This window comes from Amblyomma mixtum, chromosome 9 (assembly GCF_055824585.1).
Source record: "Amblyomma mixtum isolate Tamu chromosome 9, ASM5582458v1, whole genome shotgun sequence".
Classification (NCBI taxonomy): Eukaryota; Metazoa; Arthropoda; class Arachnida; order Ixodida; family Ixodidae; genus Amblyomma; species Amblyomma mixtum.
This window is the reverse complement of record NC_143020.1, coordinates 25,327,771-25,471,399: the sequence shown is the minus strand read 5'-3', so window position 1 is coordinate 25,471,399 and position 143,629 is coordinate 25,327,771. Positions and strand designations below refer to the sequence as shown.

The following is a 143,629-nucleotide window of genomic DNA, read 5'->3' as shown; positions in this document are numbered from 1 at the left end:
TTCTATTTTTTTTTTAGTGAGCGTTGCAGTAGCGCGCTTGTCCTCAGCTCCATTAGGCTAATGTATTACTTTCATCATCATCAGCCCGACTACGCCCACTGCAGGGCAAAGGCATGTCCCATTTTCCTTTGCCATCTAGGGCCTCCGTATCCCCGAAAACTTCTTTATGTCAACCACCGACTTTACTTTCCGCGGCCCTCTGGTACACTTGCCTTCTCTTTTTCCTTTGTATTGCATGCCCATCCCAAGCCCATTTCTTCTTCTTGAATTCGACTAAGATGCCAGTAACCCGCGTTTGTTCCCTCACCAACTCTGCCCGCTTCCAGTCTCTTGACGTTGCATCTATCATTTTTCTTTCCATACATTGCTGCGTTGTCCACTACGTGGTGTACTAATTTACTATGGTGTTATTCTTGTATTATGAGTGGCAGGCAGCACCTAAGGGGCAGTTGTAGCAATTGCTTTTCATTTCAAGTGGAGTCTTTATGACCGTGGCAATCCTTGCAACTTGTGCACTTTACGACGGCATACATTCTTGTGCACTGCTATTTCTTTTTTCCTCTCATTACCCGTAAACCCGCACAACACAGGTCACTGGTATCTCCTATGCCACACCTGTGCTGCACAGGTGTGGCATACTAGATACCATTGACGTCCGGAGAAGCCTATGTGGGTCAAACAAGGTGGTGCTGCTGAGTATGCACGGTCGCTAAAAGAACCAGGAGGTGCAAATATTTCACAGCACTGTGCCGAATGCTTCGTATGCAACCGTGCGGCTGAACATGCGCTGGGGAAAAAAAGATGCAAGCGCTGGAAGAACTGTGAACCACGACTTCTGGAGGTAATGATTCTGAGCAGGAGTAGAGATACAAAGGCACAGGAGGTTTTGGAGGCCTTCGACATAAAAAAAAGGGGAACAAATTGTGTGCGCGATACTTTTCAAGACGGAGATGTCATATCTTGAACGGTTTTGTTGATGCGATTTGTTATTGTTTTTTGCGCATGCCTTATTTTGCTATATATTTGCTGGCTTGGCAGGAAATGAAGTCAGATGAATTTAGCGCATGTCCTGCTTCAGTCTTTCTTTTGTTTGTTTCCCTTTGGCACTATTTTTTTTTCTGTCTCAAATAACTCTTTGTTCATTTGTGATATTTAACCTAATCCTTAATCTTGCGATCGGTGTACACTTAGCATCGCCTAACACTTATAGATTCTTCATAAAGTCAAACGCCCATTTACAAGAGGTATTGGGAGGCTAGGATTGAGAACAGTTGGGATAAGAGTTTATAAATACTTTAGTAATCTACGGTTCGCTGATGACATTTCCTTGCTAAATCCTCAGGGGATGAATTGCAAAGTAAGATCACTTAGACTGGCAGAGCAGAACGGTGGGTCTGAAAGTTAGTGCGCCAAAAACCAAAGTAATACTGAACAGTCTGGCAAGAAAACGACAGCTTACAATTAGAATTGAGGCTCTGGAAGTGGTAAGGCAGTACGTTTACTTGGGGCAGGTAGCGACAGCGGATACGGATCACGAGAGAGAGAGAGAGAGAGATAGAGAGGGGGAAAGGCAGGGATAGAAATAAATATAAGAATGGGGTGGGGCGCATTTGGTCGCTTCTCTCAGTTCATGAATACCCGGTAAGAGAAAACTAAATAACGGATGTATCTTACCGGTACTAACCTACGGGGCCGGGGCGTGGAAGCTAACGAAAAGGGTTCAGCTTAAATTGGGGCAGAGCGAGCTATGAAAATGAAATGTGTTGCAGGCTGCAGGCGAGTTGCAGCCGCTCCCTTGCCCACCGCGCCCCTTTGACCGCATAGGCATTGATTTATATGGCCCTCTTCCCTACACTGCAGCCAGCAACCTTTGGGCTATCGTCGCCGTTGACCACTTGACGAGGTATGCAGAAACCGCAGCCCTCATCGTCTGACGTAGCCTCCTTCCTTTTGCGACGATTCATTCTTCGCCACGGCGCATCTCGCGAACTGCTGAGTGACAGAGGGCGCGTTTTCTTATCGGACGTTGTCAAAGCCTTGCTCCGCAAGTGCGACATCATTCACCGAACCAGCACTGCCTTTCATCCGCAACTTAACGGCCTTACAGAGAGATTTACCCGTACGTTGGTGATATGCTCTCTATATACGTTTCATCAGACCATTCAAATCGGGATCTCGTCCTTCCCTATGTGACGAACGCCTACAACACCGCCACGCAGTCGCCTACCGGCTTCTCCCCGTTCTATCTTCTTTCCGGTCGCCATCCTTCTGCTCCACTCGATACCATTCTCCCATACCAGCCTGACGCATCTGAATACACTCCTGTTTCGCAAGCTGCACGACACGCAGAAGAGTGTCGCCATGGCACCCGTTCATTCACAGCTGAGACCCAATACCGTCGAAAATCCTGCCACGACAACCATTACACATCCCCGCACTTTTCCTCTGACAGCCTCGTGTGGCTCTGGATTCCATCGAGTACTCCGGGGCTCTCCTCGAAATTTTTGCAAAGTTTCACGGCCCCTACCGAGTTGTGAAACGCACCTCGCCTGTTAATTACGTGGTGAAACCGCTGATGCCGTCTCCTGATCTTCGCCGGCGAGGACGCGAGAGTGTTCACGTCCAGCACCTTAAGCCGTTTTTTGGCCCGGCCATCCTACCTACGCCGTAAGTCGCCAGGACAGCTACTCTCCTCCCCTCCGCGGGGGGGGGGGGGGGGGGGGGGGGGGGAAGTTGTAACGCCGAAGAAGTTCCTATTCAGGCGAAGACGAAGACGAACTTCTGACCGTTGTGTTGAGCGGCACTGCCATCGCTATTCTGTGTGCTCTCGGCGCTCGACCCCTCTGTCTACGGACCGCTGTCGCCCTGTACTTCTAATACCCATCCCAGTGCCCATCTTGCTTGTGTAACGTTAAGAGACTGAAAGAGGGCAGAGTGGGTCAGGGAACAAACGCGGGCCAATGACAACCCAGTCGAAATCAAGAAAAAGAAGTGGACTTGGCCTGGCCATGTAATGCGAAGGCAAGATAACCGATGGTCTTTACCGGTAACGGGCTGTGTACCAAGGGAAGGCAGGCGTAGCACGGTATACGGGAGACAGTTATATTGATATGAGGATGAGATCAATAAGTTTGCTTGAATAAGCTGTGCGCAGCTGGCGCATGACTGGTTAAATTGGAGATGCATTGGTGATGCCTTTGTTCTACAGTGGAAGTAGGCTCAGATGATGATTATAAATTCTGCACGACGCCGCGACACTCATGCGTTTTTGGCTTCACTTATGATTTCTCCTCTTTTCTGTTCCTTCGGTTACTTAAGAACGCATCCCTGTGAGAGTTTTTTTTCAGGATATTTAAAGGTGCAGTGAAGAGGAATCTGAACTCATTTTCTTGCCACGGGGCCTCGATTTACACATTCCGTGCATTCCTAGCAACCTCGAATTATTGCCCTGAGCAGCCGATTTCTATAATTACCGTCCGCCTCACGCCCCCCCCCCCCCCCCCCTTTTTTTTAATTCTCCACGTACGGTGGGCGGAGTCGACCAACGCGTGAAGTGCCTTGCACCCACTCTTATGGAGTCTTTGCTTTAGCTTTTATTTTGTTTTTCAGGTTCCCGTGAATAAATAAATCCAGACAGAGACAACACAGCTGCAAATTAGGCACACGGAAATAAAAATACGCCTGGACTCTTTGCTTTCGCCGATAGCTACGCATCACTCCGCCGATGGCTGAGCGGCAAGCCGCCACGGGTCTGTTTGAAAGGTTGGCTGACTCCCCCCACCGTCTGCGGGGAATTAAAAAGAAAAAGCGAGAGCCGGCACGTTTAATCGGATTTAAATTACGGAAATCGGCCGCACAGAGCGACAATTCGCAGTTTATAAGAACGCTCGGGACGTGTAGATCGAGTTCCAGCGGCAAAAATACCAGTTCAGATTCCTCTTCAGTGCACCTTTAAGCATCCTCTCAAGTTGTCTTTCCCATCGCTTCTCTGGATGGATAAATGGCTTGCCCGTGACATCGTCGGTTCTATGTTGGTACTGGGGGATGGATCTTATTGCACAGGGTAGGGGAGGAAGGCTCTAAACGAATTAAGAAAACTCTTAGCTTCCCCATGTTTAGGATTATCATGCCAACATGTTTTCCAGGCAACGTTACACTCCAACTAGGCCGTTGTGGACACGCCTGTTTGAATGATCAGAGGAATGCAGGACATCATGGCTATTGCGGACGCGTTACTGTAAAACATGCATGCGGCATGATTTATTTCTAGATGCTGTACAGAGAGAGAGAGAAAGGAATTTTAATGAGGAAAGGTGGAGAGGTCGGCCGCTGGTAACATGGCCCTGGTCTGCTACTCCACACTGGGGGAAAGCGAAGGCGAGGAAAGGGAAAGTGCGAATGAAGGATGATGATGACATTAAACAATGCGTTTCATGGGTGATGGCCACACACACACACGCACGCACGCACGCACGCACACACACACACACACACACACACACACACACACACACACACACACACACACACACACACACACACACACACACACACACACACACACACACACACACAAACAAACAAACAAACACACGCACACACACACACTGGCTGGCATGCGCATCGCGGTGAGTAGACGGGCGTTAAGTTCATGTCTTGAACACACACACCGACGTATGTAATTAACACATACTGCAGTAGTGGTCCATGAAAACACAAATGTGCACTCTCACGCATGTCAAACCATAAACAGACTAAACTGTGTAAACCGTGTAGGTAGTGTACAGACGGGTATCCATGTCTGTTTCACATAAAAACTTGAGCACGGCTTTCGTCACAACCCACCACTCAGCACGTTTCGCAGAGTTTTTCCTCATGTTTCATTTCATTTCATTTACTTGATCCTTAAAGGCCCGAGGGCATTACATAAGGAGGGGCTACAAGTGATATAAAGGAAGCATAAAAACGCACGTACAAAGAACACACAATACAAACTTCAAAAGCTAAAGAGAAAAAAAATAAAGAAAAGGGATAAAGGATTAACATGCAGAGTGGAAGCATACAAAGAAAAAAATCGCTTGCGGCAGCGAGCACAGATGAAAGTCATTGAGCAAACATGGTAAAAATGACGAAGTATTCACGCATTCTGAAGATGATGGACGAGTGCTGCACGAAAGGACTGATTCGTTGCATAAAACTATGTCGTTAGGTAGGGCATCCCAGAGTGTTATTGCTCTGGGGAAAAATGGAACTATTCATTGCTAATATAAGGTTCTTGATACCGGCTATGGGGTGGCTATGGCTAAGGTGACTTGGAAGTTCTTATCGGGGATTTTAGAAATGGGTGTCTTGAAGCTGGGTGGTGGAAGAAGTGGTGAAGCAGGCAAAGGCGTGAGATGATGCGGCGTGATTCAAGCGATGGGAGGGAAAGAGATCGTTTGAGTGCAGTGATACTAACTTATTTGGAATATTCTGAGGTGATAAACCTGGCGGCGCGATTTCGGATGGCCTAGATTTCGGCGGAAAGGTATGCTCGAGATGGATTCCAGATAGATGATGCGAATTCAAGTTTAGGGTGGACGAATGTTTGATAAGCCAGTTTTTTTACATCTGGAGATGCTGCTTTCAGGTTTCACCGGAGATAACCTGAGACACATGAGGCATCGGAACATATCGTTTGGACTTAGTTACCCAAGAGAGTGATGATGTCAGATGCCAACCAAGGTACTTGTAGGATGTTGTTGGAGCAATCGGAACCGTGTTAATGCTGTAAGTGTGCTAGATTACAGTGCGCTTGCGAGAGAATGACAAGAGTTGTCATTTTTCAAGGTTTAAAGGCATGAGCCATCGGTCGCACCATCTAGCTATTGCATCAATATCTTTTTGCAGAAGGTGACTGTCGGTGAGATGACGAATGGAGCTGTATATGACACAGTCGTCTGCAAATAGTCTTAGCTTGGCGTTTATTTTAACTGGAAGATCGTTAATGTAAATTAGGAATACCAGTGGTGACAAGCCTGCGCACTGGGGGACACCTGATGTAACATTATTTTGGGGTGAGCAGTAACCATTGCTTGAGGTAAACTGCATTCGTCCATTAGGAATGTCTCAATCCAGGTGATAATGTTGTCAGGAATGCCTAGGGAAGAGAGTTTTGTGAGCAGGTGTGAGTGCTGAACACGGCCGAAGGCCTTTGAAAAATCTAAAAAGATGGCGTCGATTTGAAGGTTGTCGTCCTTTAAGTGAAGGGTGTCATGAGTGAGTTCAGCCAATTGCATCTCACAGGAGTAGTGTTTGCGGAAACCGTGTTGGTGAGGATAAAAGAAGCTAAATGAATCTAGATGGTTCATTTGATTGGACGATATAACATGTTCAAGTAATTTCGAAGTAACGCTGGTTAAAGCAATATGAATTGTGCGATCACCTTTTTTAAAGATTGGCATGATTTTGGCTATCTTCCAGTCGTCGGGGATTTCTCCGGGTTCTAATGACTGTGTCAATATTAGGTACAGTATCTGGCTTGAGGCTAGGCGAGTGTTTTCCAGGAGTTTACTTTTTATGAGGTCACAGCCAGATGATAAAGAAGTCTTGAGGAAACTGATTATTTTCTATTGCAGAGGGGATTTTCTATTGCAGTCGCGGTGACTGTGATTTGAGGCATGGGCATTGTTGAGGTGGTTGGGGAAATATTTGGACTGGAAGCAGCTAAATATTTATTTAGAATTGTTGCGCACTCTTTACTGTCTAGGATCACGATCAGCGTCTGAAAGTTCAATTCGATTCGATCGTAATATACTGAAAGAATGCGCCAGAATTTATTTAGTTTGGATTTGAGGATAAAATGTAGGTCGGTAGAAAAAACTTCTTTTTGGCGGAGGCTAATTTTTCGTTATATTCTTTCGCGCATTCGTGGTACCGTTCCCACGCTACGGGCCGGTTTGCAAGTTAGCAGTTGTGTAAAGCCGTTTTTTCCTATTAACAAGCCTTTTTACTTATTTGTTTAAGCGCAGCTGCATCGGTTTTAGAAATCGACGAGCTTAAAAATGTCGAATATGTGAAACTTCCAGGTAAAGTATGCGAAGTCCTTTTGGCCTAGCATTTGAAACGATGTCGTAATTACCAATTAAAACTGGGGTGGCCTTCAAGATTTTCCGCAGCGCGCAACGCTAAGTTGGGGACGCATGATGACGTCACCGAAGGTATCAGTACATTTCCAACGCATAAACGCCTGCTTTGAAGGAAAAAAACCGATGCCGCCGAGGGCGGTGCCCGCCGAAGGTTGTTTGGCAGCGTCCAGCGCGGCACGGCAGGGCGTGGCTGACGGCAGCGGTAATTTGAAATTATACCTTCCGTGACGTCGCACTGAACTTCCTCGCATTCCTCCGGTGCCTTGAGAAGTGCAATCCTGAATCGTCGATTACGTCACTATTTTAAATGGTAGTGCAAAAAAACCTGGAATGCTTCACCTACAGCCTATATGGATTTGAATACTTGAGTATCGCGAAATTCTCAAAAAGTGGCGCAGTTGCCCTTTAAACCATTCGATGTTAGAATCGGATTTTACACAAAACGACGAAATGTGCTCATTTTTCAACGAAAGGACAGTGGTCTTAAAAAGTTCCCAGTTGGTATTAGCCCAGCGAGTTTGATAAGCAGTCTGGAAAGAGCTGTAAAATTCTGATAAAGCATGATTGATGGCATCGAAATTAGCCCTTTTGTAGTCGGTGATTATTATTTTTTTGATGAGGACCGTTTTATAATGGGTAAAGAAAGACGGATGTGAAGTAGGTTCCGTCGCCGGGGTAAGTTGTCAGGAGTAGGTCAAGAATATTTTTTTCTCTTGTTGGGCATGTAGTGACATGGTGTAGGTATAGGTCACGTGTTCAATCAAGGAATTGTGTTGAATCGTTGGAAGATGACCTATTGAGCACTAAGAGTAAGGGCCAGCTAATGTTCGGGAAGTTCAAATCGCCAAATAAAAAAGATAAGGGAGTTAGGAAATTTATTTTGATTTTGTTTCAGGCACGGCCAAGAGTGTGACAGAAGGATGAGGCGCTATCCGGTGGCCTGTAGCAAATGCCGAGAAGAATTTTCCTTGCCTTGTCGTTCAAGTACATCCACATGAGTTCGAGGGTGTCGTCGGTGCTGATGTGCGGGGATGACAATATATTCCTAATAGCTGCGAGGACGCCACCACCTTTTCTGTTTTTCCTATCGTGCCGGTATATTGTGCAGTGAAGCTTAGGGGTAAAAGATTTCGCTTTCTTTGATATGCTCGTTCTGCCAGGTTTCCGTTAGGAGCACAGTATCAGCGTCGATATCAGTAATGAAGCTCTCAAGTGCATCACGTTTTGGGATGACGCTCCGGATATTAGTGAATGCAATATTCAGATCAAGACATAGCGAAAGACGCCGGATGGGGACGGATGATGGTATTTGTGTTTTAGTGGGTCATGTCGTGGTTCGCTCTCGGTGGGTGGTCCTGTGTTACGCGGCGCGCTCGCTGCTCAGTTAGGAGTTTTCAATACGCTAGCACTGGCAGGGTCGTAAAAATAACATTGATTGCCAACACAAAGCTTGTCAAAAGCAAGATTAAACGCGGACTTTTGTGGCCGGATGATTTGAAGTAGCCTTGAACGTGCTTGGCGAGTAGGAGATTCAAAGTCTTCTCTGATGGCGTAATTTGTCCCCTTCAGTTTTCGCCCGCAGGACAGTATGTTCTCTTTGGTTTTGAACTGTGCGAATTTTACAACGATGGGGCGTTTCTTGTCGTCGGAGTGACTTCCAATTCGGTGAGCACGTTCAATGCTGTTGCTGTCGAGATGAAGATCGAGGTGATCGGCACACGGGGTCACAATTTTCTTCTCCTATTCTACCCATGACTCGTTGTTTGTGTCATCGAGGCCTGAAAAAAGCAAGTTGTTGCGGCGCATTCAGTTCTTGGTGTCAATGTTTGCAGCTTTCAAGACAGTGGTTTCGCGGTGTATTTTGTCTGTTTTGTTTGAGGGTTTGCCAGGGCTCGGATGATGGTCGGATGATTAAAGTTTCTCTGGACGGTTACTTAAAGAGGGTATTTGTTTTTGGTGCAAGGCTAGAGTGACCTTGAGGTGATCAGCTACAGAGCGGATTGCTTCAAAACTTTTTTCTAGCTGTTGCATGCGAGTGTCAACGGATAAGGGTTCGTTATTTGAGCCAGGACCGGGGTTTAGTTCGACGTCACCGGATAGTAACAGCGTCAACTGGGACAGACAATTGCACCAGCCCTAGCACTAGCCTCGGCGAGATCAGTAGTAAACGTGTTTTGTTATTTGAGCTGCGCCAACGGCCTTATATACATCCTGCGATCCTTTTCATGCAGGTCAGTTCCGTCCGGACGGGGCTGCCATCATGCCCAAGCGGAAGCGCCCAGATGTAAGCGCTGCCGTCAAGACTGACCAAGAGGAGGTTGTGGCTCCCAAAAAGGTTCTGGAGTCCAAAGAGGTTAACGTTCCCGTAGAGGTGCAAGTTCCCAAGGAGGCTGATGTTCCCAAACACGAAGACGTACCCGAAAACGAGCAGGTGCCGGCCGACGACGAGGCGCCTGCGGAAGTCGAGGCATCCCCAGGCGTCGAAGAGCCTAGAGGCGTCGTAGAGCCCAGAGGCGTCGAGGAGCACAGAGGCGTCGAGGAGCACAGAGGCGTCGAGGAGCACAAAGGCGTCGAGGAGCACAGAGGCTTCGAGGAGCGCGAAAACGAGGAAGCGCCCAAAAGCGTTGAGGTATTCGAAGTCGTTCACGCGACAACGGCCCCGTCACTGCAATTGGAACAGATGGACGGAGTCTGCAGCCGGTACGGCGGTCTAAGAGTCGACCATCGTCGACCATGCACGAGCCGGGAAGGCCATCTGTGCCACATCGTAACCAACATCAAAGCTTGGAACAGCTTCTTCTGGGCCGTCGGGCTGGAACTACAAGAGGATGCGGCCTCGAAGCTCATCCTCGTTCAGGCGAGTGACAGCGCACGCACGAGAAGGCTCAGCACGGTAAAAGACAGGCGCCAAGCTGCGACACTTCTGTACCACCTGCTCACTAAGCACCGGTGCGTTGCGGAAGTCACCATCAATAACGACATCCTCACCGGTCATGAAAAAATTATCTGTTCCGCAGTTCGCGAAGCGCTGGGGCTGAAGAGGCTTTCGTTGGACTACAGGTCGCCGGGAGCCGTTGTCTACGGATCCCATGCAGCGACTGTAATTTGCTTGACACGGTTTAAATCGCTCGACCTGTCCGTGGACTTGCACGGGCACTTTATTGGCGATCTTGCGCCCCTTCTCGCGGAAACAGCTTGCTTGGAGACGCTTATAGCCTTGGAGGTCCGTGTGTACCCTGAGGACGCCAGTACCTTTCTAGCAGGGCTGTTCCTAAACAGCAGCATCCGAGACCTGTCACTCTCGTCAACGATTCTCAACAGTGGCAGTGCACCCTACGGCCTAGGCAACCCGCATGTCGCTCTTGGAACGTACCTGAGACTGAATACGTCCCTGAGATCGGTGTTTATTAAAGCCCCTAATTATGGTCCGGACATGGACGTCTTGAGTATTTGCGATGCCCTGGCTACTCATACGTTGCTGGTTAGACTCAAGCTAGAGTTGAGCACACTCACGTTGCCGTACGCCACAGCGATAAAGAAGCTTCTGCGCACCAACAAGACGCTCAGGAACTTCAGCTTGATGTGCAGCTGCACCGACGATGACGAAGTAGTTGAAGGATTCCATTGGCATGAATTCCGAAGTTACCGCATTCGGCACAACGATCACTACGTAAAGCCCTGGATCTCCGCTCTGCTAGAGAATGACACCTCCATCACGGAACTGACATTTTCAATGTGCGGGTTTAGCCTCTTAGAGTGCCAGAAATTTTGTCGAGCGGTCACCGCGAACAAGTCGCTGAAAAAGATCATCCTCGAAGACCTCGGTCGCCATAACTGGGAAATCTGCAATACGCTCTCTGAATGTGGCCTGAAAGACAGAGTCGTCGTCAAGGGCCACTGCTTGGTGGACTACCCAGACACAGGCTCTCGTCCTGGGGGCTGCCCCCCGTATGCAGTGCCCTTCGGACTGCTCCAGACCGCAGTGGACAAAGCTACCGTGTCTAGTAACCTCACACACGTCACGCTACGAGTGTACTCGATTTTGTGCTTTAACGGTGCGACAGAGCCAGCCTCAACGCCCATCGTTCAGATGATCCAGAGCGCGACTAGCATCACACACCTGGCGCTGTATCTGGAATTTCTGTGCTGTAACCAGTGCTGGAATGTGTGCGGACCCGCTATATGTGAGGCCGTGTGCCGAAATACGAGCATAAGAAACATGACCGTCATCTTCTCGCGGCAGAATTCCTGTAACTTGGCACCGCTGACCAGACTCCTGCTCCGAAGTCGAGCCCTGCGTAGTTTCACATTACGCGCTCCCAGTCTCAGAGCTTCAACCGTGTTCATCGCAGAGCTTTCAAAGCCGGAGCTTGCGGAAAACTACGCTCTACAGGACCTACGCTGTTTCCATGGTGGCGTTGATGAGATTAGAAAGCGGCTGGACATCGAAGAGATCCTACACAGGAACCGAGCCTTGGCAAAACGGGCTGCTCGCTTCGTCGCCGGCACCCATGCGAAGTACACTGCAGAGGCTTTTGAGCAGATCTGCACCTCTCCAACCTTGGTAGACGAGCTTCAGGTGACGGCGTTTGTCGACGAAGCTCAAGCTAAGAAGCTGATTGCTCGGTGCGTGCTCGGACTACAAGACTTCACAAAGTTCATGCGCCTCGCAGGCGTAGTGCATGACGGCATAGAGTGCAGCGCCAGGGATGACGGGCAGACGCAGCTGGGTGACCTGCCCGATCTTTGTCTTCGTCGCATACGGCATTTCTTGCACTTGAGCGACGTGCTCGTTTCACTGGAGTAGAATGATGCCGCACTGGGTATTGTTCACGTGTTCCTGTAAAAATATGTGCTACGTCTATGCATTGTCTAAAATATCATGATCACTTGGTCCTGCCATGCGCTGAAATTTTTATTCCTTAAAGGCGAAAGCTGTTTCAGTTGGTTTAGTCATATTGGCATGCATTCTGCCATGGTATCCCAGCGTCAGCCGTAAGGTCTTAATTACTGAGCATATTTGAGTCCACGTAACTTAATTAAGTGATTTCATTTATTTTCATCGTTTAAATTTAGTTCATTGGCCACCACCTGCCCTTGTTGGTAGGTATAAAATTGAACAGTATTAAATTCCCCTCTCAGTGTTAGGGGAGGTTTGAGTGCAGAAGTGGAGATTGAGACAGGGTGGAACACGGCGGGGGGCCAGGTCGGATTTCCCTGATTCGCATCGGCACGCCGAGGCTTTCTCTTGCGGCTGACGATACAGAATCAACGGCCAAATGCAGTAAGAAGTGGCTGAACCAAAGCTGTAATAGCTTTCAATGATTAATGCGCTTTGCCGTTAGGCTGAGTTGTACAAATATTTTGGACCATATCCTAGAAAGGACCCGGCAACATGCCTGCTGTGATATTGATCATTTTGTGATGCCAATAAAGTGGTTCCTGTATATACCTTACGCACTCGGTGCTCGTTTCGTTAACTGCTCTCTTACCACGCTCATAATAGAAAGCAGCTGTTCTGAATAATATGTCTCAGCACCAATTAGAGAGCTGTTAGGTTTTTGACATTTTCTAACCGTTCCCTCCAGGTGCGCCAAGAGAGGTCGCAATACACGATTCATCCATCTTTCAAGCAGGCACTTTTGACCCCCAGGGCGATCCAGCATGCCAGACACCTACACGTTGACGCATGCTTCTCGCAAACAAACGCTAAACAACGAATAAAAGAAAGAAAAAGAATTTCCCTGCTGCGTGCCCCGACCTCTCAGTCTGTTTTATTAACTAATGCATTTATATTCAGTAAATGTGTCCGGGCTTGGAACTTTTTCATGGTGGTCGCAACAGCGCAGTAAGGAGGACCCGGGTCAGAATGTGCTTGAGGACACAAAAGGGAACGTGTAATCCTGTGGGTTTCTACGTGGACACAGGCCACCACCCACCGCGGGTTCGAGCTTCGCGCGAGCCAAGGGCCCCGATCAGCCGTCACCACACACACACTGGGACACCGCTGCAGCGCACTCAACTTCCGCTGGGAGGAGAGCGATTCGCCGCAAAGAAATAGGCCTCCAAGTTCGCAAAGGAGACGTTTATTCACGTCGTCCTTCAGCAGTACACACACACTCAATCGTCACCCCTTCCCGGGGGCGCGCGAGGAGCAAGGCTCCGCTGCGCGCACGAAGCGACTCGAGTAATGCGCGCCGCTAGCACGCCGCTGCAGGAGAATGTCCCCGCGGCAGTGCTGTGATCTCCCTCTCGTGTCGACCGTTGGGCCGGTTGCGAGAGAGAGTGGGCAATCAACGCAAGGTACGCCTGTCTGAGGTCGCTGGACCCCGCTGGACAGGCTCGAGTCGCTGCAGGTCAGAGGACACGTGCGGGCGAGCTCGAGTAAGCACTGGTCCGAACGGCAAAGGTCGGCAGGGACAAAACAGTTAAGTACGCACCTTACGCTGTCTCGGAGGGATCTCTCTCTCTGGGCCCCGCTCGGACGGTCGCGCAGCGCGCGGCCGCCCAAAGCGGGTCCCAAATTCCCGCCAAAAGGCGCCAATGGCAAAGGCCCTTGGGGAGCCGGGGCGGAGCTGTGGCCAAATGACAGTGATTAGTCACCTAGCCGCCTCTCCACCGCCTGAGGCGGGAGCAAGGGAAAGAGGAGAAACAACGCGGGAAAACCGGCACAGCCGCGCAAAGGCAACGGCGGAAAGCCAGGATTCCCACAATCCATACGCTTATATTTCAAAGGCAGCTCCTGGGAAGTCCCTAGGGTGTTCCGGTTGGCTACCCTGCAACTGGGAAGAGGGATGAGGGTATTTTTAAAGGGAAAGAGATAAGGGGCAAGGACTACAGTCTGTCGCTTAAGCCAGTCGCTGTCAGGTAGGAAAACAGTGCGGTTTCCGTCCGTGCCGCAGTGTCCATTCATGTGTAGGTTCTCGGATGATGGCTGCAGTTAAGTTGAGCCGCAATAATTGGATGCAGCGCGTCCAGTAGTTGCAGTGCGTAGTGCGCTACTCTCGTGCGCAGGCTATAGAAAGCAGAGCACGGAGGACATTCATACAGAAGTAAGCATCGCAGTCTGTTCAAAATCTTGGATATGGTCCGGATCGTGGCTGTTGTCTGGGTCAGCCGTGGGCGTTGCGCATTAAGGGTGCGGCAACGCCCCCGACAGGTAGTGATGACCAATTAATAAAGTCAGTAGATGACGCCGGGCTCCCTTCATTTAGCGTGGCTGTTGGAGAAGGCGGACAAGCTGCGGTGGCACTTGGGGCCTAGGAGACCATAGCACACGCTGCTAATACTCTGACACGTCCGGAAAAGTTGTGGACACAGTTCCTGGCGTCCGCAAATATTTTCGGGGGCATGTTTCGGAAAAAAACCGCTCGCTAAAAAAAAACTGTCAAACCAATCCGTATTACTATAAAGCGCAATTCTCGTGGCAATAAACGAGCCGTCATTAAAAACGTAAAATGCTTCTCTTTTGGATTGCATCTGATGTACTACGTGCAGCTTACGGAAAGCTACTTTGTATTTCGCTTCTTATCCATGTGATCAGGCACAGAAAAAGTGACTCAACAATTGGCCTTAACCTAGTGATACAATAATACTTTATAAACTTTCTAACGATTACAGCTAGTCTGCTGGTGTTTACTGGAAACTCTGAAACTGTCGTTTTGTGGAAGCTGAGTCGATTGTAGTCAAAAATTTGAATTAACGCGTCTTTGCGCCTTCCTCTTTCTCGTCACTTTTTGCGCGCTGAAACACCGGCATAGTGCACTGCACGGGCTCGGGCCAGCCCGAAAGCCCGGGCCCGGCCCGGGCCGGGACATGATTTATTATGCCGGGCCCGGGCCGGAAGTTGCGGGCCCGGGCCGGGCTCGGGCTTAATGCTGTGAGCCCGAGCCGGGCTTGGGTCCGTACAGAAACGGCTGGTGTCCGACTTTTCGTTCACTATTGCAGAGTGAAGTACACAACTGCGGCATTGAAGCAGCGACACGGATGAGCTACGAGCTATAGTACGCGCTGAGAGAAAAACGAAGCTTTATTCACTGACCTATTTATTTCCTTATTTCCACGCCGCGGAGTGTAAGAGTAAAATGCAACAGGCCTTAATTGGCCATTGATCGTTCGTCATCCGAAAACATACCTACGCACTACTAGAAATGCATTCCTCAAGAACATATTAGTTTAGGATGCTTGTAGTCTTCAAGCACATACCGTGAAATACTCAAGCCTTTTAGCTTTTCGTTTCTGCTGAAATGCGATCAGTTCGGCTATGAGCTCAACGTGTAAGATCGCGTTCACTAAAAAAATGTCATCCTACTGCTTGCAAGGCAGCTTTATATTTATACTTCGCCGGCGGCAGAATATAACGGATTAAAATCACGGGGAACGCAAAGTAGACTACTACGCGTGTATGCAGCCCTTTTTATTTAGCTCTCGGAACTTCCCAATTAATCTTTGCCTACCTACACGAGATCACTCTCCAAAAGACGGGCCTGGCGAGCAGTATACTCTTCACCTCTTCCTTCTCGGTTAAAAAGAAGCAACTTTCTGGAAGCAAAACTGCCGTTTCAGAACCTTTGTCAGCCAGTTCCTTATCGGTGTAGTAGCAGTCTACTTGCTGAGAGTGAGCAATATACCTCAAGCTTACTGTGAAACGGGCCGGGCCGGGCCCGGGCTGGGCTTCACTCCGGGATTCACGGGCCGGGCCGGGCTCACTAGAGCGATAATTTAGTGGGACCGGGCCGGGCCCGGGCTTGAAGCCGCGGGCCTGGGCTGGGCTCGGGCCTCAGATTGAGGCCCGTGCAGTGCTCTATACCGGCACTCCTGCGCCGGCTGCGAAGCGCGCGGGGGGAGGGGGCGGAGCTTCCGGCCGCGGCCATGGGCGCTGCGTGACGTCAGAAAGAGACGCCACGGTGAACCAATCACAGCACTTCGCTGCGACGCAACGATCGCTGCGTGACGCATTGCGCACGGATTCGGGCGAAAGCTCTGCACCGCTGGTCGCTGCGAGGCGTGGAAGGGAGCTTTTTAAATATATGCAGTAAATAATTGGCTCGTTTTTGAGATCCTCTATGCAGCAGACCACTCGGTAGCCTGTACTCTACATAATGCAAGCGCATTATAGGCAACCTCGAGCGCCCTTTTCAGAGACTCTTTAATCCAATTTATTGCGCCTTCAAGGCTGTCAGAGTGGAGCAGAAACTCCTTTATACTGCAGTGAAGCGGTTCCGTAAAACATTTCTGCCGTTTGTTTGTCCGAAATTGGATGGCAAACCGTTATCTACTTCACCTGTCGCTGTGCACCATTTGGCGGAAGAAACGCCATATGACCAACACAGCTTCAACCGCATCGTCGCCGCTTTGTATGTGTACGATTACGGGTATTGAAAATGGGGACCCATGGGTGTTAAAAAATTCCAACAAAGTTAACGAACATGCGCGTTACCCACAGTGTCTTTAAAGTCTATTAATTTATTTTATTCAAAAAGACGGGAGACAACTATTCCCTCAATAGGCTCTGTGCGAGAGCAGCGCTCACGTAGTCCCTATCATTTTGAACACTCAGAACCCTAACGGGCAATTAGAAGTCTCTGAAAGGCACAGTTTGTACAAATAAATGTTGGCTTGTATTTAAAGGGCACGACGTTCTTATCACAAATAGACCACTGACACCACAGACCAAGGAAAAAAAGAGAGCATGGTAACGGAAGCCAAACTTCGGCAAACCTGCTCTCACAGTATAACAATGCTAGCATGTGCCGCGTATTTTCGCCAGAGGAATGTAAACAGGTATGAGCTTCCCTTGAATGAGTTATGCTGCCCGTCTGCAACACCTGAGCAGGACTTGAAAAGAATGCGTGACGGGGCGATTCAATATGAAAGAAATGCCTTCGTGTACTCCTCTCTCGAGCCCTGAATACCGTTCGCTGCCCCCCCCCCCCCCAATCTTTTTTTTTACAGGCGCGCGTTCTGCTGCGTTCTTTCGAGTGACAGCTGTACTTGCTCCCCTGCGGCCCTCTGCGAGTTTTACTCATCCTACAAGCACTTCCACAACGTCCGCACGATGCGGCTGGTGGCTTTCGCTTTGTGCGAACCCGTCTAGTCAATCTGGCTTCCGTGCGGTGCCAATTGCATCTGGAGTGCTGCGGTGGCGGTGTCAGCCTCGGACCGGCCCTCACCCTTACAATGTTTTGGGCCCATCTGTGGTACTTTCTCTGCGGACTACCACTTCGCTTGGTTCTCCTTGCGCGCGGCCGCTTTCCAGAAACTGCCCTAGCTGTTCTGTCTTGCGCATCCCGCTTGCTCGCGGTGCCCTCTCCTTTCACATCCGCTCTTCGACTCAGCACCGAGCCGCACTTCCCACTTGAACTATCGGCCTGCGCTTTCGATGAGTCACTTCACGTCATAGCCCCAAATTGTCTCGACTGCATTTTTCTTTCCGCTGATCCTAGCAGCTCGGTCTCCTGAGTCTTGCTTGCTATCCGACCCCATGATCCTATCTACCTGGCCCGCAACTCCACATGAACCACACTCTTTGGTTCACGCTGCGTTCTGGCCTGGGGTTTCAGCGGCGCACTCAGGCGACTCACTGTCACTCTGATTACAGTCAAGCGTCTCCAATACTTGGCTACTATTGTTCGCCAGTCGCACCTAAGGAGAGTCCCCCTTGATTCCCTCACTGCACTGGCCTGGGAGCTCACTACTGTTATCCTGAGGGAAAGCATCGGTCCCAATCGTCAAAGCAGCCTCTGTCTCTGAGCACGGCCGCTTTGCCCTGGTCCTCGTCGAGCTTGTTACAACTTTTTTTCACCGCCTTTAAGTCGACAAATACTGCCCCTGCAGCTGCCGAACTGGCGTTCCTGTCCAGACTTGAACCTTCCCTGTCGTTACTCCCTTAGCAACGGCTGTGTTCCCAGCTGACCAAGCGGGGTTCCTGAGCTGGTCGCTGGCACACAGATGGGAGCGCTGCTCGCTTCAATCACATCGGACTTTAGCAACACCCTCTAGAGAAAACTTAAGGCCTGCTGGCTGTTCCATCCCCCCTGAGCTACGTCACGCGAAAGAGGCCCACATAGAAGTTCTGTGCAGCACGTCTCGAAGCTACGAGCGGCGCCTTAGTGTTGAAAACGAGGCCTGGAAGGTACACAATGGTTAACCCCACCTATACCGAGAAGTCAGAGTGGGGTACGAAGGCGACGACAATGCGATTGGTTCTGCAAACACGTGACACTCGTTTCATTGCCTCGGGGAAAGTCACGGCATGTCGCGACATGCTTTCGAACGCACATATTTTTCTAGACGTTGACTGCGCCTACACCTCGTGGGGCGCGTGCGGTTGTGTCCGAGACGATGTTCTAGTGTCATCGCTAGAGTGGAATACATAGGTTGCACGTGACGTCACTTCCGCCCCCCATCAAGCGCTTGCGGCCATGCTGCCGAACCATTCGGCCGTCCCCTCCCGTCTGCCCTCCGATTCCTGACCAATCCTCGGACACTCTGGATTATTTTCTTATCTTTCGGGCGCGATGCCTACTCCACAGACGAATGAACCATTCAGTGCAGGCTACTGGTCTGAATTTATTCGATCGGCGCGCGTACGCTACGCACACAAAGTGAAAGTTTGCGACGATACAGATCCGTACACGCTGCGACCGGGAGTCGACGCGACGATGGGCGTTGATGTGTTCCTTCAAGTGGCCCACGGGGGATATCGTGTACTCTCTCCAGCTTTGTGAAGTTGGAAGAAATGAAAGCCTTCGAATCAATGGAGGCACACAATGATTTCTACAGCAGGTGGCTGAGAAGCCTGTCTGCGATGCGCAAGCAACGAGACGAAAAGCTCGGCCTCGGCACGCCGTTTTCTCTGCCGTCATTGCTCGCTGCAGTCGTGGCGATCCGAACCGCCTTGCCTGGTGCTGTAGCTAGGATGCAGCGACACGGGACTCAGTCTGGGTTTGTGTTGTCAGACAAATTGGGTGGCGCCAATCAAAACAGCAACATTCAAGAGTGTAGTCATTGCTTCCCACGTATTCGTAAACGTTTAGTTGACGACACAAGTCTCTTAACTGTCACAAAGTGCACTCCGCACACAAGTAAATCTGGGTTAATGCGAGCCAGCCACAGCTCGAGCATATTCGTACTGAGTCATGGAGCGCTCGCACTTGCATGCCTACGATTATCTTACGAATGCAGATGAAGTTCATGTTAAACGGCTTCTTCTTTCACCTGGAGCTGTCGCTACGGTTGTAGCAGCCAAGGGTGGCACACAAAACCATACCGAATCTACGGTTGGACAAGACCCGACAATGTTGCGAGCTAATATAGGCAGCGGAAAGCTAGAGGTCTGGCGTTGGTTCGGCAGCATGGCCGACTCGCAACCGACGGCCACCGGATGTGACGTCGGTGCAAGCTATGTATATGGATTACGCTTCTGCCTTGATATGCCTAACAAGTGCTGCGTGCCCAATTGCCGGACTAACTACAAAATGTGTCCCAAAAACCACGTTTTCAAGTTTCACCGGGATGAAGAAGAACGGAACACCTGGATTAGGGCAATACTACGAGAGAACTTCGTTGTATCACCGCACTCCAGGGTAAGATGTTAACTTCTTCAAAGAATAGTTACTTTTCCAAAATACGATAAGCTTAAGCGCATGTATTGTAAAAAAAAAGTGTATTTAAACTAAGCAGCTGGTTAGCACTGCAGGTAGCGAATGCAGCCTTTCAAGAAAACTATTTCCAAGTTACAGCTGCTAAACTAAAATTACACTTCGTTCTAGGTTTGCGAGCTTCACTTCATTGAGGCTGACACCGTGCGAGAGGCCTCCGACATCGACGAGGTTACAGGGCGCACCACCACTGCACCACTTTCGCATCTGCGCCTTCGCTCAGGCGCAATGCCCGTCTTATATTTCTGAGCCAAGCACCTCAACGGATCGTATTCATTTAAAATATTATCTTAGAACAAATACGTGTATCTCCAATAAAATTACACATACGCAGTTGTGAAGCTAATCGAGAGTGTTTAATTCTTTATTAGCGCCGTGCTTCATAAAACTAGGTGAAAAATGTAAAGTTTTAAAACAGTGGCAAATTAATTTCAAGTAATGCATAAAGCAAAACATCTACTGAGAAAGCGCAATGCGACAGAGGTGCTGACACCGGTGCTTAAACAATCTTTGCACAGGTGGTTTGCGGCTAGTGCCTCAAATTAAATTCCGCGTAAAGTGTCTGCTGTATTTTAACTAAAGAAAAAATGCGGACTGATAAATGGAAGCTCTTTGCTGCTAGTTGACTCTGGGCTTCTGGGCCTCTTTTCGTGACGCCTCTCCACGAATGCCAAAGTACCTGTAAAGTGCTCTTTTCGCAGACTCATAATTGTCGACCTCCTCGCCGGACAGGCGCGCTAATACGCCGCCGACAACACCTAAGAGGATAGCCACCAACATCGTTGACCAGTAGCCCTGGTCTCGAGCCGGCCTTTTCTCTAGCCGGCCGAGAAAACAGGCGCAGCGACGAAAGTTGGTCGCATGTTTAGTTCTGCTCGATTCCGGGATATAAGCTCGGATAGCAGTCAATGACAGCAGCGCTTCCGTGAAACCGGAGAGCCGCGTGTAGTTAAGGCACATTTGCGAGGAAGTGATCGGTGACTGGGCGCCACTCGACAGCTGCGGCGCGTCTGCGGTGCTCCTGGCATAACTGTGGACTGTGTATCTGCGCAGAGCCGCTGATGTCCGAGCTGTATTGCATACCTGACCGTGGTATAACATTTCGTACTTTAATCTTAGGCTGACCTGGAAAATTCGTGGACGAAGTGCTTCCTAAAAAGACGCAGGACGGCCACCAAAGTTTGCTTAGATATGTTGAATGAAGGGATGTGATCTCGTGCTTTTTTTGGTCTTGAATTCCTGGGACATGCGCTTCGTTTTTCGATGGAGTTTTGGCACTGCCTGCTCTTCGTCATCTTCAACGTGGCACTCATCCCGTGGTTCTGCCTCGACCAAAACCGTCTCTGGCGTGTCTGCAGCTGGCGTAGCGCGAGCTCTTTATCCCGCGGCACTTACCGCTCATCGTTGTAATCTACGTAGCAAAATCCCGCGCTCTCGGTTCTCTAATCAGAAGGATGGATAGAAGATTGGAGCGTCCTCTTTGAAACGCGAGGGTGGCAACTGCCCCCGTGATCGGCTTTTTTTTCTAATTTATTTTTGTTTAACTGCGTCGTAAATTACTAAAATTCTCCATATCCTTCAAATAATTTTTCCTACACTTATAATCTTATATCACCTCTCTGCATTTGAGCCACCAAACCTCCAATCGCTTTTTGCTAACTTCCACCGCAGATTTCTTTGCATTACCATTGTTATCTCTAAACCACAAGGCCGCAGGAAGAGTGGCTGTGCCTGCATCGACATCCGGATGGATGCCATCACATTTGAGTATGAGGTGTCCAATTGTTTCTACAAGTGTGCCGCACACAGCAAATGTCTCATTTTCTTAGTTAAGTTTCTTTTTGTAGCTGCGCATTTTAAGACACCCTGACCTAGCTTCAAAGATAGGGCACTTCTTTAGTTATCATGGAACGATTCCTTCCTGATCTGCCTTTCCCAGTATCGATATAGTATGCTTCTTCCATTCACGCATGGAGCCCCACCTGGGACAGGTTGGGATCCCTATCGAAGGGAACCACTTGAGTAGACGCGTTGTCAGGTGTTGGTTGACACCAGCCGGACCTTGGAAGAGAGAAAAGCAACGTGCCATGTGGTTGTGTTTCTCTCCTCCTGTCTCTTTTTCCGAGAAGGGGGAGAAAGGACAAGCTAGCTCCCTCAGCGGCCATGCGCCCTTGTCAGAGCCATGCTGATACCCGGATGGCTTTGCACGCGGGGCTTCCTCCTCGCACACCAGAGCTTTCTCCCTCTCCTTCCTCTTGGTTCGCTCTTCAGAGGGCTCTCTTCGCACGCGCTTTCACGCCCATTCGGGTTCGGCAGTTCTGCGCGGACGGCCAGTCAGTGCTTAGTGCCGCCCGCACTGACGCGGCATCGCTCGCACGTGGACTCTTGAAGAAGACTTCGGCACAGCGCGTCATACGTCTTCTTGCCTGCCAGACCTCCACGGTAAGCGAAAACAAGTTCCTGTCAAAGTGTTCTTTGTTGCTCTGAGTGGTTAAGAGATTTTCTTGTAGCATCCAGGGTTTCTCCCGGACAAATGATGTTTGTGTACTGGACAAGCAGATGGTCGGTGTTCGCGCTGGGCCACATTTTTTGCCATTTTTTTGAGCGCGTAGCATCAGCAGTGGCGGCCGGAGCTGGACTCGATAGTATTTTACACACGCCGGCGGCCTTTCACACTGCTCCATAGACAGTAAAATGGCGGCTGCTGTGTCGTTGGAAGCGTCAAATGTTTTGCTCGCCGCGCAACAAGGACGGGACACGAGGCGAAAGAATGACACAAACAAGCGCTGACGATCAACTGGTTTTTATGCTGTTAGCGTTAAATGGCCGGTCTAAAACATTCTTCTCGCAATGAAAAGTATCTTCTGTTTTGCTGCACTTTCTGCATCAGTTCAGCGAGTGCAGCACCTTGGCATTCCTTTTGCCAGTGCAACGTGCCATCTTCGTTTTGCAAGGGTGCCAACCTAGTGCAGCACGTGTTCTTGGCTGGCTTGCACTCTCCGAAGGAGAAGACCAGCTTTAGTGCAGCAATATGGCGGCGCCCATGTATAGGTGGTGAAAAGCGAATATATGGCAGTAATCTCGGAATAAATTGATGACAGTTCTTTGTTGAAATGAGGAGGTCAGTGACTGTTCGCGGATCCATAACTGTAAACTGAGGCGCTCAATTCGAGCAGCATGGGCACCATTGTAGCGCATGTTCGTAAATCATTTATGTGTGACTATTCCACTGTGCCCGTCTTGACTTGTGCCGAAGGAGTTACACGTGGCTGAAGTCCTCCGCCCTTTTCACATTTGTTTTGTTGTATTTTGTTTACTCGTTTATGTCCCCAGCACGCGACTGCATCTCAAATCTTTTCTGTGCTTCGGCCACTCTGTCTCCACACACTTTAGTCGCTGCTGCTGCCGTTGTGCTGCGACTGAGGCCACCGTCCCTGCTTCCCTTCCGTCCTTTCTCTTTTTTTTTCTTTTCTTCCCCCCGTCTTTTCTCCCCGTGGTCGCGAACGTGGGTGGCGGGCGACGACGCCTATTCTCCCCTTCCAGTTCTGTTTTTCATTCTTTGTTTTTTACCTTCAGTTGTTATTATTTATATATATATATATATATATATATATATATATATATATGTATATTTATATATTTATATATTTTTTTTTCTTTTGAGCCGTTCTTCTCTCCCGCGCCGTTTGCTTGTTTGTTTGGTTCATGTGTGCGACACCTGTAGAGATGCAAACTTTTTAAGAGAGAAAGAAGCAAGAACCCTGTAGCTTCAGTCTTGAAGAAGGACAGGCTCCGTCCGAAACGTCTGAAAGTTTTTTTCCGTAACTAGCATCGAGAAGTTTAGACGTTTTTGACGACAGCGAGAACGTTACTAGCAAAAAAAAAGCAATCCTGCTCGGGGGAGATCTGAAGATACATATTACGCGATGGCGTGTTCAGCTCGTTCGGTCGAAAAGCCGTCGGCGTAGTCGGCAACGCGTGTCGGAAATAATCGTGCGCTGTGTGAAAAACTACAAGAAATGCATCATGGTAATGTGTGGTTCTAGTGACTGATGATTGACACGTGTGTGATAGGCGATGACGAGTTAATGAAACCATTGTAATGAACTGCTTAATTTAAAAAAACAAAAATTAGGAAAAGGGGCTTCAAAGGTGACAAAATGCCTAGAATTAAAACGCAATGCTTGATGCTAATTAGAGGAAGAAATTTTGTGTGTAATTGAGCAATTAAATGAAACAATCGAAAAAGGTGTCAAACTGCTCAGAATGGTAAACATCTCCTCTTATTTTTCATTGAAATGTTATAAGCAAAGATTGCGTTCAAGAAGTCTTTCCCGTTGACAAAGGCTCCTGTAGAGAATTGTTTGGTATGCCTGCTGCTTCGTTTGGATTCAAGACTTTTTACCGTGGCGAAAGTTGTGCTGTGATATCTCAGCCTTGATTATTTGATACTGTTCTGCTGCTTATACGGCTGCAGGATAAGACATGTGGGTAAAGCGCGATGTTTCGTTGCCTGGTATGTTTCGTTCTTTGTTGCCTTCTGCAGGGGTGTGTTCTAGAAATACCGCTATTTTATAACGTAGGCGGGCATGTTTTTATTTTTTTTGTTCGTTCTTACTTATGTGCGTGCGCATTAGAGAAGACCGCTAGTTCGTCGTACACCTCGCCGATACAAAATATATCGCAAGGCGAAGCAGGGTACTGCAGTCAGGGTTAGAGCACCGAAGCGCAAGTGTCATTCCACGGCTGAATATAGTCCTGAAGATGTTGACGAGGCCAACACGTTTATAGAAAAGATTACATCCCTTCCTTACAGCTTAGAGAACTGCCCCACCGAATCCTTGCAAATATACGATTAGACAAGTGAGGAGAATGTGGCGGTGAACCCTTTGTGTCGGCAACAGTAGCTTCGTTCCCGGAGCGAGCGGAAACGACCCTCGTTTACTGAGCGCTACATGGCGCAGTGAGGGCGAGGGGACAAGGGCCGGTGTCCTTCCCTTCCCAGCTTTGGCTGCAGTGCCAAAGAAAACTGGCCCCAACGAAGGGATCGGCTATGCCTTCTCATTCGACGCAGTCCGACTAATCAGCGCGGCGATTGACGTAGAATCGATAGCAAAGGGACTATCAGTAAAGCCTGGCCCGCATGGAGCGTTTTTTCCCCGCGAAATCGCGCCGCGCGCCCGACGCCCGCGTCGACGAATTCACTCCCGCATGGCCAGCAGCCGAGCGGCGCGCGCTACGGGCGCGTTACGGGATACGTTGACAAGATGGTGGCGCCCTGCTCGCCCACTTCGGAATAAATACATGTCACCGCTGTATTCTTCGACGTGATAGCTCGCTCAAATGGTAGCGGTTCGCTTTTATTCCGCCTACTCTTGCCCACGCGTAGAGGTATAAGCGATAACTAGACCTTCTTTTTCAGATAATTTGGCGATTTTCAAGCTCTTAGGCCTAACTAAATACAGTGTGTTTACCGTTGGTGTTTACCTCGCAAGAACGACACCTGGTGAAGCAGTTGTCTAGCTTTTAGTCACTCGCCACATTTTCATCTATTTGCAGTTTTTCTTCTTGGAACGAAAAAAGGCTCGCAACGCACCCATCGTAGTTATCAGTAATTACGGATAAAAAATTTCTTCTACACAGCGTTGATGTGCTTTGGCGTCTTGTCACGAGATGGCGCTACCTGAGGGACGGCGCGGCCAGCTAAAAGCGACTCCTCCGAAAGACAACACGCTGCTCGGCCGTTTCGGCCGAGAAACCCGAAGCCCAAGCCCCCGTACTATAGTGAACTAGAACTCGGTACCCTCGGAGCGCCAAACGCCCGTCTTTCCGGGAAGCACGACGCAGTTACACGACGCAGATACCCGAGAAGCGACGCAGCTACAGCATAGAGAAAGATATTGGTAAAGAGCGGACACTCCCATAGGGCACAGCGGCCCATTTGACTGCAGCGCACCAAGCGGGCGGAGTCTCATAACATCCGGTTTCGGTTTCAGGCGCGCGCAGTTTGAATGTCTGCATGCGCTGCGCCTCGCTGCCTGGGACGACTTCCGGTTCCGGTTTCAGGGGCGCGCGGTTTGAATGTTAGCATACGCCGCGCCCCGCTGCGCCGTTGGCAGCGTATAATTAAATAGATTTCTAGTGCTTTTGACCAGCCATGAACGCAGCTGCATCACAGCCTTTGCCAAATATTAGCACTCCACAAAAGACACCAGGTTTAGTGTGAAATGAGAACATTTATTTTGTGCAACATAAACAAAGCCGTGGGATGCGGAAGAAGATGGTTACTGGCCTCCTGCTCAAGGTGATCCTGTTGCGGCACCACGGCACACAGCAGGTGTTGCCGACGGGTGGCATCACCAGAAAAATTCGCAAGTATGGTCATTCTCAGTCTCCTTATATTGTAACTCTGTAAACAGTGAAAAGGTGCGAAAGCGGCGAGGGAACGAAATTACGAGCGGAGTCAACATGTTTTTGCGAAACTCGCGTGCTGAACGTCGTTGCGCAAACTACAATAATACCCTACTACACGGCAGATACCAATCAGCTTTTTGCAAGCATTTCTACATTCCCCGACGTTATTGTCTACCTTCTAAAACCTAGGTGGACAGCAGAGTACGCGGTTTGTTCGAGAATATTTCGTACAAAGACGGCCACAACACGGACTACGAACCAGAAGTACACAATGTGTTAAGAGCACTAGAAATACACGGATGCAACATATGTTTTAAGAAGCATAGAAAATTAAACTATCGGCGCAACAGTTCTTGATTTTCAAGCTCTTTAGAGTTTAGAAAGCCCGACGCGTTGCCATTTTTTGCCGGTTTTCAAAAGCGCATCCCTGTGTTGTCAATGCACGGGCGAAATGTGCGTTTCTACGAGCGCAGATAACGGACTGTTTCGCACGTACAGGGTCAATCACACTTAGTGGGAACACGGCTCTGCTTGGCCACGCGCGCGCGGAATGCCACTGCTTCTAACGCGGTCATGAATCAATGCAGAGTGGCAAAGGAGAAGAGGGACCTTGACGTGGTGCTTCGTGTAATCTGCCCCTTTGCACGAGTTTGCTACAGGCTTGGCCGTAACGGCGCTCCGCATGCACGCAGCCACGCGGAGCCGTGTTCCCGCTAAGTGTGATTGACCCTGTACATACATACATACGTACTACAAGAGTAAGGTTTTTGAGCTTTTCGTGCGTCATCTTTTTTTTCCACCAGTCTTGAAAACTACGGTCCCGTACTTGCTGCGCGGGAACGGTCGTCTTCGCCGTTCGCCCACTTTCAAAAAAGTACATTTTAACCTTACACCGACAAATGTCACCCAAAAGAAATTACATATTGGCGGGGGCCATACAAAAACGTGACGTCCCGAGAAAGCGCGAAACCATGCAAAACTAACCGCTAGGCACAGCGCGTCGGGCCACAGGCCGTGGGCAGTTTTTTTTTTTAGTTTCTACGCACCGACCGGCGAGGCTGCATCATGCAGCATCATTCCTCCCGCCGCTCCCGCCGACGGCGTAGCATGACACAGCGTGCGCGCGCCCTTCACAACTGCGCCGGCGTACTAAGCTAGAGTGCTCGAAATGCAGCGTAATTTTGCATAAAGTGCTTGAAATGTAGCGTACTTCTGCAAAAACAAAACATTCCTTCCTTGACGTCGTCACAAACTGCAAGAATGCCGTGAACAACAGCCGGCTGGCCACAGAGCGAGCGCGCCGCTTCACGAACTGCAGACAGGCAACGGCGGCCGGCGCGGCCGCCTAAATTGCATGCAATACAGCGTACTTCCACAAATAAACATTTCTCACCTTGCCGCCGTCATAAACAGGAGGAGTTCTTCGTCGAAGGGCAAGAGAGACGAAAAAAATTGCGGTCTGCCCGCACGAACAAATACGCCGCACGCTTTCACGCGCACAAAACTGCCCCCACGATGCTCCGTTGTCTGCTGCTCGGATGGATGGGCATAGAGAAAGATATTGGTTAAGAGCGGACACACCCATAGGGCCCAGCGGCCCATTTGACTGCAGCGCACCAAGCGGGCGGAGTCTCATAACATCCGGTTTCGGTTTCAACGCGCGCAGTTTGAATGGCTGCATGCGCTGCGCCTCGCTGCCTGGGACGACTTCCGGTTCCGGTTTCAGGGGCGCGCGGTTTGAATGTTAGCATACGCCGCGCCCCGCTGCGCCGTTGGCAGCGTATAATTAAATAGATTTCGAGTGCTTTTGACCAGCCATGAACGCAGCTGCATCACAGCCTTTGCCAAATATTAGCACTCCACAAAAGACACCAGGTTTTGAGTGAAATGAGAACATTTATTTTGTGCAACACAAACAAAGCCGTGGGATGCGGAAGAAGATGGTTCCTGGCCTCCTGCTCAAGGTGCTCCTGTTGCGGCACCACGGCATACAGCAGGTGTTGCCGACGGGTGGCATCACCTGAAAAATTCGCAAGTATGGTCATTCTCAGTCACCTTATATTGTAACTCTGTAAACAGTGAAAAGGTGCGAAAGCGGCGAGGGAACGAAATTACGAGCGGAGTAAACATGTTTTTGCGAAACTCGCGTGCTGAACGTCGTTGCGCAAAGTACAATACACATACCGTACTACACGGCAGATACCAATCAGCTTTTTGCAAGCATTTCTACATTCCCCGACGTTATTGTCTACCTTCTAAAACCTAGGTGGACAGCAGAGTACGCGGTTTTTTCGAGAATATTTCGTACAAAGACGGCCACAACACGGACTACGAACCAGAAGTACTCAATCTGTTAGGAGCACTGAGAAATACACGGGTGCAACGTATGTCTTAAGAAGCATAGCAAATTAAACTATCGGCTTAACAGTTCTTGGTTTTCAAGCTCTTTAGAGTTTAGAAAGCCCGACGCGTTGCCTTTTTTGCCGGTTTTCAAAAGCGCATCCCTGTGTTGTCAATGCACGGGCGAAATGTGCGTTTCCACGGCGCAGATAACGGACTCTTTCACACGTACTACATACATACATACGTACTACAAGAGTAAGGTTTTTGAGCTTTTCGTGCGTCATCTTTTTTTTCCACCATTCTTGAAAACTACGGTCCCGTACTTGCTGCGCGGGAACGGTCGTCTTCGCCGTTCGCCCACTTTCAAAAAAGTACATTTTAACCTTACACCGACAAATGTCACCCATAAGAAGTTACATATTGTCGGGGGCCATACAAAAACGTGACGTCCCGAGAAAGCGCGAAACCAAGCAAAACTAACCGCTAGGCACAGCGCGTCGGGCCACAGGCCGTGGGCGGGTTTTTTTTTTGTTTCTACGCACCGACCGGCGAGGCTGCATCATGCAGCATCATTCCTCCCGCCGCTCCCGACACGGCGTAGCATGACACAGCGTGCGCGCGCCCTTCACAACTGCGCCGGCGTACTAAGCTAGAGTGCTCGAAATGCAGCGTAATTTTGCATAAAGTGCTTGAAATGTAGCGTACTTTTGCAAAAACAAAACATTCCTTCATTGACGTTGTCACAAACTGCAAGAATGCCGTGAACAACAGCCGGCTGGCCACAGAGCGAGCGCGCCGCTTCACGAACTGCAGGCAGGCAACGGCGGCCGGCGCGGCCGCCTAAATTGCATGCAATACAGCGTACTTCCACAAATAAACATTTCTCACCTTGCCGCCGTCATAAACAGGAGGAGTTCTGCGTCGAAGGGCAAGAGAGACGAAAAAAATTGCGGTCTGCCCGCACGAACAAATACGCCGCACGCTTTCACGCGCACAAAACAGCCCCCACGATGCTCCGTTGTCTGCCACTCGGATGGGTCTGAGCCGCCGCTCCGGCTACACGCCCGCGCGCGCGCGCGCGTTTAGAGACTGGTGGCGCCATCCTGGAGTTGGAAGATTATCTAGTGGAGGAGGAGGATTGCGCGTCATTTCCTGGGGCCAGATTTCGCCGAGTGTCCGCTCTTTACCAATATCTTTCTCTATGGGATGGGTCTGAGCCGCCGCGCCGGCTACCCGCCCGCGCGCGCGCGCGCGCGTTTAGAGACTGGTGGCGCCACCCTGGAGGCGGCAGATTACCTATTGGAGGAGGAGGATTGCGCGTCATTTCCTGGGGCCAGATTTCGCCGAGTGTCCGCTCTTTAAGCGCTAACCGCATGAGGCGACGCGGCGACACGCCGCGCGATGGCATCGCGCGATGAGCTGAGGGCCGCCGAACTGTCGCTCATCGCGTCGCCCAGTTTCTGGGTTTGCAGAAAATTTCGCCCATCGCCCGGAAGTGCCGCGCGAGACTAGATAATGACGGTAGGTCTAGCGGGCGCGCAACTTCCGAGCCGTTTTGCGCGCGAAAGTCGTTTCCTTTTTTTTTCACCGGAGCAGCAGCCGACGTACCCCTCACCACGACCGGTCTCTACCTGTCTCGACGCGCTCGCTGCTGAGCGCGCGCGTCGAGACCGGCCGTGCCCTCACCATGGCAGGTTGTTGTGTAGTGGTTTTTTTATTTTGCATTGAATATGGAAGGTAAAAGAATTTTTTCTACCCCGGCATCTGCTATCGCTGCTGGCGTCATCACTCCTCCAGGATAAATATGCCATCACAAGGCAGGGGTAGATAGAGAAAGGCAAGGCAACTTCCGTGGTCATTTCCTTCGGTGTTGTACAACACCCTTATCAGCTGGATAACAAGGCAGACTGCCCTCAAGACCGGAGCGGCTGAATGAACTCGTCCTTCGCCTGCACTGGCCGAGGCTTCCCACAGACTTGGATGAGGTAGGTGTGCGCACTGCATGGTGTGTCGGTTCCGCGAAAAGCGCTAGAACATACCCGGGGTTCGTGGCTTACATCTACAAGGACCGCTGATTTGCATATGCAAAGGGAGAACCAGCCAAAAAGCCGCAAAACAAGAAGGAGAAGGCACACACACAACACTGCTGGACTTACAACTGATTTTTATTCCGAGGAATTGAGCCACATTTCTGCATATTCCCTGCAAAGCAGGCTCACACTTTGGTCAATGTGAGGGGAAGCTTTATGAAGATAAAAATTGAAACTCCTTTTCAGTGACTGTGATTGAAGGGTCGCTTGCGCATGTCTGCTTGTTTTTCCTGATTAAAAACGCTTCCAGCAGCTCACGCTCACGTCTTGATTTCGCCCGACCGATAATACTGACTGGGTCGAACCGAGTGGAAAAGTAGCAGTACTTTACAGGCAAGGATAAATTGCTTCCTGTGCCCGAGCCCAAGGTTGCTCTGTGCTGCCTTAAACGTTCATTTAGGCACGCTCCAGTTAGCCCAATATTATTTTGCCCCAGGACAATGGAATGGAGTAAACCACCCCCACTACGGACTTTGTGAACTTCGTCTGGTGTTTAGTGATGCAAGCGCCAGCCTGCTGCTAGCCACCAGAAATTTGGGAGCACAAGCCGGATAGCTTTCGCCGGGCAGAAAACAAATTTTTGAGCCACTTTTTGGCCCATATGACGTGTTGTGAAAGTAGGGGACCACTTCGATCTTCCTCCTATCTTCTTTCACTGGGCATGCGGGCTTTTCTAAATTTTTCATTTTTTTCCCCCAATTATTCGCACACCTCCAGCAAAACCGAAGAGGGAAACCCCGGGGTCTTTAAGAGGTCAACCTGCTCCACTTTATTGTTGTTGTTGCATGCAACACTCATTACCACTCGCACTCACAATGACTCACTCGCACTCACAACCATTCAGTCACCCTCATGTTCACTCACTCTCATTCACGTTCACCCACTCTCTCCTTGTTTGCTGACAACAGAGGGTATGGGAGATTTACTACCGCGGCCGACTGCCCTCGCAGCTCCCCTAGCATAGCCTGTGTCGCAGAGATGTGGTGGTGAGCCGCCCAGGTTCTGTCGGGCTATTTGGCCAGTTTTCACAGTTTCGATGCTCGAAGAAAGTCACCTTCATCACTCATATTCCATGCACCGAGTGCTACGCACGTGTGCTCCCACGCTCGCTGCTGAGACGATGAGTGCCTGTTCAGCGTCAGCTAAGATGCTTAGACAAGTTTTTGAACGTGTCCATAGGCGTGCGCAGGGTTCTCCATGAAAACGAGCCAAGTTTCAGCACAGTGCCCCCCGCCGCAACCTTCTCTCACGTGGGCCCCTACGGCCAGAACGGAGCGCAAAGATGAGGAATGATTATGAAGCATTTATTTTCATGGGACAGAATTGCAAAATATACAAGATATTATTCGGCAGTAGTTTTTATTTCAATCTGTAACATCGGCAGAGGAATATATGGTATGGAGTGGATAAGCGGCTGCATTTTTGACACTCAAAATGTGAACAAGTGAGGGAAAGCCTCTGGGTGCTTGCCAGCGTTTTCACAATAGGTCTTGTCCAGACAAAGGCTGTCCTGTTGTTGAAATGTTCCCAAGCACCCTGACGCTTTCCCCTCCCTTGTTCACCACGTGACTGCCGGCAGAGGAAGGCAGTCACTGCGTCGATGAAGCATCAATGCAACATCGCGCTTCCGGAGTAATTTCGATTCTCTCTAGACGCCAGAAAACGTGCCCGATTTGTTTTTTGGCTACTGATATTGGAAAAAAGGACTTTTAAAGATTTCCTCAAAATGACCCGGCAAGTAAACTGTTCTTGGGACGCAAAATCATTGGTCTTCGGCCGTTAACAAAGCCGATTGGAAATAGCACTGCACTGTAGACAATGGCGGAACAGGTCAGACAGCGTAAATTTATAGGGAAGACTTGGCGATTGGGGAGCTTAGGGCGTCATTGCAAGACGCTGACGGGAGCTTTTCATGACCACAAAAAAAAAGTTTTTTTTGTTACTGACATTGCAAAGAACAAGCAAACAGTTCCTGGACCGCAAAGTCATTGGTCTTCGGCCGTTAACAAACCTGACTGGCCATAGCACTGCACTGTAGACAATGACGCAACAGGTCAGAAAGCGTGAATGTATGGGGCAGACTTTGCGATGAGGGGGCTTAGGGCGCCATTGCATGACGCTGACGGGAACTTTTCATGAAAACAAAACTTTTTTTTTGAACTGCAGGGAAAGCGTGGGGTACTTAATTTTCAACGCTTTGCTGTTCGACCAGAATAGTCCAGTGTCGAAGATGCGGGCACCCTTCAACCTGCTTATGGAAAGCACCTGCCCCCCTCCCCCCCTTCTGCACTCAGTTTTCTGTTCTCTTCTGGTCACATTTTTGGCATTTGCGTCAGTGGGACGTTTTTTTCTTCGCTGCCTTCTCGGTATTGCCAGTTTGAACAGCAGCACTCGCTTGCACGATAATTTTAGCCGAGACGAAAACTGTTGGCCTAGTTTCATTTTTATTAGCTTCCATTCGATTGTACTGAGTTTCTTTCGTAGTTTTTTTTTATCGCGCGAAACGGTAACAACACCCGGAGACATTCTATTTGATATCCCTTTCCCCCGTACATAAAAATTAAGTTCAAACTGTACGCTCAACCAATCAAAGAGCGTGCGGCCAATTTGGTTGGTACTTCATATCCACTGCCGAAAATCGCCGCAACGTTTCATCACAGTTGAGTTTCCCTCTCAATCCTGTAGAGGGAAATTGCGTCGATGATGATTATTGAACGACGCTCCACACTTCTGGCCAGGTTAACTTTTTATTAACAGTTAATAAAATTAAGAAAGATACAAGCAATTAGAAAACTTATTGGCATTTCACTGCTTTGTAGTTTTACGTGATGAAACCAGTCCTCGGTCCCGCCCGAAATGGTTGGTTTTCAGCCCTATGGCCCCGCCCTCGTTGGGGGCAGTAACCGATCAGGTAACTGCTCAAATATCCACCCAATGCATCATTGGGGAACGGAAATCATCAACAATTGGGAAAGGACAACAGCCAATAGTTTATTTTGGAAAGAAAATAACTCATCTCGACACACACTGTATGAATATGTGCACTTTCCGCCATCAAGAATTCAGAGGATTCTCTCTTCCCCCTGCGAACTTTGCGAATGTTCTCGCATTACCACGGTGCAGGTTGCTTCAACGTCTTGTAAACCCAGGTTCGAGGAATGTCATGTCAAGGCCCATCTTTTTAGTACCGTCACTTACAAACTGTCTGCATGCCTGCAGCTAGCCTGGCAATGTCCAGTTGACCGCGCCTCAAACTGTCAATCCGCTCCGCCATAGACGTGGGACAAAAGCCACGCGACGCGGATCCGCCTTGCCACAAGAACGTGCGCAGTGGGATGCGGCCTGACCTGTACGTTCCCGCAGGGGATTTTGACTTTTCCCGTATTCTCAGAATCCTCCGCTGTCCGGCTCCCCTTAACCCACGGGGTATAGCGTGTGTGACTCACCCGCTTCTCTGCAGTTGTCCAGAGGGCAGAACAACAAAAAACTCAATGGACATTCCTGTATCACGAACCCGGACGCGGCAGACAATGCACAGCACCAAGAACTTCACTGTCACCATCGGCACGAAAGAACCATTTCTGGCAGAAATTAAAACGTAAAATATTACCATTTTGGATATCTCTTTGAGCGTCAAAGGCATCAACATGCCTGATGCTATGCACACAAAAAATAAAAACCACATGCTTAATTTGCGACGCTGGGCTCCTTCAGGTACATGGCAGAAACAAGAACCCTCTTGCGTTACCGAAAAGCGCACTTGGTTTTCGCACGGGTCCAGCCCAATCAACAAATTACAACCAGAGCAGAGCTCTGCAATGTGCACAGCTGGGAACGTAACTAAGAGTCCACTGCATGAGGTCGAGCCCTGCGGGGAGCGTGGCAAGAGGCATCTAGCTATATTCTCAGGACTCGCAATGCGAAATTCGATAAAGGATCTCACAAAACTCGTAGCAGGTGATTGCGTTCGCGAAGGGCCTGCGCCGGTGAACTGCCAAAGCAACGAAATATTGTCATTCCCGTGCCAGCGGAATCCTCTGCTTCGGTTGTCCAAAGACATCGGCAGATGCGTTATGCTGCCGCGAGTGTCCTCAGTAGTGAATATTTGCTTCCCTCAGCTGTCGACAACGTGAAAATAGCTGAGCGGGTATCGTCGTTCCGAAATATACGCGTCCGACTTTGCTGTCGCGTCCGCCTACCACTCACATCCACTCAAATCATGTCCACTCTCCTCTACTCGCGCTCACATCCACTCACTCGCACTCATCTCCACTCGCACTCATGACTACCCACACTCGCATCCACTCACACTAACGATGAGTGCACTCATGAGCCAGTGTGGCGACCTATGCCGATTCGCTGTAGATGTGATTCGTTTGATCACATAGTTCGCTGTTGTGTGCCGAATGTTCAGTCCTCGGAAGCGCTTATTGAGTCGTAAGCTCTGCACTCATGGGAGGTCAAGTGGATGCAATTTAAGAACTGGGCGGACTTTCCCCCTAAAAGGAACCCCTTCTAGCCAATGGCGTCGGCCGATTCTCATGACCCTGCAATAGAGGGTTTACAAAAGTAGGTCTGGCAACAGTGACAGGCACGCTGACCTCGCCTGACCCCGCGGTGGCGGCCATCTTTGGATCGCTTCGTCCATCCGCTCCGTGTCCGTCCGTCAGTGCCCGCCGTTGTGTACGTGCTTGTAACGTTGTCGCCAAGTGTACTGTGCGTGGAACGGATTTTCAATGTCAAGCGAAGTCCTTTCCTGGTCTAGGGACCTCTCTTTTGTCCCTGACGGTTTCTGCCAGCGACGGCTAGAGGCATATTTTGAGAGCCGAGGCGTGGTGTGATGCGTTATAGTGAAGTCTTTCCCCACATCTCTGCGTATTGCAATAATCCACTTCTTTCTCAAAGCCGGGTTGCTTGGGAAACCATGGAAGGAGACCTGCACAAATAATAAACAGGTTTTGTCAACAAGCACCACATTATAGCTGATCACAAGAACCTGATCACACGAACTCTTGCGCGATGCAGGCATGGCGCGGTGATAGCTGATTTTTAAAATTCCTTATCATTTCAGCACAGTTCCCTTTTCCCGAGGCCGCCCATTTCAGCTCTTGCATATATATGAGGTTAAAGCTTGAAATGTCTACTAAAAGAGGAAATAAACAAGAAATCGTCATCTTTACAAAACCAACTGACTTTTCGGGTGGCTGTCAACTAATGGTGTCTTCGACTGGTCGCTCCCACGATCCGGTTCGGATTTGGCAACGTGAGAGCCGCTCTAGCTCCGAGCGCACAGCGAGACCGGTCAAGCCGAATGGTCAGCAAGTTTTCAGAGCGAAAGCGCAAGAAGGAGGGAAAGGACCTAACTTCCGGAATCGCCACACCGCAGTGGCGCTGCCGCCATAGAGAAAGATATTGGTAAAGAGCGGACACTCGGCGAAATCTGGCCCCAGGAAATGACGCGCAATCCTCCTCCTCCACTAGATAATCTTCCAACTCCAGGATGGCGCCACCAGTCTCTAAACGCGCGCGCGCGCGCGGGCGGGTAGCCGGCGCGGCGGCTCAGACCCATCCGAGTGGCAGACAACGGAGCATCGTGGGGGCTGTTTTGTGCGCGTGAAAGCGTGCGGCGTATTTGCTCGTGCGGGCAGACCGCAATTTTTTTCGTCTCTCTTGCCCTTCGACGCAGAACTCCTCCTGTTTATGACGGCGGCAAGGTGAGAAATGTTTATTTGTGGAAGTACGCTGTATTGCATGCAATTTAGGCGGCCGCGCCGGCCGCCGTTGCCTGTCTGCAGTTCGTGAAGCGGCGCGCTCGCTCTGTGGCCAGCCGGCTGTTGTTCACGGCATTCTTGCAGTTTGTGACAACGTCAAGGAAGGAATGTTTTGTTTTTGCAAAAGTACGCTACATTTCAAGCACTTTATGCAAAATTACGCTGCATTTCGAGCACTCTAGCTTAGTACGCCGGCGCAGTTGTGAAGGGCGCGCGCACGCTGTCATGCTACGCCGTGGCGGGAGCGGCGGGAGGAATGATGCTGCATGATGCAGCCTCGCCGGTCGGTGCGTAGAAACAAAAAAAAAACCTGCCCACGGCCTGTGGCCCGACGCGCTGTGCCTAGCGGTTAGTTTTGCTTGGTTTCGCGCTTTCTCGGGACGTCACGTTTTTGTATGGCCCCCGACAATATGTAACTTCTTATGGGTGACATTTGTCGGTGTAAGGTTAAAATGTACTTTTTTGAAAGTGGGCGAAGGGCGAAGACGACCGTTCCCGCGCAGCAAGTACGGGACCGTAGTTTTCAAGACTGGTGGAAAAAAGAGATGACGCACGAAAAGCTCGAAAACCTTACTCTTGTAGTACGTATGTTTGTATGTAGTACGTGTGAAAGAGTCCGTTATCTGCGCTCGTGGAAACGCACATTTCGCCCGTGCATTGACAACACAGGGATGCGCTTTTGAAAACCGGCAAAAAAAGGCAACGCGTCGGGCTTTCTAAACTCTTAAGAGCTTGAAAACCAAGAACTGTTGCGCCGATAGTTTAATTTTTCTATGCTTCTTAAAACATACGTTGCACCCGTGTATTTCTCAGTGCTCCTAACACATTGTGTACTTCTGGTTCGTAGTCCGTGTTGTGGCCGTCTTTGTACGAAATATTCTCGAACAAACCGCGTACTCTGCTGTCCACCTAGGTTTTCGAAGGTAGACAATAACGTCGGGGAATGTAGAAATGCTTGCAAAAAGCTGATTGGTATCTGCTGTGTAGTACGGTATGTGTATTGTACTTTGCGCAACGACGTTCAGCACGCGAGTTTCGCAAAAAATGTTTACTCCGCTCGTAATTTCGTTCCCTCGCCGCTTTCGCACCTTTTCACTGTTTACAGAGTTACAATATAAGGTGACTGAGAATGACCATACTTGCGAATTTTTCAGGTGATGCCACCCGTCGGCAACACCTGCTGTGTGCCGTGGTGCCGCAACAGGATCACCTTGAGCAGGAGGCCAGGAACCATCTTCCGCATCCCACGGCTTTGTTTATGTTGCACAAAATAAATGTTCTCATTTCACTCAAAACCTGGTGTCTTTTGTCGAGTGCTAATATTTGGCAAAGGCTGTGATGCAGCTGCGTTCCTGGCTGGTCAAAAGCACTCGAAATCTATTTAATTATACGCTGCCAACGGCGCAGCGGGGCGCGGCGCATGCTAACATTCAAACCGGGCGCCCCTGAAACCGGAACCGGAAGTCGTCCCAGGCAGCGAGGCGCAGCGCATGCAGCCATTCAAACTGCGCGCGTTGAAACCGAAACCGGATGTTATGAGACTCCGCCCGCTTGGTGCGCTGCAGTCAAATGGGCCGCTGGGCCCTATGGGAGTGTCCGCTCTTTACCAATATCTTTCTCTATGCTGCCGCTGCGGCTGGTGTCAACGACAGCAATCACACAGTCTGCACTGCCCACGCCGCCGTCGCCGCTGAACCTGTATCGCTGCACCAGCAGTTCTTCGTCTCCGGCTCGCGTCGAAAAAAAAAAATTAGTGTCCCGTTGTACCACTCTGGATATGCCGCGGCAGCCCCCAGATGTGACAGCAACACAGACGGCGTACCCAGCTTAATGATTCGTCTGCTTTTCGACATTTCCCCTCACAGAGCCACACAGCAGGGACGTTTTAACTGCGTCTAATACCTAAAGCGCCAAAACTTGCTTCTACGGATGCGTAAGAATGCCTCGCCAGACCGGTCGTGATGTGCCCTGGCACGGCCGCTAGATACAAAGCGCAAAGCGAGGTGCGGCCCGCCACGTCGCACAGAAACGGCGTCTTGGGCCTAGTTCTCCGTGCGACCGCCGCGGCGCCACTGCTCGGGGCAACTGCTCGCAGGGAAACGCCGCGCCAGCTGCGTCGGTACGCCCATTGCTCACTCCTTGAGGCGTAAACAGTGCGCTTTCTAGTTGCTCATTAAAGACTGCATTTTTGAGTAGTCATTGAAAACGCCGATTATGTCACAATCACCGCAGCAGGTAGGAAGTGTATGCCTGAACGCTGTCCATAACGGCCGCCTATACGATGCACGACCGGGCGAGCGGCTGTACCTCAGGATGTTGCATTAAGGCGCCTGAAGCTTTCGATCTTCCTTTAAGGCGTAAGCCTTTTGTGTCTCATGACTCGCCAGCGTGTCCGTCCGTCCATGCGTCCGCGGCAGCTGTCATTAATGGTTACTTGAAAAGTCAGTAATGATAGTTAATGGTGTAGTAGTAGATGTACGAACAGTAATGATGATTAGTTAATGATACCCACTCAACGCGCACACTGCACATGCACAGTGCCCCATGCGCAATCCACAGGTGGTTTAACAACGGCGCATGTGCACTGACGTCAAAAGTTTGCACAATGGTCGTATCACCCAGAGCTCTCTCAGGTGCTCTCTGAACGTTGATCGAGGAAGGATGCAGCCCGCACGCGCTCCAATGTCGCCCGCTACGAAACGCGCTCGCGATGCCGTACGGAAGCGTTCAAGAGTCGCCAAACGATCTTCAACAGTTGCCAAGCAGAGGACACTGACAGAGGCGGTTAAAGGCTTTCGCCTCTTCGCACTTTACATCGTCAAAGTGCTCCCTGATTTTTATTCACTTCTCGCGACCCCATGTAGACGGTGAATGAGACGGACACGCACAGTTGGTCACACGCAGTAAATTTCCGCTTCGTGTCAAGTCGAATTTTGGCTCTTATATACACAAGTTATTGCAATTTATAAAAGAGAAAAAAAAAACGATCATTATAGCTGAAGTTGTGGAACTTCATAAGCCCACATGCAGCCGAGAAAACCACAAAGTACTTGACACTTTTATTGCATGGTCATACAAAAAGGAAGGAACCATTCAAAGACGAAGAACCTTCCTTGACCTTACTTTTTGTAGTCATTCTCTGTAAACTGCAAGGAACATGCCAGAGACCTGTCGCTTGGCGCTCACTTTTTCCTTTCCCTGACAGTCCATGGCGAGCGATATTTTCAGTCACGCTTCTCGACGCTGTAGTTCGGAGTGAAACTCATGATATCTCACAGTTGGCTGTTTTCTGGAGTTTGTGATGGACAGTGGCACACAGCAGATGCACGGCATCGTGCCCCATACACGTCCCTGACCTCCACCACGCATGCACGAAAAGCCCAAAGAGTGCACGGCAGACACGAGGCAAACATTCATTCGCGCGCACACGAAAAGTCCAAATCCAGCACCGTAGACGCGAGGCAAACGTGCTCACTCACGCGCACAGCAGAAAATCCAAACAAAGCACTGCAGACATGAGGAACGTGAGTAGTAGTAGTAGTGGTTTTTATTTTGCATTGAATATGGAAGGCAAATGCGCTCGAACACGACGAAGCAAGGAGCGCTTCGGGAGTCCACTCCCGGGACCTGTCCCCGAACAGTGGCGCCCCCACCGAAAACAGCGGCCGCTACTGTAAACTCCGCCAGGACGTGCTCACCCATGGTCGGCGGCGCGACGTGGCTGGCCGCACCTCGCTTTGCGCTTTGCATCAAGCGGCCGTGGCCCTGGCTACCCTGGCTTCGCATCCGCCTCCGCGAAACGGCGGAAGTGGCTCTGTCACGTGAACACATCTCGGGGCCGCTCCGACTTTTTTCTCGGAGCGCCTCAGAGCGCTCTGAGCTAGAGGCGGGCGCTCTGAAAGAACCAGCCGAATGTAGTCAGAGCGCTTGATTTCGACCAGCCGAACGTGCGGCTGCATCTCAGAGTGCTCTAGAGCGATCTGAAACGACCAGTCGAAGACACCATAAGAAACCATCATGGGATTCGAGAAAACCCACTAGAGTGAAACGCAAGCTTCGTTATTTTGTGGATCGCGCTGGCAAGTATTCATAGGCATAGACTACAAACCTGAGCTGCGCGCTCTGGACGCGTACCGGACTTCGCACGCGTCATCAGGCGATAACATCTTTTGAAACGGGATGGATGTGAGCATGACGCTACACGTGTGATGCCTCATCTTTTCCTGCTTTACAGGACGCCGCGGCTTTGGCAGGCGCTTTTGTAGCGTGAAACAGGCAGCTTGGGCGCCCTAGGCAACCATTTTGCCATCTGCACAATGCACGGCCATTTCACACAATGGTTTGAAAACTAGCTTCGGTAATCATGCCCTTGTAATAAGTCAAATAGAGAATGGCGAATGCAATCCACGTACAAAAGGCTCCAACAGATGTATTCGAGCTTTAGCGTTCGTTACACATGTATTGCTCCTTCTCCAGTGTCATTTTCCATCTCGGCACAAGCTTTCGTGAAGTTCACAAGGCTCCATTGCACGCAAAACAACCTCGCTGTTTCAGGTGATCGCGATCGCGTTCTATGAGCTATCTCCCAGTCAGAGGTACATGCCGTAATGCCTGAAATGCTGCAAGTGACACTTGTAAAGCCGACCAAGAATGCAAACGAACGGTCGTATACACACCTTGTTTCCGTGCGCGTCTACGACGCTGCGCTGGCTGCAGAAAGGCACGCAGCAACATGCTGGCATTCCGAATGGAGCTTGGTGCTAGCACCGATTGTTATGATGCCAACAAATGACGCAATCACTTGCGGGAATTCCAATGAAGCTCGCTGTGCGTGCATGAGTTCCACGAGGGCTCACGTTGGCGCGTACTCTCCGGGTACAGTGAACTGTCCTCCGAGTACTCCGGGCGGCGCGGACGGACGGAACCAAACATGGCCGCCGTGCGCTGTTCATGTTTTTCTCACTAGATGGCGCTAACTTTTGTAAAGGGTTGACAGTTGACAGCCGTGCTGTGCGGACGTGCGTTTTTGGTGCTCTTCGGATCACGCGTGGAGACCGGGACCGGACAGACTGCGAGAGCGTCTGCGTAAAATAGATGAGTACTTTCCTTTAATAGTTTTAAAAGTGCGTTTAGTTTTTTAGGCTGTTAGGGGAAGTGCAGGTTAAGGAATAGAATTTAGGTCAGTGACCTAATTTCGGCCGGGACTATTTGGCCGACAGTTGTCTCAGTGTTTTTTTTTTGTGTGTGTGCGTTAACTTTTAGAGAGATAGCTATTTTTTTCCAAGTGATTGATCGGCATTTGCGGTAGCCAGACTTTTATTTGATTTTGCACGTGTTTTGAAGTGTTTTCGTCTTGAGCGTGTAGATATCTGGGCATTTGGTGCAAGCAATAATCGAGTGTTGCTACGATGGTTAAGTTACTGAAGGTTAGATGTATGGAGTGTGAGGAATCGGTGAATTTAAAAGAAACGCGGTTCGATTCAGTGGAGGAGGCCGAAGGCGCAGATTTTATGTGCAAATTCTGCGTATTAGGTGCACGCCTGGACAGGGCTGAACAGGCGAACAGCGAACTAGTGCTAAGGATGGATGCTCTAGAAACAGAGTTACAGATAGAGAGGGCAGAGAAGCGTAAGCTTCAAGTACAGCTATCTCAGATCGAGTCAAAAACGGCTGACACCGCCATTGGAAGCCACAATGGCGGGCATTCCAGCGCCAGCCACGTGGATGGGGCTTGCACTGACATGGACAGCGAGGGGCCAGTAGGTCAGACATGTTCAGGCAGGAACAGCTATGCACAGGTGGCAGCTGGGAATTCGAGAGGCGGTACTGAGAAGGGGTCCGGGCTACTTCCAGGAAATGAGGGCACAGTCGCTGATAAGAGGCAGCGAGATCCGGAAGTTAGGAGGGAGTGACAGAGTACCCTAGTGCTTATCGCTGGTGACTCAAACATGGGGCGCTGCAAAAGAGCTATTCTGGACCGGGTGAAGGGTGATAGGCGGGTAGCAGTCGGGGTGTTTCCAGGAAAGACAATGGACGATGTCCTGACAGCGACTAAAAGTGAACTTTCCGAGAAGGCTGCAAGGCGTAACTTGGTAGTGGTAGCGGCGGGGCTAAATGATGTCCTGAATGGTAACGCCGCACAAGTAGGGAAAACATTAGCTGAGGGAGTTGACGGTATAAGGGCGATAGCACAGCAAGCGCAGATCGTGGTGTGTACAGTGCCTGAGGTACAAGGAAGGAATGCAGAGGTTGCTAAAGACGTTGTGAATCTTAATCGCGAGATAAGGCAGTTAGGTCTCGAGAAAGGCTTTGAGGTGGTAGAAATAAACAAGGAAGTGCACAGGGCAGGTTCGGGCAGAGACTTTGGACGAGATGGCATCCATTTCAGTGGAAGGGTAGGAGAAGAGATAGGCAGGCGCCTGGGAGGCCGAGCGGTAGCTTTTTTAGGGGGTCCACGGTGGCTCAGGGCGTAGGGGTAGGTAGAAGCGATGTAAATGTAACAATGGCGGCTGATCCCAACAAAATGGCCACTAGGAGGCCCAGAAAGAAAACTACGAAAAAGAAATTTAACGCCAGGATCAGTTACATAAACATGCAAGGGGGTAGAAAGAGAGCGAAATGGCTAGAAATAGAACAGCAGTTAAAGGACGAAGCAGTAGGTGTGTACGCTCTATGCGAGACACATCTGAGGGATCTAGAAGATCCACCTTTCATCGATGGCTATGTCTGGGAAGGGTGCAACAGAACAACAACGGAGAAGAAGGGAGGAGGAGTAGGTATGCTGATACATCAAGGAACAAATTGGCAAAGAATAAAATCAACTTGCAAAGAACATGTCTGGGTATCAGGTACAATTGCTGGCAAAAGGACATGGCTAGGGGTAGTTTATTTAGGGACCGGGGACAAATGCAGGCAAGAAAACAAGGATCTAGTTAAGTGCCTCAATGACGATATAAAGCAGATTGGAGACGGTGTCGATATTATTTTGCTTGGAGACATGAACGGCCACATCGAGGATCTGGATGGATACACAGATTGTAACGGGAAGTTAATGCTAGACTTGTGTGAGCGGCACAACTTAGTTATTGTCAATAGAGAAACTAAATGTGAGGGACAAATCACGTGGGAATCCCGTAACAGGCAAACAACCATTGACTACTGTCTAATGTCGCAGGGCATCTATAGCAAGCTCGCAATAATGGAAATAGACGAAGAGGGGAAGGACAGCCTAGGAAGTGATCATAAACGTATTAGTCTACAGTTGGGAGCCCTAGTCAAAAGAGAAATGCAACGAAGTCCAAAAGACAACGCAAAATTAAATGATGAACAAATAGCGCTAATATCAGCCGATATAGAAGAAATAATTGAGAAACGCCACATGGAAAATTGGGATTATAATCAGTTGGAACTGCTCATCGCTACAAAAATGAAACAAGTGAAAGGAGTTAACCGCTGGAGAGGAAAGAGGAAGCCACGAAGCTGGTGGAATATGGAAATTAAGGAGGCCATCGAACAACGACGGGTGGCTTCAAGGGAACACAGAGAAGCAAAGAGGGCGCAGTTATCTGTAGAGGAAATAGGAAAAAAATGGGAATCTTATCGTCAAAAGAAACAGCAAGTTCAGGTCCTAGTCCAGGCTAAAATAAAGCAGTCCTCTGATAAATGGCTGGCTGAAGTTCGCGAGGCAAATAAAGGGGGGCCAAGAAAATTCTGGAACCATATAAGCTGGTTGGGAAAAACAAATCAAAGAAAGCAGGAACAGATTATAGATGCTGAGGGAAAATGTTTGGAGGGAGACGATGCTGTGGACTACATTACGTCATTTATAGCTGCGTCTTTTAGCGACGCCAATGGGGTAATCTCCCCAAGTGAGGCGGCAACACAGGACAGCACAAAAGAGAACAGCTTAGAACTGACTAGTCTTAACTGGGAAAAGGCGGAAGCGAATATTCCTAAAACCACATCCGCAGGGATAGACGAAATTCCAATTAAGCTGATTAATGAACTTGGCCCAAGAAGCAAGGACGCGCTGATAAAAGCATTGGAGGCAGTCATAACAAATCAGCAAATTCCGCACAGCTGGAGACAGAGTAAAATGAATTTGATTTATAAAGGGAAAGGAGATAAGATGAACATAAAATCCTTCCGTCCGATTACGATAACATCTGTTATGTACAGGCTGGCAATGCAGGCGGTGAAATTAAAAATGCAGTCATGGGTAGAAGGGAATAGGATACTCGGAGAACTTCAGAATGGGTTCAGAAGGGGTAGGCGGTTAGATGATAGCCTGTTCGTGCTTACCCAATGCATAGAAATAGCTAAGGCGGAAAATAGACCTCTGTTTATAGCCTTTCTAGACATAAGCGGTGCATACGATAACGTGAACAGGGAACTCCTGTGGATCATATTGAAAGATTTAGGTATTGGTGATGAGGTAATTGATTTTCTACAGGAAATCTACCGAGATAATGAAGTTGAAATTACATGGGAAGGGAAAAAAAGTACCACAACTGTAGGGGTGCACAAAGGATTAAGGCAAGGTTGCCCTCTATCACCGCTGCTGTTCATGCTTTACGTGATAAATATGGAAAGAAGGCTAGAAGAAAGTAATCTGGGTTATAATCTATCGTACAGATTAGGCGGAAATGTAGTTGAGCAGCGACTCCCGGGTTTAATGTATGCGGACGATATTGTACTGTTAGCAGATAGCCAGGAAGATTTACAAACTTTGGTTAATTGCTGTGGAGACGAAGGAGACGCTCTAGGATTCAGTTTTAGTGCAACTAAATCAGGTGTGATGATTTTTAACGATACAACTGATCAGGTGCTTACAATACAAGGCCACGAAATACCCAAAGTGGCCGAATACAAATACCTCGGGATATGGCTAAACGAAGGGCAGATATACACGGAAAAGCATGAACAGGCTCTTAGGGCAAAAGGACGAAGAGACGCCGGGATAATGAAACATAGGGCATTATGGGGGTACAACAAATATGAAGTACTAAGAGGTATTTGGAAAGGAATAATGGTGCCGGGACTTACTTTCGGCAATGCGGTTCTGTGCTTAAGGGCAGAAGTTCAGTCGAGATTAGACGTAAATCAGAGAGCTGTTGGAAGATTAGCACTAGGTGCCCACGGCAAAACCACAAACGAGGCAGTACAAGGGGATATGGGCTGGGCATCGTTTGAGGCACGGGAAGCTAAGAGTAAAATACTATATGAAGAACGCCTGAGGAAATTGGACGGTAACAGATGGGCAGCTAAGGTATTTAAATATTTATACAGAAAGAACGTTGACTCACAGTGGCGGAAAAGAACTAGAAAACTAACCAGTAAGTATGCCGGTCATGAGGACGGAGAAAGAAAGAGCATTAAACGACAGGTTAAAAACGCGGAAGTTAAAAATTGGATGAATTCAATGGAAAAGAAACATAGTGTAGAACTATATCGATTCTGGAAAAGGCAGATCAGGAAAGAATTTTTCTATGATAACTCAAGAGGCAGTGCCCTACTTTTTGAAGCTAGATCAGGGTGTCTTAGAACGCGCAGCTACAAAAAGAAATTTAACGAAGAAGATGACACATGTGCAGTGTGTGGTAGATCTGTGGAAACAATTGAACACCTCATAATCAAATGTGATGGTATCCATCCGGATGTCGATGCAGGCACAGTCACTCTTTCTGAGGCCCTAGGGTTTAAAGATAACAATGGTCATGTAAATAAATCTGCAGTGGAAGTCAGCAAAAAGCGATTGGAGGATTGGTGGTTGAAAAGCAGAGATGTGGCATAAGGTTAGAATAGTAGGAAACCGTAGGCAAAGTTGATGGAGAATCTTAATGAGAATTGCCAACACAGTAAACAAAAAAATAATAAATAAAGAAAAGCTGAGCATGGTGGCAATTGCCACCACCCCGTTTCAAAGGGGGCGCTCCTATCCATCCATCCATCCATCGGTCTATACGCTCTGAGCATTGCAGAGGTTGCGCCGCCTGTCGGCGGCGTCACGAAACACAAGCGGGGCTTCCGCCGGGCCTTTCTCATCTCGTTTCTACGCAGTCGAGGTTCTGGCGCATGAAAATCGCGTTCGCTCGGTGCATATGCTTCTCTTAGAGCCTGGACCATGTCTAAAAACAACTGTTGCGTAGTGGGGTGCTCGAACAGCTACAAAAGCTCCCCGGGAACGCGTTTCTACAAGTTTCCTGGCCGCCCTTACGAACAGGAGCGAAGAAAACAGTGGATCGTCGCCGTCCGGAGAAAAAAGTGAGTGCTAGCTACTCGCGTCTCGTTGCTTTTGTAATATTTACTGCAGCGCTTTCACGGTGCGGGTATGAAATGTTAATGGTGTTATTATGTATGCCCTGTCAAGCATCACCAGTTCATTTTGATTGCTGCTTTCATAGTTGTATGCGAAAGAAAGTTGCTCGCTTTTTCACGTGGCTCAACTGATCGTTTATGGCGCGTCTTGTGCACGGCGCTTTTCATCACAGCGAACGCAGCACGAATCGCATGATGTTTCACGCGTGGCTCTAGATCGTTTCCGAACTCATTATGCACCTGTGTGTTTAGCGACGCGCAAGCTATGAAGCGTTGCTACTGTGTGCATACTACTCGCTCTGGATTTTGCACAGCTGGCTCAAATTTTCGCTTTGTTACGGAATATCATTCGCTGCGTGTATTTGCGGAATTGGCATGCTGCGGCTTTCGTATCTGCGCAAATATTGCGGTTTATAGCTGGCATGAATTCAGCATATTTGTGCTGTCTAACAGTGTTGTGGTGGTTTGATTCTTACGCGGAAAATATGTCATGATTGTGGCTCTTACTTCAGGCCACCTTGCTTTATCTTTACATTTGTTTGTATGTAATCGGAAAGCAGCTGGTTGTAAGTTCGTGGACAGTTTTAAATATATAATCGCCTGTATTCGTTTTTGACTAACACTTCTTACAGCTTATTTGTTGACGCACGTTTGCTTTGCTTTCTTTCGAATTTAGCAAAGATGGGAGCCCTTGGGAGCCTACCAAAAACAGCAGGCTCTGCAGCCAGCATTTCGTGAATGGCGAAAAATCAAATGACCCGAGGAGCCCATCATACCTACCTACAGTATTTCCAACTGCTTACAGATGCTCGAACCCAGGGTCATCTGAGAGGTACCAAAGGTAATTCGCTTTCTGGTTGCCTTGCTGCTTTTCATTTCAACCTTGGTAATGCTAGTCAGGTAATTACATGACATAATGTTGTGAAACTTCTCGCATGATGACAGACGAGGCAAAAGTTCTGTGGTGCCAGCCTTTTAATTTAATTTGAGCTTATTGAACCACAGCTGGCTCATACAGAGGTGAGCAATCAGGCTGGCAGGGTCTCCAGTCTTTACTCAGCTGCTTTGCATTTGTTTACTTGTGTCACTGAATGCTTCGCACAGGCTGCCGTGGCTCTACTGATAATGGTTTATAAATTTGTTTGGTCCACTTGAGAACGCTTTACACCAGTCTAATATCCCCAAAATCAAAAATTACCATATGTGAGGTTTCTTGTAAGTCGAGATGAAGAGTGAAACAAAGGAGCAACATTAACTACGTTGTGGCTCATTTTCAGTACGGACAAAAGTACACACTGAAATTTCTCCAAGTGTGCTTAAGAGCATGCCAAATTTGCAGGTTTGTCATGGCTAATTAGCTGCTTGCTTATATAAAAAACCCTTAGTAAGGGGCACCTACACCTTGAATCCAATATACCAACTGCAGGTTGCGGTCACGTGAGCTGCAAACAACCAGTGATCCTGCTCCAGCCGACCTTCCGGAGGAAGAATGCTCTGCACACAGTGGTTTGGAGCTCACAAAGAGGAGCGTATGTATCACTGTCCCAACTCTTACAAGCAATCTTTTGTTTTCAGCAAATTAAAAAAAGGGGAGGCATGCTGTCTATATATATTATTCTAATATTAATTGGCATTCCTTCCTCAAGGAAAGTGTTTCACCCATGCTGATCATCGTAACCCACGGCTATATACCTATCAATATTTCTCAGTATCCAGCCTGCTTTAAAGGGTTGTGTAGGGTTCAAGGCAGCTAGGACAGGCCAGAACAGAATGGAGCTCATAGACAGAGTATGAGGCAGTTTGTGAGGGGTGGAGCAGCCAGATCTTTTCTCTCTGTCTCAGTTTATTTTGCCGATGTGAAGCTTGGTTTCACTGCATTGCACTTTTGACTGCAAGTAGCAGGAAAGGTATAATTGTGTGGCAGCTTACACTACGCTCGTATATTTGTGCAGGTGGAAACACAAACAGACCCTTGCACATGGGCTTCAAGCAGTGACTTGCCAAGTATTTTTTTATGCTGTATGACAGGATGCGATGCTGAGACACAGGTAAGTGCCATTTATCTGCCACTGCAACTAATGTGCTTGATGCATTTTCCTCTCCCTCCTGTACACACCGTGCATGGACAAAAGAGCATATATACGGAGCAATTGGACCAACCAACAGCTTCGTTTACATTGTGGTAGCATATTTATAGCTTCATTTGCATGTGCCAGTGGAGTGCATGCATGATACACCAAGCAAAATAAAATATAGTTTGCTAAATTCTATTATCTCTTTTTCCTGTCTTTCGCTGTCCTCTGTTATATGGTTTTTAAAGTAAATCCTGTTTAATTGCACATTTCTCACAAAAACAAGTACCCCCTTTTTATTTTATTGTTCTTGGTATTTGGAACATGCACGCAAGCAGCACTGAAAACTAATTTTCATCTGTTTCTAACAGGCTGTGCTTCCTTGGAAGAAAAGCTGCAGGGATGCAGCATCAGGCACATCTTTCGAAACTAGGGACTCTGCCTGTGACCCAATGAATGTGGTTGACACAGTGCCTACTTCTGGCTTCACTGGGTACCAGAGTGTGGCAGCTTGTAACCCCCCAAAAAGGGCAGAAGTTCTGACTTCCATTGCTGGCGTCTCTATTCCAGTATTTGACAAGCTGCAAAATATCCTGCTTGCTTCTGTGAATCCTCAACGGCATGCTGAAGTTGTGAGCACATCAAACAAGCTTTTACTGTTTTTAATGAAGATTAAGTTAAACTTATCATACTCAGCTCTAGCAGTCTTTTTTAGTATTCATCGAACAACATGTTCCCGTCATTTCTTTCTCGTCCTGAATATTCTACACCAGAAAATGCGACCCCTCATATATTGGCCCTCAAAGGCAACAAATGAACTTATGATGCCAGACTGCTTCAAGCCACACTACAGCCAGTGTCGAGTCATAATTGATTGCACTGAGGTCCCTTGCTCTGCGCCAACTACAGTGCATGAAAAAGTTCTCATGTTTTCTAGTTACAAAGGCTGCTATACAGTGAAGTTTCTCGTTGGCATCACGCCAAGTGGAATAATTAGCTTTCTGTCTAGACCTTATGGTGGCCGTGCCACAGATTCCTTAATCACAACAGATAGTGGAATATTACATCTTTTGAACCCAGGTGACATTGTCTTGGCCGACAAGGGGTTTCCGCAAATAAGAAGTCAGCTGGCAGACCGTGGTGTTAAATTTCATATGCCAGTGTTTGCCCGTCCTAATGAACCATTTACTAGAGAAGAAGTTTTTGAAACTTACAAGGTTGCGACTGCTAGGATACATGTTGAGCGATGTATCCAAAGAATGAAGATTTATCGCATACTTTCTGAGAAACTCTCGGCAGACTTGGTTCCACATGCTGCAAAAATAATTGACATGTGTGGTGTGCTCACAAATCTTCAAAAGCCAATTATTAAGCCAAAAGAGCAGCCATAGATGGCAACTTTATGGGTCATCAATGCAGTGCATGTATCATATTGAGACAAGGAATTGAACACATATTTCCAGGGTCCATGCGGGTCCTTGAAAACCCTTGAATTTGGAAGAAGTGTTTTTAAGGGCCTTGAGAGTTCAGGAATTTTCATGGGGTCCTTGAAAACCCTTGAATTTTGGTGTGATGAGGGAGACGGCCGTTAAAAAATGCTAGTATCCTTTAAATTTTATTTTTTTTTTCACAAATTAACCCTTTGGAGATAACTTTACTGGAACTGCACCTCTGTGGCTTTGATCACCGTCCCTTCGGCAAGAGCTCTGCGTAAATGCAGATGAAGCCCCACTGTCTCCGCCCGACGCCACACATGGCTTCCGTCACCCCGTAACCTGCCCCAAGAGCAAGGTTTGGGCACAAAGCGAAAAGAGACACAATCTGAATGTGGTTCGGGCAGGAACCTGGTGCGGCGTAAGCGTAGGGAGCCTACACATGCGACATAAGCAGTTCACGAGCACACAGCAGGCACACGTGCGTCGCTCCGCTAACGCAACGCAGGATGCACCTAAAGCCATTGTGAAAAATTTGTCCACCATAAAAAGCGAAGTTATAGTGGCTTCGGCGTCATTCACAGCTGCGCCTCCATGCAGGGAGTATTCCTTCATGCAGGCAACAGTGATCAAGCACAGATTAGCTCGCTATACATGCATAAAGTTCGCACCAGAACAGTCAAAACAGCTTTGTTATTAGAATGATTTCGAGCAAAGACTGAGCATGCTGGCTCAGGTGCCAATCTTTTCAAAATGATGCCGTGCACAGGCACGTCTGGCGATGGACTACGCTGCTGCTTGGCTGCCGTAGTCGTTGGTACGCCTAGCCTGTTTCGCACTGAAACCGCAGCCAACGGCACGTCTAAAGTGGCCAGAGCTGAGTGAAAGGTGTGCTTTTCATAAGGCTAGATGTCAAATTCATCAGCTTATAATAAAATAAAGGTGTGGTCAAGTTCCACGACATTTTCAACAGCGAAGCTTGCAGACGCGGGACAGATGTGAGGTACAGCTGCTGGTAGAAACGGCAGAAATTTGTTTTTATCGCAGTTGCCGCTCTTACTAGCAACTCTTTATTGGTAAACGGCCCTCAATAGAGGTTTATTTGTTACGTTAAAAGTCTCTTGTGCAATAATTGCTAGATACATGAGATGTAAGAAATGTTTCTTTAATAAAATGCTGTGTTGCTAAGTCCTTGAAAGAAATAGTCGGGGGTCCTTGGAAGTCCTTGAAGATCCTTGAATTTCATGGCTGAAAACCAGCATGAACCCTGTATTTCTTGCTTGTAATGAAAAAAAAAACGAAATCATTGATGTGAACTGTGAAAATGTGTTTATTTAATAAAGGTGATGATAAAACCTTTGACACTAAGCATGCTTCTTTGTGTCCGAATTAACATGCCCCATTGCTTGCTACCCTTGCTAAAGCGGGCAGCAACTGTGAGAAATAGAATTTCTCAAGCTTGGGAATAGATGCGCACAGAAAGTCTTTGTCTACAGGAACTTGCACGGTGACTTGCTGATGTTTGGAGTACACATACAAGTAACATAGTTCGAGTCCCAGCACATACAGCGACACTTGAACTTGGGTGAAATACATGTGTGTTTTCTTCAGTTCCAGTATTGTACCACTGAACATCAAGTATGGCACATTGCAAACCTTTTTCTCAAAGTCCACAATCGATTTGTTTTTGCATGTATAAGGGCATTTTACCTCTAGTAAAAATTCCTTTGATTCTTTAGAGGCAATTCCATCAGGTGTGCAGCAGAGCCATGGCTGCTCCAACATTACGGATAGGCCGCACTTGTGAACCTCTGCGCCAGCCTCACTGGCAAATAATGTCACTGCTTCCGCTTCTAAGGCAATACCGTAGGCTGTAGCTGGTGACCAAAAACTTTTCTCTTTCAAAAGCCCTTCAGCCACTTGAGCAGGTTGCCGCCTGGACCTCAGAATGGTGTGTGCCTTGCTGCTAGCAGAAATGCGAGTGGCACGCATATTTTTCCAGAAGCTCACATCCCTTTTGGGTTCTCGTGTTTTCATTTCTATGTCTGCAATTTCTTGTCGTGTTGCCATTACATGCCCCATGTAAAACTCCATTTCGTTGTCAGTGTTGCTCCATGGTTCACTACAACGGTGCAGTGCTGAAGTGCGCACATTGCCTCGAGTGACACTTGGTGTCGGTGAAAGGGCTGCCACTTGCTCTTCAGGTTCTTCGCTCACTCTCACAGAGAGCTCGTGGCCAATTGCTGTAACCAGTGAGCAGTCTTCACCCCACAGTCCATCAAGTAGTGCAGCAACTGCCGTTGCATCCTGCACAGGTGGAGCAGCTGGTGGCAAAGAAACAACTTGCTCCACTGCTCGTCCAAGGAAGCTGTCCAGGCAGGCTCCTTTTTTATAAATGCCCAGACTTTTAACAGACGGCTTTCCCCAGCTTCTTGGGCCACTTGTACACGAGTTGTTTTGTGTGCAATTCACATAGTGCACAACTGCTGCTATATGCTTGCAGCGGCCTCCATTCCCTGCCTTGCAGGTGCACATTGCATCCTCGAGGGCAAGTTCTGGTACCTGTCAATAATAATAAAAAAAAAACATTTTAAGCTGAATTTGAATCAAAGCATGTTAACTTAGAGCGTTGGCTCTAATTACGCGAAAGCAAACAATCCCGTTGCTTGCAGGTTGAGTTCGTCAGTAACAAATCTATGGTTTATGGGGATTTAACGTGCCAAAGCGACTCTGGCTATGAGGGACGCCGTAGTGAAGGGCTCCGGAAATTTCGACCACCTGGGGTTCCTGAACGTGCACTGGCATCGCACAGTACACGGGCCTCTAGAATTTCGCCTCCATCGAATTTCGACCGCCGCGGACAGGATAGAACTAGCGCCTTTTCAAGTCAGCAGCCGAGCGCCACAACCACTGAGCCAGCGCGGCAGCAATTACTCGATACGACGAAGCGTTATTTTTACGACCAAGCTCGGCTTGTGATGTGACCTACGCGCGTAGGCAGCGCGAAAAAGCAAGGCGAGCAGCGAGCTTCGGGAGACAGAATCCGACAACACAAGAAGCTACCTCTTGCAAAAACAATTGTTTACTGTTTACCATACTCATTTCTTCACATAATCCACACATAATGCAGAGAGCTCATCTACAGCATCTCTCATAGCCCGTGCGCCGCTTCGAGACTTTGAAATCTACAATTTACAATTTTACTACTCTCAGACAGCGTGCAGTGAGGCGGGCTCCGCACAAACTAGCGTTACATCAAACATACTTGTAGCTATAAGTGATGCTCTGTCGCTAATTCAACGACACATCACAGCGTTGCCGAATTTAATAAAGGCGACGAAAACCACTGCCGATCAGCATTATGCATGTTCGCCTGTTTACAAGCGTACCGCCGAAGCGTCTGTCGCGCGCGCCTTCATTGCTGGCCGCTCGATCGGGCGTGCGAGGCAGGCACCACGCAGTTGCAGAAAAATAAAGTGGATTTATGAGACCTTTCTGGAAACACATCGCTTAAGCGTAAACACTGATTTAAAACCAAAAAATGAGGCGATGTACTCACGATCAGCTCCACGTCGTAGCCGGGCTTCGTGACACTTGTTTGCGGCAAGCATTTTGCGCGAATGCGGATCGGGTCGTCCCATACAGCTGCGACGTCGGACACATGTCCGCTTTCAAACAGTTTACTTCCTTTTCGGAGGCTGTCTCCGCAGAAATAGTCTTCACGCACCCGCACAAACGGCAAATCACATGCGCGAACTTCGGCCATGCTTGGTGCTTCAATGGGGAAGCCGGGGAAAGTGCCCCGTCTGTGTTTCCTGCGGCGGCCGCGAGGCGGCTTTCAGTGGCGCCCCTATAGGCGGTGCTCGGCGCGTATAGCCTGACAACGCAGGCAGCCTTGCCACAATGGGGAGGGGTCTGTCCCAGACCATACAGGGTAGGGATTTTTCATCTACCACTCCCTGCTTTTTCACACTAGCAGGGTTTCCATATAGATTACAGGGAATGCGAGATCATAATACGCTGCTAGCGATTCCCGGCTTTCTCTGCTTGCGCTTCGTTCTATTTTTTTTTTAGTGAGCGTTGCAGTAGCGCGCTGGTATTCAGCTCCATTAGGCTAATGTATTACTTTCATCATCATCAGCCCGACTACGCCCACTTCAGGGCAAAGGCATGTCCCATTTTCCTTTGCCAGCTACGGCCTCCGTATCCCCGCAAACTTCTTGATCTCAACCACCGACCTTACTTTCCGCGGCCTTCTGGTACCCTTGCCTTCTCTTTTGCCTTCCGACAGTTGGAGCATGCTTCGGATTTCGCCAAGAAAGGGTAGCAGTTGTAGATTGCCCCATAGAATTTGATTTGCCCGGGGACTTTTTTGGTGTTCATGAAAGTGACAAGGATCGACTTAGTCTTGCCCAGTTGCCTCGCGTCGGAAATTGTGTAGGAATCACTCTTGTTATAGGTTTGGAGGTCGTAGACGATCTCTTCTGCCTGCTGGTCATAGACGGCGTTGTCGGGTTGGGGTATGTAAGCTTTCACCGGGTACGTCGTGTCCCCGACGAGTAGGGAGGTGATCTGCACGTAGCGCGCCGCGCGCTCTTCTGAAGGCGTACTCGCGGTGAACGAGTTGTTGCGTGTATTTATACGGATGATGTCCTGTTGACGTACAGCTTCCACGGGGAGTTTCAATATGGTGCACAGAAGGGAGAGCAGAAAAGCCCCCGTTGTGCTGGCGAATGTCTAGGCCTCCGCAGGGTCGGAATATAACTTTCAGGTCTAGGGTAGGCAATTTCGGTAGCGGAGCCTGGCGCTTGAGTTTAAGTAGAGTGGGCGAAGACGACTTGCCTTTTTGGGGCTGGGCCGGTGTGCCGAGGCCGGCCGGTGGCGAAGACTTGGGTAGCGAGGCCGTGGCAGAGACGGCTTGCTTGGACGAGAACGAAACTGGGTGCGCTAGCTTGCGGGCCGTAAATGCCCGGGTCCATCTCAGATCGGTAGCAAACTCTTGGGGCGTGATTTCTTCCCCTTCAACTTGGTAAGCCATGCTGCTGCAGGCGCGCTCGACGTCGAGAGAGTCTATGGCGGTGCACGAATCGAGTGGTTAGGCCTGGGCTAGGCCAAGGCGTTCCGTGGTCGAGCTATGCCTGGCGCGAGGCCAAGCGAGGCGTCCGCCCCGCCTTCGGAGCAATACTGGAAAATTTCACGCAAAAGTCGGGCTCGAAAGTCCCGAGACGTGGATGAAAACGATGTGGAACAATTTTATATACGAACCGATTGCAGCAGCTTTCCGGTCATGGGTCCTTGAAAAACCGCACAGAAGAGTAGAAAATTCCGGAGCCGGCTCGACACACGTTCGCTCGCTCTGGTGGCCACCTGGCGGTCCTCAGAGAAAGGACAAGCTCGCTCCCTCGGCGGTCATGCGCTCTTGTCAGAGCCAGGCTGATACCCGGATGGCGTTGCACGTGGGGCTTCCTCCTCGCAGTCTAGAATTTTCACCCTCCCCTTCCTCTTGGTTCGCACTTCAGAGGGCTCTCTGCACACGCTCTTCCACGCCCAGTTGTTGTCTGTACTTGTGTGCTGTCGGTCGGCTCGTCGCTGTGCCGCCCGTAGAGACGCTAACGCCATCGCAGCATCGCTCGCACGTGGACTCTAGAAAACTTCGACACAGCGCGTCATATTTCTTCTGGCCTGTCGGACCCTTAGGGTGAGCGAAAACAAGTTCATACCAAGGTGTTCTTTGTTGCACTGGGTGGTCAAGGCCAAAAATCTGAAAGCTTCCTTTCCTTCGAAGTCACCTTACGCGAGGCCTCGTTTCCGCGAATTTTCGATGGAGGAAGCCAGCTTACTCTGAGAGCTCTCCTCGCTTCTCAACCAAGGAACGCGTGCCGCGCGTCTGAGTTTGAGGGTTCCTTCACAAGCTTTGCGCGATGGCCCTTATTTAATAAAAAAAATTTTGTCGCACAAATATGTATTTGGTTGCTAATATACAGGAGGAACACCGATTCCTGCCGCCGGAAAAATTCCGCCGATTTCCATCTATCGATAGGACGCAGAGTAGGTAACTGCATTTCTGCGGAGCAAACATGGCGCGCCCTTCGAAGCTGAACCCCTCGATAATAATTGGTTTGTGAGGAAAGGAAATGACGAAGTATCTGTCTCACATATCTCGGTAGACACCCGAACCGCGGCGTAAGGGAAGGTAAGAAGATGGGAGTGAAAGAAAGAGGTGCCGTGGTGTAAGTATCCGGAATAATTTCGACCACCTGGTGATCTTTTTCGTGCACTGACATCACACAGCTCGCGGGCGCCTTGCGTTCTGCCTCCTTCGATTCGGTCTCAATACTTCGTTGTTACTGCCTTTTTCTTTGCGTTCGCTGGCTATAAATGGGGCATCAGTCTTTCCCTTCGTCCCATCTTGCCTTCAAGAAGACGTATATTTTTTTTTATTTAGATGGATGATTCTGGCGCGTTTAGGCTTAAGAAGACCGCAGGTATGTTGACAGCTATGGTTCTCGTCCTCACAACCAGATGGCGCCACTAGGCAGAGCTGGGCGGGAAACACGATCACCCGGTGTAAAAAAGAGAATACGTAACGTATTTAACTATGTCAAAAGATTCTTACATGAATCAGCTGCCCAACTCGTGAGACGCATTAGCAGCCTCACCTTTGCGCGACGCGCATTTGAGATGAACACCTACGTGGCCGCGCCGGACGATGTCCAACGTGGCGTGATACATGGAATTGATCCCGGGACGACACCGGAAGAACTCAAGGCCCATTTACGAGTGCGCACCCAAGGAGTCACCATACTCAGCGCCCGGATGTTAGGAAAAACCAAGACGGCCGTCATCACCTTTGACGGTCCCATTGTCCCAAAATATGTTATCTACTACGGGGGCGAGACGGCATGCTACCCGTACCGCCCCACGAGAGTGTGTTATGTGTGTTTCCAGCAAGGCCACCGCTCCGACGTGTGCCCCACACCTAATGTGCGCGCGTGTAGCCAGTGCGGAACGCAAAACCCTCCGACTGGACATTCCTGCACTCCAAAGTGCGTGATTTGTGGTGAGGCCCACCCTACCGCCCTCAGCAACGCTACAGGTGAAAACGCCAGCAACAGCGGCGGACGCGACAGCAGACGCCGCAGCCGCGGTGACCGCAGCAGACGGTCGCGGTGGTTCAGCTCGGAGGGAGAGACATCACGGAGCCGCTCGGGACCCCGCTCATCACGGCATCGCTCGCGGTCCCATTCGTTTCCCCCCCTGCCACCCCCTGCGGGGACGAATGCCGGGAACCAGTACCGGAAGAACGAAGACACCGGGTCCGCCCAGAAAAGCAGCAACAAGGTGAGCTGGAGAGCCGATGCTCCCGGGTTTGCTCCACATTCGGGTGGGACTGGTAACAAACTCAACACCAATACAAACAACGCAAACAACCGTGACCTTGAACATGGAGACGCAGAGAAAGCAGCACTTAAGCGCGAACTAGAACTTGCTCGCGTTAAACAGAATGAGTTGGAACGCCAAATTGCGGAACTCACAAAGATAGTTCAAGACCTAAATTCCAACTGCCACCCGCTGTCGAACGCTACACAAACGAACTCCTCGCTGCAGATGAGCGATGAGGAACGCTCAAGCTTCAAAGCGGAAATACAACAGATGATGCAACAAATGATGCAACAAATGATGCAACAGACGATGCATCAGGTACAAGGAAAACTAGCAGAGCTACGGAGTGCCTTCCGCAAACAAAAACACACAGAGAACATTAAGGAAAAGGCCTACAACCGTCCTGCGTTAGCAGCTCTCGCCAATCCATCTACATCCCAGGGAACGGGCAATTGCACAAGCTCAAGAACCTAAATCATGGCTAACACGAACCACAGCAAACAAGACATCTTAGACATATGGCAATGGAACTGCGGAGGCTATCGCAAGAAACAAGGCCTCATCAAACAATTCATTCAGACGCAGCTAACACCACCTGACGTTATCGCACTTCAAGAAACGGGCGCGACACCCACTCTCACGGGATACACATGCTACGACAGCCACATGACGGGAAAGACAGCCATCTTAGTGAGCAAGGCAGTCATAGCCATCAATCACGACAGCATACCCGACACTGACATTGAACATGTGATTGTAGAGATCGTACCGAAAAAGAAAAGGAAAGGGGGAAGTGTATTCATCGTCAACGTGTACAGCCCCCCGAAGCAAACTAAAGCAAAATTTTTGAACTTTTTCACGGTGTCCACAGACTAGCGAAAAACAACACGCTAATCATCTTGGCGGATTTCAACGCCATGGACAAGAGCTGGGGGTACCAAAAGGCCACCATTAAAGGCAAAACGCTAGCCGAGGTTGCAGATAACTTCAACTGCAACCTACTCACGAACCCAGCAACCCCTACCAGAATTGGAAATAGCGTCAGCATCGACACCTGCCCCGACCTCACATTCGTAAAAGGACTCGGACAAACACAATGGGAGAACCTATTGGAAAATTTAGGCAGCGACCACTACATACTCAAGACGCAAGTAACCTCAGACAGGCTGAGACGCCAGTTGGGCGCGACAAAAATAACGGATTGGAATGCGTTCCGCGAAGCATGCGACAGCAACCTTACCGAGAATGGCATACAGTCGTTAGAGGAACGGGGAAGCATGCTAAGGGATACGCAAGACAAGTACACCAAAACCATAAACCGAACAGCGGAAACACCCGAGGTGGACGGTCGACTGCTCAAGCTTTGGGATGCTAGGCGCAGTCTCACCAGGAGATGGAAAAAACAAAAACATAACAGGAAACTCAAGCTTAAAATCGCCGAAATTACAGCGAAAGCAGAGGAATACGCCACACAGCTGGCAAAACAAAATTGGCAACCATTCAGCGATTCTCTTAGGGGGACGCTAAGCACGACACGTGCTTGGCGTATCCTTAGAGCGCTCCTGGATCCGACTAAGACAAAAGCTGAAAACAATAAATCCATATACCGGTTCATTCACCAGTTCGAGGGCACTGACTCGGAACTCCTCGACAGATTGCGCGCCAAATGCTTTGGCAGCACGAACCCGCCGACCTATACAGGGGAGTACCGGGGAGACGATAACGCTAATCTGGACAGACCCATCACACGAGAAGAGGTCTACGCGGCCATGCGAAACACCACCAGAAATACGGCCGCGGGAGCGGATAAAATAAACAACGCACTCATCCGCAACCTCAGCGATGCGCTGGTCGCTGACAGACTTCCTCAACAAACATTGGGAAGCTGAAACTGTCCCCGAGGAGTGGAAACATGCTGAAGTGGTGATGATACCCAATCCAGGCAAGAAACTGCAGATAGAAAACCTCAGGCCGATCTCGCTTACGTCATGCCTGGGAAAACTATACGAGCGAGTGGTAACGCAGAGACTTCAAAACTACATGGAAGACAACGAACTGATCCCTCACAGCATGTTCGGCTTTAGCGCAAAATTATCAGCTCAAGACGTACTCCTCCAATTATATGAAGGTGTACTTCGGAACGTTCCTCGGGACGGAGAAAACGTGATAATGGCCCTAGACAACAAAGGGGCTTTTGACAATGTGAGCCACGAAGCAATCTTACGGGCCTGGACAACCTGAACTGCGGGCGCAGGATTCACAGCTTCGTCAAAGCATTTCTATCCAACAGAACTGCAACCATCGGTATAGGAGAACTTCGGTCCGAGAAGTTTCGAACGCCTAACAAGGGAACACCTCAAGGGTCGGTCATTTCACCCACGCTATTCAACGTGGCCATGATGGGACTGGCGAAGCAACTAAAAGAAATTGACGACATCCACCATGCCATTTATGCCGACGACATCACAATATGGACTAACACTGGCTCACTCGGCGAGAAAGAGGATAGGCTACAAGAAGCGGCCACCTGCGTTGAAAACTATGTAAAAGCAAGAGGGCTAGCATGCTCGACCGAAAAATCTGAGCTCTTACGGGTTTGGAGAGGAAAACGGAATCGAACAGTCCCTACCAGTAAAGAACTTCGACTACAAGTTTAGCTCGAAGGAGAACCAATACCAGAGAAGACACTCATACGGGTACTAGGGATGTGGATACAGTCAAATCAACGCTGTACTCACACCCTTGCGCTATTAAAGGCATCTACACTCCAAGTGGCCCGCATGATTACGCGCATCTCACACAGACGTCATGGCATGCGAGAAGAAGACACACTCAAGCTGGTCAGGAGCCTAGTGGTCAGCCGGGCGACATACAGTCTCCCGTACTACAATCATATCAAAAGTGAAATACAACAGGCGGACGCGATTTTACGCAAAGCGTATAAAACCGCGCTTCGACTACCCCATAACACCTCAACTGAAAAGCTGTTAGCCTTGGGACTGCACAACACGTTCGAGGAATTACGGGAAGCGCAGCATGTTGCCCAAATGCGCAGACTACAGCAGACCCCCACAGGCAGAGTTCTTTTAAAGAAACTGGGCTACACCGAACAAATTCGAGAAATATTGAGAACTAAAACGATCCCCGATGAGTACCGCAGTACGCTCAGGGTGGCACCAATACCAAGAAACATGAACCCGAACCTCCACAAAGACCGAAGAGAGGCAAGGGCCGACCGCTTACAGAAAACACACGCATCCCAGGATACAACAGTGTATGTCGACGCTGCCACATATGCCATGACTAGGGGACAAGGCACCAACAACGCAGTGGCAACTGTAGTCAACTCGGAATTACACGAGATTACCAGCGCCTCCCTGCAAGACTGCACGATAGCTGATGCTGAAGAAGCGGCCGTCGCTCTAGCGGCCGCGGAGGGCTATCGGACTGGGCGGTCACTGACAATTCTTACTGATTCACAAGCAGCCTGCCGCAACTATCTTTGCGGCAGAGTCGGTCACAGAGCGCTCCGCATACTCCGCTCTGTAGACTGCAAGACGCAACAAGCACATGCAAAACCACACAAGCCGATCAAACATAAGATCATCTGGGTACCGGGGCACACGGGGGTGGCAGGAAACCAAGAGGCAGACAGGATAGCTCGAGGATATATTAACTACCGAGCATCCAACGTCAACGACCTTGAGGAATCCCTGCCAGTACCTCAGGAATATTCGGCCATACTCAACAACTACAAAGGCAGCAGGATGCGGTACCCACCACCGCACAAATCTTTAAACAAAGAAGAGGCTGTCACATGGAGACAACTTCAAACGGGGTCATATCCAAATCTAAACACACTAAGTAAAATTCACCCCACACTTTACGCACACAATTGTCCGTGGTGCCATGAAAAACCTACACTGTATCACATCACATGGGCATGTCAAAAAGTCGACATCGTCCCAGTTATACAAAACCCAAGTGTGGAGCAATGGGAGGGTCTGCTCTCCAGCGACTGCCGCGATGACCAGATCGGTTTGATACAGCGAGCTCAGCTGACGGCAGCATCCAGCGGAGCCCTGGAATAGGGGCAACGGACCGTTGCGGATGGACTCATCTGACCACATAAAAAAACCTTGTGCTAGAGCCGGATAAAGTTATCCTATCTACCTATGCAATCGAAAGACTACTATAAGCTTTGTAGGGCTTTCCTCAAAGCAGACTTGGCTCATCAATAAGGGGACCCCTCAAGGTTCAGTCCTCTCTCCAATGCTTTTCAATTTTGCCACGAGAGGACTATCCCTCAGACTAAATAAGATTGACGGGCTAAAGCTATGAGACGGGCTATGAGATGTCATCGTTCGTCCCCCTGCTGTCCAAATGATTATATCATCAGCATATATTTATTTATTTTATTTATAAATAAATAAAATAAATAAATTTATGCTGATGAAATAATCATTTGGACAGCAGGGGGACGAACGATGACATCTCATAGCGACTGCAGGCAGCGGCAGAGGTAGTTGAAAACTATGCTCTGGAGAGGGCTTTCCTGCTCCCCTAAAAAATCTGAGATCTTCTCGCTTAATACCAAAGACCAGATGAAGAAAGAGACTCGCTTCCCTCGTCTGTACGGCCCGATAGAGGTTGTCGTTGGTGGTAGGTTAGTACCTAGGGTTGACACTATAAGAGTCCTTGGATACTTTCTCCAGACGAACGGGCGTAACACAACCACTATCAAGAAGCTCAGTACCTATGTCACCCAGGTCATAGGTATCATTAGGCGGATCTCCCTCACAAACAAAGGCCTGCGAGAGCACTGTCTCCTGAGATTAGTACAAGCATTCATAGTGAGTAGGATTGCATACGCGACTCCATTTCTGAAGCTTAGTGAGCAAGAGGAGAAGAAAATAGACAAGTTAATACGAAATGCATACTACAAAGCTCTCGACATCCCACCGAACTCCTCAACAGAGAAACTCCTGAGCATGGGAGTCCACAATACCTGTGCGGAGATCACCAGGGCAGTAAGAGAAGCGCTAATTTGGGGGCCTAGCTCCTCAATAGCAGGCAGGCAGATCATCAATGACCTAGGGGAGAGCAAGAGGAAACCCCCGTATACTGCAGAGCTAATCCCCTTAGACATACGGAAGCATCTCAAAATGGCCAGCATACCTAAGAACATGCACCCGGAGCACGATAAAGAAAGGAGACATAGAGCTCGAACAATGATGAACAATCTTGCCCGGGACCCGCCGGGTAACATAGCCTTCTGCGACGCAGCCTGTGGGTCCGATGGCGCCTCCGTCATTGCCGTCGTTGATGGGAATGGGGAGAAAGTGGTTGCAGCATCGATTAATACTAGGAGTGCATTAGTGGCAAAGGAGGCTGCTATTGCCCCTGCGCGCATCAGTACCAAAGCTAAGATCATCTTGTCTCACAGTAAGGCAGCTGTTCATAATTTTTGTAAGGGGGTGGTCTCCAGTCAAGCCACTAAATTACTAATAAGATACCCCTCAAGCAGAGAGGTCTCCCCTCATATGAGTTCCTGCTCATGAGGGCATTCCGGGAAATGAGGCTGCTGACAGCCTCGCTCGAGAATTACACATCCGAGTTGCTCTGGAAGTGCCCCGGAGTGGGAATAAAGACCCTCTCATAACGTATAAAGAAACAACTGAAACACCAAGACTGGATAGGAGAACACTCTCACTTCCGGATAGGTCACTCACTCCAAAGGAGTGCAGGGCCTAGAGGAGGCTTCAGGTCAACAGATTCTTTCCCTACTTTATACTACACGATGAAGACAGTGGGGAGCCCGAGCTCTGCAGTAGCTGCCACAGAATCACTTCGCAAAATCACTTAATTTGGGAGTGTCAGAATTCTCCTGGGGCTAAATCACAAATCATCCCAGACCTTGCCACCTGGGAAGCGCTGATCCGAAGCCACGACCCGGATCAGCAGAGACTCCTCATCCGCCAGGCGGAGACAGCTTACCACAAGAGTCTCTCCGCGGTCTTCGGTGCTGAGAGCCGGCTGGGAGGCGCCCCCTCCTAATTGCGGCGCCCCGACCGTGAGGCCCCATGATGACGGAAATAAAGTTCATTCATTCATTCAAACGTAACGTACATGATCGTCATGCGATTGCGTCGCTGTTTGCATTCGCGGAACTAAAACTGGGAATGTAAGAAATAGCGTAACCTCCCACAAAATACCTGCTTTTAGCGTATGTTAGCATACATACGGTCGCCAAGAGCGGCGACGTGGGGACCGGGAGGTGTGAACGAGGCAACATTTCGGCGGATTTCGCTCGCCCTCGCCGCCGAATGCCCAAGTGTGACCGAGCCGCACCGGTGCGGTACGCAAATTCTTACTCTGCGCACACTTTCATAGGAGTCGCCGTGTCGCGAAGCAACCTAGCTGTTCGAGGATGCAGGTAAAAAAAAAAAACAAAAAACGTGCTTTTTCACAAGTACGGTTAAAAAATTCAGGGGGCGCTTTGACTCTCTAAAGTGCTGCAAGGCGAAAGCATTTCCTGGCGCACTGTTTGTTTTTATTTACTTTTTATTTTTCATATTTTTTTTTAAATTTTTGCTCCTTTTCTTGCTTTTATTGTTAATTTTTATTTTCATATCCTATTTTATATGGTTTTATTTTTGCTTATTTTCTTATTTTTATTTTCCTTTTCATGACTTTATTCCTTTTAGTTTATTTATGAAACCTATGAATTCACTAGATGCGCCTTTATTCATATTGGAACCTTGAGCCTTCGTGGCGTGGTAGCGTCGCCTCTTCGAATGCCAAAGGCCCTGGTTCGATTCCCACCCTCGGCGCAGTTTCTTTTTAAGCAGTGACGCCGAAAGGCGGACAAATCTGCCGACACGTCTATAGATACGGCTGCCGACGCGTCTACTAACGACAGTATGAGTCATTAAAGGCTTTCGCCTTAAAAAATTCAGGGGGCACTTTGACTGTCTAAAGTGGGTAGAGGCGGAAGCGTTTTCCGCACCACCTTCGCTGTTTCTGTGGCACTGGTGGCGTCACATATAATTGAGTGCTAATTACTAAGTGATGACAAATCACTAATTAATGGTTAATTACTGATTAATGCCTGAATACTAATTAACTGCTAATTAATGATGCTTAAGCTTCGCCTTTAGGAGTGGAACGTGATGCGACAGCGCGTTGTAGCGCTGCCAGGGAGTCCACGGAACGGAACGCCACCACCCGTTCGGCGCGATGCCTTGCCCTTTGAACGCAACGCTTTTTGAGGAAAGGAAATGGCGCAGTAATTCTCTGTCATCTCGGTGGACACCTGAACCGCACCGTAGAGGAAGGGAGGAAGTGGGAGTGAAAGAAGATAGATAAAGAGGAGCCGTAATGAAGAAAATGAAAATTGTATTTGAGGAAAGGAAATTACGCAGTAAGAGAGAGAGAGAGAGAAAACTTTATTTACAAAGGAATTCGGGGCACGCCCCAGGGTCCCCGTACGACCCCACTGCACTGAAGTGTTTATGTTCCTGAGGTCCATAACACTGGCAGCACGGCCGGTGGCGATGGTCTGCACGCCTGGGTCCTTCGAATGCAGCAGGGTCTCCCAGTCCTCCCAGGTCTTGAGGTTCTCTAGGTCCCGCGGGGGAGGGTCCGCCGGGCAGAGGGAAAGGATGTGGAGGGAAGAAGCGAAGGGTTCTGGGCATAGGGCGCAAGCAGGAGTGGGGAAGGAGGGATGATAGTGGGTTAGGGTAAGGGGCGAGGGGAGAGTATGTGTTTGTAATCTGCGCCAGAGTGTTGCGTGTCTGTTATCTAGGGAGGGGTGGGGCGGGGGGTAGAGCTGGCGAGAGGCTCTGTATGCCTGGGTCAGCTCACTGAATGAGTGCATGCGATCCTTCGTGAATCCCCGATCCGAGGCCACCTGAGCCCGGTTTAAAGAACCTCGGGCTAAAAGGTTGGCGGCCACGTTTCCGGGATTCCCGGAGTGCGCAGGCACCCATATCAGCTCCACTTGGCGGGGCGGGGGTGCATCGGGCGAGTCCAGTATGCCAAAAGCAGGGACATGAACTCGGCCTCGAGCAAAATTTAGAATCGCAGTTTTAGAGTCAGTTAAAATATACCGGCCGAGCACCAACTACGCAGTAACTGTCTCACAAAATTCAGGGGGGCACTTTTTTGACCTAAAGTGTGGTCACTGATGTGTGGTTAAGATGTTAAGCTTCGCCCCTAAGAGTGGAACGCGACAGCGTCTTGCAACGCTGCCAAGGAGTCCATAAAACGCCATCGCCCATTCGGTTCTACGCCTCGCTCGTCGGTAAATTGGTTTTTGAGGAAAGAAAATGTATCTGCCTCTCATTTGTCGGTGGACGCCTAAACCTCGCCGGAAGGGAATGGAGGAGGATGAGAGTGAGTGAAGACACCGTATTCACTAGACGCGCCTTTGTTCACTCCAAACCATCGAGCTCGCATGGCGGAGTGGATAGCATGCTCGTCTCGCACTCCGAAGACCGGGGTTCGATTCCCGAGCTCGTCCAATTTCCTACTCGTTTTTATTTGTTTATCTGGTCTGACTAGAAAGGTTAATTAGACTAATTGGTTAAGTAAGCAATTAACTAAGCTCAGTCCCACTTACTTGGAGCATCACTATACGATCCCTTCAATTGGTTGCATGGTTACTAGCCAAGGTACAATTGGCCCCGTTTGAAATTCGCGCACTGTGACGTCACGACCGTTTCCACCAACTGAAAAGCGTGACATTTTCTGTCGACAACTGCTGCTTACAACGATGAGACATTAAAGGCTTCCGCCTTAAAAATTGCGTGTGATCGCCCGCGTAGCGGTCAGTCCACGCTGCCATTTTTTCTCAACTGCTCAGCTGCGCTCACGCCGGGCTCGCGTCCTTGCGTCGCGTCTCGCTTCCCGCGCGAGTGTGCGGAGTCACTTGTGGCAGTAGTGAGGGGAAGCGTTCCTCTTGGGCCAGGATCGACTAAAGGATGCATGAAGGCAGCTACTAGCTGCCTGGACTCTGAGGATGCACCAAGGACAACGACCTTAATTAGGGCTCCTCAGTAAGAAAGCTTTCAGACTGACTTGAGGGGGCCCCATTGCAGTGAAGGCTTCGTTACTGAGGTACGGAAGCTCTCAGAGGTTGGGGGTAGGAGACTTTCTTGTAGCATCCAGGGTGTCTCACGGGCAAATGATATTTGCGCACTGGACAAACGGATAGCGTTCGTGTTTGGCCACGCTTTTCGCCGTTTTGTTAAGCGTGTAGCTTCAGCGGTGCCGGCTGGAGCCGATAGTCTTTTATACGCTCCGGCGGCCTTTCGCACTGCTCCACAGACAGTAAAATGGCTGCTGCTGTTCTTCTCTCAATGACAGGTTTCTTCAATCTGGCTGCACCACTGCAAGGCGGGCAGCACTTTCGCATGCCTTGTGCCAGTGCAACACGCGCTCGCTGCAGTTTCGTCTTCGTTCCGCAAAGCCTAGTGCAACACGAGTTCTCGTCTGGCTTGCACTCTCCGAATTGGAAGAGCAGATGTAGTGCAGAAATATGGCGGCGCCGATGTGTAGGTCGGCAAAAGCGAAGATATGACAGTAAAATGATGAGGATACTTTGTTGAAGTGAGGAGGTGAGTGACTGTTCGCGGTGTCATAATAGACCTCTCCGTGGTGTAAACAGCGTGACGTCAAAAAGGTGTGGCCTGATGGGCAAACGTCCACTTTCGATTCTGAACCGCTGTCCAGTGCTCCCCCTCCGCCTTTGTTCCCCGATTCGAGACGCCCCGCAGCCTTTCTTCCTTTAGAACCTCCTGGGTACAGTGCATGGTTTGCCCATTGGACCAGAAACACGTGCTCTGATGACGTAGGCCTGGAGAGGTCTATTGTAAACTGAAGCGCTCAAGTAGAGCACCGTGGGCATCATTTAAGCGCATAGTCGTAATCTTTGCAGCTGATTAATCAATATCAGATAAAGTCACCAGAAGTTGAAGAATCATAACAGGATTTAGTTCAATACATTTCGGCTGGAGGGCCAGCCTTTTTCGAGTGTACTATATACAGCATTGGCAACACGCAGCTTTTTGAGCACGCGCGACGCACAGGAATAGCGTGAAGCACAAGTGCAAACAATGGGGAGGGGGCAAAGGCTGAAAAAGAGGGGAAAGTGAAAAAAGAAAATCGGTGACAACTTGAAAAGGGGGGATCCCCTAACGCGGATGCAGGTGTTTGGTAGGAGGGAAAGACAGGAAAATAAAGGGGGGGGGGGGGGGGGGGAAGGGACGGAGGAAATACCATTCCCAGCCACCTCATTGTTTTCTTAGAAAAAACAGGGGTGACGCTCGAAGAGTCGCCTGTTACCACCTGTTAGGGCATATCGTTGACAAGCGTGAAGTGCTTGACCCCTGCGCTTCGAGCAGGTAACATTTCAAGAGAAACTATTAGGGATGGCGTAAGTAGAAATAAACAAACAGTACCTCAGAAGAAACACTGTTGCACAAGACTGCAAAATCCAACTCAGGGAGGAGTAGTGACAGCACAACAGGATACGAAATAGGACATTCGCGAGAATCACACATTTCAAATTCATGCTTACACAAGCACTCGGTACACACAAAAAAGAGCAAAGGGAGGTGCAAGGTTAACAACCAATCCAACACTAGAAACGAAGCGCAGTAAGACAAATGGGACTGCAGGCCTATTGAGAGTTGAACACATGTAATTTGCCCCAGCGCGTGAGGGCGCGCAGAATAGTGTGACAGTTTATGAGTGTTCGCACAGCAGTGTGTGTGTGTGTGTGTGTGTGTGTGTGTGTGTGTGTGTGTGTGTGTGTGTGTGTGTGTGTGTGTGTGTGTCTGTGTGTGTATGTATATATATATATATACGAGGTCTGTCAGAAAAGTATCCGACTTTATTTTTTTTTCGAACACCTGATGGATATGAAACAAGCGCGCTTGCATCAGGTGACCTTGAGCCTTCATGCGCATGCACGAACTTTTTCCCGCCTGCCGATAGCGTCAGTCGCTGGGACGCAGCATTTGAGCGAGGCAGTGCGCAGTGCTCTCGTCGGTTTTTATTGCAAGGAAAATGGCGGAGTGAAAGGAGCAGCGCTACTGCATCAAATTTTGCCATAAACTGGGCGACAGCCAAGTGGAAACCATTCGAAATATTCAGACGGCTTTCGGTGACGATGCTATGAGCAGCACACAGATTAAGCAGTGGTATAATTGATTTAAAAATGGCCGCACATCGGTGGAGAACGAGCCACGCTCCAATCGGCCATCAACATGCCAAAATGACCAGGTCATTGCCAAAGTGAACGCTGTGGTGATGCGGGACCGTCGCGTGACTATCCGAAAAATTGAGGAAGAGGTGGACATGAGCAATTTCTGCGCACATTCCATTATCACCGAAGATTTGGCCATGAAGAGAGTTGCAGCGAAATTCGTGCCGAAGCTGCTCACGGTGGTGCAAAAGCAGTTTCGTGTTGAAGTCTCACAGGACGTGCTGGATTCCGCAAACAGTGGCCCCGACTTCATCAACATCATAATCACTGGTGACGAGTCTTGGGTGTACAGGTACGACCCGGAAACCAGATCCCATTCGTCACAGTGGAAGCATTCCACGTCACCAAGACTTAAGAGGGCCCGCCAAGTGCGCAGCAATTTGAAAGTGATGCTGACTGCTTTCTTTGACACCCTCTGTGTGGCAGATCCCGAGTACGTACTCCACAGGGTCAAAGAATGACCAAAGAGTACTACAGGGATGTCCTCCGTTGCCTACGTGATGCTGTGCGGCGCAAGGACCCGGAGCTGAGGTCAACAGGAAATTGGCGCACCCATCGCGACAATGCTCCTGCACATTCCTCGCACTCGATTCAAATTTTTTGGCGAAAAACCAGACTCCTGTAGTTCAACAGACTCCTTACTGTCCTGCTATGGCCCCTGCGATTTCTGGCTGGTTCCCAAAATCAAAAGGCCATTGAAAGGAACGCGATTTCAGACAAGCAAGAACATTATGGCTGCAACGACAGCTGAGCTAAACTCCATTCAGAAAGGGGCCTTTTCGGAATACTTCCAACAATGGCAGCACCGCTGGGAGACGTATATGGAGTCCCAAACAGACTACTTTGAAGGTGATTAGGTTTCTAACGCTCCATTTATGCCAGTTTTTTTTCTTCGGCCAAAGGTCGGACACTTTTCTAACAGACCTCGTATATATACGAGCCCCTCATTCCCCTTCCCTGGTTTGCTTAACTGCTTAGCGAGGGCCTCGGTTCTGGCAGCCTTGACGCCATAGGAGGCATAAGAGCGTTCTCACACAGCTTCCACCCTCGCCGTTCGATGACGTGCTACGTCACATCATCGGTAATTCAGGACGTGCTACGTCCGCCGCTTAAGAACGTGGGTGGCGCTGATGAACACTCTCAAGGTTAGGTTATTTGGTTAGGTGTGTGTGTGTGTGTGTGTGTGTGTGTGTGTGTGTGTGTGTGTGTGTGTGTGTGTGTGTGTGTGTGTGTGTGTGTGTGTGTGTGTGTGTGTGTGTGTGTGTGTGTGTGTGTGTGTGTGTGTGTGTGTGTGTGTGTGTGTGTGTGTGTGTGTGTGTGTGTGTGTGTGTGTGTGTGTGTGTGAAAGGACGCATTCATAGGCCTAGTTCAAGGCAACTCTCCACTGCGATTTGTTGCGTGACTCGCGTGGTTCGGGGTTCTGGCGCCCGTCGATGTCGCCAGAGCGCAGTTGGCTGTAAATTGGTAGAGACGCCAAGGGTGGAAGACGAGCAGGCCTGCCATTCGTCCTGGAGTGCAGCTTTTGCGTCAGTGCCAAAGGTGCACTGAAGCTGCGGCACCGTCGCGGAACTAGTGCAGCCAAATCGAAGAGACCTGGAGCCGCCCTCGAAGCACCCTGGTCATACATCCAGCATTCTTGAACAAAACTCTTGATTATTGGAACATTGTAAGCTTCTGTTACTGAAACTCTGAAGGTAATGGTCCATTCTTTCGATGCCTAGCGGGATCGTTCTTGTAAAGTTTTTTCATAGCTGGCATGGAGCACCTGAGACGTTTTTGACGGTAGCAAAAGCGTTAATAGCAAAAAAAAAAAAGCAATCCTGCTCGGGGGAGATCTGCGGATATATATTACGCGATGGCGTGTTCAGCTCGTTCGGTCGAAAAGCCGTCGGCGTAGTCGGCAACGCGTGTCGGAAATAATCGTGCGCTGTGTGAAAAAAAAAATATATCACGGTAATTTGTGGTTATAGTGATTGATGATTGCTTGGTGTGTGATAGGCGATGACGAGTTAATGAAATAATTTCAATTAATTGCTCTGGTAATCTTGCCTTCTCTCTTGCCTTCGCATTACATGCCCTGCACAAGCCCATTTCTTCCTCTTGATTACTACTAAGATGTCGGTAACCTCCGTTTGTTCCCTCACCCACTCAGCCCGCTTCCGATCTATTAACGTCACACCGCCACGCAGGGGTGGAAGTGCTGCGCCAATTGCGCCATGCTACGCCAATTTGACCTCCTGCGCCAAGATGCGCCTAAAAGGCAATTTATGCCCATTGCAAGTATACAGAGCCAAATTTAGCCGAGTGTTATTGTTGGCTGGGCAACACTGGGCGCTCGCTACGAAAAACCGCATTGGCGTCGACAGTTTTGTTCGCTCTTGGAGGAAGAAAAAAACTCTGGAGATAAACGGCGCTGAAACGGCGTCCTCGCGATAGGTCCGGTTGACTAGCGCCAGACCTAACCGGCAACGGTGGAAAGCATGGAGGAAAAAAAAAACTAGGAGGGAGCATGACGTCACAATCTTGAAGCCTAGTCATAAAAAATATAATGGAAAGCATCATGGGAAATAGGCCCTCACGTGACAAGGCAGCGGTAGCTCTTAGCCGGATTTCGGTTTCGGTTTCGCTCTCTCGCTCTACGAGCAACTGTGCGACCATCTGCTTGTGTTCACTGACGGCTCCGTGGTGAGCACAAACTGCTCGCTCGTCGCAGAGGCCACCATCTCCAAGCGACACGTGCGCTGAGTGCGGCGCAATGGAGACATTGGAGTACAAGCTCCTTCGCTTGACGCTTTTGCAGAGCCGCGTCGCGAGATGCTCGCGGCCTACAGGGCGCTGAGAATCATCCCGGACAGTCTCGAAGCGCTCCTGTGACCGCGTGGCAGTGCGCGCACCCGTGACAGAACAACGGTGAGCCTCTGTGCGTTCATCGAGCAGGCGGGCTTGACTTTCCGCTTGCTCTTCGCCAGGTAGTGCACGCGTGACACGAACGCTCCGCGGGTGCTACCTCGGACGGTATACGCGGCCGGGCGCCCCACCCCGGCCGCTAGTGCAGTGTGCCGCGCGCGCGATTAGTCCGAGACAGGACGCTACGTGCGCGCGGCTATGTAACAGTTTACTTCTTTTTGTAAGTGACTGTGCGCAGTGGCCGGGAGACCCCGCGCAAGGGCAGAAAGCCGCCGGCACTCTCTCTCGACAGCGAGCGAGAGAAATACGTTCACCGCTGCTTTTCGCGTCGTAACCGCGTATGTGCGCGAGCGCATTCGGCGCGACTTGTGTCTCGAGAATGGCAGAGAACGGCGGGCCCATGGGCGGGCCGAAGTCCGCCTGCCCGAGAAGTAGAATCTTGCGCAGCGCTCGTTAAACACGTCCGTCCGCCGTGAGCGCTCTGGAAGCCACTGCGCCCTTTTTTAGAGGCTCGTTTTCTTCACGTACGCTCGAGTTCTCCGCTTATAGCATGCGCTGAAATAAACGCTCCGTATGAGTGTATAACGACGAAAGAAATTCCTCTCCATTCTCCTAATGAACCACAGTTGAACAGTGACGAGGTCGCGGCCGCACCCTTTGATGAAAAGTTTACGTGCAGTTTTCTACAGTACAACCAAAAACTCAAGAGTGTAATCAACAGAAGTGTTGAGACGCGGAGCCTTCAGACAACCTCGCTCTCGGTACGCATTCCGCCAAAGCTGCAACACAGGCGCTGCGCTTCTGCGCCACATCGGAGCCCGGACGTTCACTAAAAAGCACCGCTGGTTGGCAGTCTGGTAACTCTGGAGGGCCCATTTCCCAAGAGTCAGTGCGCAAAAGGGCCCTCGGCAGCGGCGTCAGAGGAGGATGGCTTGCAGAGGCTGAGCGCACTCTCTCCTAGTTTTCTTTCCTCCATGGTGGAAAGCGACCGCCAGCGCGAGTGGGACTTGTAAACGGCGCGCGAGTATAGTTTCATTTACGGGATCTAATTTAACAAACGAACTGCGAACTTCTTACACGTGGAGCGGCCAAGGAATGGACACCGGGCTTACGACACGTCGTTCTCGTACCTCGCACGCAGTTGACGCTGCTTGGGCTTGGCCTGGCCAGTTACGGGGTTACATCTTCACAGCGGCGCGGCCGGCGGCCCCTCCTACTCGCACCTTTCACAGGCGTACACAGCAACGCGTCCGCGCCGATTTTCCGCAGCCTGCCTTAGGTGCACCAGCGTGCACGCTGGTGCATTTGTTTTTTTTTTTCATATACGCTTGGGTGTTAAATTCTTCGTGGGCATTTACGCGAGGGCGCTGATTATGTGAGTACCTTCTTGTTGGTTTGCCTCCGGCAATTTTCCAAATTTTAAAATCCACCGGTTGGCGGGTATTGATTCTTTTTTTTCCTGGTCCCGACATTGTATATTCGAGATTCTGCTGCACTCTTTTGAAGGTTATGACGAACTGTCGCCATTATGTTGTTTTCTTTTTTTTTTTTCTGAACTGGAATTGACAACAGCTAGTTTACTGTAACGACTGTTTGTAGCAGCTGCCACATGTCTATTTTTTTATTAACTCTAGCAAATATCTTTAGAACAATTAATTGCAGTCCTTTTAAAGAATTCTGGCCTGTAGGATTGATGATCAATATTTATGCAGTTTTTGGACGAGTTGCTAACGAAAGTGTCGCCAGTCTGCTCCAAAAGTGCTCCGAAATAGCCTACAAATTGCTCCAAAATGGGCCGTTTGCTTGGCAGGAGCAGAGATACGGCAGGTTCTCGGCAGGAGTAGAGATACGAATGCACGGGAGGTTTAGGAAGCGTTCCACTTAAAAAGAAGGAAACAAATTGTGTTAACGATACTTTTCAAGACCGAGATGTCATATCTTGAACAGTTTTGTTCATGCATTGTGGTCTTCGTTTTTGCGCATGCCTTCATTTTTCTATATATTTGCTGTCTTGGCAGTGGGTGATGTCTGATGAAGTCAGCGCATGTCCTGCGTCGGTCTGTCTTGTGTTTGCCTCCATTTAGCGCTATTGTTTTTGTTTGTCTCAAATAACTCTTTAATAGTTTATTATATGCAACCAAATCCTTAATCTTGTGGTAAGTGTACGCTTAACTTCGCCAAACGCTTATGGATTTCCCATAAAGTTAACCGCCTATTTAAAAGAGGTTTTCAGAGGCTTGGATTGAGAACAGTTGGGATAAGAGTTTTTGAATACTTTAGTAATTTCGATTCGCTGATGACATTTCCTTGCTAAGTCATCCAGAGGATGAATTGTAAAGTATGATCAATGACTTAGACAGGCAGAGCGCAACGATGCGTCTAAAAGTTAGTACGCCGAAAACCAAAGTACCAGTCAACTGTCTCGCAAGAAAACGACCATTTACAGTTAGTATTGAGGCTCTGGAACTGGCAAGGGAGTACGCTTACTTAGGGCAGGTAGTGACCGTCCATCTGGATCACGAGAGATAAATAACTAAAAGACTAAGAATGGTGGTTTGGTTTGGTTTATGCGGTTCAACGTCCCAAAGCGACTAAGGCTATGAGAGACGCCGTAGTGAAGGGCTCCGGAAATTTGGGCCAACTGGGGTTCTTTAACGGGCACTGACATCGCACAGTACACGGGCCTCTAGAATTTCTCCTCCAAAGAAATTCAACCACCGCGGCCGGGATCACGGTGGCCGGAATCGAACCCGAGTCTTTCGGGTCAGCAGCCGAGCACCATAACCACTGAGCCACCGCGGCGGCAGAATAAGAATGATATGGCAGGTTCTTTCAGGTCGTGATCTCACCATGAGAGAAAACTATATAACGGCTGCATCTTACCGGTGCTAACCCATGGAGCAGAGACGTGAAAGTTAACGAAAAGGGTTAAACTTAAATTGAGGACAACAGAGCCAACTGTGGAGATGAAAATGAATGCGTAACGATAAGAGACGGGAAGGGGGCAGGGTGGGTCACAGAACAATCGCGGGTTAATGACATTCTAGTCGAAATCAAGAAATGGACGTGGCCAGTCCATGTAATGCGAAGGCGGGATTACGGTAACGGACTGGATACCAAGAGAGTGCTGGCGTAGCACGGGGCGGCAGAAAGTTAGATAGATGGGTGGATGCGATAAAGAAGTTTGCGGGGATAAGCTGTCCGTGGTTGGCACATGACTGGGTTAATTGGACATGCATTGGCGATGAGTTTGTACTACAGTGGACGTAGGCTCATGATGATGATTATACATTCCGCACGACGCCGTGACACTGGACTGTTTTTGGCTTCATTTATGATTTCTCCTGTTTTCTCTTCCTTTGTTTACGTAAGAACGCAACCTTGTGGCAGCTTTTTAAGGATACTTAATCATCCTCTCAAGCTGTATTTTGCCGCCGCGGTGGCTCAGTGGCTATGGTGCTCGGCTGCTGTCCCAAAAGACGCGGGTTCGATCCCGGCCGCGGCGGCTGGAATTTCTTTGGAGGAGAAATTCTAGAGGCCCGTGTACTGTGCGATGTCAGTGCACGTTAAAGAACCCCAGGTGGTCGAAATTTCCGGAGCCCTTCACTACGGCGTCTCTCATAGCCTCAGTCGCTTTGGGACGTTAAACCCCATAAACTAAACCAAACTAAACCAAGCTGTATTTTGCTCCCTTCCCTGGATGAATTAATGGTTTGCACGTGATATCATCAATTCTATGCTTGTACTGCAGGGATAGTTCTTACAACACAGGGTAGGAGCAGAAGGCGATTTTAAGAAAACTCTTAGCTCGTCTCATGCTCAGGATTATGGTGCCAACGTGTTTTCCAAACAACCTTACACTTTAACTAGGCCGTTGTTGGTCACGCCCGGTTGACTAATCAGAGGAAATAACGAGATAACGGCAGTGCGGACGCATCGCTGTAAAACATGCATGGTGAATCATTTAAATTCAAGATGATGTACATTCCTCAAGTCACGAACCTGGGCGAGATCAACAGGTAATGTGTTTCGTCATTTGAGCTGCACCAGCGGCCTTTTATTCATTCCGCGATGCTTTTCTTGCAGGCCGGCTCCAGCCAGACGAGGCTGCCACCATGTCAAAGCGGAAGCGCCCAGATGAAAGCGCTGCCGTCAAAACTGACCATGCGGAGGTTGTGGCCCCCAAAACGGTTCCGGAGACCGAAGAGGTTCCTGTAGAGGTGCCAGTACCCGAGGAGGCTGATGTTCCCGAAAACAATGTAGTGCCCGAAGATGAGCAGGTGCCCACCGATGTGGAGGTGCCTGCCGAAGTCGAGGCATCCCCAGGCACCGAGAAGCCCACAGGCGTCGAGAAACCCGCACGCGTCGGGGAACCCGCAGGCGTCGAGGAACCCGCAGGCGTCGAGGAGAGCGTAAACGAGGAAGCGCCCGAAAACGTGGAGGTGCCCAAAGACGTTGAGGCGCCGAAAGCCCCGTCGCTGCCACTGGAAGAGATGGACGAAGTCTCCAGCCGGTACGGCAGTCTAAGAGTCGACCATCATCGACCATGCACGAGCCGGGAAGGCCACCTGTGCCACATCGTAGCAAATATTAAAGCTTGGAACCGTTTCTTCTGGGCCGCCAGGCTGGAACTACAAGAGGACGCTGCCTCCCAGCTCATCCTCGTTCCGACGAGTGACGGCACATGCACCAGAAACCCCAACATCACGGAAGAGAAGCACCGGGCCGCGACACTTCTGTACTATCTGCTGACTAAGCACCACTGCGTTGCGGGAGTCACCATAAACGACGAAATCATCGCCGGCCATGAAGATATTGTGTGCCTCGCAATTCGCGACGCGCTGCAGCTGAAGAGGCTTTCGTTGGACTTGAGGTCGCCGAGAGTAGTTGTCTCCGGCGCCCTTGCAGCGACTATGATTTCCCTGACACGACTGACATCGCTCAACCTGTCCGTGGAGTTTCACGACCATTTGATTGCCGATCTTGCGCCACTCCTCGCTCAAACAACTACCTTGAAGACGCTTACAGCTTTGGAGGTCCGTGTGCACCCTGAGGCCTCCAAAACCTTCCTATCAAGGCTCTTCCAAAATAGGAGCATCCGAGACCTGTCACTCTCGTCAAGGATTCTTAACGGTGGCGGTATACCCTACGGACCAGGCAACCCGCATATCGTTCTTGGAGCGTTCCTGCAGGAGAGTTCGTCCCTAAGATCGCTGTTTATAAAAGAGGCTAAGTATGGTCCAAACATAGACGTCATGACTATCTGCGATGCCCTAGCTACTCACAAGGGGCTGGTTAGACTTAAGCTAGAGGTGAGCACACTCAGGTTGGAGTACGCCACGGCAGTAAAGCAGCTTCTGCGCACCAACAAGACGCTTAGGCACTTCAGCTTCACGTGCAGCTACACCGACGATGCCGACGAAGTATTTGAAGGATTTCATAGCCATCCATGCCGAAAATGCCGCATTCTGTACTACGCTGACGGTGACTACGTAATGCCCTGGGTCTCTGCTGTGCTCGAGAATGACACCTCCATCACGGAGCTGACATTCTCAATGTGTGGCTTTAGACTCTTTGAGTGCCAGCAATTTTGTCGAGCGGTGACCGTGAACAAGTCGCTGAAGAAGATCATCCTTGAAAACCTCGGTCGCCATAGATGGGAAATCTGCAAGACGCTCTCTGAATGTGGCCTGCAAGACAGAGTCGTCATCAATGGCCACTGCTTGGTGCTCCACCCAGATAGAGGCTGGCCCTCGTACGCAGTGCCCCTCGCCCGGCTCCAGACCGCTGTGGAGAGAGCTACCGTGTCTAGTAACGTCACGCACGTCACGCTACGCGTGTACTCGATTTTGAGCTTTAACGGTGCGACAGATCCAGCCTTAACACCCATAGTTCAGCTGATCCAGAGCGCGACTAGCATCACACACCTGGCGCTGTGTCTGGAATTGCAGCGCTATAACCAGTGCTGGAATGTGTGCGGACCCGCTATATGCGAAGCCGTGTGCCGAAATACGAGCATCAGAAACATGACCGTCATCTTCTCGAGGCAGAATTCCTGTGACATGGCACCGCTGGCGAGCCTACTGCTCCGAAGTCGAGCCCTGCGTAGTTTCACATTACACGCTCCCAGTCTCAGAGCTTTCACCGTGTTCATCACAGAGCTCTCAAAGCCGGAGCTTGCGGATAACTACACTCTGCTGCACATGAGCGGCTTTTATAACAGTGATGAGTGTTTGAGCGAGCGCCTGGCCATCCATGACATCCTATACAGGAACCGAGCCTTGGTAAAGCGCGCTGTTCGCTTCGTCACCGGCACCCGTGTGAAGTACACTGCGGAGGCCTTCGAGAAGATCTCCGCCTCTCCAACCTTGGTAGACGAGCTTCAGGCGACGGCGTTCGTCGACGAAGCTCAAGCACAGCAACTGATTGCTCGGTGTGTGCTCGGACTGCAGGACTTCGCGGAGTTCATGCGCCTCGCAGGCGTAGTGCGTGACGGCATAGAATGCAGCGCCAGAGATGACGGGAAGACGCAACTGGGTGACCTGCCCGAACCCTGTCTACGTCGCATAAGGCATTTCTTGCGCTTGAGCGACGTGCTCGTTTCACCGGAGTAGAATGATGGCGCACTGAATGTTGTTCCCGTGTTCCCGTAAAAATGTGTGCGATGCCTATGCATTGTCGAAAATATCATAATCACTTCGTTCTGCCATGTGCTTCCATTTTTATTTCTTAAGAGCGAAAGCTGTTTTAGTTATTTTAGCCACATAGTCATGCATTCTGCCATTGTATCACAGCGTCAGCCGTAAGGCCTTAATTACTGAGCGATCTGAATGTACGTAACGTGTTTAAGTGATTAAATTTATTCTCGTAATTTAAATTAAATTCATTGGTCAGTCACCTGCAGTAGTTGGTAGGTATAAATTGATGAGTAGGAAATTCTCCTCTCCGTGTTAGGGGAGATTTAAGCACAGAAAGGAAGATTGAGACAGTGTGGTACACGGCGGTTGGCCAGGTCAGATTTCCCTGATTCGCATTGACACGCCGAAGCTTCCTCTTACGGCTGACGATTTAGAATCAACGTCCAAAGGCAGTAAGAAATGACTAAACCAAAACTGTAACAGCTTTCAATGATTAATGCGCTTTACCGTTTTTCTATGTTGTACAAATTTTTGCTGCCACTTTTTTGCGGGGCAATATACTATAAGCAAACCGGCAACATGCCTGCTGTGATAATGGCCATTTTATGATGCCAATAAAGTGGTGCCTGTGTATACCTCACGCACTCGGTGTTCTTTTCTTTAGTTGCTCTCTCCACACGCGCTTAATAGTAAGTAGCTGTTCTGAAAAATTCAGGAGGGCACTTTGTTGACCGAAAGTGCGGTGTTGCTGCTTGTGTCACTGATGTGTGGTTAAGATGTTAAGCTTCGCCTCTAAGAGTGGAACGCGACAGGGTCTTGCAACGCTGCCAGGGAGTCCACAAAACGCCATCGCTCGTTCGGGCTCTACTCCTTGCACGTCGGTAACTCGATTTTTCAGGTAAGGATATGTATCTGTCTCGCATGTCTCGGTGGACACCTGAACCTCGCCGTGAGGGCAGGGAGAAAGGTTGGAGTAATCGAGGACACCGTATTCACTAGACGCCTCTTTGTTCATTCCACATCATCGAGCTGGCATGGCAGAGTGGTTAGCGTGCTCCTCTCGCACTCCGGAGACCCTGGTTCGACTCCCGAACTCGACCAATTTCCTGCCGGCTTTTATTTATTTATCTGGTCTGACTAAAAGGGCTAATTAGGCTAATTGGTTAATTAACTAAACTCAATCACACTTGCTTGGAGCATCACTCTACGATCCCTTTAATTGGTGGCATGGTTACTAGCCAAAGTACAATTGGCCCCGTTTGAAATTCGCGCACTGTGACGTCACGACCATATCGACCATTTGAAAAGCGTGACATTTCTGTCGACAACTCCTGCTTACAACGATGAGGCATTAAAGGCCTTAATAATATGTTTCAGCTCTATTCAGAACGCTGCTCGGTCCTTTTGACGTTTTCTAACCGTTGGCTTTGGGTGCGTCAAGAGAGGTCGCAAGACACGATTCATCCATCTTTCAAGCAGGCACTTTCAATCCCCAGGGCCGTCCAGCATGCCAAACAGCTATACGTTTAGGTATGCTTATCGCAAATGTCTAAGCAACAAATAAAAGAAAGAAAAAATGAATGCATTTTTATTGAGTAAATAAGTGCACATTGACTGAGCAGCAATTACATTTGTAAACTTATCTAAAATAAATATCCGGGCTTGGAACTTTTTCGTAGTGGTCGCAACAGCGCAGTAAGGAGGACCCGGGTCAAAAAGTTGTAGAGGACGCAAAAGCGAACGTTTAAGCCACGCGCTTATGTTTCGCAGGCAGTTCTTGTGAAGTACCTAGTACTTCGTTCTTGCCGTTCCTACAGCGATAAATTAACTCACTTGATGCGAACCGAGAGAGCCGTATGACAAGCTGTACGCAAGTTGCAGGTTGCGAAGAAAAACCTTTGTTTTTCAAGGGCGCACAGTGCACGCAGAATTTAGTTGTTAGTTTTATTCTGCAATTGCACACTACGCCATCTTTATGCGTTAGTGCGGTGACTAATACAAAAACCGATGCTTGTGCGGAGGCATAGACCGATAAAGAGGGAAGGCAGGGAAGCTAGCCGGAAGGGTGTTCTGTTTGGCTACCCTGCAACTGGGAAGAGGGATGAGGCGATTTTAAAGGAAGGGAGAGTAGGCGCAAGTACTACAGTCTGTCCGTTAGGCCAATCGCTCTCAAATAGCAAAACAGTGCGGTTTCCTTCGGTACGGCAGTCTCCATTCATGTGTGGGTTCTCGGATGATGCCGCAAGAATGGGATGCAGCGCGTCCAGTAGTTGCAGTGCGTTGTGCTCTGCTGGCGTGCGCAGGCTAGAACCAGATCACAGAGGACATCCATAAAGGATGTGAGCACCGCAGTCACTCGAAGATCTTGGATATGGTCCGGATCGTGGCTGTTGTCTGCGTCAGCCGTAGGCGTTGCACATTGGGAGTGCGGCAACGTCCCCGGATGGCGGTGGTGACCAATTGATAGAGTCAGTAGGTGACGCCGGGCTCCCTTGATCTATCGCGGTTGTTTTCGTATTGCATCTGATGTACTGCGTGCCGCACACGAAATCTATCTTCATTACAATTTTTATGGACCAGGCACAGAAAAAGCGAGAAGGCAATTGACGTTAGCCTAGAGTTAATTAAAATTATTCTTAAACTTTCTAACAATTACAGCTAGTGTGCACGTGTGTACTGGAATCTCTGAGGCGGTTGCACTCCTCGACTGCTTCTGATAGCAGAATAGCAACACACGCGTGTTCCCAGGTAATCCCCTCCTGAGTATAAACTTAACTGAAAGGGGCCCGGATTGAAGTTGTGGTAAGGCAAAGAGGTTGAACGACGCCGCTTCAGAAATGTACTCCAGCTAGAATTTTTTTAATGCCTCTTGTAGAAACTGAGTTATTTGTAGTCATAATGTGAATTGACAGGTCTTCGCGCCATTCTCCTCACGTCACTTTTTGCGCGCTGAAATGTCGACGCTCCTCCGCCGGCGCCACCCACTCGGTCCCTCCGCCGTGCGCCAAGCGCGCTGGAGGAGGGGGCGGAGCTTCCGGCCGCGGCCACGGGAGCTGCGTGACGTCAGAAAGAGACGTCGCGGCGAACCAATCACAGCATTTCGCTGCCGACGCAACCATCGTTGCGTGACGCATTGCGTTCGGATTCGGACGAAAGCTCTTCACCGCAGGTCGCTGCGAGGCGTAATACCGGGAATTAAAAAAAAATATATACTGTAAATGATTGGTTCGCTTTGGAGATCCTGTACTCGGCATGAGCACTCGGTGCCCTGTACTCTACATAATGCAAGCGCATTATGGCCAACCTCGAAGATACTTTCCAGGGACCCTTTCTTTCAGTTAACCGCGCCTTCAAGGCAGGGCCGGTGTAATAGAAACTCTTCTAAATTGCAGTGAAGCGGTTCCGTAAAACGTTTCTTCCATTTCGTTAGCCGAAAGTGGATGGCAAACCATTATCCATTTCAAATGTCGCTGCCATATGAACAGCACAGCTTCAGCCACATCGTCGCCGCTTTGTATGTGTACGATTACGAGTATTGAAATGAAACTTTCCAGGCAGACATCTAGGGACCCACGGGCGTTAAAGAATTCAAACAAAATTAACAAACATGCACGTTACCCACAGTGTCCTTAAAGTTTATACATTTATTTTATTTAAAAATACGGGAGACAACTATTCCCTCACTCCATGTCTGCCTTCAGTGGCATAGCCTGCGTACGTGAACAGCGCTCACGTAGTCCCCATCATCTTTTTTTGTTAAAGGGTCAGTCTACTCACCGAGATGAGTATATAAATAATGGCATATTCTGGTAGTTGGCACCCTCTAACATCAATAACGAGGGATCTGCGCCCGGTTTAGGCGGGAATTTATATTTTATTTCGGCGTTAAAAGTCGCGTAAAAATGCATGGTGGCGACCCCAAACGTTCATTTTGTTCAAGAAAGTGGTAGTCTTTTTTTGTAGAAGCATAAGTGAATATACTACGTACGATTTGTATGCCCCAATGTCAGAGAAATGCACGTTTTGTTCTAGTAAACTGTAGAAGGCGTACCGCTCACTTTTTCTGTCAATCACATGAATATTTATAGTTACACGTACGCAAAACGCAGGCACATTCCCACTTTTAGTTCAGCGTATGCTAGCAGAGACGCAAAAATAAACTCAGCCTATAGTGGCGCCATCTGGTCGTCAGGACGGGAACCATTGCTGTAAACAAACCGACTCTCCACTTAAGCCTAGGAGCGGCAGAATCGTCACTCTAATTATTAAAGCAGAGCAAATTTATCTCTTATATGTTTTCTTATAGGCGAGATGAGACGAAGCGAAAGACAGGCGCCCCATTTATGGCCAGTGAACGCACTAAAAAAGGGAGCAACAACGAGAATTCACTCCGAAGCGAGAGGTCCGGCTTCGACGGGCGCCGCCATGTTTGTCGCCGCGCGGCGCAAATCCAGATGGTTGCCAGATGAGACTACCATCTCATGCAGATGTGTTCCCACATTAATAAATTCTATTTTAAAATGTTCTACCGCACTCCTTGGAACCACAGCTGGCTAAGCGGTAATTTGAGTAACGAGCTATCGGTTGCCGCAAAGAAAATATGGTCGATAAAATTCAGTAGACTGACCCTTTAATGTTGCAAGTCGAATTTTGACCACTCGCAACCATAACGGGCAATTAGATGTCTCTGGAATGCACACTTTAGACAAAGAAATGTTGGCTTGTATTGAAAGGCTACGACGTTCTTATCATAAATATACCACTGACACCACAGACCAAAGAAAAAAAAGAGCATGGTAAAGGAGGCCAACCTTCGGCAAACCTGCTCTCACAGTATAACAATGCCAGCATGTGCCACGTATTTTTGCCAGAGGAATGTAACCAGGTATAAGCGTCCCTGGAATGACTCACACAGAGCTACTGAGGTAGACCACTAAGTTCAGCACAGAAGACGCGCTATTGCTGCGCGCAATACTTGCCCATGACACGCACACTTTCTCCATGTACGTGCATTTCACTTCAACTTGACATAGACGTTACGCTTTTATGAAAACTGTATTAGCATTTCCTCTAGGTTTTTTCCAAGAAGAAACGTATAATTATGGCAGAGTCTACGTTTTATGCGAACAATACCCGAGCCAAGCACGAAACCTAATCTTGCCAGCATTCCTGTGCCACTTCATGATGAATGAAATGCGGTGGTCAATGTCTTGTCTCTTGGTAGTATTGAGAAACTTATGGGATCGTTTTTAAATGCGGAACGGGTTAATGCAGCTCTTCATCACTTGGATGCCAGAAGTCGCTAAGCATGAAATGTGAGATGAGTCGTGTTAGCCCACATGCTTCGCAGTGCGGTTTAAAAGCTGAGGTGACTTAAGAGCATGCGCAACATCAGTCCGTGGCGCCGTACGTGTGTTTTAAAACGGACGCAGCTCTTCGTACTTCAGCAGTGAGATACGAAATTAATATCGTAAATCCTGTTCTCCCTAAAACAAATGCACGGTAGTTACTCGAGAGGCTAATGCAGCGAATGGCACTCTTGTATTTTCTGGTTTCATAACCTGGTTAGCGTTGCTAAGCTTGGATTGATTTCCACGATTCATCTTTCAGTGTTTTTCGGCTGTCAAAACTGTGAAGTACATGACACCGCAAAAATGAAACTGGCCGACGTAAGCCTGCGCACTAACGCTGGATAGTCGTGGAGGTCGCGCGACAGCCTGAAATCGATCTGCAACGCTCTCCCCCCGCGTTCCTGGTACTACGGAAACCGTAGCCAATTGAACGAAATCGCTCGCCTGACGTTTACGACTCGCCAGTCTGAAGGCGCCTTTAGTGTGAAAGCACTCCACAAGTGATAAACTGATGGCCGCTCATACCATCTGCTTACTTCCTATTATCCAAGGAAGGAGGGCGAGAGAACGGGTTTACGTCACCCAGTTTACACTCGCAGACGGCGAGAAGCGGCCAACGCCGCAGATCGCAGCGCCTCCGCTCGGTTCCGAGCCCGTTCCTACCCCCATCGCGGCTGCTCGGCAGTGGTGCCAACCCTGGGGATTTTTTCCCTAGATCTAGAGAATTTGGGCGTTGCTTAGGGGAAAAAGAATGTATAATCTAGGGAAATTTCACTTCCTCGGAGAGTTCTTTTTTTCCTCTCTCAAACTTGGAAGACAGTACAAACTTTTCGTTGTTTTTTCTCTGCAACTGACGGAGGCCCACACAACACCGCCGCGCGCTCGAGTAAAGCCTGTTTCACATGCAAGTGAAAACGCTTTGCTGCTGCGGCGCAAACGCGGTTTAGAGCCGTCGCGGCGGCTCCATCAGTCAGAGCGGCGATTCTTCCAACTAGTTACAAATTTTTCGCAGCACTGCGCTGCTCAATTTTCAGTCGCTTGCATGCGAACCAGACTTTATAGGGACATAATCGGACGTGTATGGTCCCTGACGAGGCCAGTGGCACCCGCTGCAGTGATCTGGCGCACCACCACCTTTCCTCAACGCGCGCGCCCCTTCCTCACGCTGTATTTGGAGCTCGCTGCACGACGTGAAATTCCTATGTAGTAAGCATATCTGCATGTTAATTTTGACAACTAATAAAGAACAAGGCCATCATTTTTGTTTCAGGAAGGAGCGGCTTGCTGGAAATCTTAGCCAGTCTAACTAGGGGAACAATTCCCAGTTCTGCCGCCGCGGTGGCTCAGTGGTTATCGTGCTCGGCTACTGACACGAAAGATGCGGGTTCGATTCCGGGCCTCGGCGGTCGATTTCAATGGAGGCGAAATTCTAGAGGCCCGTGTACTGTGCGATGTGAGTGCACGTCAAAGAACACCAGGTGGTCGAAATTTCCGGCGCCCTTCACTATTTCATCCCTCACAGCCTGGGTCGCTTTGGGACGTTAGACGCCCCAAAATCATAAACCACAATTCCCAGTTCCACCACGACGAGCAAAGGGAGTTGAGGTCACATGAGGCGTACAAAAGCTGTAACAAAAGCTGTAAAAGCTGTTCATTGTTTTAATTGACTCAAACTGCTACGTTAGCCACCCTCTAGAACAATCGGAACAAATGGACAAGCAACTTTTATATCGCAGTTTTCGTACATTCCTCAAGCGACCTCCAGTCGTTTTGCACGTGGTATCCTTCGGCTGAAGTCGAAACCGACACAACATGGGGGTAAAAAATTCAGTTTATTCCACATGTCGATGCATGTTTACTATTTCCTTGCGCACAGTACAAAAAAAAAACACATGCCCAATATAGAGCCGCTAGTTTGTAATTTCCAAAGAGCGCTATACGGCTTATCTTGTAGCTTCATTTAGAAGTTCTTCATTTTTGGTCCTTCATTTCAAATTTGCTTATCTAGTCTGGTAATAGGGTAGCTGCATGATGAAACTTGCTACTGAACTACGCATAAATTTTCATTGTTTTCACAATAGAACGCTATTTTTCGTATGGAGGGAATTTATTATTGCAAATTGTGGAAAAGCGGCGTCGGAGGTTGGCAGCACTGCTGCTCGGTTACTTTTGGCAATGACGGTACGTGACAATCAGTGTTGTAGGCTTTACCGAAAAAAAGTAACTGAATACGTTACTCGTTACGCTAAGAAAAAAAGAACGCGTTACCGCCCTACGTTACCTACAAAAAAAGGTAATGCGTTACCGTTACTGTTACCGAAAAAAAGTATCGCACGTTACTGTGCCGTTACTCCATGGCCATAAATTTTAATCAGTGCGTCTTCGCTGTAACTGTAACCTATAACTCGTCTTCTCTGCAAGGCTTGTTTTCCAATCAAAAGATCTCAAACCCTGACGACACGCTCGTATTCTTCAAGCGAATGGAAAATCCGGATGGTCGCACTCTGCTTGCAACAGAGTCTAGGCAGGAAAGGAGGAAGGCCGTCCTTTGTCACAGTGCAGTGGAGAGTGGGTTGTTCCTTGTCCTGGCTAGGGGAGAACGGGGGGGGGGGGGGGGGTGTATGACTATGACTGGAGAAAGTTGGAGCGACAGTATCGTTCAGCATAAAATTTTTAGAAAGTTTAGTGTGAGGTAGCTCACTACTGCGGGCACAGCAATTAACAAAGGCGCATTTCCTTTTTTCCTCTACATCGGTGCTCCAGCCGGTTGACTGCAATCCTCTTTTCTGTGCTGTACCATTTTACTCTTTCGACAGCTCTCTTGGAGCCATCTTGAAGTAAACTGGCGACATTCCTGAGTTTACTCAGAAGAGGGAACGAGACCTTTTGGCTGGAAAACAAGCTCACGGAAAAATTGACGCATATTTCTGCAAATGGTCCATTGGTGGCTCGGCAAGCGTCCACTCTTTAGAGAGTTGTGTGTGTGAGTGGTTTGGGAGTGAAGACAAGTGTGTGAATGCGTGTTCGTGCTTTTTTTTGAGGGGGGGGGGGGGGGGGGGCGGTGCGTGCGTCGTCAAGGGCAGGTGTTTTCTGGCATGCATGCGAGCCGCAACAAGGGTCATCGAGAGCATCCGTAGGTTTTGTTTATTTGCAACATCACTTTCGGCGTTTTTGTTTCTGAAAAAAGAGGCGGAGGGGGACAATTGAAATAAAAAGTAACTATTAACGTGACACCTCACGTTACCGAAAAATGTTAAGGAAAGTACGTTACCCGTTACAGTTCCGAATTGGTAACGAGTACATTACTAACTTACCGAAAAAAGTAACCCGTTACCGGTAACGCCGTTACTTGTAACGCGTTACCCACAACACTGGTGATAATGTACGATCTACAACCTATATCCGTGACAACTCTCGAGTAAGCGCGTTCTCTCTGCCAAGGTCCGGCTGGCAGAGCCGGACATTGGCAGAGAAAAAGGCAGTGCTCGATGGCGATGCCTTTATCTCCTCTTTGTTTTTCCGAGAACTGGGAAAAGCAGGCGCTCGCTTCCTGGGCGGGCATGCGCGCTCTTGCCATAGTCATGCTGATACCCGGATGACGTTGCACGTGGGGCTTCCTTCTCGCGCACTACAGCCTTCTCCCCTTCCCCTTGGTTTGGTCTTCGGAGGACTCTCTCCACACGCGCTTCCACGCCCAGTCGCATTCAGCACTTCTCCGGGGACGGTCAGTCGGTGGACAGTGACACCCGCAGTGACGTGGACTGGCCGTGGTTAAAAAAGATCTCGCAGCATCGCTGACACGTCGACTGCGGAAGGCGACTTCGGCACAGCGCGTCACACTTCATCCTGCCTGCCAGAGATGCTCGGTAAGCGCAAATGACTTCCTACCAAAGTGTTATTTGTTGCGCAGAGCGGTTCAGAAGATTTTCTTATGGCGTCCAGGGTCTCTCACGTAGAAATGCTGGGTGTGTACCGGACAAAAAGCTAATGTTCGTGTTTGGCCACGTTTTTCGCTCCAGCGCGTGGCATGAGTAGTGCTGGCCGCAGTGGGAGACGAGGATCTCTTAAGACACAGCGGCGGCCTTTCTCACTGCTCCACAAACAGCAAAATGGTGTCCTCTATGGCGCTCAAAGCGTTAAAAGCGCTGTTTGAAACCTACCAGTATTTTCACTGAATGAAGTCGTGAGTGTAACTGCCTTTAATTCTTGGGTGCGCTTGACGGTGCGTGCTGCTTCGCTTGGCTTCACGGTTTCTCAGACTTGATTAATAAAGAATGCTATGCAGTTTTGTTGGTAGCAGAGTATGTTTTCTTGTCCTGTGCGTTTTGTTCTCTGTCGCCTTAAGCCAAGGTGTATTCTACAGATACCGCCATGTAATATTCTAGCGATAAGTAATACGTTGAAGCTCATATATCATTGCGCATGCCCTCCAGTCATTTGCCCTCCTTCCCTCTCTTCAAGAGTACACAGTCTATTCAGACTCACAAGCCGCTATACACCACATACAGAAACGCACCCTAACCCCTTCTCTTCAACAGGAGGTCGAACGAGCGGTCTCCGCTTTGCAGCCTTCCATCGTTTTCCTCCGCTGGGTCCCTGGGCATTCAGGGATTGACGGCAATGAGCTGGCTCATCAGCTCGCCCGTGACACACTTTTCCGGGCACCGTTGATCCCCTGGCCCAAGCCCTCGGAGGACGGTGGGAGACTCACCCTTCGCCACACCATAAAAGAGGTCTACCTCGAGCTCCGCCTCGACAAACGCCTTTACCCTCCCCCTCATCCATCACTCACAGTGCCGGAGGCTCGCCTTCTTCGGCACGTTCAAATGAATGCAATCATCACCCCGTCTCGCCTCTTTCTCTATCGCTATCGATCGGACCCTTCCTGTCCCAACTGCACCTGTATCTATGCGGACCTTGCCCATTGCCTCTTCTATTGCCCGGCTGCTCAGCAGTCGGGTTCCTACCCCCCACCTTCTTTATCCATCACCACCTGGCTCGACTGGCTTGGCGCTGAAGGGGAGGAAGAACAGCGATTTCTGGTCGCCCAAGCGGTCGATATGCTCGGCCTGTAAATTTTGGCCGAATAAACGTCTTCTACTACTACTACTATCATTTTCTTCTTCAGTTCGTGTTTATATGTCAGTGAGCACACCAAGTGCGTGTTATGGTTAAGGGAAGAATACTATCCTCCGGTCCGCAATCAGGGTTAGAGCCCCGTAGCGCAAGTGTCACTCCACAGCAGAATGTTGTCCCGAAGAGGATGGTGACGAGGCCACCACGTTTATATAAAAGAGTATACTTCTCCTTTACCGCTCAGCGAGAGAGCGACCCCAGGAGACATCCCTCCCAAGTATACGATTAGATTTCAGGGGAGAAAGTTGCGGTCAAGGCATTGTATCATCGACAGATGCTTTGTTTCTCGGAGCGGGCGGACACAAACCTCGTTTACTGACCTCGCTGCATGGCGCAGTCACAAGGCAAGAGGACAAAGGACTGTCTCTTTCGCTTCCGTGCATAACTTTGGTTGCAGTGCCAGAGAACACTGAGCGCGAGGAGGGCGTGTCGGCCATGTTTTCTTGGTCCACGTGGTCCGACTTATATGCGCGATGATTCACGTCGAATTGATAGCAACGGTCAAGTTAACAATAAGACCTGACTGTTCCGAGTATTAACAGACAACAGTCGTTGAAAGACCCGGATATCTTAACTAGGATGTTCTGCTTTCTGAATTATCAGCGCCCTCATTTCGTAGGCTTTTCGGGCAACTTTTAAACCACTTACACCGACCAGCTCGGATACGATCAGTTTTGCAGCTCCACTGCCCCGGTTTCGTTATATTCCCGAGATGGCAAGCTAACAGCTTGCAGTCGTCGGGCTGTTTATATTAAGTGCGATAAGATATTCTGCGCCAGACGGGGCAAGGTTACACGATTGTATCGCTTCAAGAGGCTAATGGAATGGCGCTGCTTTCTGGTTGGTGGAGGAACCCAGCGTCAAAAAGCACACACGGTTAAAACCACAGTAGGGTCGTTATTGATGCACATGCGGACGCGTTCTTGCTACTTTGCTTGTTGTACGATCAAATTTACGGCGTGCTACAGAGCGCACGACTTCCGCGTTCTGATTAGCGCACCCGTCGCTGTCGTCCGTACAGCGGCACAGGCATGTATCGCAGCAAAACATGAAGATATGCTGTAGTAGAAATACCCACATATATTGTGGCTCAACAGGGAGATTTTTAGCTGCGAGATCGTTAGTAGTTGGCAAAGCCGCCATCGGCTGTCATAGCCATGGACCTTGACCTACCCGAGCAAAGTCACAGCAAACTTTGCAACACCGCAGGCGAGCTTTATCTGAAACAGCTTCGCGAGAAACTATAAAAGTTTTCGTTATGACAATTCCAGAAAGTGAACAAAAGCATCTCACCGCGACCATGTACAACTCGTGCGATCGCAAGTCGGTTAGCTTCGGCTAAAAACCGCCCCTATATGCAACCGTGCTCTCAATGGTCTTGTATTCTAGCCCCCTAATATCTGAAGAGCCATCATCAGCCTGACTAAACCCACTGCAGGCCAAAGGCCTCTCCCATGTCTGTCCAATTAACCCTATCCTTTAAGAGAGAGATATAGCATATCGTTGTGCGTGTTTACGTTACCGTTTACCGGGCTCGGTTACCGTTTACCGGGCTCGGCTGGTGACATCTGCGCATGCGCGCCCATTACCGGGCCGGTAACACTTTACGGAAACTCTTTAGCGTTGCGGAGAGGGTTAGCGTTCGCTTGTAAACAAACATGGCGGCGCCCTGCTCGCCCGCTTCGGAATAGATGCATGTCACCGCTGGATTCTTTGAGGCGACAGCTCACTCAAATGGTAGCGGTTCGCTTTTGTTTCGCATTCTCTCACCCATACGTCGAGGTTTAAGTGACAACTAGCCCATGTTGTTGAGATAATTCTGTGATTTTCGAGCACTTAAGCCTAACTATCCGCGTTGCAGTTTCCTTCCTCCATGCGCGTAGCCAAGGAAGCAACAACACTGTAGCTTTTGTGCCAGCTTTAACATTTTTCTCTCTATTTTCATAGTTTTCTTCCTGGAAAAACAAAAACATTCTGGTAGTGCTTGTCATATTCACCACTAAATTCAGAAAAAAAAAAAGTTTCTCCAGTCCAGAGTTCAAGTGCTTTGACTTACTGTTACCAGATGGCACCACTATGTTTACATCCAAGTCGTGCATCCAAACATCCAAAGAAGCGACGCTGCGCGCGGCAAACAGGTGTTGTAGCTGCGTTTTAAAGCGAAAGCTTTACTACTTGCACTTTCAGCCTTTGCCGTAGCGCGGCGGTGCCACCGGCGCCTAACGCCTGCGCTCTCCGTTAGGAGCGTAACAGGTGCTTTTTGACGTCACGCCAAAGAGAAAGGCGACCGACTCGCGCCGTCGCAAGCCGCGGCGGTGCCACCACGGCGTGGCCTCCCCGATCGAAGCGCGCTTTTGAGCAACGGCGCGCGCCGCCGCCGAAGCAGATCGCGGCGGCCACGACCACGGCGCGCCTAACTCCTGCGCTCTCCTCTAGGAGCGCGACTGTGGCGCTACGCTGAAGAGATTTAGGCTGGACTCACGTCACTAGAAAGCGGTAGCTGTGCCAACCACCAGCGCCTTAACATTGCTTCGCGGCGATGCCGCCTACCACTAGGGAGGCTCGTCGTAATGCGCGTAAAAGAGAACGGCGAGCTACAGAGACAGAGGAAGAGCGTGAAACAAGACTCGCTAAGCGACGTGCCCAGTATGCGGCTCGGCGAGAACGTGCGAGCTACATAGATTAGCCAAGTGATCACCACAGCAGCACCAATGTATACAACAAGTTTCACACAAGCACCACAACAGCACGACTATCATGTGAGCGAGGGCGTAGCCATGGGTATTGCTTTCGCGATTTCCCGGCTTAACCAAGTTGAGCCAGAGCCATTTTTTTACAGCATTCGCAACGCAGTAAGCGCAGCGTACAGAAGCTTAGTGTGTTCTGTGTAGTAAGCTTGTCTACTGGTCAGGGTACTTTTGAAGCCACTGAGCCGGCCGTTAGCAGCAAAGTAGAGAGCACGTCTTTATATACAGATAAAAAGATGATTAAAGAGCATGTAGCACCTCACTGCAAAGAAAAGCTTTCAATGCATGTGTATTTCTGTTTGTAATTAATGCTGGGGCATCTACCATCATCATCATTCGTTTTCGCCTTACGGTCACTTGTTACGGGAGAGACCGGAGAGACGGTATGCTAAAACGTCTTCTAGCGTGCGCAGCGCTAACCGGAAACTCCGGCGTCCGGTAACACGATAAACGGTAACGTAAACACGGTAACGATATGCTATAACTTTCTACTATATGCGGCCACCGTATTCCCGCAAACTTCTTAATCTCATCCGTCCACCTAACCTTGACCTAACTTTCCGCCGCCCCTGCCACGCTTGCCTTCTCTTGGAATCCACTCCGCGGTTACCTTGCCTTCGCATTACGTGCCCTGCCCGAGCCCATTTCTTCCTTTTGATTTCGACTAGGATGTCATTAAACCGCGTATGTTTCCTCACCCACTTTGCCCTCTTCCTGTCCTTTAACGTTAGACCTAACATTTTTCTTTCCATATCTCGCTGCGGTCCTTAATGTAAGCTCAACCCTTTTCATTAGCCTCCACATTTCTGCCTCATTGCTCAGTACCAGTAAGATACAGCTGTTTTATGCTTTTCTCTTGAGTGGTATTGGTAAACTGCCATTCATGTTCTGAGAGAACCTGCCATATGCGCTCCATACCATTCTTATCCTTCTAGTTATTTCTCTCTCATGATCCGGATCAGCGGCCGGTACCTTCCCTAAGTAAACGTATTCTCTTACCACTTCAAGCACCTCGCTGCTAACTGCGAACTTCTCTTCCATAAATTTATGCACCAAAACGATAATCCTCGTTAGGAGCTTACATGTAAACAGCTCGTTTTACTAATATCAGGAAAACAGTAGCTCTATGAATAAACTAATATTGAGTACAAGTTTGTGCTTTTCCATGCGCTCCACTCTCGTCATTGAAAGAAAACCTCTGCAGTTGTAACCAGACTCCATTCAAGACAAGACAACTGTATGTGTAATTTTGGTTTCATTATAGAGGACGAGGAGGTATTGTTTTATACACGCTCTAAGTATTAGCCCCGTAACATATCTCGCTAGCCATTTGAGGTGAGGATAAGGATCAAATGACACACTCAAATGAAGCACTCAGGGTGTGTCAGTCATTCCTTTCGAAGATAGCGTCATTTTAAAATGTTTTCTCGTCGTGTGCAAAGCTAGATGTCTAAAGATAAGCACCTCGCTTTTTCACCGTATCAGATAATGTAAGCCTCTCAGTTGCTTCACTTGACGCAGGGCAGAAGACAAACACAGTGCAAATACTGACACATATTTGGGCTCGTAATGGATGTCCAGCTATACAGGTTGTTTCACCTAAAGCTGGAACCGCATGCGCGCGCCATTCTGACGCGTGCCCAGCATAATCCAACGAAATCGCGCCGCCGCGTGGTTCTACGCTTGTAGAAAAAAAAAACGCCTCGCGCGGCGCGTACACTGACGTCACGGCCGGCGTCCACCAATCAGCGTGCAGGGAAGTGTCATTTTGGTTTTTCGGTTTGCCAACAGATGGCTCTGCTCTCCGCGCATCTCGGCGGTACCTTTTTGGGGCAACTTTGCTCTTTCCTCGGAGGAGCTGGCTTTACTGTTGAGCACGTCCAAAGAGCCACGTGCATTCACGCATCGTGTTCGTTCGCGCGTAGTATTCGGCCAACATGCACAAGACAAGCTTTAACGAGGTATAATTACATGAAGATTGTTTTTATTGTAGTGTCCTGTAATTTAAAGGGAATATTATATATGCGGTAACAGATAATTCACCTCGTTGGCAGTTGTGTGGTCTGGCAACCCGAAAAAACGCACCGCTTCATTTTTCTCGTGCGGGACTAGTGCGGGTGCTCGTGCGTCGACTGCAACGCGGGCGTTTGCCGCGCGTCGCGTTTTTCGCTCGCGAAAAACGCTCCATGCGGTTCCAGCTTAAGAATTTACGCAATTTTTAACAATAGGCTTTTGGAGTAGAAGAGAGATTTTTTTCGGCGTAGCGTTGTCAGTGTTGTGGTGCATCATAATGCAGCTCAGATGTGCTTAGTAACAGGGTGGTTACCTAATATTGAAAAGTTAAATTTTTAACTTTTGCTTCCGGGCTCATTAACTATTTAGAAGTGTGTAGCCCACCGCAAGTAAAACGGTATCAGTTTTTAGAATTCAAAAAATGTGATTACCCTCGGCGCTGTGGCCCAACAAAGTTTGGATGTTTCGACGAGTTCCGCGATCCGGACAGGTTTCTTCGCAAGATTCTCGAAAGCGCCTGTATTTTTGCGCAGTGGAGCCAGAATTTGTTGGGTCACAGCGCTGAGGATAACTGCGTGTTCGAATTTCTATGGATATTACTTACGGTTGGCTACACGGCTCTTATTATTTCAGGATCTTAACAGTAAAAACTGAAAAAGTTAACTAATCATTATTAGTTAACCAGCCTGCTAGTTAAAACGTCTCTAGCTGTATGCTGATGCATTACAACACTGACAATGGTATGCCGAAAAAATCGCGCTTCTCATTAAAAAGCCTGTTTTTTTAAAATTGTCTAAAATCGTAGGTGAAAAACCTCGTATATGCAGTGCATGAATTAAGCCATACAGAGATAACCTGAGTATAACGTGGAAGTTACCCAAAACGCGACTGTTGTGTAAGTCTGCTTTGGTATTGCTTGAAGTAAATTATCCGAAAAATTGTTAACGCACACGTAACGCAGATAGGATTGTGTTGGATCGCCGTTGTGAGTGAAAGAATGAGCATTTTATTGGGCCAATTTATTTCAATATTTATTTAACCTCAACTGCCCTAAATGACAATACCAGAGGGGCAAGCCCTTAAAGGGTGGAGCTAGGCGGCTCATCGTTTACTGCATGTGTTTCTACAGTGACCAGTTTGAAGAACAGGACGCCAGTAAGCAACAATGCTGGGTGAAAGACGAGGTCCAAGACAAATGCAGCTTTATGTGGGTGGAGAAAAAAAAAAACATGTTGAAATGCAGTAGGATGAATCGAGACACAACAATGTTAGGGCGGCTGTTGTGGCAAGAACCCTTAGTAGTATCAGAGGGTTTCGTTATGCGTATGGTGTAGAAAAACCTAGAGCTTCTACATGCATTGCCGAAGTTTTAAAATTTGCCTGTAGTGCTGTTGCAGTGGAGCTTCAAGAAAGAGTAAGCAGCTTGGTAATAAACTACACCCGGGACTTTACCAAAGTTTGATTTGAGTCATATATGGCATTAGCATAGGCCAGCTCAGTTTGAGTTGGGGGTTTTGAAGTCGAGTAACTTAACAGGTGATGCTCAAAAGATGTCACAGCGTAAACCTCTTAGGCTGTGGGTATGAAAAAAAAAGCCAAAAAGCCGTTGAAGCCAAGGAAAGCATAGGGGAATGTTTCTATTTTTTTAAAAACACAAATACTCCCGTATGGTCTTCTCGGCTTCACTTACTGCTGCTTTCTTCATATATGTATTGATACGAGCCCCTGAATTCCCTATCCTTGTTTACCAATTGGAATAAGGGAGCTTGTACTAGGATTGATATGATCGGACCATGTTAGATGGCAGCATCAATGGCTGGGTATCGTAACAAGTATGCAAGTATCCCTCTTTTGGCAAGGCTTTATTGGTAGACAAAATGTAGTTACGCTGACAGTAGAAACTTTTAGTACAGTCCTATCAACTTTAGCAAAAACGCCATTCTCAAGCATGCAGACGGTTGTTCTGGAGGGTTGGAATGCTGGTATTAATTGTAGGATGGCAAAGCCCTTAGTAATCAATGAAGACTAATCAAATGACGAAAGAAAGGTCATTAATGAATGTACAAAGAAATAGATGTCAATTTGCGTAGATAGGCCAACTAGGAATAAGGTGTGCTAGGATTTTTAGACTTCGGTTCCGGTGTTCAGATGACAATTCTGTGGATAGCGATAATGCGATAATGGGTAAGCGCAGATCTCTGGGAGTCTTCCTACCACGCCTGGCGCAGAGGTGCAGCGGTCAAGCAACGCGCCACTGCACTTCTCGTCCGCCCACCCAACTTTCTGCCGCCCCCTGCTACGCTTCCCTTCTCTTGGAATCTACTCTATTACTCTTAAGGACAGGCGGTTGTCTTGCCTTGGCATTACATGCCCTGCCCAAGCCAATTTCTTCATCTTGATTGCGACTAGGATGTCAGTAACCCACGTTTGTTCCCTCACCAACTCTGCCTGCTTGTGGTCTCTTAAAGGTGCACTGAAGAAGAATCTGAACTCGTCTTTTTACCGCGGGAACTCGATCTACACGTTCCAAGCATTCTTAGAAACTTCGACTTATTGCCCTGTGTGGCCGATTTCCCTAATTAAATCGAATTAACGTCCGGCTCCCGCCTTTATTTTTTTAATTCTCCCCGTACGGTGGGAGGAGTCGACAAACGTGTGGACTGGCTTTCAGCGAGCTCCGTGGGGCTTTGCTTTCATTTTATTTTGTTTTTTAGGTTTCTGTGAATAAACATTTTCATTCGCAGATAATATAGCCGCAAAATAAATCCGCCGAAATAAAAATACGCTCGGCCTATTTGTTACTACGGATTACTACGTATTACTCCGCCGATAGCAGAGCGGCAAGCCGCCACGGGACTGGGTGAAAGGCACTCCACGCGTTAGTCGACTCCGCCCACCGTACGGGGAGAATTCAAAAAATAAAGGCGGGAGCCGGACGTTAATTCGATTTAATTAGGGAAACCGGCCATACAGGGCAATAAGTCGAGGTTTCTAAGAATGCTTGGAACGTGTAGATCGAGTTCCCGCGGTAAAAAGACGAGTTCAGATTCTTCCTCACTGCCCCTTTAACGTTGCACCTATCATTACACCTTAACGTTACACCTATGCATAGGCGTAGTCAGTCTGATGCTGTGAACGATGATGAAAGAGCAAATAGTGTCAGTGAAGTGATACGCGAGGAGGAGCCCTCGCCGCTGTGAGGACCCATTAAAGGCTGAACTCCATGTGCGCGAAAACTCACGCGACAGCGGCAAGCGACGAGCGAAGCGAAATGCCCGTATCGCTTGTCGTGTCGCTCGGATCTGCACTCACAGAAAATTTCGCTCGTCGCCCGGAAGTTTCTAACGTGATTAGCCAATAGCAGCTAATCCGGCAGCGTACGTCACTACCGGGCCTCTTGCCGGGCCTCTTGCTTCACCACAGATTCGTCGTTGTCGCTACGCTATGCCCCACGTTCACGGCAAACTAAAGGCGCAAGAAGCGATAAAACACCTCACATTTTGATATTGCTTCTGTGTTTACAGTGCTGCGAGGCTTAGCGAGTATGCGTCGATTGACCTCAGAAAGCGCGCGAAGTTCAAACAGGTGTGCGCCCCACGTTCAGGCAACATGGCGGTGCCCGTGACAATGACATGCAATGACAAAGCTGTAAACACATTTTATTTGGCATTTTTCTGCCCAAAATTTTGATCCTTACAAATAATGTGACTCTTGTTATAAGCGCAAACAGCTTTGCGGTGTATTATGCCAGCAACACTGATCTTCGTCTCAAATTCGCGTTCGCGTCGTCGCATCGCATGGAGCTTGGCCGGTGGGCGACGGAGCGACAGCCAGCCGTCGTCTCCGCGCCGCCTCGTTGCGTCGCTTACTTTTCCGCGTACATGGAGCTCACTCTTAAAGCTCTCGCGTCGTACCCTTGAAGCGGAACTTAAAGGGCAGCTCCGGCGATTTTTTGATGTTCATCGATCGAAATGAAATTTTCAGTCTGTATTCTTTATGGTGGTCTGATTTCGCATGTAAAGTTTCGCACCTGAAAGCGGCGTAGTTTTTTCTCAAGCGAATTTTGAAGACTAGCCCTCCTCGACGCGAGCGGCACCCATTGATCGAGCAACTTCTACAGGCCACCCTGTACTGTCACGTCACTGGCGGGGCGGCGTGTCAAGCTAGTCGGGCGTGCGCTGGCGTTGGCAGGGCAGCTGGAAACTGAAAATTGGTTTTGAGGAAAGTAAATGACGACACAGTAACGGACACCCGAACCGGGACGTAAGGGAGGAGTGAAGGAAGGAAGAGGTGCTGTAGTGGAGGTCTCCGGAATTATTTCGACCCCTTGTACAATTTCGCGCCATCTCAACGTGCCTGAAGTGATGTGTGCGCCAGAGTGATGGGTCACGGCAACTTCTGATGTGCTGTTGGCTGCACAAATTCTTCATCTGTGACAACGGGCGTGACCTACCATAGGTTTCCCAGCGATAAGAACCTTCGCGACAATTGGGTGAGAGCTGTCCGGCGTGTCAACTGGTCTCCGCGGAAGCATTCTCAGGACATTTGTGCTCAGAACACTTCGCGACAGATTGCTATGAAGACAGCGTGTACCTCAGAGGGAGCTTTGGACTCGCTAAGGCTTCGTTCAACCGGGGCTTGAAGGCAGATTCGGTGCCAACGTTATCGAGTACAACCGCACATCGCAGCGGCCAGCTGAACGAAGCGCGGCCGTCAAGAGGAAGCGGACCACGGAGAGCGCGCTTAAAGTATGTTGGATTGTAGAACTGTAGCTGGCGTGAATTCACTTCCAAAAGCTCGCCGTCGAGACAAAGCTTCGCAAAGAGAGGACTTTTGGTTGTGCATTCCCTTGTAAGGGTGTTGTGCACCGCTGCAACGTTTCGGCAGCAGATTCTTTCATCACGCTGGGTTGGCCGGCACTCGCCACACGAACAGCTATCAGCGGGAGCATCACATTAACTTTTGTTCTGACGACTGTGTCACAGATGCATGCACGAGAAATCACTCAAATACTTACTTCTCCGAGTTCAGGCCGTCTCCATGCTGCAAGTGACGCGGCCTGTGGTGTGACTCGGCTAGCTCGCGCGGCGGTGGATCATACCTGAAAGGGGACTCGTCCAGACCGAAATCATCGAATGAGCAGGGTTGCCAGATTGGGCTATTAATAGCCAAATTGGGCTACTTGTTGTCCGAGTTGGCGTCAGAAATTTCGTTTTGGCTATGTGGCTACTTTTGGGCTACATCTTTTTCGTGCGTGAAAAAAAAAAAGTTAAAGTAGTTATAATGTGCTCTGTTACAATTATACAGTGACAGAAATAAAAGGCATGCTGGAATCAAAATGCAGGCTATAGAAGGTTAAATAAATTGAACGCGTCTGCTACAAAATGACAATTTGTAAACGCTGTGTTCGAGAAAACTTGTACTTCAGGCGGTCAAGGATCATGGCCTTTCGATTTCTAAATAGTGGACACTACGTGAAAGTTGCCCCCCCGGAAACACTTCACGGCCTATGGATTCCACTTAATCCGCGAACTAACGCCACCCCCCCGCGACTGTTGCCGTCTGCACATGTGAGCGTTCTCCCATTGACGGTGCACCTCGGGTGACCATGACAACCATGGTACCAGAATAGAGAGAAAACATTAAGAGAACTTAAGTCTCCCTACGTGGTGCGAATGCGTAAGCATTAAATGCTACTATTTCGCTTCTGTTGCCTGGTTTCGTGATCCTCACGTGTTAACCGTTAACCATAGACGTGGCCTAGTGGTTTGGGCGTCCGCTTCGGCTGCGGTAGGTGGCTGGTTGGAAACCCACCGGCAGGCATGTTCTTTTCTTGTATTGTTTATTCTGGTTCTGTGGACACATTCTGCTCAAGACACGCATGAGGCAAGTAATGTTTACGCGCATTAATAAGGTTTTTTTCTGTTTCTTCCTATTCTCGTGGTGGACACAGCAAGCGTGCCACTCGCAAGAGCCTACGCTTTTTCTGCAGCCTCAAGAGGCACACGTGCAGCCCTCGAGATTCATTGCAAGCGACGCGAGAGCGCCGTGTCCGTTGCGTAATCTGCGTGCACTCATGCGGAGCCATCCTTCGGCGCTGCGCGGATCCCACTGTAACTATCGAAGGCGGCGGAAGTTAGTGGCATGACATGGCATTAGATCCGTCGCTACGAGAACTTTCAGAATGGGCAAGTGGGCGATGTAGGTACATCCGGAACTACAAAAAGAAATGGAAAAAGGAGCCGGAATTCAAGGGTAACTGTTTTTCTCATTATTGTGAACATGCTGTTAGACTGAAGATAAAATCGACATAGATTATCATCTAATGGCATATATCCTTGATTTATTCTGAGCTCATGCATATCGTAGAATGTAGCTTCAAGAAGGCGCATGCTCGATGCTTTGAGGCGACGCTCTCAGTGAGAACCTTTCTCTTAAAGCATAAAATTGAAATGTGAGGCTGCGTAAGTATACAGTAAGGTATTTCCACTGTCGATGTGTCTAATCTGCGCGCGAACATTTAAAAGGTGAAATATTCCTAAACTAGAGCTGCAATTGCGTTTTTTAGCGCCGCCTTTTCCGCATGCAGACTGGCGGGCGTCACCCGCCTCAGGTGATATGGCCTACTGCCGCGCCTGCAAAGTGGAACTGCGGCTCCGTCTTTAGGACCTGGTTAGCCGCGCATGTTAGCCGCACTGGTTAGCGCGCATTACGGATGGGAAACGTAACAACGGAAAAAACACGCCGTGCGCACCCCCTCAGACATCATCTGCGTGAAATAAATCTAATATGTAAATATTCTTGCCGAAAATTAATTCAATATGCTTAAGAAATGTTGTCAAAAAACAAATATTTTTGGCTACTTTTGGGCTACGCAAAAATTTCGCTTTTGGCTACGTTTGGGCTACTACGGAGGCCAATTTGGCTACCTGAGGTCGGAGCCATCTGGCAACCCTGCGAATGAGTCCTCTTCTAAAGACTCGCTGGTCTAGGAAAAGCTGTTCTCCGCGCTTCAGCCCTTTCGACAGCGCGGCTCCGAACTTCGCAGCGCGGCGAACCCGCTAGTGACGTCACAGTCAATACCGCACGAAGGCACATCTCCGGTTTCGGTTTTGCGGTTTCGGTTTCAAGATTTTGCGTTTTTTTGCTGTTTAAAAATTATTTTGGGGTTGCTTTTGAAAACCTTGTATCGTACACATTATGTGTATAATCTTAACTCTTTTGAACCATGTGTGCCTTCACCACCTTCTGCACACTCGCCTCAGGGTTTAACAAGAGCAAGTTTGAGAGACAAGAGGTTTAGCGCATGCGCGGCGGCCCCGCTAGGTTCCCTTCCCGCACTTCAATAAAGCAGTTGTTGAAAGTTAGCGCTTGTCCCGTCCACGTCTCCACTTTGTCTTTGTTTTTTTGCGCTCTAACTTCTTCATCACAAAACAGCCATTAACTTAAAATGGCTGAAAAATTGCCGGAGTTGCCCTTTAAAGGGGCTCTAGAAGAAGGCGCGGTATTAGTAGAATGATAAAGACGCCGCTTCACTAATAATCTCCGGCATGAATTTTTTATTTTGTTTTGTAGACTCTTTGTTATCTGTAGTAAAGATCTCAATTTCAGCGTCCGCGCGCCTTTTCCTTTCCTCTCGACGCTTCTTGCCCGCTCAAAAGTCTGCTCTCCTTGCGCGCGAGTTCCTCGGCGAGGGATGTACCTGACCCTCCGGCGGGACGCTGCTTAATGGCAGCGGCCATGCTAGCTGCCTGATGCCTGAAAGAATCTAACCAATGTCCATCTGTGAACATAATTACGCAGCAGCTTGGGACGGAGGAGGGCGCGAGGATGAAAAAGCGGCCGGGAAGGACTCGCCAACATTCACGCGCTGTTGTGGGCTCTCTGCTGTGTGTAGAGGTGTATTATTTTGCTCAAGGGTTCATGACGAGAGAACGTAGTGATTGAGCGAATTAATCTACTTTCCTAAACAAAAAAAGATATTTCAGACCCCTTTTAGTTGTCCTCTCAAGTTTTCTATTTTCCTACCTTCTGTGGTATGTTAAATGGTTTCCACGTGACGTCATCGATTTCATGTTTTCACCGCAAGGGACAGTGCTAGTGTTCAGGGTAGGGGCACGGGACCCTAAGCGGATTAAGAAAACACTTAGCTTGTCATATGTTTCGGATTGTCACCGCAACATGTTTTCCAAGCAACCCTATATTCCCATGTCGGCATTGTTGCTCCTGCCCATTTGAATAATCAGGTGAATGAAGTAGTTTTCTTGCGACGTGCTCCAACGGCAATGCGGATGCTTTGCTTTGAAGCAAGCATCGTGGGTGCTTTACATTCATCATGCTGTGCGCTTTCATGTCACCAGCCTAGGCGAGAACAGTAGGTAGCGTGTCGCGTCATTTGCGTTCCACCAAAGGCCTCATATATATCCCGCAACGCTTAGCTTGCAGGCTAGTTCCCACAGTGCCCGCGCTTCCGCGATGTCCAAGCTGAAGCTCGCACTTGAAAGCGGTGCCATCAAAGGTGACCATGGGGTGGACCTTGTGGTGCCCAAAACGGTAGCAGTGTCCGAAGAGGTTCAGATTCCTTCGGAGGTGCAGGTTCCTGAGATGGCCGCGGTTCCCGAAGACCAGCAAGTGCCGGATGCCGTTGAGGTGCCCGCCTACCACGAGGTGCCCCCCGACGTCGAGGTGACTGCCGCCGTCGACGTGTCCGCCAAAGTCGACGAGCGCGCAGGCGTCGAGGAGCGCGAAAATCTGGAGGCGCCCGAAAACGTAGAAGTTCCCGAGGAGGCTGAGGTCCCTGAAGAAAAAGTGCCCGAAGGCGAGCAAGTGCCCGCTGAAGTCCACGTGCCGTCAGACGTCAAGGATCCAGCAGGCGTGGAAGTGCGCGAAAATATGGCGGTACCCGAAGACACAGAGGCGCCCAAGGCACCATCGCCGCCACTGAAAGAGGTGGACGGATTCTGCAGCCGGTACGTCGGTCTAAGTGTCGACCATCGTCGACCATCCACGAGCCGGGAAGATCGTCTATGCCGCATCGTACGCAACTTGAAAGCTTGGAACAGCTTCTTCTGGGACGTCGGGCTGGAACTACAAGAGGACGCTACCTCCCAGCTCATCCTCGCTACGGCGGGCGACGGCACATACAAAAACCAGCCGGCCACAATGAAAGACAAGAAACAGGCCGCGACACTTTTGTACCATCTGCTGACGAAGCACTGGTGCGTTGCGGAAGTCACCATCAATCACGAAATCATAGCCGCCCATGAAAAACTCGTGTGCCTTGCAATTCGCAACGCGCTGGGGCTGAAGAAGATCACGTTGGAGTTCATAGCACCGAATGTGGTTATCTCCGGCACCCTTGCAGCGGCTATACTTTCCTTGACACGGCTGGAATCACTCGACCTGTTTGTGGACACAAACGGACACTTGCTTGCCAATCTTGCGCTTCTGCTCGCGGAAACTGCTTCCTTGAAGACGCTCATAGCTTTGGAGGTCCGTGTGCAGGGTGCGGCGACCGGCACCTTCCTGGCAGGGCTGTTCCGAAAAGGAGCATCACCCACCTGTCAATCACGTCGAGGATTCTCAACAGTGGCAGCACACCCTACGGCATAGGCAACCCGCATGTCGCTCCTGGAGCGTATCGTAGGCCGAATGCATCGCTGAGATCTGTGTTTATAAAAGACGCTAAGTATGGTCCAGACATGGACGTCTTGACTATCTGCGATGCCCTGGCTACTCACAAGGTGCTGGTTAGAGTTTAGCAACATGTGAACACACTCAGGTTGGAGTACGCCACTGCAATAAAACAGCTTCTGTACACCAACAAGACGCTCAGGTACTCCAGCCTCACGTGCACCGTGAATGACGATGACTACGAAGTCGGTTGTGAATATGGAGAAGAAGAAGAGGCCGACAACAATGAAGAATTTGCAGAGGAGGAGTGCCTTCGGCGCGGGATTGTTCACTTGGATGACGACGACCATGTAAAGCCCTGGATCTCCGCTCTTCTCGAGAACGAGACGTCCATAAAAGAATTGAGATTTTCAATGTGGTGCTTTAGTCTGTTAGAGTGTCAGATATATTGTCGAGCGGTGTCCGCCAACAGGTCGCCCAAGAAGGTCATCCTTGAAGACCTCGGCAGCCATACATTGGAAATCTGCAGAACCATCTCTGAATGCGGCCTACAAGACAGAGTCGTTGTCAACAGCCTATGCATCGTGGACTACCCAGGCAGAGGCCCCTGTCCGTACAGCTGGTCCCCTTGCGCCGTGCCGTTCGGCCTGCTCCAAAACGGTGCGCACACAATGACCCTGCCTCGCAACCTCACGCGCATGACGCTACAAGTGTACTCGCTTTTGTGCGTTGTCGGTGAAGCAGAGCCAGCCTCACTGCCCATCGTTCAGTTTATCCAGGGAGCGACTTTCATCGAAAGTCTGGTGTTATCTCTAGAATGGGAGTGCCGTACCCAGGGCTGGAATCTGTGTGGTCCCGCTATATGCGAAGCCGTATGCCGAAATCCGAGCATCAGAAGCCTTGTTGTTTTGTTCCCCGATCGGTGTGGCTATGACTTGGCACCGCTGGCCAGTCTTATTCGCCGAAGCCGAGCTCTGCGTTCCTGTTTGTTGTCACCTCCCGACGGCAAAGCCTTCACTGCGCCCATCACGGACCTCTCAAAGCCGGAGCTCGGTGGTGGTGGTGGTAAAAACGTTTATTTCCTCTGAAAAGAGGGAGTTACATGAAGGTTGCTCTGGAGTCAGGCTTAGTGCCCTTCCCCTCACAAACACTAGGTGGAGTCCCTAGTACGGGACCCCAGTGGCTTCCGCTGCCGCCATAGCTCGTTCGACCATCGCCTTTTGGGCTTTCAGGTCGCAACAGGCGAGTAGGGTCGCCTCCCAGTCCTCCCGGGTGGGGTTTGGGTTTGGAGTAAAAGCAGGGTTGGAGGGGCACGCCCACATCATGTGGTAGAGGTCCGAGGACCTCTCCCCACAGTGCGGGCACTCCCCGGAGAAGGCAGGGTCAAAGTGCTTTAGCGAGGCCGGGCACATCATGGTGTTCGTGACAAGGCGGAGGAACAGGCGTTCTTCCGCTCTCGTTAATCCTTTACACGGGTGGGGGTAGAGTTTATGTCTATCTTGGTATAACTGTGTTATTTCCCTGTAAGTGTAGGTCGGCTTGGCTTCCGCTACTTCTTCAGAGTAGGCGGGGGACGAGGTTGCCCGGTTGGAGAGCGCGCGGGCGGCTGCTTCTGCTGCCTCGTTTCCTCCTAGCCCCGAGTGGGCCAGAGCCGAGACTATGAAGCGGTGGAATGGACCTCCTACGTACGAGCTGTTTTGCAGTAGCCGGTAGGCCAGGTACGGGACCCAGCCCTGTTGGACGTTCCGACACGCCCCTCGCGAGTCGGCTATGATTGTCTTGGAATCGGAGTGTGTTGGCGCTAATGCGATGGCGACTTCCTCTGCTTGAGTTACGTTTCGGGCTTTGAAGGTGAGCCCGTTCACCGTTTTGGACACGTGGATCACCGCCGCCGTGTACCACCCGCCTTGGTGCGGGCCGGATGCGTCCACGTAGTATACCCCGGGTTTCCTTCCGTAGTGGTGAGCTAAGACCTCTGCCCTGGCCCTGCGTCTACCCTCGTGGTCGTCCCTGGACATCTTAATTGGGAGTGGTCTTACGTGCAGGGCGTAACGCCACTCCTGAGGGAGTCTTACTCTCTCCTCGGTTACAGTCGTGTGTTCTATGTGCAGACGGGCTAAAAGGCGGCGTCCCGACGGCGTCTGCGATAATCGCGTGTATTGACCTGTGAGGTGGGCTTCTCTAAGTTCATCGAAGGAGTTCGTCATACCCAGACCTTGGAGTCTCAGGTTAGATGTGGTTATCGGGAGGTCGAGGGCATTCTTCGCCATTTTGCGTATTATTTATTTATTTTATTTATGGATACTGTCAACCCTCATTTGAGGGTCATTACAGGGAGGGAAAGTGAAGAGACACAAAAAAAAATGCATATATAACCATGAATGAACAAGCTTCTTTGAACATCAATACAAGAGAGCATTGAAACGCAACACAGTTCACACCACTGTAGAACCACCTGCTATACAAAAAGCAATATTGGACAATCAGTTACGCGCCCATCTACAAGAATCCCATGCCTAGACGTAATCCCCAAGTGCATTCAAGAATGCCGCTACACCTGTAGACTCAGCAACGTGAGCGGGCAGTTTATTCCAGTGCTCAATAGCATCCGGAAAGAATGAGCAGCGAAAGACGTTAGTTCGTGTCAAGTATGGCCGAATCGCTTTGTGGTGGTTAAGGCGGGAGCTTAGTCTACCTGGAGGCTGCAGATATTTTTCTTTATTGATGTTAATTTCTCCGTGAATGATTTGGTAAAGTATTTTTAATCTCTGCCTTTTACGTCTTTTTTCTAATGTTTCTAGACTACATGAGTTTAACATCTCCGTTACCGAATCTGTTTTCCTGTATTTTGAACAAATAAATCTCGCTGCACGTCTTTGAATCTTTTCTATTTCCGTTGAAAGAATCTTCTGCCGAGGAGACCATACTACAGATGCATATTGTAGGGAAGGCCGGATGAGAGATTTGTATGCTAAAAGTTTGACATCTTTCGTTGCTCTCCCCAACTTTCCTCTTAGAAAACACAGTTTTCTATGTGCCACCGCACAAACATTTTCGACATGATTGTGCCAACTTAGGTTGTGAGAAATTGACACCCCCAGATACTTGAATGTACTAACATTAACCAAATCGTGACCTGCAATACTGTACTGAAAAGAAATTATATTTCGTTTGTTAGTTATATGGGTAAATGTGGTCTTATTGAAGTTGATTTTCATTTCCCATTTCTCACACCAAACAGCAAAAGCCTGCAGGTTTTGGTTAATGTTAATCTGATCTTCTTCACATGTGACAGGTGCATAAATGAGGCAATCATCCGCAAATAGTTTCAGTTTAACAGAATTTCCAACAGCACATACTACGTCATTGATATAAACTAGAAATAGCAATGGCCCCAGCACAGAAACCTGCGGTACACCAGAATACACATCCAAAAAGCCAGACTCACAGTTGTCAACACGTACCGCCTGTTTGCGTTTCGCCAAGTACGCTTCTATCCATCTAAGGATGTCTCCATTAATCCCAGCCCTTCGCACTTTCAGGAGTAATTTGTCATGAGGAACCTTATCAAAGGCTTTTTCAAAATCTACACAAATAACATCAATCTGTCCCCGGTCATCTATAGCTTTAGAAAGGTCATGTATTGTCTCAATTAACCGTGTCACCGTTGAAAACCCTCGACGGAAGCCATGCTGACATTCAGAAAGTAGTCACCTCGATGATGTTCTGGTCGTGTTTGTTGAGGCGGAGATAGGGGGTCGAGTACAGGATTCGGCTTGTTACAAAGGCATTGGCCAGCCGCAAGGCGTCTTTGCTTCGCAATCCCCCTTTCTTGTTCGAGACTCTGCGGACCATTCGGCCCACCTGATCTCCCACCTTCTTTAGTTTGTCGAGCGTGGTCGTCGCCAGCCTACGCTGGTGGATGAAAAGACCTAGGACTCTAATTTCTTTTCTTTCGGGTATCGGTTCCGATCCAAGTCTCATTTCTATCTTGTTTGTGCATTTTTTGTTGGGGCGAATGTGCACGAATTCGGATTTTTGAGGGGAGCAATGAAGGCCACATCTTTTCGCGTACTCGTTCACCGCGGTGGCCGCCTCCTGCAGGCTGGCCTCCATTTCTCCGAGAGAGCCCTGCGTGGTCCAAATGGAGATGTCGTCCGCGTACAGCGGGTGCTGCACACCCGGGACCTTCTCCAGGTGCACCGGCAGGTTCTTCATTGCCAAGTTGAAAAGCAGGGGTGATAGCACCGCTCCCTGTGGCGTCCCTCTCGTGCCTAATAGAAAGAGGCCGTGTTCCGCGTTCTGGATCCTCACGTAGGCCTATCTGTCCTTGAGGAAGCGTTTTATGTACTCGAAAGCGTTCTTGCCTCATCCCGTCTCTGATAGGTGTGTGAGGATCGCCTCGTGTGTCTCATTATCGAAGGCTCTCTTCAGATCTAGGGCCAGCACTATCTTATCCCCGTTCGGATGTTCGATCGGGTTTAGTACCTCCCTGCTGAGCTGCAGCAGGATGTCCTGAGCCGATTTATTTGGTCTGAAGCCGTACATCGAGTCGGCGAAGACTGGCTTGTTTTCTAGGTACTCAGATAGTCTATCTCTGACCATAGCTTCCATCAGTTTGTCCACGCACGAGGTGAGAGAAATAGGTCTGAGGTTATCCGTATCTATGGCCTTGCCCGCCTTGGGGATGAAAGTTATCAGCGCCGTCTTCCACCCCGTGGGAAGTGGAGCTGCGCCCATCCAAACCGAATTAAAGTGTTCTAGGAGGGATTCGTATGCGCGGTCCGGCAGATTGGCTAGGAGTTTTACCGAGATCCCGTCCCTTCCTGGCGCGGTCCCGCGTTTCATCCTTGCTAGAGCGGCCTTGAGTTCGTATATTTTGAAAGGTTCGTCCAGCTCAGCATTTTGGGCTCCACTGTATCTGTAAGCTTCTCCCCTTGGATCTTGGGTCGTGCTCAGGTACTGGTCCCGAAGCTTCAGTGCGAGCTGGGCCGTATTTCCTTGAAATGCATGTACCGCTCTCTGCAGGTGCTTCTGCGTCTCGGTGCGCGTCTGGTTTGGATCTATCAGCGCCCGGAAGAGGCGCCACGTGTTTTTGCTAGACATCTGCCTAGCGGCCGCGTTGCACCTATCTACCCAGTTCGCGTCCGCGAGTTGCGCCGCGTACTCCGCCGCTTCTTTAGTGATTGCAGCGATCCGAGCTCTTAGCTTTCGGTTATGCTTCTGTCTACGCCATCTTTTGACCATGCTGCGTCTGGCTGCCCAGAGGTGGAGGAGGTTGGTGTCCACGTCCGTCACCGCCTCTGAGAGCTTTACCTGCGTCTCCGTGGAACGCAGGTTGATCAGCAGCTGTTTTGTCCAGGCTTGATACCCCTGCTCCTGGATGGAGCTTACCTCGTATTCCTTGCTAAATTTCGTCCAGTCCGGCAGCATAGTGTGCCCCGTAGGCCTGGTAAGGGGTTTAGTACGGATCGTTATGGTGATCAGGCAGTGGTCACTACCGAGAGTTTCCTCCGTATTCGTCCACTCCACTCGCCTCGCGTTTTTCGTGAAGGTTAAGTCGGGACACGTGTCCCTCTACACCGAGTTCCCTATCCGCGTGGGGCACGCCGGGTCAGTGTGTAGGGTTAGACCTAACGCGGACGCCGCCTCCGCTCGCTTCCGTCCTCGTATGTCTTCTCGATGATAGCCCCATGAGGGACTCTGCGCGTTGAAATCTCCCATTACTAGTAGCGGGTCGCGTCCCGCTTCCCTGATAGCTCTGCTCAGGAGTGTGGAGAAGGTTACGTTTTTTGCTTTAGGTGGGCAGAACACGTTCAGGATGTGTAGCGGTGAATCCTTCTTCTTCAGTGGCAGAAGTTTTTCAAAGTTGCGGCAGCAGCGCAGTGATGACCCTGGTCAAAAGGTGCAAGGCGATGCAAGAACGAAAGTTTAAGCCAGACGCCTATGTTTCAGACGCAGTGCTTGTAAAGTCCTGTACTACTTCGTCCTTGTGTGCTGTTACAATGATAAATTAACCAACTTGATGGGAACCCAAAATGACAGTGTTGTGCCTAATACCCGTGCCACACGGACTGATTTAATGCCATTAAAGGTGCACTAGAGAGTATTCTGAGTTCGTATTTTCGACACGGGAGCTCCATCTGCACGCTCCAAGCATTCTTAGAAACTTTGATTCAATGTCCTGTGCGGCCAATCCTCGTCCCAGATCTCGCCCTTTTTTTGTTTGTTTGAACTCGGCTCTGAAAAAAGGAGTCGGCCAACGCGTGGAGTGCCTTTCAGCCAGCCGTGTGGCGGCTTGCCGCTCTGCCATCGGCGGAGTGATACTTAGATATCCGCGAAAGCAATGAGTCCATTTATTTTTTTCTGTGGGCCTGATTTGGGGCTAAGGTGTCTGCGACTGCAGCTATTTATTCACGGAAACCTACGAAACAAAATAAAAGCGATAGCGAATCCGACACGCGACTGGCGGAAAAGATCTCTACACGTGGGCTGACTCCTCCTCTTTTCGAAGGTGAGTAAAAATAAAAAGGTGGGAGCCGGCACGTTTAATCCGATTTAATAGGGAAATCAGCCGCACGGGATACTGATTCGACGTTTCTAAGAATGCTTGGAGAGTGGAGATCGAGTTCCCGCGGTAAAAAGATGATTTCAGACTCCTGCTTAGTGCAGCTTTAAGTGCTTGATGCTTTAAGTTTTAATGCCATAAGGGAGGTTCCACATGGATAAATTTAATGACGTTAGCCTTACTGCCATTCGCGACTTACTGAAATCACCACAGCTGATTCACCCGTGCAATGGATACTCTCGTTCCCATTCCACACGCAGAAAAACATGCAGCTTTTTTTTGGTTGCAACTTCCTAACCAGTAGCATATGGTCAATTCGTTACTCTCAGTCAGATGAGGCATCTATACCGCATTTTCGATGTGAAGGGTGCCATTTTCACTAGCATTTCTGACAGATACTCTCGACTTGTGTGCCAACATGCGAGTTTATGGCTACTTTTCCGACTTCACGAGCATGAACAGCCTTATTAGGTAAATCATTTTAATGCGAAAGCATTACTTGGCTGTTTCGACGGGGTCGTGTCATAGAAACTTGTTGGCAGCGCTTGTGGCGTTCTGAGAATAGGTAATTTCAAACGAATGGTTGCAATCGATAGAGAATGATGTGAGAATGGAGCGCAAGAAATTTGATGTCGATAGCATGCTTAGTCATTAGAGCAAAAAATGTCAAAAAAACCGTCGAAATAGCGTGGACATCGGTATAGTGCAGAGGACGGGAAAACGACCGCGGATGGCAAAGTTGTAGAAAATTGGTAAATGATTGAAAATAAAGTCTGAAATGGATTGAAATATGTTTGAAGAGTGATAATTAATCGAACATTGAAGTTTCGTTCACATAGATTATTTAGTTAATTAATCAGGAGCAAGAGTCGTTGGACAGTCGAATAGGCTGGACGGAGATATAGTAGGTGGACTGGAAAGCAGCAATGGCGCCAAATTTGGAAAATGGAAATGCGTGATTCAGGTGAAAATGGGTGTAATTAGAGCGAATGTGATTGCTTAAGGTGATTTAGAAAAAAATACAAAACAAAGTGATTCAGTTGATAACCTCAATGAATGAAGATGACTAATCGATTACAACAGTGACAATTAAGTAGCTATATATTGTCCTAATGAATGCGATTATAATTAAGAGCAGAGAGTATCAAAGCGTGGCAAAGAGGGCCGTGGAGGCGTCATTGCTTTCGCATTCGCCAAATGCAGGTTGCCGCAATTACCTTGAACGTCTTTTATATCACATTTGAACAACATTTCAAAAATATTTGCTTATTAGCACTGTTTATATTCAGGAGAAACTTCTGACTGCCTTGCAAGGATTATCGTCTTCGTTACTTTGTATAATGGGCGTGTAGCACCGACTCCGAAAATAATGGCATTAACAAACTTAGGCATTAAACATTTACTGCCATTTCTTGTGCGTGTGTGGCAGGGCATAGGCCGCAGCTTCAAAAAAAAAACAAAACAAGAAAGCAGCTCGTTTTTCAAAGGATGCAAGGCACAGACAGAATTTAGTGCTTAGTGGTATTCCGCGATTATGCACTGCAGCATCTTCAGGCATTGGTGCGATAACTAATGAGAAAACCGCTGCTTGAGGCAGACACACAACGCGTGCACGAACTAGCCTGTAGTATGCTGTCTCATTCGGAAAGGAAAATATCTTCGAGGGCACTGTCTCTGAAAAAGCAGCGCTCTAAAAAAAATTGCCAGTGGTTGTACTCTTCTCAATCTAGTTAGACGCAGCGAAAGCTCTCTTACACTTGACTACGCCTGGTTAGACGCTTCAACCACCTCGCAGGCGTTTCAGGCCCAGTCAGCCGCGCTGACAGCCCGCCAATGTCAGCAACAGCTTGACCTATCCCAGCACCACTCCGTCCGGAGACCCGAGGGCAGACTCGGTCACTTGACGCCGCTGCCGTCGCCGTTGCTGCCGCTGTCGCCAGTCCTCGCCGCATCTTTGCTTCACGATGACTCATGTCTGCTGGGAATTCCTCCCATGCCCGTTTGTACACACAAGTCAGCTTGTATCAAGAGGGTACCGCATTCCAATAACTGACACCGAACGCGGTGCTTTTGTAAGCGAGACAAAAAAAGTTTTGCAGAGGAATTCGTACCTCCCAGGACCCCTGGGTCCCCGCACGACCCATCACGCTCAAACGTTCATGCCTAAAGTTCGAACTTCAACGACACTTCTTGGGCGTACGCGCTCAGCGTCGGCGCTCTTGGCGTACGCCGGAACCGGTCTGCGCATGTGCACTAGCTCTTCTGTCTTGCCGGATCCGTGGAGCTTGGTGAGTTCTCCCAGTCCTCCGATGTTTGTGGTGGCACCGGCCCGCTTTTTGCGCATTGTACAGTGGTTCAGGAATGGAATGTGGGATAGGTCGGTAGTGAGAGAGCAGACAGGGGGTAGGTATGGTCCGCGTTTGCAGACGGTGCCATAAGTGTTGTTCCCTGGTAATGAAGGAAGAGTCGGAGGGCGGGTATATTTGCCTTTCGGCAAAAGACCAATGGTTCGCTTGCACAAAACGTTTTAGTTCATTCTTACTGAAAAATTACGAGGAACTTTAGCGGCTAAAGTGGTGAAAGGCGTAAAGCCTGAGAGCCGCATTCTGCTTCGCAATTGTTCACTGCACATTTTGTTGGTGAATTATTTAACTGCTAATTACTGACGCTTGCTTCGCCTTTAGGAGTGGAACGCGACAGCGTGTTGTAGCGCTGCCACGGAGTCCAAGGAACGCCACCACCCGTTCAGCGCGATGCATCAAGGCTTTTTCAGGAAAGGAAATGGGGCTGTAATTCTCTGTCATCTCGGTGGACACCTGAGCCGCACCGTACAGGAAGGGAGGAAGTGTGAGTGAAAGAAGAAAGAGGGGCCGTAATGAAGAAAATGAAAATTGTATTTGAGGAAAGGAAACTACGCATTAACTGTCTCACATATCTCAGTAGACACTAGTCGAAAATTTTATTTGAGGAAAGGAAGTTGCGCAGTAACTGTCTCACATATTTCGGTGGACACCCGTCAAAATTCGCGGTAAATTGGTTTTTGAGGAAATGAAATGTATCTGTCTCGCATATCTTGGTGGACATCTAAACCTCGCCGTAACGGGAAGGGAGGAATATGGGAGTGAACGAAGACACCGTATTCACTAGACGCACCTTTGTTCATTCCAAACCATCGAAGCGTACGAGAAAAAGCGTATGCCATTGTCATTCACAACATCGCACACTGTACTCATACCGAAGTTTGCTGAACCAGAAAAACATCTGTTGGTGAGGTCTTATCGCCCGATAAGCCTCACCAACGTAGATTATAAGATATTCATGAAGATTCTGGCAAAGCGAATTCAGGGCGTCATAACCATGCCAGTGGGGAGTCATCAAACTTGCGGTATCAAGGGTCGGAGCATAGCCACTAATATACACATAGCGCGAAGTGTGCTTGAATGCTGCGATGCACTACGCGACAAGGTGGCAATGATGCAGCTAGATCTCGCAAAGGCATTTGGCCGTGTATCTCATGAGGTTCTGTTCAGCTTGCTAGATCAGGCTAATGTGGGCTGTGTAATAACGGAGGGCGTACGAATGGCGTACGCGAACTGCACAACCCGCGTCATTGGTAATGGGGAGCTGACTGAAAGCCTACACCTACGATCTTCAGTGAGGCAGGGATGTCCTTTGTCACCCCTCTTGTTCGCAATCTATCTTGAGCCCCTTTGTCTGGCTGTACTAAACTCTGAGTGTATAACTGGCTTCAGGTTACTGTCAGCGCATGTTAAAATCTTAGCTTATGCTGATGACGTCGCCGTGTTCTGCTCAAGTAAACAGAGCATCTGTGAAGCCACGGCTGTTGTTGAGAAGTTTTGCAAATGCACCGGGGCGCAAATAAATTGGGAGAAGAGTTATGGATTCTGGCATGGTGACTGGGAGGAAACGCCAGACTATTACTCAAGACTTCGGTGGGCCATAACTCCGACGACGTATCTTGGAGTACCGCTGAACTCTTATAGCAACCCCGAACCATACTGGGATGAGCAGGTGGCGATGGCAAAGGAAAAGGCCAGTGGGTGGCAGGGGCGACCACTATCAATGTTCTCGCGCGCCACTGTGTGTAAACTATTCCTCATCTCCAAAATATGGTATGTCATGAATGTGTTGAGCGCCTCGCGGATCAATATTCAAAAGAATCCATCGGGTTTTTGCTGTATTTATTTGGGCGTCGACATGGGAAAGAACCAGTCGAACAAACTTATTCTTGCCCGTGAAGAGAGGAGGTCTCGGTCTTGTTCATTTATTTGTACGACAAATCGTGTACCGCTTTATGTTTCTTCGCGACCAGAACGATATTTTTCTTCGCACAGTTATGCAACTTTGTTTATGTCGATTGTTACCAGGAGTTGTAGAATGCGCTGTTGAAAATATGCGTGGTACAGTGAGAGGTTATCTACTTGAAGTTGTGCTTGCGTACAGAATGTTACAAGTGCGATTTTCAATGCAGTGCCTCTCCAATGTCACTAGAAAAAATCTGTATAAAGATTTAATTGAATCAATGCTCCCTGTACCCATTTACCGATTGTCAAACTGCGGAGGCCCAGGAACAGATGTGCTCAAAAGGGTTAAAAGAATGCCAGTTTACCCATCTTTGAAAACTTTCTTCTTCAAACTTCATACCGGAACTCTGTCGGTCAGAACATGGATGCATGATAAAGGATTCTTTGTCCCTTGGTCAACAGATTGTTTTCTATGTAAAAAACCTGAAACAATAGATCACGTGTTTTTAGATTGTTGGGATGCGGTCTTTTTCTGAGATGTGCTTCAAAGAACCTTAAAGAAAGATTTACCGCTACACCCGCATGGCATCAGGTTCTTACCGGTAGGAAAACAGGACGTCCCATATGACACTATTATGCTCCTTGGCCTCCATATTTATGGACAACAAGGACACAATTCAACAATGCAGAAGTAGTTGTGAGATCTCCACAACTACTTCATTGAAGGTGTGATACTTCTGAGGGAAGGGTATTAGGCACTGCCTGATCAGCCAACTTGGTTAAATGTGTTGAATGACTTGGTTGAACTGAAAAAATTTTAACCTGCCGTGTCAGTTCAAGTGTTGCTGACAAGTTTTGCTTCTTTGTACCCATCGTGGAAATGCCATAAAGAAAAAAAAAGCTGGCATGGCGGAGTGGTACGTGCTCAACTCGCACTCCGGAGACCGGGGTTCGGTTCCCAAGCTCGGCCATTTACTCGGTTTTATTTATTTGTCTGGTCTGACTAGAAAGGTTAATTAGAATAATTGTTTAATTGAGCAATTAACTAAACTCAGTCAAACTTACTTTGAGCATCTCTATACGATCCCTTTAATTGGTTGCATGGTTAGTAGCCAAAGTACAATTGGCCCCGTTAGAAATTCGCGCACTGTGACGTCACGACCGTTTCGACCAATTGAAAAGCGTGACATTTCTGTCGACAGCTCCTGCTTACAACGATGAGGCATTAAAGGCTTCCGCCTTAGAATTGGTTTTAAGGCGGAAGCCTTTCTAGCCTCATCGTTGTAAGCAGGAGTTGTCGACAGAAATGTCACGCTTTTCAATTGGTCGTGACGTCACAGTGCGCGAATTTCAAACGGGGCCAATTGTACTTTGGTTAGTAACCATGCAATCAATTAAAGGGATGGCATACTGATGCTCCAAGTAAGTGGGACTGAGGTTAGTTAACTGTTCAATTAACCTAGCAGCCTAATTAACCTTTCTAGTCAGACCAGATAAATAAAGAAAACCGAGTAGAAAGGTGGTCGAGTTGGGGTATCGAACTAGGGTCTCCGGAGTGCGAGACGAGCAGGCTACCACTCCGCCATGCCAGCTTTTTTTTTTCTTTATTGCCTGGCTTTGGCTCATGACAGTGCACAACAAAAATACACATAACGCTATATACATACGACACTGTCGTGGTCAGCCAGCACGAGACTGGCTTCGTCAGATTAAAATTCCCGCAACATACACAACGGCTCTATTCTTGAGAGCCACTCGGGAGGCTCCGCAGCTGCTTTTTGGATGGCAAGAAACCAGTCCATTCTTTCCCGAAAATAAATTCGGGCAAGTCGTGCGTCTTTGTCACAATGGTAGCCTGCCATTCTGGAGCGCTATATACAGTGGAGGCCCAAGAGCATTATGAGATCAAAAGGTGCCCCATCCTCATTATCAGTGCTTAAATAGCGAATTCCGTGCGCGTCAAGTGGTAGCTCTTTCTTTATGGTCCTTTGTAACACGTCCAAAAAATAAACCCCTTCCCAGCAATGCAAAAAAACATGGTCTATTGTTTCAGACTGTTTACAAATTAAGCAGTTCGATCCCCACGGTAAAAATAAATCCTTTTACTCTAGAAACTTTTTAACTGGTAACGTCCCGGTGTGTAACTTAAAAAAGAAAGTATTTACTCCTGGTGGCACCTGCATTTTCTTCACCCTTTTTAAAGCATCCCCTCCCGGGCCTCCACTGTACAAGGCCCTGTACATGGGCTCTGGGAAAACAATATCACAAAGATCATTGTACAACTCGATGGTTTGGAATGAACAAAGGCGCGTGTAGTGAATAGGGTGTCTTCGTTCACTCCCATCTTCCTCCCTTCCCGTTACGGCGAGGTTCATGTGTCCACCGAGATATGCGAGACAGATACATTTCCTTTCCTCAAAAACCAATTTACCGACGAGCAAGGCGTAGAGCCAAACGGGCGATGGCGTTCTGTGGACTCCCTGGCAGCGTTGCAAGACGCTGTCTGATTCCACTCTTAGAGGCGAAGCTTTATATCCTAACCACACATCTGTGATACAAGCAGCACCACCGCTTAAGGCTTCAGCCTCACCGCACTTTAGGTCAACAAAGCGCCCCCCTGATTTTTTGAGGAAAGGAAGTGACGCAGCTGACTCACATATCAGGGTGCACACCCGAGCCGCCCCTTAAAGGAAAGAGACAAAGGGTGGAGTGTAAGAAGAAATTAAGAAGGGGGTGCCGTAGTGAAGGTCTCCGGATTAATTTCGACCACCTGCGGTTCTTTGACGTGCACTGGCATCGCACAACAGACGGGTGCCTTTTGCATCGAAACGCGGCCGACGCGGTCGGGTTCGAACCCGGGTACTCTGGCTCAGTCGAATATTATTGGAGTATTAGAATCTTCCCTAGCCGATGAGTCACTAGCACATTGAAGAGAAAACTAGAGTTAAACAAGGCAGAAAATACACTTGAATAATGCAGGCACCAAGGCTACTACAGGCATTTTTATATATAAGTTGTCCAGTGTTATCCAACATGGCTGCCCCGCCTGCGTTTGGACCACCTCAATACGCTGGCCGAGCACCGGTTGTGTCGAGAATGCGTAATTCGCGACAGGATGAGAGAGAGAGAGAGAAAAAACTTTATTGCACAAGGAATTCGGGGCACGCCCCAGGGTCCCCGCACGACCCCACTGCACTCGTCTTTATGTTCCTAAGGTCCATAACACTGGCAGCCCGGCCGGTTGCGATGGTCTGCACGGCCGGGTCCTCCGAGCGCAGCAGGGTCTCCCAGTCCTCCCAGGTCTTGAGGTTCTCCAGGTCCCGCGGGGGAGGGTCCGCCGGGCAGAGGGAAAGGATGTGGAGGGAAGAGGCGAAGGGTTCTGGGCATAGGGCGCATGCTGAAGTGGGGAAGGAGGGATGATAGTGCGCTAGGGTAAGGGGTGAGGGAAGAGAGTGTGTCTGTAGTCTGCGCCAGAGTGTTGCGTGTCTGTTATCTAGGGAGGGGTGGGGCGGGGGGTAGAGCAGGCGTGAGGCTCTGTATGCCTGGGTCAGCTCACTGAATGTAGCATGCGCTCCTTCGTGAATCCCGCATCCGAGGCCACCTGAGCCCGGTTTAAAGAACCACGGGCTAAAAGGTTGGCAGCCTCGTTTCTTCCTCTCGACATGTTCGGTGAGGAGCAGCTGTAGCGGCTTTTGCACTCAAGCCGAGATGGCATAGCTTATCTCGCCCAGCTTCTTCGCTCCGAGATCGAGCACCCGAGCCGTCGGATATGCATTCGCAGCACCTAGCTGCAAGTCATGCTGGCTTTGGTATTTTTTGCCTCCGGCTGTTTTTCGGTGACAGCCGGAGATATGATCGCAGCCCACGAATCGGTGATAAGCCCCACATTGCTCCGAGTTTCTCTCGTTCTCGTCCACCGCAGCAGTGATTGGATGCGGTCAGCCACTTAACCTGCGTCTTTCCATCGCTGGTTTTATGGTTTTATCGCCGCTCAATTCCTTTCGCTAGGCGCGTTCTCGCGCGCATTGTTTGCACACGTAGTACTTGTTTTGCACGTACCGGACTGCAAGTGAATAGGTCGCATGTGGCCTGAAGGTATCGCTCGCCGTAAGTAATGTTTCTAGGCTTGCGCGCAGTTTCCTATTTCGTTCTCTCGAATAGACGCCACGCGTTTCTTTCTGATGGTTAGCGTAAGATTAACGCATGTACAAACTGTTTGAACACTCTGAGGAAGCGCGTGCCCGCTCCGCTCCGCGAAGCGCTGCCGCTGACAGCCAGATAGAAATGCGCATACGCAATAAGCAGGGCCAGTATTTCCTCCTGCGCATGCGCTTGATGCCGCTCCTTTTCGCCGTCTGTCGGCGGCAGCGGTACTCGAAGCGCCATGGTCACGCGCTCCGTTTGCCTTGAAGTATGAAACAGCCCGTGCATGTGCCTCCTTTTATATGTGGTTGTGCGAGTGTGTGCAGTCACGAGTATGACATCGGAGTGGAGCTCAAGATGGCCACCCTTGTTTTCTTTCTACCTAGACGTCGCCTAGCGAGCTGCTGGAAGTCAAGGGTAGCTTTTACGCTGTCGCCTGGTTTCCGCGGGTCGCGAGTGCAAATGACGGCACGATTACGGGGATAAACGCGCACAAACGCCATAAAGAAGCCTACGTCACCCGTCGCTTCTATCGTTCGAGAAACGTGCAGATGGTGGCTGACAGCCACTGCCGCATCATCGATGTCATCGCACGGTGGCTGGGCGGCGCTGGCGGATCGCGAGTATTAGGAGTGCAAGTCTCCTTTGCTGGAGAAGTTTTTCAAGCGAAATTCAGCACTTTTTCTGGCTCTACGAATGAAGTGATTTTGGGAATCAACTTTCTTAAAAGGCACGGAGCTACATATGGCTTTTCGAGAAGAGCAGTTCATTCTATGACAGCCATTTAGCGTGACCTGCTGCCAAATTCGTGCGACAAGCAAACTGCTTTCGGCGCGCCCCAATAGACAGTGGTGGCGCTGTAGTTTAGAATATGCGTTGCGATCTCTTCGTCGCCTCTCACTGGTTAGCTTTGGGCTGGTTTTTGAAGCAGTTTAGTCGACCTGTGCCGTGAGGAGTGTTATATGACTGCACTAGAAGATATCTGGGCATAAACCCGCGGCGTGGATAACCGGCTGTAAACTTACCTCCACTGGAGACGATGCACCTGCCGCAGTAGTAACGGACGGTGTAGCAGCCTGCCGACCCCGTGTACCCATCGTACGCTGAACGTATATTTATTTCCATGTTGAACGCTATCCTGAACTGTATTCAAAGCAGGACACTGGAGGCCCTACTGCTCCAGTACACATCTGCCTTTTACATCACTGAGCCCAATGAGACGCCATGTACACCGACGTCTCGCACCGATCTCACCCTCGTCGCCAGTTCTCTCCGCCCGATCGATGAGCCAGAAGAAGTACCGTGTGTCCCCATCCAAGCCCAAATTGACTTACGAACAAGTGCATGATAAGCGCCAAAAGGATTTCATTCCTGAGTCTTCCAGCTCTTTATTGACTCCAGTTATTTTGGTTCGCAAGAACGATCGTAGGTGAATGTTTTGTGTAGACTACCACCGTCTGAATGCCAGCATTGATGAAAAACGTATACCCTCTACCCTTTATAGATAACGTCATACAATGTATGTCTGCCGCCACTTATTTTATTTCTTTATATCTCAGACCAGGTTACTGGGAAATTCCTGTGCACCATGAGGATAAAAAAACTAAATGGCCTTGGTCAAGCAGGATGCTTTTTTTGTATCACATGTTACACACTTCTAACTTTGGAATTCAGAAGAGACCTTCGAAGGTCTGTAGATAACTGTATTAGCACGGCGTCTATCACGCTGATGCAGAAGGAAATAGGTTACCTGTCCCGTTGACACTGCAGCCAGACTACCTCGCAAGCATCGTGGTCTTTTGTGCTGGTTTTGAGTTGCCGTTGAGCTGCGCATGCTCTGTTAGGCTTACTAGAAGACTGGCTGTTTTTCAATAAAGCACAGTTGCTAGTCCAGTCGTTGTCTGTGCCTCGTCCCTCCATTGTCCCCGTTTTTTTGGCTGGTTATTTCATAAGTATGTATGGAGCAACTAACCCAGATTTCAACTCTCCTTCGAAGGAGCTTCCTGTATGATGCAGTCTTGCGTCCTTGAAATGAGATTTGTATGTACGACCTTAATCATGTCGTCATTTTTGGGAGGATCTTCGATGGCCTGTTGTCTTGGACTGCTTGAATCATGCGGGTCTAGTTCTCAAGTTTAATAACTGATATTTTGGAGAGCGCCAAATTTTGTTCTTCGGGCATCCCGTTCGCGAATAGAGTGTGCGGCCTGGTCCCCAGAAAACTGTCGCTGATAAGTTGTTTAACCCGCCAGCGAACGCCAAAGAGATCAGCAGTTTACAGGGCTTATGGTCTTATATCCGCTGTATTCTAACAGCGTTAGGCCTACCTTCCCTCTCCACTGACGAGTATACTTCACAAAAGCTCTTATTTTGAACTGGAAACATCCTTTCGTCAGCTGAAATTCCTTTTAACGTCCGATCGCATGCTCCGGCAGTGTGATTATTCCACGTCTGCCGATGTTCATACGGATACAAATCATGAAAGTACTGGTGGAGCACTCCGAGGAGGAAGAGCATGTTACTGAATATGGGAGCAGATCCATAAATTAGCCAGAGTGGAAATACATGGTCACCTAGCAACAACTCCTTGCAGTGGTCTTCGTTCTTCAGTGGCTTCACGCATACCACTATGGACGCCCGTTCAACATCTCATTGCCCATAACATTCTCTGCTGGTTGGTGAGCCCTGCACATACCTGTGGTTGACTCGTGCACTGGGCTGCCAACAAAAGTATAAATTCGCTGTCATGTGCTAAAGGAGCCGAAAACACGCCGACGTAGACTATGTTTGGCCGCTTCCGCTTTCCCTCACTGAGTATTATGCCGACAATTCCATTAGAGTACTCGCCAAGTAGTGTCCGGATGTTGACATCTTCAGCCCCGCTTCACGACCGCACAAGACCATGGAGGCTACAGTCCTCTTTTGTGTAAGCGATGGTCTCCTGTGAAAAGAAACCTGCTCCTAGTCGGGAGCAAAATTCAGACCATTGGTTTTTAAAATGTGTTTTGCTCTCTGTTTTGGCCTTACTAGACGACTAGCCCACGCAAGATCCTCACGGACTGGTCGAAATTCCGCCGTGCGTAAGAACAGTTTTACTGACCGATAATGCGATCCACGAAAGAATAATAGGTGGAAAGATGGCCGCAATATCAGAGCGACAAACGCGCTGCGACCACTCCAGCTGGTCTGCTGTACCCAGGGAAACCTCCCGATGCTACGTTCGAGCAACTAGCTCCTTGATCTGCTGGATCCGTTCCCGAGCTCATCCTATGGCAGTCACTTAATCTTTTTTTGGGCCGATTGTCTTACTCCTTACAGTGAAACGACTGCCATCTCATTTCCTACTCCGTAGCAAGTGTCTATTTTTCGACAAGGTACACTCATCTTACGCCATGGACCACCACGAGTTTTCGATTTCGCATTTTCGTGGACTTTTCTAAAGCCTTCGATTTAGTTAACCATAACATTTTGCTGGAAAAATTAAGTAAGTATGGAATACGAGGACAGGCACTAGCTCCTATGAAATCCTACCTATCCAATAGAACTCAAGTTGTGAAAATAGGTGCCTTTACATCGAAAGCTAAAGCTGTTAGTTGTGGAGTGCCGCAGGGAAGTATTTTAGGACCTTTACTTTTTAATCTCTATCTTAATGATACCGTCACTATTAACCCTAAAGCAAAATATATTATCTATGCAGATGACACTAGTATTTTTTTTGCTGGCAATGATATTATTCTTCTTGTTGAACAATGTAACAGTGAAAAGAAATCCTTTGAGGAATGGTCGAGAGCAAATGCAATGAAGGTAAATGAAAGTAAAACAAAAGCGATTATATTCAGGCCGAAGAACAAGCACATACCTCCGCATCAAGATATTATAATAAACTCACGATGCATCGCTTTAGTCGAGAATTTCAAATGTCTGGGTGTTACCTTTTCCGCAAATATATCCTGGGATAATCACGTCAAGCATGTTCTAAGCAAAATAAGTCAAATAACTGGTGTAATAGGTCGTTTAAGATATATCCTTCCCACATGCATCAAACGTTTGCTTTATCATTCACTCTTAGGTCGTTTAAGATATATCCTTCCCACACGCATCAAACGTTTGCTTTATCATTCACTCTTTCAGTCACACTTGAAATATTGTCAACTAGTATGGGGAAACACAACATCCACTAATATAGAACACATCCACCTGTTACAGAAAAAGCATCTCCGATACACATATAATGCTTCTTATACTGCTTCCACCTCAACTTTCTTTAGCAACTCTGGTGTAATTCCAGCTCACAATCTATATAGATATCGCTTAAGCCATGTATATAAACAAGAAATCCACAGGAATATCAACAATATACGTAACCTATCCCAATTACAGGACAGAACTCCAAGTTACCTTACAAGACACTTTGAGGATTGGTCAGTACCAATGTCACGTTCAAGTTACGGGAAACAGTGCCTTAAGTACACAATACCAACGCTTTTGAATTATTATAATTCTGTACGTTTTGACCTTTTCACGGCAACCTACAAGGACCTCCGGCAGGTGTATTTGGTTTCTATGTAATGTTATCTAGCCTTGCTGTTGTTTTCGTTTGGATTTGTAGAATTGAGTTCCGCAGTTGTTTTCTGTTCTTTTTGTTGTTTTCTGTTGTTTTCGTTTACGAGTACTAAGTCTGTATCATATTAAATATGTATGTATATGTTTGCATATCAAGAACATGTTACGTGATGCCGCCACTCTGCCAAAATAAGGGATTGTGGACCCGCCATGCTGTCCAAGGACAGCTTTTTTTCTACAATCCCCCCATCTGTATTTGATGCAAATAAAGATTTCATTAAGTTCACTGTACATGTCGTGGTGGCGCTGCTTGAAATTTGCGCAATTCACTCACTCCACCGTTTGCCGCTTACAATCGAACATCTTGACTGAACGATTAACAAAACTGCACCCAACATGATTTTTTTTGTTTGTGGCCTCAGTTGACAACTACTGCGACGACGTACTACCAGTTATAAAATACGCTTTCGTCACTATGGCCCTTGAGGCAACAATGTGTCACCCCTCTGCAAAATTTTCTTATCCCCTTCGCACACGGCATTCCTCGAAGGCCTTTCCAGCAAAGGCATCTCTTTTCACCAAAAGAGTGAAGCTCAAAGGAAGAGAGACGCAGCTACACACAGCTCAAAGGCAAAAAAGTCGATGATGCTGAGCACCCGCTGAGGTGCTTGAAGTGGCTGAAGTGAGTGTTTTAAAATAAAGTGAGGTATTGTATTACTACGTTGAGCCCATATAAGTTTCTAGTTCATCAACAGAACTGCAACAGAGACTCTGATCAGCAGCTTCAGGCTTTTTTCTTCTTTTTTTTCTTTTTTTTTTGTTGCTTAGACATTTGCCTAAGAAGGGGCTGAGGCTAAAGGCACAATGTTGCCTGACGGGGCCTCAGCCCCCTACTACATGACAAACAAACATAAAAATTACAAAAAGTCCGGCGGGCCGGTACAAAATAGTATTGTTGATATGGAGAAAAAAAACAAAGAAATGTAGGCACAAAAGTAAGCGTTATGCAGAGGAAAATACATACGGAAGAACATACACAGGAAAATACATAGACACTCAGCAAAAAAAGACAAAAGCACTTGAAAAAATTTGCATCGTAAATGTACGATGAGTATATAAATAAGAAACAAAGTCCAAGACATACATGAAACACTACATCAAATAACAAATTTCTACTTAAGGTTTATTCTAGCCTACTGAAAAACAAGGCATTATGGACATATAAGCACAAACAATATTCGTGTATTGCCTTGGCTGCCAAGATTACTCGGTGTTGCTGCAACAACTTTACTATCTTGAAATCTGAGCGTAATATCTAAAAACCCGTCCAAAAAGCAAAAGCAAACCATTCGTGTTTTTAAAGATGTTTTCAAACACTACTAGCTGCATATATTTTTCTTTTTTCTTTTTGACGTTTGACAGCGCTGCGATGGCAGGTTATTGAAGGCGGAGGCTTAGGGCTTCAAAGATCTCGGAGTAAGTGCTTCGCCTCTAGGGTCCTTACCGGGACAGGCGCAACATTTGTGCCGTGTAGCAACACTCCTTACGCCTTTGAACATAAGAACTTGATTCTCAAAGACCTCTACGGTGTCCGTGTGACAGGGGTTCTTGTCAGCTTTCCTGCACAGCTATAAACCCCTTTTCCTTGGCCACGCGGGCCACTGTTTTAGGCGGAGATGTTGATTGCAGCGTTAAAGACTTCTGTCCCATGCCTTAAGCTATCTGAGCACTGACGGCCAGTGCTTTGTCGCAGCTACTATGATCCTTCCTTTTGTGATTGCAACGGGGAGGGTGAATTGAAGCTCCAAAGTAGTGAAGCAATATCTTGGGAGCCTAATCCTTTATTGCGAAAGCCACACATGGCAGAAGAATCTAGAAAAAGGGCGCGGAATTAATCTTGTAATGATATCTCCACAATTACACCCTATTTCTGCTCTCAAACAAGATTTGAAATGGGGGAACGGGTTTCCGGTATGTAGAGATACTGATTTGCAGAGTTTTGCGAAGGTTCTGCCGCCCTTTCTTTCTCTACGCATGAACAGCGCACAACGCCCTGGAAGCCACCATGTATTTTCTACCAAAGGCGAGCCCTGCATTCCCGAGAGCCTCTGACTTGTTCACGAAGGACGGCATATCGCCCGTTTAGAGACAATACCGCAGGAAGAACGCTTCAAGACACGCTACGATGAGCGCAGTGGGCACGTCACTTACGTTCCGGCGACGTGGTCTGGCTTTGGCAACAACTCAGGAGATGCGGATTTCACCTGAATCTTTGGGAGCACTCTGACGCGCCTTACATCATTTTTCCCCATATTAGTGACGTGACCTGAAATATTGCACGTCTCTCTGTTACCAAAACCAACTTCACCAGCAAACCCGATGTAACGAAGTTTTTGCTGGGAAAGGTGAATAAAAAGTGACGATTTCTTGCCTACAGTACATACATTGCCTCGCCACTTTGGTAAGGATAGCAGCCGTAATATCTAGGCACTTAGTCACGGCTGTGGTTTCGTTTTGACGGGGCTGCCCGCTGTGCCGCTGCATGGATCAATGTCCTCGGCCATGGGCGCCGCTTTGCCGATCATTTCCACCGAGGCTTCAAATCCGTTATACCAGTTTGCGCTACAGGGGGCGGTTGCATTGGTTACCTAATGTCTCAAGTCGAGAAAACGCGGACATTAGTCGCACTGTCACAAGCAGACGGAAGCAATGCGTCATGCATGATGAAACTGGCATTCCGGCATGGCATCATTCGTTCCGCTCCGTCCCGGGACATGTCCCGGAACATGTCCCGGAAGAAAACCTTCATGACGATGTCACGCGGCAAGCTGAAGGCAATCATCTTTGCTGTAATATATGCTCACATTTCCCTCCAAAAGGCTGAAATGTGCTTTGATTATCTTTTGGTTCCGCGCACAGGCAATTAGGGCCACCTTCGCGGATTTCTCCCACGCGCTGGCGCTTGATAATCACAAATTCGTTGCCGCAGTAGCTTTTAGGGCCCAACAAGACAATTTTATATTTTGAAGGGCCAAAAAATGCCTTTCTGCAATTTACAAAATTCCTTATCTAAAAAAACTATCCACGGCTGCTCTTAAATTCGCTCAATTGAGTTTTAACTGCGCATAAATTATATTGGCGTGCCATGAGGAAATTTTTTTACACAACCTGAGGTTGTCAAAGGAGGCAATAACATTGCAAAAAAAACAAGTATGGGCGTATACTGGATATCTCCTCACTCCCTCACACAAGGGAGAAGCACTGATGGGCCGCACGATAACACGTGTGCGCCTACTGCATCTCTCCTCCGACGAAAAGCGGCCGCCGCGGTCGGGATTGGATGCTGTGGCCTTGGAATCAGTAGCCGAACGCAAAAGGCACTGAGCTGCCTCGGCGGGCCTAGAGAAGCATATGGTTACAATGAAAAGTAAAGGTGGACGAAAAAATCAAATTACACAAACATTAGTGTCCGTGATCAAGATGGAAACAGGGACGGCATGGTTGCGCATTACCTCATGACAAGCTCATATAAAATGCTCCATGCCCAGAAAATCTCTAATACTGAGGATATAAATGACACAGTATATGATGCTCCTATTTTAGAGGGCAGCTTTCAGGCGCCCGTTTCTCCGTTTCGCGGCGTCGCCACGCAGTTCTCTGTTCTAACCAGCAGTTGATACCCTTTAAGCTGCGAAAGCAATGGAGTAGGAGCTTGGAAAGGAGAAAGTAAAAGCGCAACCTCCTTCACTCCTTAGCAACCTGCGAGCCAGGGGAGGGGGGGGGGGGGGTGCAGCGCTTTCCATAGCAACCATGACGTCACACAGTAGCGGTAGAACGAGCGCGCGCTTCGGCAGTGGAAGCTACACCGCCGCTCCTTCGCCAGACGTCTCGTTGCAGTCGAGTGAGTGAGACGCGTGGCACCGAAGTGGCCCAGTGATTCCGCGCCAAGGGATTTGGGGAGGCGGCAGTGGGTTGACCACAAGGCTTTCTCCAAGCACACTTTAGTATTGCCAAAGGGTCTTCGGTATTTTTTTAAGGAAAGCAAATGCGCAGTATCTGTCTCCAACTGCTACGAAACCAATAAAGCGGGGGCTTGGAAAATAGAAAGAAAAATATGTAAATTGCTTTTTGAGGAAAAGAAATGCACAGTATCTGTCTCACACATCTCGGTGGACACATGAACCAGAGGGAAGACACATAACTGCCCTCTAGGAGCAGTGGACGCCTCAATCCTGCTTTAAGCTACGTGGCGGTAGTGACAGATGTGCGCTGCATGCTTTGGCATTGAAAACGTTGTGCCAGAAACGCTCCCACCTGCCAGGGTGGCAGAGTGGGTGGGGACCTTAACGTAGATATAAAGACAAGCAGGAATTTCTTACCACTTATGCGGGAGAAAATACCGTTCCTCTCGCTCGGAACGGCTCCCACAGCTGGGGCAACCTCGCGAAATACTTGCGCAGACCTCGTCTTCGAGGACGAGGCAATGGGGCAGCAAGTCGACCATATATCCATCTATTTCTCCGTCCACAAAGCTTCCTTCATGACAATGAAGAACTGTTAGTGGAATGTTTCTTGAAGAAGGAATATGTGTGAAAATAACGTCTGTAATTGTAAATACATGTCTCTCTCGAATTCTTTGCCTCAATCTATCGAAGAGGAGAAACAGCTAATGAGCGGCGCTGAAATTTCGCATTAGGAAGTAACGTAATCGTCGGCAAATTATGTTCCTCATAGAAATAGCCAACGCTACGTAGATTTGCTGATGAGATACTTCGATATATTGTGGTTAGTCAAACACTCAAAAGAGAGCTCTTATTTCCGTCAAAAGTCTCCAAAACGAGTTTCATTGTTCGATATATTTCTGGAATCGGCACGAATGAGCTCAATGGCCAAGGTAATTTTTAAAAGGAGTAGCTATTCCCTGGGCTTGCATTCTCTAAAATTGCAGCCCAGAGTACATGCTAAATTTTCGCTTGTTCCAGGTTTAACTGAGACAGTATCAGAAAATTCTTCAGCGTTCAGGTAGAGTGAAGAGCTCTAATTGATTCACTGCAGAAATTTAGGAAACATTTTTCTGGTACCATAGCAATGGCATGTAAGGCAGTTCCACGCTATAAGAGCTTGAGCTTCCGTATGTGCCATGCTACGAAATGCAGCCAGTCCATTATCCTATTTGCAACTCTCGTTGCTAACAGGTTTGCTGAGAAACGGGACTATGCAAAAACAGGCAAAACACATTTCAGTAGTTTGTTAGTGAATGCAATCTACTGAATTAAATTTTTAGTAAGTAGAAACCAGCGAAAAGGACGCGTTCACAAAGAAAAGTACACAGGACAACGCTGGCGTTGTCCTCCAGCGTTGTCCAGCGTTCTTCCAGCGTTGTCCTGTGTACTTCTCCTCCTTGTGAACGCGTCCTTTTCGCTGGTTTCTACTTACCATGCACCAACTGGCCCAACAAGCTACGCTTCTTCAATCAATTTTTAGCGTCGTAAAATGAATAAAGGCTAGGTGTTTGTGCTGATTAATTTTTTTCACATGGATTTTATGACGACGTTGATTGGCGTCTGTTTTTAGGAGTTGTGAGACCACAGGTATACATTAGGAGACAAAAAAATAGAGGTGGATAGTCGGCCAATGGTGCATCGTGTTAAAAAAGGAACAAACATTATGAAATAAGCACTTGTCAAGCAATGTACACTCGAAGAGGGAGCAGGTAGCTTCAAATGGCGGCTTTTTGCGTGTAATAGCCACCATGGTGGCTCTGTGGTTATGGTACTCGGCTGCTGACGCGAAAGACGCAGGTTCTATCCTGGCTGCGGCTGTCCAATTTCGATGGAGGCGAAATTCTAAATGACCGCGCACTCTGCAATGTAAGTGCACGTTAAAAAACCCCAGGTGGTCGAAATTTCCGAGATCTTCACTACTGCGCCCGTAATAGCCTGAGTCGCTTTGGGGCGTTAAACTCCAATAAGCCAATAAACCGATTTTTGTGTGTAATTTTGTCCTTTGCGTTTTGTATTGTTTCTAAGTGTATTGAATGGCTGTTTGCTATGTAAGGATCCTGTCGAGCGTCTGTTCAGTCCTACCACCGCAGTGAAAGCAAATAACGTAGTAGAGCACTACTTTGAGAACACTGGGATTATTCCCAGTTCCGACTGGAAATCCAGCAGGGCACAAGAGAAATAATATGGTCTGTGAAAAGATATACAGCTCACAGAGGTATGCATATATTAAAGAAAATCAAATAATGAACAAGGAGCGAACTCACGCCGTCCGAGCACTTGCCCCTATCCTACGCTGTTCTAGATAAGATGTCTTAAATATTGTTCTGGGTTTATTGCCGGAGCTAAAACGGCCAGCTTTCACGTACTTATTATCAGGCCTCATGGGTGCTGTCATGCCGGTTGTCATGCAGCAAAGACCACGTAGAATTTCGCCGAGCAGCATGAGGAGGCAGAATGGAGAAGACGCGCCCGTGCATTATGAAATGTCAGTACATGTTATTGAACCCAAATTGGTAGAAGCTGTTCGGAAGACCGCCGTTGCGACACCTCTCATAGGCGTCTGCGGTTTGTTCATAACTATTGGCTATAGAGGACGGCTGTCCTTTCTTGTAACCAGAGGTTATGAAGAAAGGACAACCACCCAAACTACCTTACTCTCTTTGGACATATTAACTGTGCCTTAAAACACATGCACCGAGACTTGAATATCCGAAGAAGAAAAGTAAATGTCGCGTGGGAAAGCAGTGTACACCTCGGTACGCACGCTTCGAAAAATTCCATCGCGCTGCTATGCCGCAGCCACGTCTATTGTCTATACAGCCGGAGCATGCCTGTTTTGAAGTGGGCGTATTCGCGCTTCCTACTTTCTGCCGATCGCGCTGCGCTCTTTCGAAACAGGTGGAGAAGCTCCAGTTAAATATAGTTTAGACGGTGATTTCTTTCCCCTGCGGCATACAGCTCCAGCGCAGCTGGCGCTAAGTACAAGAAACCACGCATCACGCTCAAAATATCTCACGGCATGGCGCTGCCGCGATCATGCAGGAAGGGAGGGACCAAATGGCGAGAAACCGGTGAGGTTCCGAGGCGCAAACTTCCGTTTTAATTCTCATCATTACTTTCGCTTTATTTTTTCAGTTTGTAATAAATACGTCTCCATTGGTTTCACCCCCACGCCTCAACTATCTGTAGATGTCTTGTAGAGTGGAGCGGTTTAAAAAAGGCAATCCATTTTCCTGGAAGATAATAGCCCAGAGAGCTGGCACTTGTTTTGAAGTTCACATTTCTTCTAGGTGTCTAGCTTGTTAAAAAGTTCTATCCTGTCGACGAACCTAACTGCGTCGATGACATCTGTTAGCCGCTGCGGAAAGGTTATAAAAAAAAAACGGTTTAGCAGAGCTTCGCGGCGGAGTGCGTCAGCTGCCAGCTGGTCTTTTGAGCAAAGGCCGATACAAAAAACTCCTTTCTAAGCTTTATATTCACCATATTTTCTTTTTGGCCACTTTCAACTGCGCGGCGCATATTGGAACTCTATATGTTGTTGTATGCATCCGTTCCGCCATGGGAAAAGAAAACCGCAGGCATTTCATGCAGCGCTGAATATCGAAATACCAAAGTAGTATGACAATACATTTTACTTTCTTTCGAATGCTACCAGTTACATTACGCGGAACGCAAAAAACTGCAGAATTTTGGAAGACGTCTTGTTGATGGTGTTTAACCGGAGTAAATCGAAATAGAAGGTTTGGTTTATAATTGTATGGGAGTTTAACGTTCCAAAAAGAATCAGCCTATGAGGGGCGCCGTAGTGAAGGGCTTAGGAAATTTCGACAACGTAAGGTTCTTTAACGTGCAGAGTACACGAGCCTCATTGCAGTACATGGGCCTCATGGCATTGCAGAGTACATGGGCCTCTAGCTTTTCGCCTCCAGCGAAATTCGACCACCGCGGCCGGTATCGCACCCGCGTCTTTCGGATCACCAGCCGAGCGTCATAACCACTGAGCCACCACGGCGGCTTAAATAGAAGGAAATGTAGAAATTGTTCTATGTATTTATAACCGGATATATCAAAATGACTGGGGATTAGTGTATATGTGCGTACTAGCAAGAATATATTACGGTAATTTACAAGTGGCGCTCTTTCCGTTGCGGCATTCAGCCAGCCGCCATGGTGACAGCCCACAACACTCTAAGCGTTGCTAAGTATAACCTGCTTCGCATTGCCACTTCTTATCATAAGATGCACAGTTCTGTTACCAGGACACTTGAAATGAATACACGCCTTAAAATTATGTTAAAGTTGCCTTTCAAAGCTATTCGACTGCGAATACAGCTAAGTATGGCAGGCGAGAGCCGGGACTTGACTTCAATCAGATAATTTGCCTGTACCGCATGAGAGCAATGTTTTGTGAAAATGGGTTGGAGACAGAGAAAGCTACACACTAACACTGTCCCCATTCACGTGGTCAGCTGTTTTCTGTTGGCCAATGCTAAACAGCCTGCCAGGCATGAACATACCTCGCCGTTGCTCCTCTTACGCCGCTCACATTTGAAGCCACCTTCTCCCTGCCCATGCCTTTTGTCGCCTCCTCCGCCGTCGGCACTTGATGAGCAACGGCCCGAAAGTTTCATGGACCACGATTCATTTTGACATCGCGGTGGCCGGCACTTCACCACCTTGCCATTTCTGTTGTACCATCCTCAAAAGCGCATAACTAGTTCGCGTCGATGTCTTCTAATCACGATCGGCATGATCATTCGGTGGCCCAGGTTAGTGTCACAAAGAAGAAGCTAGCAGTGGCGTGTGAAGGATCGTTTGTGATAGGCGAGCAGCCATTCAAATCATCTCATTGACCTCAGTAACCTCGTCTCATTCTTCCGCTGGCGGCCAGGTAACAATATAATGCTTTCGCATTAATATTTTCTTTAACGACCGGAAAGAATAGCACGCAACCGACGAATACTGAAGGCCCTCTGGCTTTCACAAGAGAATTTATTATTAACTCCCACTGCCAGGTAATTTGCACACATATAAACCATATTTTCTTTCGGATGATTTGTTAGCCATTGCTTCCCTCTTCGCCAGCTGTAACCATCAACACCTCGGAAAAGTACAGGCAAAATAAATGTCTGAAAAATGTCTGAATATTTAAAGTGAATGTTAGTGCCAGTCATGAAGCGCAAAAGTAAAGTAAGGCAGGACTACGATGCCTCGACCGTAACCTAGGAATTGCACTCGTATAACTACCCACCTGTTGCAAGACAGTATTAGCTTACAACATGACTTACTACCAGCAGGGAATTGGTGTGAAAAATGGCGAATGTCTTTAAATATTGCTAAAGTGTAAGGTCACGCATTTCCATAGACGCTCCAACTTAATACCACATAGATACTTTATTTGCGGTTCTCGTTTACATGCTATTAAAGCACACGAATATCTTGCACCTGTCCGACGATCTTACGCGGTTAACGCACATCAACAACATCACTGCACCATCAATCCGATCCCTTTGCTAACTTCAGCGCTCAATGATGTTTGCACCAGCACATGTAAAATTACTAGCCCACACCACATTAATGCGCCCAAAATTAGAATATGCGAAGCGATTTGGTAGAAACAATCAAAATCACGCCGTTAGATTTGTTCATTCCGATTATTCATTATATACAAGAGTAACCGATCTGAAGAACCTATCCAGCTTGCCAATATTAAAGCATCTACGCCACAAAACACTCCCTGTTTTCAGCTCGTCACAAAAACAGCCAACATGTGTCATACCCTTGCCCAAAAACACAAACATTGGCGCTGTCTTTCTTCACCTCAACAGCAATAGATTGAAACGGCTGTCCCAATGCCGCTGTAATAATAGAAGACACGCTTGCATTCAAAGATAAGCTTAAATCTTCAGACACATTTTAGGTTTTCGTGTACCTTTCCCCTCTAACGTTGTGGGCGATTCCTCTGCGCGGGGCCGCACAGGCAGTCACTCGAGGCAGGTCTTTGTACAAAACGGTTTATTCTCACATGGCAGGTCGGTCGTCGTTGGGGCAGCGGGGTCAGGTGTCGGGAGAGCTGGTCCAAGAGAGAGAGCGCGAGCCTTCCCGGTCGCGCCTTATGAAGGCTTTCTCCTAGCCTCGCTCCCCCCTCCCCACCACTCGGGAAGAAGGGGTCCGAGGCTACCCGCGGTGAGCGGCCCGAGATTTGACCTGCCCGCGAGCAGACCCTACATCTCCCCCCCCCCCCCCCCTCAAACGTCTGTCCCAGGGTTCGCCAGTAGGCGTTCGATGACCTCCGGGTCCGGGTCCATAGAGTCGTCGCAGGGGGGAGGGGTGCTCGCCGGGGGGCCGCTCACCGCTAGCTGGATGGGCTCCTCACGAGCCGCCTGGGGGAGCGAGGCGCCTGGCTCCGCTGGGGGCCCTGCCGGCAGCGCCCTCCAAAGCTCCTCGGCCGCCGGGGACAGCAGGTCTTGGCGGCTGGACTGGAGGATGCGGAGGGCCGCCTCCTCCGGGCTGCCCCTCTGCAGTGGCGCAGCGGGGGAAGGCGCTGCAGCCGCCAAGCGCTTTTCCGCCGCCTCCCTGCGCGCTCTATGCAGCTTACCGGCCTCGTGGCGGGGCCGGTGCACAACAAGTGTGCCGCAGAGGGAACACAGGCCGGCCCGCTCCTCGTCATTAAACACGGCCGGGGGCTCCTGGTCCCTCTCCTCCAGGGTCAGGCCGCGGAAAGGCAGCGGCACTTCCTGGAGGTCACCGCCGCGAAGGGGCTGCGCCTGGTCCCGCCACCTGGACCGCGCGCAGTAAGAGATGGCTGCTCCGTTGGCGACCGTGGTCCAGGTGGCCGCGTGCCGCAGGACCCTGGGCCGCTTGGGTTGCGGCTGCTCGGCGGCCGAAGCGCCGGCTGGGTGCTGAGGGGTGCCCTGCGCTTGGTGATCCCTGGGGCCCTTGCGTTGGCCTGCACCACTGGGAGGTGCTCTCCAGTGGTTAGGCACGTGGTTTGGCTGGCGGTGGGGGCCACCGCGGCCGTGGAACCTGCGCCACTCGCGCGGCTCGTGCCGCCAGCCGTGTGGCTCGCCTTGATGGCGGCCACCGTTCGACGGTGGTCTGCCTTGCCTTCTGGAGTCCGAGCCACGGGCGTCGGTCCGCTGGAGCTTCCTAGAAGACATACTGAGAGGGCGAGAGCACTGCGAGTGATTATTAATCGAGAGACACGGGTGCTACCTGGTCCTCAGGTTGTAGCGTCGGTTGCGAACCGCACCGCTACCTGCTCGTCCTCCCGGGGGTGAGATCGCCGCATCGCGCTGATTTTCCACCGCTTCGCAGCCATCGTCCTTGCGGAAGTGGAAAGCCTTCAAATCAGCGACATGCACCGGACCGGCGGTTTCGCCGTTTGTCAACAACCGCAGCTGATAGGTGAGCGGCGTAGTCCGTGCCGTAACTTCGTACGGCCCAGCCCACTTGTGCGTTAGCGACGCGGCGAAACCGCGCGCTGCGTTACTAAGTGGGTGCGTTCTCTTGAGTACTAAGTCGCCGGTGTTGAAAACGACGTGACGGCGACCTTTGTTGTACTGATCCGCCTGCTCCATGCGCGCGACATCGAGGTTTTCGCGGGCTGCTCGCTGCGCTGCCTCCAGGCGCTACCGGAGCCTTGCCGCGTACTGCGAAAGTGGAGGGGGCGCAGGCCCCGCCGCGTCGAGTAGGGCATTCTCTAGCGGAAAAGCGATCTCTCTCCCAAAATTCAAGTAAGCGGGTGTAATACCCGCTGACCTGTTCACGGTTGTCCTTGTAGCGAACGCCAGTTCGGACAGCCGCGCGTCCCAATCTCTGTGCTGCTCGGTCGTCGCGACCAGCATGCTGTTCAGATTTCGATTCACCCGTTCGGTTATGTTGCTCTGAGCGTGGCAGGGACTCGTTCCCCTGTGGCGGATTTGAAGCGCCCGACAAGAGTCTACAAAGACTTTGCTTGTGAAATAAGAAGCATTGTCTGCAATCAGGTCGGAAGGGAAACCGAAACGAGTGAGTCTCCAACAGTTTTTCCCTAATTCGTTCCTACACAAGCTTCCTAAGGGGGAAAACCTAACCCACTTGGAATAGTGGTCCGTTATTACCAGGATGAATTGGTTTCCGCGCGCGGACCGAGGGAGGGGTCCCATGATATCGCACGCGACCACTTGCCACGGGTAGTTGCTAACTACCGCCTTCATCATGCCAGCGGGCTTGCCCGCCCGAGGCTTGGCTACCTGGCATACCGGGCAGGTACGGGCGTATCCCAGCACATCCTTTCTCATGCCTGGCCAGGTCGCGACACGGCATAACTTGTCGTAAGTCTTACTGCCGCTGCCATGGCCTGCCAGCGCTGAGTCATGGAAGTACTGCAGGAACCGTTTCCGCAACCTTCTCGGGACCACGACTCGGAAAGGGGATGCTATCGCCTCTTCCTCGTCAAGTTGGGGAATATAGCTGAGCAGCAAGCCATCATCGCCCAGCAGATACGCGCCGTACTTGCGCTCAGCGTTCCCGGTGCAAGCTGCGCTGCTCGCAAGGTCCTTCAGCACCCGCTGGCAAAGACCGTCTGCTTTCTGGGCCTCGATCAGCTCTTCTCTACTGACCGCTACTCCCCAAGACAGATTTCTTTCTGCCTCGCTCAAGGCAGGCGAGCGGTCGCCGCCACGAGCTGCTGTGTTTCCCTTCCGTCACAGCACCGTGCGGGACCTTTGTCCGTCTCCTCTTTCTCCAAACCGGGCGCGACACTCCCGTCCGCCCTCTCCTCCTCTCCAACAGCGGTGACGCCGCTTTTTACAAAGCTGGGCTGCGCCTCTGAAGCGCTTCCGCCAGCATTCCACGGTGCGCGCGATAAAGCATCGGCCACCTTGTTCAAGCTGCCCCGGCGGTACTCGATGGCGTACGCGTAACGTTGCAACGTCAGCGCCCATCTCGCGAGTCTGCCTGCGGGGTTCTTGAGCATCTTTAACCAAGACAATGCCTGGTGATCTGTCTGCACAGTGAAGACCGCTCCGTCTAGGTACATGTCGAACTTCGACAATGCGAACATGATCGCCAGGCATTCCTTTTCGGTCACGGAGTAATTCCGCTCCGCCGATGTGAGCGTGCGACTAGCGAACGCGACAGCGAGCAGTTTGCCCTCGTGTTCCTGTAACAAAACAGCTCCAACACCGTAGTCACTATCGTCTGTCTGCAAGACAAACTGCATGTTCAGGTCGGCGAGGCGCAGACTAGCGGTATTCGCTATCGCGCGAGCCAAGGCAACAAATGCGTCACTCTGTTCCTTGCCCCACACCCACTTCGAGCCTTTACGCAACAGCAGGTTCAGCGGCCTTGCAAGCTCCGAACAGCGCGGGATGAATTGCCTGTAGAACGCAACCAACCACAAAAACCTCTGCAAGCTTTTCACATCCATGGGGCAGGGGTAGTTCAGAATTGCCTGCAGTTTGTCATCATTCGGTCTCAGTGTGCCATCATCCACGACAAAGCCCAAGAGGTTCACTCTCTTCGATGCCAACTGTACTTTCTTTAGATTGATGGTTAGACCGGCACGTCTCATTCTATCGAGAACGGAATTCAGGTGAATGAGGTGCTCCTCGAACGACTGTGAGAATATCACAACGTCGTCGAGGTACGCCATGGCGTAGTTGAACCTTGCATCGCCCAGCACTATGTCCATCAGTCGCATGAACGTGCTCGGGGCGTTAGACAAACCAAACGGGAGTCGAGTAAATTCGAAGAGCCCGCGGTGGCAGGTGAATGCGGTTTTCTCACTGTCACCTTCGGCCACCTCAATCTGCAGGTACCATCTGCTTGCATCTAGGACTGTGAAGAACCTCGCGTTCCCTAACGCGTACATCACAGCCTCGATCGACTGAAAAGGGTACGCAACCGTAGGCGTCAGTGAGTTGAGCTTACGATAATCAACACACAGCCTGACCGATCCATCTTTCTTCGGCGCTAGAACCACTGGTGACGCCCAGGGACTTTGTGAGGGTCTCACCGCACCGGTATCAATCATCTCGTCAAGGGCACAGTCGAGAAGCTGCCTCTTATGCGCACTTAACGGCCTCGGGTTACACCTGAAAGGGCGCGTATCACCCGTATGAATCTCGTGCTGAAGCAGGTCCGTTCTGCCCGGTTTCTCCGTGAAGCAGTCCGAAAACGGGAGTAAAGTTTCCGCGAGCCTTCGGCGCTGACTACTGGGTCCTGAGAAAGACGCAATAATCGCTTCTAACGGGCCACCGTCTCTCAGCATCTCGAGGGAGCTCCCCTGCCTTTCTGTCGCACAGGTTTGGAACCCACCTTTTGTGCAGGACAGCCGGGCAAGGACGCGCTTTCGAAGGGAATGAGGGGGGCGAGCTGGCTGTAACGATAGCCATTCTCCCCCATGTCGAGCACAATGCCTTCGCTCGAGAGAAAATCCCTTCCCAGAATTACTGGTATCGACAAGCCAGGCAGATAGACGAAGCGATGTCTCCGCTTTCTGCCGTCAAAGCGCATCGTAAGACGCACTGCTCCCTTTGCCTTTGCCGCCCCAGCTGCTAAGCTTAACGGGGTTTCGGCCGGTCTGACACGGATGTTACCTATCCGGCAGGCCTCGTACACCTCGTCACCGACCAGTGACAGCGTTGAGCCCGTGTCTACAAGTGCAGCGTAGCATCGACCCGCTAACTGCACTAGCATAAATGAGCTTAAGCGCGGAACGACTCCCTGAGCTCTACAGGCGAGCGGGACAAAGGCCTCCCCGTCACCGGCGCGGGAGTTCTTTTCCTGACTAGCGCCTTGACAACCATGAAATTCTCCCGCTGACGGTGAAAGGCCGGTGCCACCAGGCATCACCGCCAGCGTCTGGCGTTTCCCTGCATACGCCTAGCTTGGCACTCGCGTGCCATGTGGCCGGGCTGGTTGCAATTCCAGCAAAGCCGGTCGTTCACCCGCCGTGTGGACGGAGGACCCCTCGTTCCACGAAGCGGTTGGGGACGACTCACCCCTTTCTCCGCGCCTTCCTGACGCTCGTTCGGCGCGCGGCCTGTGAGGCCGGCACGACGCCGCTGCTCGAATGCGTACGGGTCAAGCGCGCGAGGGACAACAGGGGGTTCCGCCTGCCTTTTCACGGCCATTACCTCGGCCCGCCGAGCCCTCATCGCGCATTCTCGGCCTCCATCCCATGCGCATCCCGGTTCTAGCGATTCGGCCGGCCTGGGGGGCGGCTGGTAGAGCAGTTCGGCCAGTAAATCCGCCTGCACGGTCTTGGCCTCCTGCGCTAGGGCCTCGAGGTTTGTAAAACTGCGGCCCCGCAGATACGGCTTGAAGCGTGGATGGCACTGCCTGATCACACGCGCAACCTGATCTCGGTCGGTTGCCGTCGGATCTGCCCTCTTGTACAGCTCTTGCATTGCGCGTACGTACTCGAGGAGGCTTTCCTCTGGGTGTTGGGTGCGCAACGCGAGCTCCTCCAGCATCCGGCGCTCATAATCAGGCGGCAAGAACTCGGCGCGGAAACGGTCTTTGAAATCCGCCATCGAGTGGAAAGTCGGCTGGCAGCGCCTCCATCGAGCCGCGCTCTCGACGAGTGCTACAGGCAGGACCTGCCCTAGCATTACGTCATCTGGGGCGCCCAGAGCCGTCTGGTAGTCCTCGAGTTGTTGTAAAAACTCGTGGACTGATTTCGCGTCCGTTTACCAGGAAAAGGAGGGGACCTCCATATTTATCCGCGGGCGCGATGCTGTCGCCGATGCTACCGATGCTGCGGCCTAGTTGGCGCCAGCCACCGAACCGAGCTGACGGGCTAATGCGGCAAACATCTCAGTCACCTGCCCTATTACGGCCGCCGCGTCGGCCGTCTCACTACCGGCTGCCCCGCCATCCAAAGCCGTGGCTGAAACATCCTTTCTGGGAGGCATAGTTCGCGCTAACTGTCCGGCCGCACCGGCTAATTGCTCATGGCAACAAGAGCATTCATATACACAACAATCTATCTACAAACACACAGAAATATACAACAAAAAACGCCCGAAAACTACATAAATAACACAAAACCCCTAACAAATTTACAACACTACACAAGTCGCTACCCCGCGAACATTCCGCCTGACCCGCTCCTTAACCCTAGCGGTCCGGCGTGGCCCCGAACAAAGAGGGCCTGCCACGAGTCTGGCTGCACGTCCCAAAATCGGCAGAGAAATCGTCCACAAGGTGTTAATTAAAGCCGCACGCTGGGCGCCATTATTTGTGGGCGATTCCTCTGCGCGGGGCCGCACAGGCAGTCACTCGAGGCAGGTCTTTGTACAAAACGGTTTATTCTCACATGGCAGGTCGGTCGTCGTTGGGGCAGCGGGGTCAGGTGTCGGGAGAGCTGATCCAAGAGAGAGAGCGCGAGCCTTCCCGGTCGCGCCTTATGAAGGCTTTCTCCTAGCCTCGCTCCCCCCGCCCCACCACTCGGGAAGAAGGGGTCCGAGGCTACCCGCGGTGAGCGGCGCGAGATTTGACCTGCCCGCGAGCAGACTCTACAACGTTGACCTATTGCACTTTGTTTTACTATGCCGTTTTTACTTTTCTCTAATCCAGTATTGAATTCTTACCTTCCGTTCAGCGCTTCTTCCTGTCTTTTATTGTTGTCTTGTTTTTTTTTATTGTATTTGAAATCATTTGAGTGTTTTCCACTTTGATTTTCTGAACTGTTTGTCTGTTTAATTTGTATTTCGAACGTTGATGCTGGCATTGTACAGAATATGTTCGTTTTTTTATTGATATTTCTGTACAATCGACCCCTCATGTAATGCTTCTTGTTTGGGGTCTTTCAGGTACTAAAATAAATAAATAAATAAACCTGTAAAACATAGAATTGTATAAAATAAGGCAGCGGCCAACACGGTGAACGTACAAAGTAGTGGACTACTTGACGCATCACAGACGAAAAATCTTTCCATTTCTGCGTTAAAAATCACATCTCGCCCGATGAGAGCCCGAAAACAGACCCTGTGCCCCCCTCCAATACCAAAAGTGCTTCCAATTTTGGGAAAATCAGGACTTTTCAGAACAGCGGCTCTAATTTCGAAAGCAAAATGGGCACATTTCGATCCGGTTGGCACGCATAGATCATTGCTTTCTGAGGCAGATGGCAGGGAAGAGAACCTGAGCGTGTTGAAAAAGTTTGTGAAACAATCTGAAGCGCTAAACTGGCCCTCATTGGCAGTACTTAGTAGTTCGCTTTATTAATACTTCGAGCTGTCTTTATAATAAAATGATAGATGTGGCGTAAAAGACTAACCGATCAATAGGAGAATTTGGGACATACTAGTAGAAATAAAAAGACAATGGACCGGAGCAGGGAACTTAACATGAAGACAAGATAAGCAATTGTCCATGAGAGTAACAGTGGGGATTCCCAGAAAAGTTACTGGAGAAGATGCCGGCAGAACATTAGCTGGCCGGAAATGAGTAGGACGTTTGCGGGAGTAAGTAGAACACTCAAGGAAAGCAGAAGATAGTTAGGAAAGATATGCGAGAGGCATTTTGCCTGCAGTGGGAATTGGCTATGACGCCTTTAGAACATTTATTATTGCAATAACTTCGGCTATAAAGCTAGCACTTTTTGTATTTCTTGAATTCAATTCACTACTGCGGTTTCATTAGCTTCGTGTGGTGACAGGCAACAGCTGGTCTTGTCGTCTACATTTCACAATGTGTATAATCTGATTTCATAATAGCGTATTTCTGATTCCTCTTCTTATTCCTGCCGATTCTTGACCAACCCACAGCGTATAAGAGTAAAGTGCAGCGGGAATTTCTTTCGCGCTCATGGAGCTGTGAGCCAGGTTGATTTTCCGCCCAGAATGCTGACACCCATTTCCAGGAATAGATGCCACGCTACACATGCTGTAAAACAATGTCTGGCCGTTTGGAAGACAGATGTTCAAATACTGCTGCCCTGGTTGGGAAACAGATATGTGGATTGGTGTTTAGAAAAGATGAGTTTGGTCGATGAGGGTGCTTGCCCTAGAATGAGTGAGGCAACGGCCAAAATAATCAATAATTTGAGTGCATTAGGGCAGTTGAATAAAACAAGGTACCCTAATAGTATGCTGCATGCTTGGGAGAAACTAGAAAGTCTCATGGTCGCATAGAGACCTCCATTCATCTAATCACCATTGAGGCTCTGAGTGTTCAGCGGACAAAGCCTAGAGATCCTCTCCACGACAGACAACCTCCATCGTGCCATTACACAGTACATTTATCAGAAATATATAGTGTAAACTTCTTAGTGCACGTAGATAATTTTCGTTTTGAACGATTTTTTTTATAAGAAAGATTACAGTCCTCCTCATAGTTCCCAATTATGCTTCCGTCGTGTTATCTTCCTTGCATTCCTTTAAGAGCTCATCATTATTACTCGTTATTGTTATTTCCCTCTTATTTCTACTTATTTTTTATTTGACGCAATTAAAAAATGCGGTAAACAGTACTGTCTATGGGAAGTATTGTCCCCAAAAGTACCAACGTACATTAGTGCAATAGCTGCGGTGGTTTGCAGTGCTTAAATTGTATTCCAGCCGCTTATTTAACGCATGATAATCTTTCACTAAGAGTGCATCCGAGAACTCATGAAGTTTTCAGAGAAACTAGGGGAACTTTTAGTTAATTGTTCTTAAAGAAGAAAACACTGCTATACGAAAGTAGTCAGCAGTAAGTTAGACAAGGTATAGCCGGGGATAATATATTTCAAGACGCAGCGTGAACACGTTCTTATCGTAATAATGGCCCAATCTTTTTTCTTTCTCCGAACTATGTCAACGGAAAGACCCCATGTTTTTTTTTTCATATCTGTTAATCGGCAAGAAGAAAGACAGAAATATTTAAAAAATATACTGCGAAATTATTTTAACGGAGAAAAAAAACAATTATCTGCGCCGCTATTCCTCGCAAGTGGTATTTAAAACGACGCGACTGTCGCCAGTCGTGTTTGCTTTACAGTGAGAAATGATCTACACGACAATGATGAAGCTCATTAAAGTGACACGCTGACAAGAGCTGAAGATGTAAGGGTGCTCCTGGAATATGCCAGTGGCGGCGTTGAACCGCAAAAATAAAAAAAGCGTAAAACACAAACGCCCAAGCTGCATACAGCAATAGACCCGAACATGGGCAAAGAGTTACTTATTTATTTAAAAAATACTGCAGGCCCTAAGCGGGCCCTAGCAGCAGGGGAAAAAGAATACAGCATTGTGAATATGAATTCACCGCGCGAAACATAAGTAAGCAAAATACAATGAGACATGTTCAATTCTTACTAGAAAACATACATAAATGCTAAACAAAGCTATGAAATAGACGTCAACAATCTGTCAATATAGTGAATGGACATGATGACATCAGAAGGCAGCTTGTTTCATTCCTCAATAGTGCGTGGGCAAAACGAATACTTAAAGGCATTAATTTAACTTGATATGGAGTTAAAGAATGTGCATGGTGATGTATTCAAGGACGAGTTGTAAGGGGCGCAAGATTAAGTTCGGAAGTTATGGAAATTTTGTTATTTTTCTGTAGAAATAGAAATTTTAGTCTGTAGGGTGGCGGATAACAAAAATCGTTTATAATCATAAATATAAGTAAACGATAGTATGATAGATTATATGGTTGCATTTTCGTCAATAGGCTAATTCACTCCAGGCACAACAGGCACAACAGCAATAATCGGCCTGTGCAACGCCCGCTAACGCTGAGCTGTGAACTTGCGGAAAGCTCAAAGAAGGCAGAGAGCAGCGATTGATGTGCTGTTGCGACTGAGAGAAGGATGAAAAGGAAAGTGCTCGGGCCTGCCAACTGGCTCCAGCCGAACCACCACCGCTGCCACGTGCAGATAGAGGAGAGTTGAAAGATAAGTGGAAAGAGAAAGAGAGAGAAAAGGCGTGCGTCGCAACAACTGCGTCCGCCGAGGCGGACGCTGGCTGAAAAAAACGGATAAGCCTGTTCTTGCTTTCGTACAATGGTATGGCATAAATAGTCTTTCAAGTGTTGGAACATATCTGATGCTGACATTCGTGCTTTTGTTTGTAAACTTCATGTCGCTTGAAGAACAGTCTTCGCCCGCTGGCAAAAGCACAAGGTCATTTCCGATGCATTAAAAAAAGGTTTTATAGCCATGGCCAAAGTGCAGTAGTGGAAAGAAAACAAAGACGAACTTGTAGTTTCTTTCCCGTTTCAACTGCTGGTTTTTTCATTTGTGAGCTATTCTCTTGATTTTGAAGCGAAAAGCTTCCTTACCCGCAGACAGTCGCGCTCCGCGTGAGCCGTCGGAGCCAAGATTTGCCACAGCTGCGCATGCGCGAAACCGAGTGACGTCACACGCGGCACAAATAAAAAAAATAAATCAAACACAAACAGTGCGCCAGAAAACTCTCATATCTCGGTGTACACCCGAACTGCGGCGTAAGAGAAGGAAAATGAAAAGAAAATTGGTTTTATGGAAAGGAAACGACTCCTGCCTCTCTCATATCTCAGTGGATACCCGAACCGCGCCGTAAGGGCCTTAAGGAAAATGAAATGAAATGAAAATTGGTTTTAAGGAAAGGAAATGCCTGTCTCTCATATCTTGGTGTGCACCCGAAAGGAATGGACACCACAGTGCATGTCTCTAAAGCAACCTTCTAAGACAGCACCGTATTCGCTACAAGCGCGACTCCTCCTCCGCCTCCGTACAGTCAGTGTGTGGACGGCCGAACGCCAGCACCGTTATCACGGTGCTCCCAGTGCAGTGTGCGCCAACTGCGACAGCCAT

General features: G+C 49.1%; 3 protein-coding genes and 2 long non-coding RNA genes across 5 annotated transcripts; 3 read left to right on the top strand and 2 right to left on the bottom strand.

Annotated features, from left to right (window-relative positions):
- Positions 1-28,079: 28,079 nt before the first annotated feature.
- On the bottom strand, positions 28,080-29,729 carry LOC149328544 (uncharacterized). Its single transcript, XR_016285663.1, has 2 exons — positions 29,435-29,729; positions 28,080-28,223 (listed from the first exon to the last, which is right to left on the bottom strand). It is a non-coding gene; the product is annotated as an uncharacterized LOC149328544 (long non-coding RNA).
- A 6,310-nt stretch (positions 29,730-36,039) lies between these two features.
- Positions 36,040-37,702, top strand: LOC149328543 (uncharacterized). Its single transcript, XR_016285662.1, has 2 exons — positions 36,040-36,350; positions 37,562-37,702. It is a non-coding gene; the product is annotated as an uncharacterized LOC149328543 (long non-coding RNA).
- An 8,807-nt stretch (positions 37,703-46,509) lies between these two features.
- On the top strand, positions 46,510-51,801 carry LOC149328542 (uncharacterized). The gene is made up of 5 exons (XM_089562197.1): positions 46,510-46,670; positions 47,401-47,565; positions 48,151-48,253; positions 48,677-48,772; positions 49,168-51,801. The coding sequence occupies exons 1-5, from the start codon at positions 46,531-46,533 to the stop codon at positions 50,185-50,187; spliced, it is 1,524 nt and encodes a 507-aa protein (XP_089418323.1). The 5' UTR covers positions 46,510-46,530; the 3' UTR covers positions 50,188-51,801.
- A 3,991-nt stretch (positions 51,802-55,792) lies between these two features.
- On the top strand, positions 55,793-79,069 carry LOC149328541 (uncharacterized). The gene is made up of 2 exons (XM_089560787.1): positions 55,793-55,927; positions 75,878-79,069. Exon 2 carries the CDS (start codon positions 75,907-75,909, stop codon positions 78,403-78,405), a length of 2,499 nt encoding a protein of 832 aa, XP_089416913.1. The 5' UTR covers positions 55,793-55,927; positions 75,878-75,906; the 3' UTR covers positions 78,406-79,069.
- Positions 79,070-104,426: 25,357 nt separating this feature from the next.
- Positions 104,427-107,542, bottom strand: LOC149328540 (uncharacterized). The gene is made up of 2 exons (XM_089560786.1): positions 107,022-107,542; positions 104,427-105,592 (listed from the first exon to the last, which is right to left on the bottom strand). The coding sequence occupies exons 1-2, from the start codon at positions 107,525-107,527 to the stop codon at positions 104,473-104,475; spliced, it is 1,626 nt and encodes a 541-aa protein (XP_089416912.1). The 5' UTR covers positions 107,528-107,542; the 3' UTR covers positions 104,427-104,472.
- Between the last annotated feature and the right edge of the window lie 36,087 nt (positions 107,543-143,629).

Excerpts from the sequence above, each read along its gene's own strand:
- LOC149328542 (XM_089562197.1), top strand. The coding sequence starts at position 46,531 with ATGTCTAAAAACAACTGTTGCGTAGTGGGGTGCTCGAACAGCTACAAA. Across the intron at positions 46,671-47,400 it reads GTCGCCGTCCGGAGAAAAAA|CAAAGATGGGAGCCCTTGGG; the intron begins GTGAGTGCTAGC and ends TTTCGAATTTAG. Across the intron at positions 48,773-49,167 it reads GATGCGATGCTGAGACACAG|GCTGTGCTTCCTTGGAAGAA; the intron begins GTAAGTGCCATT and ends TGTTTCTAACAG.
- LOC149328541 (XM_089560787.1), top strand. The coding sequence starts at position 75,907 with ATGTCAAAGCGGAAGCGCCCAGATGAAAGCGCTGCCGTCAAAACTGAC.
- LOC149328540 (XM_089560786.1), bottom strand. The coding sequence starts at position 107,527 with ATGAAGAACCTGCCGGTGCACCTGGAGAAGGTCCCGGGTGTGCAGCAC. Across the intron at positions 105,593-107,021 it reads GACCAGAACATCATCGAGGT|AATAATACGCAAAATGGCGA; the intron begins GACTACTTTCTG and ends ATAAAATAAATA.